The sequence below is a fragment of the Athene noctua genome, chromosome 1 (assembly GCF_965140245.1).
Source record: "Athene noctua chromosome 1, bAthNoc1.hap1.1, whole genome shotgun sequence".
NCBI classification, from domain to species: domain Eukaryota; kingdom Metazoa; phylum Chordata; class Aves; order Strigiformes; family Strigidae; genus Athene; species Athene noctua.
Genome location: NC_134037.1, coordinates 24,215,718 through 24,337,613, shown reverse-complemented (window position 1 = coordinate 24,337,613; position 121,896 = coordinate 24,215,718). Strand labels below are relative to the sequence as shown.

Genomic DNA, 121,896 nt, shown 5'->3' with positions numbered 1-121,896 from the left:
AGTGCTGGGTTGCTCAGTTGGCTCTGGAAGGTAGGTGAAGTGGAATAATTGTGTCTTAATTTGTTTTAAATTAAAGCCTCTTGACTGTGGTAGTTACCACTTCTCTCTTCTGACAATGTGAGGCTTGAAAATATATTATTTTCCTTATATTCCATGGCTGGAAATCACTTATTTCTTGAGTCGTCTTTTTTTTTTTTTTTTTTTTTTTAATGTCTGAAGCAAGCAAGAAGCTTATTCTTGCCATAAATGATACTGCATAGAAAAATAGTTCTAAAAAAAAAATACAACTGTAAACCACAGTTCACCTTTACCTTAACATAACCATTTAAACTTAGATATACTTACCACTCACATTCATATTTCTTAAACTGTTTACAACATCACAACTGGCATTTTAAACAAGCAAGATTTTTTTTTTTCTCAAGGATACCCTGGAAACTCAATTGATATAACATTTTGAGAGTTTGAAATATTACATGTAGCATAGCTCTTGAAATGAAAGAGAGAAGGTTTATAAAATAAATGTTAACACGTAAAAGAACTGTTAAAAATGCAATGAGTGTTCCAAAGGAGCGAGTATAACTTTTTCTTTACACATCTTGCTACAGAAGATCTAACTTTTTAAGGCTTCCGTTTTCCTTTCACCCATCACTCAAGTCCTCTTGCATTATAATTTTGCTTAGGTTTCAGAGTGTTGTTATACTGCTAACAGCAAACGTTTCTCAGTGGGCATTCCCACCACCACCACCACCAAACTTGTATGCTTCTTGGTTTCTGATGAACTTTGGAGTTTTAGTGGCTGGATATCCCTGTTCATCTCCAGAAACTTGACATGACATGAGAGGCCTAATGTTATTTTGCAGTAACAAAGATGAGAAGAGTGGCAGAGCACATGGGTAAATGTGTTAGCTGGGTTCTAGGAAAAGAAACTGGAGGTCAGAGAGATAAATGGGTTCTTTCTTTCCTGCTCTTTACATTTGTAGCACCTTCTACTTGGATTAGCTAATGCCTCTAGTGAATGGTGAGATGCACCCATTTATAGTTTGTTATTCTTATCCCTAATTATCACACATTTTATAAAAATATAAATAACAAAAAAGTAAGCTGGGTTCCATCTCAAGAGGTGTTTCTTGTTGTCCTCTGAGAATATATTGGATAAGTCAGGTCTCGACAAGCCCTATCCATTGTAGCTGATTGTAAGTCAGACAATAAATACAAAAAGAAGTCGTTCTTGCGGTGAGCTCAGCAAATTCTGAGGAAATCAAAAGCATTCCACTGTGCTTATGGCACAAAGAACACAACAGCAAGGGCATATTTAGTGGAGAGAATGAGACAAAAATTACCAGGTAAGTGACAAACTGTACAAGCATTTTGTTTAAAAAAGGAACTCTGCAGCATTCTGTCTTTAAAGCCGGGTTTGAGCCTCTGGTATATATATCTCGATGCTGTCTGCACGCTCTGTGGCTGAATTCTGCCGGAAAGAGGCTGCTCTCTTGGCAGCCATTAGCCGTCTTCTAGCTTCTTGTCGCTGTCTGTCGGGTAGGTCCAGAGATTTTTCTCTTGTGATAGGGAATTTTCCTTTTGGGGGCTTCTTTGGTACAGGAGGAGGAACCTTTCTTTCTTCCTGCAATAGGGTATTAAAATGGAGGGTGAACTGTGTGTGGAAGGTACCATTAGCAGAGCATGCAGATCGAAGACATGAAATGCAAAATACTGGTTACATACATCAAGCATGCTCAATTTGTGCTCTCCAATCAGCTGACTAATGGATTACATGAACAGCTATCCACACTAGGGACACTGACAAAACCCTGTTGTTCCAGCAACCATTACAAATTCTGCAGTCCTATGCCTTAAAAAAGACTACACTTCCTTCTACTGTCCTTGCAGGTATCCTGCACATGCAATCTGCGTACCTCACTTTCATATGAATTTGTTTAATTTTAGTTGACACATTATTACATTCATTATAAACAGGAACACACACTGGCTCTCCAATAAGAATTCAGCGCATCTGTGTAGTCTGATCAAGTGAAAAGACTGTCTAAGATTAGCAGGACAGGATTTTTAATTAAATTAATCGTACTGACTTTAGGCTCAGCTGGATATGAGATAGCAGCTGTGTATATATGTCTATTAGTTTAGTCTCCTCCACGAATTGCTAAATGCAAGCACCAGCCAGAGAGGGAACATAGGGCTAATTGTTCTGCTTGCCAGCCTGGATCATGTTAAAGAAAATTATATTGAAGAATTATCAAATTATAAAGTGAGAGTTGGTAGATTTTGGTACCAAAGTGGCTGTAAATTGATCTCCAGGTTTTAAATCAAGAATTGTTTTGAAGTATGAAATTGATGTTTTACTCCATTTAGAGTCCGTGAAATATCATATAAGCGCCTTAAAAAGCTAATGTAGAATCATGGAATCATACAACAGCGTAGGTTGGAAGGGGCCTCTGGAGGCGATCTTGTACAACCACCACTCAAAGCTCACTTGAAATTAGATGAAACTTTGAAGTTAAACCAGGTTTTTCAACATCATATATAATACTGGACTGAATCTCCTCAGAGACTCCACAACTTCATATTAATAGTATGGTTATTATGATCAGTTTTTCTGATTTATCACTTCTTAAAGTAATAGTAGTAATAGTCCAGAGTATGGGCTGTTCCTTATGGAGAACACAGTTAATCTGATGCACAGCAGGATTCAAATAATATAAAAATTGAATTGATGCACCTATGGTTTACAGACTTTTCATTGATTGGTCTTTTTTTAAAGCAAATTCTGAGTCTACTACCAAAATACATTAGCCAAGACTAAATAACTAAGGTTATTTAAGAACATAGTTTTACATTCTCAATTCAACAGGAACAGTGCAGCAGCCTAAGCTGCTCTTCCCTATGACAACCAGCTCTTCCAGTCTTTATTTTCTCTATTTCCTGTTTTCAGCCAGGAACATAAGGGCTCCATTCCTGTTGTCCCCTATTTTTGTTTTTTCTTACTTTTAGTTATTTCTCTCTTAGGAACATCACTGTTGCTGTCACTATAATAATTTCTTACTTCCAGTTGTCACTAGTAAGCAAGAGTTGCAAACTCACCATCCACCAACCAGTTGGCTGAAAATTAAAATCCAAGAGGAGCATGAAGAAATGAAAGAGTTGTCAAAATGCCTCCTAATTCCTCCCAAACCAAACAGTACTGACTCAAACCAAATGCTGTCTTCATCTGACTGATACAATAATCAGCAAGGATAGTGAGGTAATTAAAGTGAGGGATGAAGCTCTATCAATGGAAAAGGCAGTTTTAGAATTACACTGCTTTTGTGGGCAATTTGCTGCCTTTGGTTTGCAAGCATGGTGGCTGGGGTGCCTCCCAGGTGGTGGAGTTGCACGGCAGAGGTGCAGGCAGTTTGCCAGAAGTACGCTTTGTCCCCCAAACTTTCGTGGGCCAAGCTTTAGTTTGACCTGCACTATATTTCGCCACATGCTTTTATCTCGCTCCTGTTCTAGTATCAGTTGTGTTGTGCGGGCAGGATTAAACACTGTAGTGCTCAGGTCTGAGCTGCCCCAAATGTAGCAGAGTGCTCAGTTTACCTTGACTGAATTCATGGGCTCAGTCTGAATTAATCAGAACATATTTCAGTTCTAGCCTCTAGATTGCGAATCCAAATAATTTGAACAAAAGTGTTTTGGAGTGGGCAAATTTAGCAAAATCCATTTTATTTGTTATACAATTCAGGTCAACATTGTTAAAAATAAAAAATACACATCTGATGAAGATTTCTGTGTATAAATTGGGCCATGACAATTAGATACTTTCTAGGGTTAGAAACCTATCGTGTTTCACTATTGTATTTAACACAAGGAGACTACAGGAGTACAAATGGGGAGTAAATGGTATTGTCCGTGGTCTGCTTACCTTCCTTTCAGGTGATTCTATTATTTTCCATTCATTGAGTTTCAACTGGTGCAGTTCATCAAACTTCATGCTGACGTCTTCAATTGAGAGCTGCAATAAGTCCCAGAAACCTGCTAGGTCCTGGGAAGTTGGTCTCGGCATGGCACTCGGGTCCTGTCATGAACAGAGGAGAGAATGTGAATAGACTAGGAGGCTTTAAACAACGTGCTTTGAGGTGGGAAAGGCAGCATGCCAGATTACATTGCTGCAGTGCTGCTAAAGCTATGTGTGCTTTACAGCTGGCACCTGTGACTGAAAAGTTTTGCCTTCTACACCACCCAAACATGGATGAGTTGGATGTCATATGCGAGCCTTCCTGAATGTGTGTGGCATGAGAAGTTCCTTACCATCATATGCTGTGCTGACCTGCATTTCTAAAAAGGAACAAACAGACTCTGCATGATGTTATTAAAGGGAAGGAGAATATAATTCATATTCTAGCCAGCCTGAAATATTTATGGTTAATAACTGCATTCATGATAGCTGATTAGAAGGCAAAACAACATCACTAAGATGTTGTCAACTTATGCTGAATTTGATGTTTACGTTGTTTTGTATTTTCAAATGTATACATAAGGTATAGACTTTTGATGGGAATGGTAAGATTTTGTTCTCCAGGGAGTCGAATCATGCTCAGAAACTAGGAAAGCACTATTCCCAGGTACTCAATTAAATGGTGCTATGTGCACAAGACTTATTGGAGCAAACATTGATGGTAAAAATTAGCAGGATGACCCTCCATTTGACTATTCATCTGATGTCAACGCTGGATACAACTTACATTAGAAGGTGGTATGCAGACTCTTAACCCTATGCTCTATGAGCATCGGTACTAGTTCAAGCAGACAGCTTTGTCACTTCAATGAAACAGGGCTTAATTGATAACAACTCTGTGAAGATGATGGAGAAAGGTCTCTTCCCTCCCAGAGCAGGAGGAAGCCATTAAGATGGCTTACAGAATGGAGCTGGAAGAGGTGGGAGTCAAAACCAGGCCAAAGGGACTCTGGAGCTCCCCTTCCTTGGCAAAAGCTGTAATAACGAGTTTACTATGTTAGAAACACTGGTATTATTTCTAAAGAAAGTCTCTGTGCCCCATTTTTACAAATCTAGTGGACAAAGGCATTTTAGATATTAAACATGTCCCCACATAGTTGCCTAAAAGCTGGGACATAAGTCAGCATTTCTATGTAATTTGTCCCTTGAATTACACATTTCTGGGGGTCTTAAACTAGGAATTGCTACTTGAACTTGGGTTTGCAGATGCCACTGTGGGAGCTGAATGCCTAGAGCTGGGCATGACAACATGCAGTGTCTCCCATACCTAAACCCCTTTGGGAAACTGAGCCAAGAACCAGCCTAAAAGCCTATCCACTTGGCAGTTTTCTTCACTAGAAGAAAGTCTCCTTTACATAGGGAGCTTTGGGGACTTAACAGAACTGGCCATATAGATTATTTCAGACTTCTGGGAATCATGATACAAGTCCAGATTAGTGTTCACTGAAAACTACTTAATTGGGTAGATCCCAATTTATTTCAAACCAATTTATGTCAGTGGTATTAGCTACTCTACAGAGATCAATATCTCAGGCTTCAGGAACCGACCCCTTGTGTGAAATTTGTCAGGACAGTCCCACAGCAATATATCTTATATTGCAATCTGTTCTCTCCAGCCTGGTCTCCTCAGTGCCTCTCCCCAGTTTCTCTGGGGAGAAGAGAAACTGTTCCCTCTAAACGGCGATAAATTGATGCTACTCATTGAAATGCCACTGCCTTCTGAATCAAGGCTAATTGCTCTTCTGAACCTTTGTGCACCCCACTCTGGTCATCGTGTTTGGGAAGCCTCCAGTGCGGGTGCTTTCAGCGGAGTGTGCGGTGCATTGGCTGGACACAAGAGGGCTGCCTCCCGCTGCATCACTGAAGGTTCCATAGTCCACAAATAAGTGTTGGAACAAAGGATTGCTATTAGACCTAAGTTTTGAAAAGATTGGCTTAAACCTGTTTCTTCTCAGAAGCTGCTCATTTATTTGTATCTTATTTGGAATTCAGCTCTGCAGGCCTCCCTGAAGGAAGCCTAAACCATGCAAAAAGTACCTAGCCGGTGTTTGAGCTGCTCTAGTTTTGCCTGTAACCATGATATACTGAGCCATCATCTCACAAGCTGAGCAGGATCTATGCTGACTAAAGAGTATGGAGGAGGACACTTCAAAGAAAAAACAGGGTGTTACAAGAGAGAATGTGAATAATGCAGAAGGAAGTACTTATTAATCAGTGATGGATTTTTTTCTAGCAGTTAGTGGGAACAGTACACTGTAGGAGATAGCCAGCCAGATTCTTTAAAAAAAACTTCATTGAAGTTTATATTTTTATTAATTTATTCTAAGTGAGAGTCTTTGATAAGAGATCTTAACCCACAGTATAATCAAATGTGTCCCTTAAAGTTCCCCCAACCCTTTAGAAAAGTCCATAGGAGGTGAATTTCCTAGTTACAGTTCAGTTTGGGTAAGTATGTTCCTCTTCCAAAAACCCTTGCTGCATTTTGAATTGGCAGAAGTAAATGCCATTGTTCTTTGTCCTACATTTATGCTTATTGCTGTTGAACACTGTTAGAAAAACTGCCGTATGGTAGCCCTGTAAGTGCTACATGTTTTTGAGTGGGGGAACGCACTATCTGGCTGCTATCTGTCAGCATTCCCGTGGGGCACCGAGATGCTGCCTTAAGAGCATATGGTAAGCCTGCTGTGGATATGCACTAAGTGACTATTTAGCAACAAACTCTATCGTTAGGCATAGGAAGAAAAGCCTCAAAACATGAATGAGGTAAAAGTTCTGCAGTTGCTGCTTTCTGCAGAGCCCATTGCTGATTTAATGAAGCTGAAGAATATTCAGAGCCTAAGTCTTCAGGGTGGGATAAAGCTGCTATTATGAAGTTCAAAGGTTTATTCTCCAAATAAGAAGGAGAGAAATAAAATCTTGACAGTTTTTTGGTCATGGTGTCTGCAAAACTGCAGATTTCTCCTTGTGCTCCTATTGCTTTTGCAATAATGAATTGTTCACACTTCCAAACAGCTGACGGCTGTGCTGAGCAGGAGCTGTGCTTGTTATTACAGTAATGCTCTCAAGCACAAGTGCTGGACCCACTTGAGGATAAATGAAGTGGCTCTCCAAATCTTAGTTTGCATAGCTTAATCAATCAGGTAATGGAGAGCACTTTCAAATTTGCAGTGAGAAACTTTTAGACATTGATGAAGATTTCCTCCTTTTGCTACGAAACAAATGACTAGATAGAGAGTACACATGATGTATTTGATACTACAAATGTGGTCAACTCCTGCTTGCCTGACTTTGCATATTTCCTCTGTCATTCTGTAACAGCTATTAAAATTCTTGTTTTGACAGAGTCTTTGAAGTGGATAATTGGATTCTTTCCTAATGAGGACCATATATCTTATCATTTTCTATCAGAAGGTAGGACATTTTTGGCATGACTTTCTCAGTAATATTTGATCGCAGTTTCAGGAATTCTGGATGTTTAACTTTATGGATGGAAAGTAGCAAGTAGGTCTCTGCAGAATTAATGGCTTGCCTTAAAAACTTATGTGGCAAATACTAACAAGTAAAGAAATGTATCTAACCAGACATATAGGTCATGTCTGCTGTCATGCATGCAACAGAACTCATCACCTTTGATATATGAGGTGTAAGGGCAGTCGAAAGGTGAAAGTTACACTTGATTTTTGAGTGAGCCACAGAAAGGTGTTCTACCACTAACTGTAGCTAGAAGAATTATGTTCTTCTGTTGATTAGTACTATCTTGCCACTGTGTTTGTATCACTGATGGCTGCTGTCATATTAATGAAGATAACATTTAGAACTGAATTAGTCTATAATGAACTTCCAGAACAACAGCAGTAACTCTCATAGGTAATATATTGCATCTGTTCCTTTAGCCCTAGGACATCTTACATATAATTGGCAATGCAAATTATGAAACTCAATTTTAGGAACATTATGTGTATTTCCATTTCCAAGAGCAGTCCTATTTTCAGGTAGGTAGAAAGCTGGATCACGTATTCTCCACTATTCTGCAATTTTACTATTCTCCACTTACTGTAATGTAAAAAATTTCTCCTTTCTTACCAGAAATATAGTTACTATTTTAGGGTATTACAAAAATAAGCCATAATATTATGTCTCAGAAAACTTGCATTTGTTCCCTTCTAATTTTTTTTTCTTTAATAAAGATAGAAAAAGAAGAAAAGACAAAACACAGCCAGACTGAAATCGCTGAAATTACATGTTTGCTTTGACAAAAAAAATGTACTAACACCATACTTAAGGATTAAGTTAAAAAGAAAAAGGAGCAGTAAGACAAAACGTGAGACATAAAAATGACATTTCAGAACGCTACTCTTTGGGTTCGCTACACTTGTTTTTGTGGTTGCCTTTGAAGTAAAATATTAAATTCTAAAATTCAAAGTTATGTTTTGTGTAATATCTATGGATGAATATCCTCAAACTCTTCAGGAATGACCAGATATGTTGACTTACCAGATTTTGCTGACAAAGCCAATAAAATTGCTGGAATTTCTGAGACATGAGGAGCTGAGCACTTCCAACAGCACTTCGGATCTTACCTAGGACTAAGCATACAGACATGTTATTACCAATAAATGTCTTTTGGCAGTAAATGCAAAATCTAGCTCAAAAAATATGTAGCTGAAATTACTGTTTCTTTTATAAGGGAAGTAAATATTTGGTTTTATTTCTTGTGATTATATACATAAAATATTTTTGAAAAAGATCGGGATATAGGAAAGCTCTGTGGCATCTTACCCTTTGGCAATAACAAATGATATGTTAATAACTCAGAACAGATAAGACTGTATTTAAGGAAGCAGAAAAAAAATAAGAGATCACAAACAGCTTCCTGAAGTAGACATACATACCTATGTTTTTGAGAACAATCTTAAATTTCAAACTAGATGATACTTCCCTTCCCATTTACATTTGCTCATGTAAATTGAAAGTTGATGAAACAGCCTTGCCCCAAGAACCACTTAGATGCCTGTTCCCTCTGATGTCAGTGGGAGCTCTACATGTACCTCACATAATATCTTTTGGTTCTGCAATTACAGATGACCACTCACTTGTGTGGATGATCCCTGGGTGAGCACTCTTTATCCTATCTGTTCTGGGGTTAAGGTTAATACATTACACTATAACGTAAGATACTCCTACCATAAGGATGAGATCCTCGGAGGAATCATGTCTCTGAGACATGTCTTATCTCCCCATTAAGAGTTATAGGTTGCCTAACCAGGAAAATACACAAAGTCCTAAGTACAGGAGCTCCAGACAAAGTGGGGCACAAGCAGGTGCTCCAGGACTTTGCTGAATTGTGATCAGCCCACATGGTTTATTAGGCTTTCCCCACTGTCAGTGCACTTGCCATTTACAGTGTGTATAAGCACTGGGGAAAAGGACCAAATTCATTTTACTTGACTTTGCTTCCAAGACTCATCTCTAAATCAAAATTTCTGGATGCTCTATAATCAGTAATCTGAGCTGTTCGGCTCAGCCATGTTAAGCACTTATTTTTAGATGAACTGAATCTCTTCCTGGAGATGCCTATTTCTTTCTGTTGACAAGTGCCTAAGGGGACTGGCTTATCCCTAGAAAACTAACTCCTGGACTCCCACATTTGCTGGGATAAATATCATACTTTGGTAGGTAGCAATACACTTTCCTACACCTCCTTCCTACACATCCTTTCCTACACTTCCTTTCCTCCACATCCATTTCTATGCTGAAAAAGCAACACTTTAAAAAGCATTATAAGCTGCGAAAGATTGGTTTTATCCAAAGAACTTCTAGGAATTTAAATAATGTTTAGGGTAAAGATAGAGAGAGGTAGGGGTAGGGGTGAGACAGGAATTACTCTGACATCTTTTAATTAATTTTGAGGAAACCAAATTGATAATTCAAACAGGGTGCAAAGGGTGGAATTAAGCTACAATAGTACAGCAGAACTGATCTGCAGCCTGTGATATAGAAAACATTAAACTCTGGAAGGGCTTAATAGTTTGTTGTTATTTAGAGTAAGTATAGGAAGGGACCGAGTGACGTGTGAAAACAGAATTATTTTGGTAGTAGGCATTACATTTTAATTCTGTTTTCTCCAGACAAGTGAAACATCTGCTTAATCACTAGTAGCAACAAGAGATAAATTGGAAGTTTTAGACTCCAGTTCTGTGGAAGCATATAAACTCTGTAACTTTGAAAGCATGTGTTAATATGTAGAGCTGTGGTTCTCAAACTCTATTCCATTTTCTGTTAGACAAACAAAACGGCTGTGCCACAACACTAAATTAAACAGCAATATGCATAATTCATCAGTCTTGTGTGGCACTCATTTGTGAAAGGGTTAAGTAGTTCAGGGCTGCATGAGTAATTCGCTAGGGTTTTGGTTTTGTTTGTTGGCCAAATGAAATACAACATTTTAATTGGTTTGGGGTTTTTGATCACCAAACCATTCACTTTCCTCTGTGGAGTTATTGGCATATGGATAATAATGTTTTGGGTGTTAAAACCTGAAAAATCAAACAAAAGCCTAAATAAAAAAGAAATGTTTCATTTAATCTGAAACAAATTGCTTTAATTTGGTTTTCAGCATTTTTAATAAAGGCGAAAAGTGACAAACAGCCTGGTATCCTCCTTTTCCCTCGATGCTCTGTATCTCAGGACATAAGACGAACTCCCAGCGTGGGGTGAGTCTTTTCTTTGCCAGAATAGGGAATTATGCTGTAGCAGGTCCCTCACATTGCCTGTTCAATGCTCTGTTCAACTATTCACTGGGCAGAAAGAGAGTGAGGATGATTCTGTAGGCTGATGATCGCAGTGCCTGTCTCATAGTGAGTAAAGTTCAGTTTTAGCTTCCTCTGCTGAATTTTAGAGTTCACAGCTCAAATACATAGGCTGAGTAAGAGGCACTGGCTTTAGCCCTACTGCAGAAATGTAGATCTTGACAGACTATACATGACTGATATTTTCTAGTGAATCTCACAGTTACCTCAACCCTCATATTAAATAAACATTTGTTTTATCTTTGTTATCCTGAAGGATCATGTAAACAAGCATTAGTGATTTAAAGCCCAGTCAGACCAGACAAGACTTCAGCACTAGCAACTAAAGATCTAACTCTATTTCTGTTTCAACAAGTAAATCAGACATAATAAAACATAGAAGTTAAAATTTCTCATATGTATGCTACTCTGCTTTTGCTGTAATTAAATTAAAGTATTAAAACACTTCAACTCATAATCTTTAGCACAATATTAATAGACAGCCAAAGCCTTGTTATTAATTTCATGCATTGGGGAATTATTCTGATGAGTGCAGATTGATTATCTCCATGAAAGAATGATGAATGTTAGAGACTGGAGAGATCGAGATGTTTGGTGATGCCTAGAAGATTTTGCTTGTAAATAAATTACGATAAAATCTACCAACACACACAAATATATGTAATTTCTTATAATTCATATACCTCCCTTCATTAAGATAATGTTATATTTACTTGAATATCACAAAAGTCTCACACAACCTTAATTCTGCTCCCTGACGTGTATGAAGCACTCCATTTTTGTTGTGTGATCCTGTATGGCTTCTGCTCTGACGACAGACAAAACTCTGACCATGACTGCGATAGGAGCAGACTCAGGATTTATGCCCTAGATAGAGATTGTGTAAATTGCCTGTGTACAGCATGCATAATTAACACAATGGTGTCTTTTCCCCTGCAGTAAACATATTACAAAATTGCAAGTAATATATATGTGTTGTATTGCTTGAGAAACGCTGCAAAGTCTTGTAATTAAAACTGGTTTCATAGCACAAATATAGAGGGGGAAAAGTTAGATCTATATTGATGAAACAAAGATTATAGTCAGATGCTGAAACTCTATTCTTGACAGGTTAGAAGTTTTGCTCAGTTGTGCCACTGCTGCACCAGCAGTGAGAAACTACTAACAATAAATCTGCCTCTGGTATTAATTACTGTTTATTTAAAAGATGCGTATGTATTGAAATATTCATTCAATTTGATTGTTACTTCCCCCCCCCCCCCCCCATATTTGCAAATAAATTGCTATATAAACAATCTGAGAAAATATTCCTGGAAAAAACATTGAAACTGGCGTTTAGCTCATCCTTGTAACTCAAAGCAGAACATGATATTTGTCTAATCTTTAAACCTACAATTAGTAATCTTCAGAAATATATGTCTTTTTCACTGTCAACTCAGCAGGTAGGTGTAATAATAAATGTATAATGTTCAGTGTGAGATGACATTTTAGGACAACACAGCTACCAGTTAGTAGTGCTCTGAAGGGTAGATAGGGCAATGGGATCTTTGTGCACCAAGTGGGACTCAGGGCAAATTTGCTTTTTACCTCAATGGAGCTGAGTTCAAAGAGGAGAAAATTTGAGCAGAACAATACAAATTCCAGGAGTAATTCTTAGATTCCACACTATGGGACTGTATTTTATTGACTTTAAAGACTGTTTCAGGGCAATTAAGACATTCTGTAGTAATTCACAACACTCCAAATGTAAATTTCAATATTTCCTGAAGGATAGGTTTGTGAAAAGCATTAGAAAATTATGTCAGTAATTTCTCTTTGGATAAAGGATAACCCATATTTGGTCAAATACCTAAAAAAGCTTTTATGGATGATTAATTGTTGAATATACTAAAATAAATTGGTTGCAATTTTTTTTTCCCCGAACTATGGGAGATTTAACTCTTATGTTTTCTGTTACTATTTGGCTGTGTTAGTAAAGTCCTTGCCGTACTGTGGAAATATCAGCCAGAGGATTAGCAAGGAAAAATCCAACATCCATGGAATGAAGGGGTAGGGGAAGAGAAGGAGAGAAGGGTGATATTTTGAGCTCTCACTCTCTCTAATGCCTTTTTTTTTTTTTTTTCATTAGAGATCACTTTACTATGTAGCTATACAGCAGACCTCCTAACCACAATGCAGAAAATACCAGCAAAACAACCCTCTGCTGGCATAGTTTATACTATAGCTAATTTTTTTGCACCTATCTTAGGACTTTTATATGAGAGTAAACTGTGTGGCTGTTCTCTATTCGCCTTGTGTATTGAAATATTTCAGTGGCCAAACATGTGGCCTTCAGAAGCCCAGCATGTCTTTTGCTTCCCTCTGCCAGTCCTTGCCTACAAGCTGTGGGCAGGGACTGTGGCTCCCCACTGGGCTCGCCTACTCTCCCCCTCCCTGCGCCAGTTTCCCTGCTCCCATCACAGAGCTCGCGGGCAGCACAGTCCTGGCCCTCTTGGTTTGCAATAGCTTTGTGACAATTGAGAGTGTTTTTCTTGTCATCACCTAGACACCAGTCACAGCCAAACACAATTTTCAGGGTGTAAAACTGAAACTCCAGTCAGCACCCTGGAGAAACACATCTTTTTGTTTGAAGGCACTCTGCTAGTGCAAATGATCAGATGACTTACCCTGGGAACAGTTACAGCCACATATATGTATTTATCTATATGTGTTATAATAAACACTAAGAACACATATAACTACCCCCACAAACAATATATGAACTTTACAGAGACTCCAAAATACAATTCATGGCAACTGACCAAATAAACAAATTCTGTGAAAAGAAAGAGAGGTTATTTTTACTGCAATGATTATCTTCTCCTTTTCTAAGACCTGGTGAGTGAGGTTCTTAAAACAACATTATGGGAGAAAAGCTACAGTGAAAGAAAAAATCAATACAGCAATCAGACAGCAGTCTGTGATCTCAGGGCTATTGTGTAAATGCAGAAAATGAAATTGTTTTCTAAAATGCAGTTCTATTTTAACTCTTCCCGTGATTAAAACTAAATCGAAATGATATGCTAAAGACAGCCTTCTCTTATGACATGCAAAGCTATATTTGGTCTTCAGGTACAATTAATATACCTAGGCTGAAAATGAATGATTCAACATTAACAATGACAGTTTGAATGTGCAAACTTTGCTGCAAAGTGTTTTGGGAATAGTAGCTCCTGCTGGAAGATGGAAAAACATATTCAGTTGCTTCTGGCTCCCCCATTTGCATGTATTTTCTTCAGGGAACTGCTAAATGCTTAAATATGTCAAGACACATTTCATGTTGGGATATCATTAAACTTCAATTCTTGTGGATACATACTTTTCAACCTCCATAGCTCAAACTGGGAATACAAAATATGTCAAAGACTCAACAGGAAAAAATTATTCATACTAAAACTTTAAAATGCTGTGAAGCTCATTCCCTCGGTGAAAACAATTATTTGAGAAGTTCCTTTTACTTGATGTAAGCTATATTAGGTGAAGGGATAGCATTTCAACTATAATGTAATTTTGAAATTATTTGAGGAAAATCTCTTGAAATGAGTCACACAAAATGAAAAATCGGAAGTCTGGGTGATACTTTTGACAATCAGCTGAAGACAAACATCTGATTTTGCATATGTATAGACCTATTCTATAATAATTTCTCTAACCTATTATGGAAGTCAAAATGTTCCCCCAAACACAAGTAATTAACCCATTTCGATTGGTTTTAAAAGGGGATTTCAAGGGTCTATTTTAGTTGTGTTTTAGTAACTGTATCAGAGAATTGCTGATAGGTAACATAAAATCCTGATACTTCATTTCATTTTCAGACTGAAATGTTCTAGGTTAAAAGGGTGTCACTAACTCCAAATATTAATAAAAAATGCTGGAGTCCAATTTGTCTTCATGTCCTCTGTACAGTTTACTGAAAACTATCTTCCTAATCGCCATCTCCCCATGCAGTAAGGTGTTTCAATGTATTTCTGGAGTGCAAGAGCATAGGTTCACATGGTGGGAGAGGCTGATTCTGCACCTAGGAACAGATCGGCAGCTAAAATCAGCTCCTCCAAGTTTTCCTAATGTAGTACACAGCTTTGTATTCTAGAGTAAAATTGTTAATTCCCTATGTGTGTTTCTGAGTGAAGGAGTACTGACGTGAGAGTGCTTCCAGTGCTTATTTCATGTGGCTGCAGATTTGATTAGGGCTGTGCATGAGGAAGAGCTTGCAGAGAGAGGAGGTGGGAAAAGTCCACCCCTTGCCTGCAGACTTCTCACTAGCCTCCTAGGGGCAGAGAGGGGCTTACCACATGTGTGTTTCTCCCCTTTGCTCCCTAATAATTTTACTCTTTCTAAGGAGATTAAAGTCTTGCTCTTTGAATTTCTGGTTCAGATTGTGAGCACTCATGTCCCCATATCAGTAACAGGCAACCTTGCAAGCAGGTGCTTTGGGATACTCCATGATGGCAGAGAAATGTCAGTATTCAGCAGTGCAAAGATTTGGGGACTTGAAAAATAAGACGTATACAGTAAAAAGAAGTATTAAAAAAAACAACCATTAAGAAAGAAGGCTTGGAAATCCTCACATGGGCTAAGCAAAGCAAAATATTTTATTATTTGTACTTTAACAGCCCCTAGGAGAGTATTAAAGTCTTCACAATATGAATGCAAAGGGAAAATTCTCAGCTCAGTTCTGCCATGATGAAAATAAGGACAAAAACCTACACTCCAGAAAGCACTGGAGGCTGAACGAAGAAAAACAGCCTTATTCTCTCCCCCACCCCAAATCCTATGTTGTTACTTGGCAGACTTGTGCACAATAAAGTGGAGAAATATGGCTGTAAAATAAAAAATGATGAGGTAAAAATGTATACATCCTTTCTTTTGAAGAGGTCAGCACAAGAAATAGAAATTGGCCTTTTAGTTACCATGCAGCCTGGCCCAAGACCTGAGGGTAGATCATAGCAAGAACTCAGTGAGGGGGAAAGAAGATTATCAGAAAAGAGTATTCAGAGGTGATGGTGAGATTCGTGAGAGTGCAGGAAAAGATGAACTAATTTGTGATCTGAGAAAATCTCAGCCAAGACAATAATTCAGATTGTAGGGACTGAAATATTTCTAAAACTAAGCCTGAAGAACAAGGATAATTGACCTCAGAGGGAATCACAGGGAGCTGGCTACTGCATGTTAGGACCACTTTGATATATTACTATCATTAGTGCTGTCTTGGATCTTGTTCCAAAATAGTCTACATTATTTTTCACTTTATCCCATCACTCCTTTCAAGGTGTCCACAAGATGTGAGAGAATAATAACGATTCTTGACAAAATTATAATAAAAAATGCAGCTGAACTATCTAATAGTGCATATGCCTGTGTAACTGCAGAAGTGCTTTAACTATTGTTCTTGCCTACTCCTTTCTGTTCTTCCAACAGACCCTTTAAGATAGGCACAAGTGCCTGTAAAGGAATGAAAATATTTTAAAAATGACTGTTCGTCAATAACAGGCAAATTCTCAGGTTTCAGGAAAACAGCAAAGAATGTTCACGTAGGATCTCCTTGTGTACTCTGTCAAAGGGTCGAACACTGGAGCCATAGAAGTGAGTGGGAAGACTGTGTCAGAGTTGTAGCTGCGGATGGAGCTATTGTACCATTTGAGCCATTTCTAAAACCAGACTTTGAACCTGTGCTTGACTCTACAGTTGGGTCCTCAACTACTTCTACAAAACTTTACTCTGGAAAACGCCAGGTTGCACAGTCAGTTGCGGGACATGGGTCTTCTCTCTAATGGTTCTGTATAGTATCTTTCTTACTACAAAATGAGTAAGGATAAACTACAGACCACAAATTTATCCTAACCAATTTCTTATTTTAGCAGACATCTATAAGAAAAGATACTGAAATGTTCTTACTTTCTTCAGAAAGATCATTTTCTTCTGCTTCTCTTTCCATTTCTTTACACCATCCTTCCATTCTCTTAGTTTCAGTATGTAGCAACTTCATAAACCAAGATCCGTCCCGTCGACAAGGAGACATTCGACCAGTCTCTACTGTCTCAATGGCTGGCTCTAGCCAGGGTTCTGGTGGTGGAAGGTTTGAGGTGTCAACTGGGGTCCTATAATCTTCTCTGTAACTGAACAGTCCCTGTGTCCGTACAGTTCTCACTGCGCTGTATTGGGTGGGTGTGCTGGGCTCTGAGTGCTGCTGGAACGATGAACCAAACTGAAGTCCCTTGTCCTCCATGGTGATATGTCCTGGAAAACCCTCCAGTTCCAGGTCAGCCTGGACAGCTGCTGTTACACTGTTTGAGCGCTTGAATCGACCGTGTCTTGGTGAAGAGGGAAAAAAGAAAAGAGACTAAGACATATAAATGCATATGTGATTATACAGAGGCATAGAATAATGTTTCAGTGAATGGATTTTGGTTTTCTCCTTGGACTTCATGTTAAGTATTTTTTCTTTGTGCGTGTCGCACTAAAATAAGACAATGAGTAAAAACAGAGAGGAAAACCAAAATGCATAGTGGCATCATTAATCTGGGCAAAGATACAAAAGAAAATAATTTAAATTGTCACTGGAAGCATATATTGATTTATTGTGATAATTCAAAGTATCATGTATCATTACTAAATGAACTGGAACTAACAGAACTGCAAGATTACATTTCCTGACAGAAGTCTGTAAAATACATGTATATAAAAAAATTAAATATTAAGATTTTTAATTAGACAAAATCTGAAAATTTCCTAAGTTAGGACTGTTGAGGATCCTCTAATAAAAGAAAAATAGTAGCAGCAGGTTTAGGACTGTGGTATTTTTTACTTGCCTCATAGGACAGCTATTAAATGTTGATTTTCTATTGTGATATGCCACCAAATAATGACATTTTAGAAAAGCTTTACGTTAAAAAATTAGACAAAGAAGCAAACATTATTTGTGAAATCTTTTCACATCTGAGACTATTGTTTCAAATTACTTCTAGTCAATGATGGTAAAAGGTAATTAGCAGTCAGATACTGACAGCTGCAATGAAATGAGATAATGGTCCCAGTCCAGTACTTAATAGGCAGTGCCTGCCACGGATAAACTGTGGGTTAGTACGTGGGCCAGCAGTTTTACAAAGCTAGAGAAAGACTGAACAAGCATAAAAGCTGATTCTAGTTTAGGATGAAGGTACCGTGGGTTACCTCCTAACTGTTGTATCACTCTGTGTGGATTGGGGAAGCCTGGATCAGTGTGAGGGGTCCTATCAAAGGAACAGTATTCTAATAGACAGCTTTTTTGAATTTGTTATGCCAACAAATTATATTCATCCAGTACTTTAATTTAAAACTTTTACTACCTTCCCTCCAATTAAAGACTGGGAAGTTAACTAAATATTAAGCAACTGCTAAATAATCTCTAAATATTTTACCAAATGACCAGCTTGCTATAAGAAATTTGGTTTTGTGAATTATTTAGGGGCAGCACTTGCCAGATGTTTATTAACTCTGCTTACAAATGTGTGTTGTGTTATAAAAGACTACAGATTTTTGTATATTCTTAAATTACCGTTTTTCATCTTCTACTTGTACTCCAACAGAGTGGTATTCCCGTAGGCCTCTGCTTTCAGTATCTGAATCAGTTGCTGTTTCCACCTAATTCAACACAAAAGATACATCTGCAGAGTGAGGACCAACAACTCAGCCCTATTTCTACCTGCACTAATTCAAAATTAATTATATATTTCCTCTCTTAATGCTAAGAAACACCTAGAACAGTAACATAAATTAAATAGGTATTCAGCCTGGTATAATAGTTTTGGTTCTGTGTTTTATAAAGCTTTGCAAAAGTACTTCTCTTCTTCTATGTAATTCCCTATTTCAAACCTAAGCAGATGCAATTACTCAGTGGAAGCAGGGACTAAGCTTGGTCTGGAAGAGCTTTTTCTTAGAACGAGGAATCCAAATGATAGACTCTTTTTATATTATTATAAAACAGTCTTATTATAGTCCTTGATTTACAAAACAAAATAAAATCTCAAGTAGCCTGATAAATTTGCAAGTGATAAAAAGAAATGCTGCAATGAAATTTCATTGACAACTGCGTTGACAAATATAGAACCATTTAAATGACGTGAAGGATACAGCAGAATGCCATATCTCACCTTTTTTAATAACATGGTCTTGAAAATGCTATATCAAGCAACTAATTTATGCACTTTTTATAGTATTCCCATATGAAATACACTTACTGAAATACATTCAGAGTACAGTTTTCGTCATAACTGAGACCACATTACTTTTGCAAGTTTCTGTGGGATTTTATATAACACTACCCACCACCATACCGCCCCCAAGTCTTTGACATAGACATAACGAGTGCTGCAGTATGCAAATTATACTGAATCGAGGGAGAGTTGGGAAAAAAACAAAAAGAATAGAACTGACTTTTCATTTTGAATGATATTTTCAGTGTTAAATAAAAAAAAATCAGCAACCAGTTTTTCAATTCGCGTACTCCATGCATGAATTCAAAGAGTGTATCTTATGATGAAGACAGGATAACTTTTCATTTTGCAGCAGTCACAGGCACCTCTGGAAGGAGCCCAGTGGCCTTTGCAGCTGTATCTCAGCTGCAGAGTCCCAATCCCGCCAGGTTTCTGGAAGGGGGAGGAGGGTGGAAAGTGAATGTACATGTGGACTACTTGAAGAAGCCAGTTGCTGGTAACTTCTCATTCCATCTTCAAACTGTAGCTCCATGTACATTCGCATGGAAGGGAATTCCAGCCAACAATCAGTACACATTCATATTTACCTGGGTGTGGGTACTGAAGATGTTAATGAAAACAACTAGTGCAGAAACTCTTTAGTAAATGTTAACAGCATGTTAACAACTGTACAGCGTAGTGTCAGGCACAGGTTTGCCAGAAGCTCAGTGTGGCAGCTGTCAGGGAAATACATATTTACCATCCCTTCCATTTATTCTGCATGAGGTCTAGGAGAAAGTGTGCACTGCTGTTTCCACATTGGCAATGCATGGAAGCTGTGTATGTTCACTTGGACGGGCAACACATTGAGAGAACTAAGATATCAGATTTGGTAACAGTCTCCAGGATTTGGTGTCAGTATAAAAAGAAAGATCCCTCTTGATGTTGACAGTGAGAAAAAGCCTCAACCACAGAGGTAGGCATCTTGGGGAAGAAAAAACAACACAAGAACCAACCAAAAAACAGGCAAGCTGGTTTCCTAGTTAAGGTGAGTCTTGGCTGCAACATGGGTGAGAAGTTTAAGTTGTACTTGGAGGGTCACCCTCTGCTCAAAGAACACTGCTATAAGTCGAACAGCCATACGGTCCAGTTTCTTAGCATGAGAGATATCTATCAGGATAGACACCATTATTTATAGCATAGAAGGGTTCCAAACAGTCTTAAATAATAAGTTCAAGTCTAATTGAGGGACTAGGCACTCACTTAACTCTTTCAGGGATGTGAGAAAAGCTGCATATAAAACATCTTCATTAGTGACAGGTGAGCAGAAATGAATTAACTGGGCCAAGAATGAGATACTCATCTAGCTTGTTGAGGGGGAGTGGAGAGGGAAATTACACTTGCAGCCTTAACTACAGTGATGAGAGCTCTGTCAAATATGCATAGACATGTTTTGAAGAGTGAAGTCAACATTCTCAAAGGGACAGGAGGTGATAGGTAGTGAAGAAGAGCAGATAACATGAAATGCTTACACTGTGGCTTTTGGGTGCACCTGTATGAGTGCTAGCAGGGAGATGATATCTAAGGTGGGGAAAAATTTTCTGGAGGAAGTTTTTTGATGTAGAAATCCATAGCAACATCTGGAGCAGTCAGGAAGTCTCAACTGTTGTTAAGAGCTATGGTATTGGGCTTCATCCCCAAAGCAACCAGAGTCAGTCTGGGTTAAAACACATAATTTAGGAACTTGCAGTGTTTAAACTACAATAAATAATGTCATCAAAGGGCACATCTTCAACCAAGGATTTAGTGTCCTTCTGGAGATAAGAAGACTGGGAGATCTTGTTAAAGTTGCAGAGACCATGGCCTTCCAAGTCATATCTGATGCATCATGTAACCTGTGAAAAAGCCAGAGAAATTATCTTGATCTCAGATGGAGTCACTATAAAGCACTTATTGGAGGAAGAGAGTGACAAAGGAGACTGTAATTTCTGTTATTAAAGAACAGAAAGTGCTTGGCAGTTTGGAAGGTGACACTGGAGGAATGCTTAAGACCATGATCTCAAAATCAAGATTTCTTCCTATGTTGAGAAGGTGCAGTGGTTATTAAAGTAGGTGGTAGTGATATAGGAAATCTGATCTGAGCATTTCTAGTCTATTGTCTTTGTAGTGAACAGGCAGAAGGCAGGCAATTACCAAGGAATATTAGTGGATTTCATTATGGTCTTACAGATTTAGCAAAGATAGTCAGATATCTGGTAGTGTTGATGTCAGGTTATGGGAACATTCAGTTTCGTGCATTCTTCAGGAGGATGCATGAAAGTCTGAGCACTGTTTCCTAAGTCATGGAAAAAAAGTTTTGTGACAGAAGGCAGAGGATGAATTTTCTGCAAAATGAACACAGTGGAAGTTAACTATACGAGCAGGCTCTAACTTCACAGTGTCCCAGTGATGAGGGTAATATGTCTTAGGGCAGTGACAGAAGGAACAGAGACTTCCTTTTATACCTCCTACCTCAGAAGTTTGCAGTATAATCGATAAAACCTGGACATTTTGGACAATAAGAAGTAAGGGTGATTTTGAGCCTGCATATGTCTCCTTATAGAAGCAGGACAAAATGTCAAAGTGCTATGACCAGTTAGTCAAAGGTTGGAGAAGAGACTGGGTCTTTGTGCACAGCCGCACACGGCAATGCTTCTGACAATGTCTAATGGCAGTGTAAAGGAGAATCACAGTATAACTGATTGTGAATGGCAATCCCAAGGCATGGAAAAAGTCATTGACTCTGTCAGGGTTCTTAAGGCTTCTTTACACGAGGTAAGATGCTGGTGCTGATGGTATGATGAAGTCAGTATACCTGGATTGCTCTGGACCTACCACAGCTAGGACTGTTGGATGGCCAACATGGCTTCACTAAAGGCAGATAGTATCTGACAAATTTGTTGGCCTTCTGTGACAGAGTTACAGATAAGGGTAGAGTGACTGACTTCATCTATCGGACTTGTGGAAAGCATTTGATGCTGTCCCACACGACAGCCTTGTCTCTAAAACAGAGAGACATTGATTTGATGGATGGACCACTCAGAGGATAAGGAATTGGCTGTATTGTTGCACTCAAAGAGTGCAACTCAATGTCTGAGTGGAGACCAGGAATGAGTAGTGTCCCTCAGGTGTCCACACAGGGACCAGGATTATTTAGCATCTTTCTTGGGGACATGGACAGTGGGATTGAGTACACCCTCAGCAAGTTTGCACATGACACTAAGCTGAGTGGTGTGGTAAGGGATGCCATCCAGAGGGATCCTCACAGGCTAGAGAGGTGCGCCTGTGCAAACCTCATGAAGTTCAACAAGGCCAAGTGCAAGGTCCTGCACATGGGTCAGGGCAATCCTAAGCACAGATACAGGATGGGCAATGAGTGGATTGAGATCCCTGCAGAGAAGGACTTGTGGGTATTGTTGGATGGAAAACTGAATATGAGCCAGCAGTGTGCAGTCACAGCCCAGAAAACCAATCACACCTGGGGCTGCATCAAGAGAATTGTGGCCACCAGGTCAAGGGAGAGGATTCTCTGCCTCTGTTCTGCTCTCATGAGACCCCACCTGCAGTACTGTGTTCAGCTCTGGGGCCCCCAACATAAGAAGGACATGGACCTGTTGGAGTGAGTTTAGAGGAGGCCATGAAGATGATCAGAGGGCTGGAGCACCTCCCTTATGAGGACAGGCTGAGAGAGTTGAGGTTGTTCAGCCCAGAGAAGAGAAGGCTCCAGAGAGACTTCGTAGCAGCCTTCTAGTACCTAAAGGGGGCTACAGGAAAGATGAGGAGGGACTCTTTATCAGGGAGTGTAGTGATAGTGCAATGAGTAACTGTTTTAAACTGACAGAGGGTAGATTCATATTAGATATAAGGAAGAAATTCTTTACTGTGAGGATGGTGAGACACTGGAAAAGACAGTCCAGAGAAGTTGTGTCTGCCCCCTACCTGGAAGTGTCCCAGGCCAGGTTGGATGGAGCTTTGAGGAACCTGCTCTAGTGGAAGGTGTCCCTGCCCATGGCAGGGGGGTTGGAACTAGATGATCTTTAAGGTCACTTGCAACCCAAACCATCCTATGATTCTATTCTATTCTATTCTATTCTATTCTATTCTATTCTATTCTATTCTATTCTATTCTATTCTATTCTATTCTATTCTATTCCATTCCATTCTAGTCTATTCTATTCTATTCCATTCCACTCCATTCCATTCTTCTATTCTATGATTCTGTTGGAGTGGGTCCAAGGAAAGGACCAACATCATTACTTCCATTTGTGGGATTGTTGATCAAGATCCTTGAAATTGTTTGAATGAACCACTGCTCCAGATGATGGTGTCAGTGTTGCAAGCTCAGGCTTCACAGCATTAGAAGCCTGAAGATCTGACAAGGGAAAAGAGATTTGTGGGTGGCCAGGCTGAAGAAGCTGAACAGATGGGAAGACAGGGCCTCCAGCTCACTCACATGACTCAGCATGGAGGGACAGACACTGTGTGCCAGACCAGACCTAAGCCAAAGCCAGACAAAAGAAACCAATCTGACATCTCCCCATGTGTCAGTCTTTGTCTTCAGTTCCTTTTAAAGCGCTGCACTTCCTTCATAGAGTGATATCCTGAGGATGACCATTTCTACATCCTATGCTCCTTGGGACCCACTGAATGAGTCCTGAGGGATGAAGTGGAGCCCAGGCTGCTGGACATGGAAATAGGCTAAGGAAGGTCAATGGTATCATCCTTGTGGGGATCACGTACAGCTAGTAACACTGCAGAGGTGAGCAATGGTTAATGGACAGAGACTTTTGCTTTCCACGAGGATGTCTCTGCAGCTCAGACATAGTGCTGTTGGAAACATGATGGTCTAAAGATATAAACAAGGGACGGTCCCTACAGAGAACATCAATTTGGCCAATTGATGTTGCTGGAACAAAGCAGGCAGACTGGTAACCACGATTTTCTTCTGTATTGCGTATCAACAGCATATCTGTTTTTGCCAGCTACATTGTTTGGTTTGGTAACAGATAGCATGTCTTTTGAACTCTGCTTCTGATGTGTGGAGGCATATTTCCCTTTTATATTTTAGATGGGCTGGTATTTTCCACTGATACAACAGAGCAAGAAAAAGTCTTTTTCATCTGCCTGTTTTCAAGTGCTTTCTTACTGGTATTTCACCTAGAAGTATATTCTGAATAATTTGCCCAATATGCAATTGACACTTAGAATTTACAGACACAAATGAAGTAATCTGCTCTAAAATTTTATTCAAAACAAAATTATCAGAAAAATGATGGCTCAGGTATCAAAATAAAAATGACATTAGTTACCTCTAAATATAAACTCTTGCCAAATTATCCTTCCCTCCAGCTTGCCAAGGCTGACACTAACTAAATGACCTGATGATTGCTTTCATATTTTAATGCTTTCATTTCCTCACTGTGCCTTGTAACAGCAGGAGAATGCCAAATTTTTTGTGTGTGTGCGCAATCTAGGATTGCAAATATTGTAACAACCAACAAAAAAAATACATCTGGGAACTGAAGGCAAGTGCCAACACAAGTAAAAGTGGGAAATAACAAAATAATTTGCACTTACAAAGAAACAAATGAACAAATAAATTGCGTTTCTGAATGACAGATACTATAAAGACTCCTGCTAGAAGACAGCAGGAAACTCTTTAGGTTTAATCAGATTGGCTAGGCTAGATTCAAATGAGCAGAGGAGAAAAAGTAATGCATTTGTTTTGATAGTGTGGCTCCTGAAACTCAAATAAGTCTTAATAAATCTGTTGTTATTCTCCACAATTCATTTATGTTTTAATACTTGCATGGGTTCTAAAAGCCTTAATATTTGCAAACTGGTCCACAACCTCAGTAAAGCAAAATAATGTGACAAATTATGTCTATCTGGTTATGAGGGAATCTCACACAGAAGAGGAAACAAGAAAATAGCCAGACACTGATCAAAAGCAGAATAAAGGAGTAGATCTAATATAGCATGTCATCTTCTTCTTTCCTTGCAAACAAAGAACTAAAACTTCTTTAAAAATGTGGCACTTTATGCCATGAAAAATGTTGTCTAATGGGCTTACAGTATGCCCATGAGGCTTATAATATTAATAGTAAATGTAATGGAGCATTTTGAGATTATTTCTGTCTTATTTGTCTTACCTTTCACAAAGGCATAACATTCTCCTGTATGTTTATTTTTTCTGCCAGTACAAGGAGCAGACAATACTATGAATCCTCTGTGATCAGTCACTGATGACTGATCCAGCTCAAATTTGAAAACTAAGTATCAGATACTGGCACTGACTTGGTAATAAATGATCCACAAGTAAATTATACTAACATAAAATTATCTGAATAAATGCAAATCACTAATGCAAATAGCTTGCTTGTTATAATCAATCTTGGTTTGTTTATAGGCACTCATTCTAGAAAAAGATGCACGAACAGACTAAATTATTCCCTCAAAGTATTTACTAAGCTTTTTTAGCTGATAATTTTAACTACTAAAAGCAACCTTTATTTCTGTGTTAAAAGTATTATTCTGCTCTTAAACAGGAGCACTGAAACATGACTGTGTTCAGTTTTGGTCCCTGCTATACAAAAAAAAATGTGGTCAGGCTGTTAAGGGTCCAGAGAAGGGCCACAGAGATGATCAAGGGACTGAGAAGCCTGTTATATGAGGAAAGGCTGAGAGAACAAGGTTTGCTCAGCCTTGAGAAGAGAACGCTTAGGGGAGACCTTATCATCATGTTCCAGTATTTAAAGGGTGGCTACAAAGAAGATGGAGACTCATTTTTTTACAGAGTCACAGGGAAAAGAGGAGTAACGGGTACAAGTTACTCCTGGGGAGATTCCGACTGAACACAAGAGGAAAATTTTTCACTATGACAATCAGCCATTGGAATAATCTCCCCAGGGAAGTGGTGGATTCCCCAACATTGGACACTGTTAAGATTCAGCTGGACAGGGTGCTGGGCCATCTTGTCTAGACCATGCTTTTGCCAGAAAGCTTGGACCAGATGATCCCTGAGGTCCCTTCCAACCTGGTATTTGATTCTGTGATAACATTGTGGTGTCCTAAAAACTCCAGTCTGACCTTCTATACAGACTGTCTCTAAGGAAAACAGATTTTAACCTGGTGTCTTTAGGTTCTCTCTCATAAGCATCAGTAGTAAGAGCCCTTCAGGCATTTTCATTCCCCATGCAACTTCACTGCCCTCAGTGCATTTTCACTGCTGTAACCAATTTGTTCTATAATTAGAATTTAATAAACAATCTCTTATGATGCACAGGAAGGGAAATAATTCACCTTTCCTCTCTTGCATAGGCTTCTCAGTGATAACAAGAGTGAAAAAAGGGAAGAAAACACTACATTTGACACTAGATCAGGAACATGTAATTGTGGACGCAGGTAACCATTCTTAGGTACAGGGAGCTCTCATTTGTGTGCAATGACTTCAAAGTGGGAAAAATACTTCAAATAAAACTACAGTACTAACTGCTACTGCTTTCCTTAACTGACAGAATACTTTTATCAGCCAATATTTTTATCAGCCATTTTTATCATATACTCCTTCAAAATAAATTTTAGAAACCCACCAAAATAAACCTACACTTTCATGCTTGAGTTTCCAGCAGAACATCTGGACTACTCAAATACGTTGTGTGGCACAGTAAGTGCTAATTACCACAAGAATATCCTACAATGGGTTGAAAACTTCTGCTGGTCTTCTAAGAAAGCACTTTTTGCTAAAAATGCATGCCACAGTTTAGAAACAGGATTTGTGTTAAGTTACTATGAAATAGTAACAACAATATAAGCTGTGGTTGCTCGTAACTTTTTTTGGTACATTTAATGTTAAGTGGCAAATTGTTCTGAACCAACAAATATTGTGCAAGGCAGCAGTCTGTGTCTTCCCCACTTTGTATTGTTTCATTATGTTAGATGGCAGTTAAGAAAATGAGCAACAGTAATTTGTGAAAAGAGTAAAAATTTAGATGGCTTTAAAATAATCATAGCTTTGTTTTAACTACAATTCCAACTGCTAAGCTTTCTGATAACTGAGGACTCCAAAATGCAACTACTAGCTAAGCCTGTGAATTCTAACTCATCTCTCTCTCTCTCTATCTAGATGTGCATGTATATATATATATATATATATATGTACAGGTCAATTCCAACTCTAAAGACCAGGTTATAGTGTCTGTTCCATGGAGTTGTTATCAAAACTTTAACTGACTTCTACAAGCCAAGTAAATATGCCATGTGGGTGCAAAACGCTTTGCCTTAAAGGGAAATTCTGGTTTGAGACTGCAGAGCTTTTTGAAAAAAGTTTTTACCACAAAATGTTAATAGTTTTACTAAATAATATATATAAATATTGTGCAGAAGATCCTCTTTTGACACAAAAAATTAGGCAGGCGAGTTAATGCACTAATCCTCCTGAATACAGCTTTTGATTTACAAGAATGATTTGTTTAATAAAGATTCTGGAGATTAAAAAAAAACCTAGATATTTTGAAGCATGATCTCCTGATGATAAATGAAGATGACAGAATCCATTCTCTATGCTACAATTAGTGCTCATCTTCAAAAATACCATCATGAATCAGCCTCCACACTTACAAAATTTGTTTCCATCTCATCTGCTTCCGGGGTTTCTGTTCTTTTGAGAAGCCTTGATGTCTTTTAAATAAAGAAGAAACAAAGGACTGCATGTTTTGAAATACTTGAAATAAATAAGGAACAATTTCTTGACATATTTTTTCATATATTTTGCAATCTAAATGCTTTTAATATAAAATAATTTATAACTAGAACAGTTTTTGAATGTTAATCATTAGCATATATACAAGGTTGTGCAAAAGAGCAAGCAAAATCCCTGAAAATATATTAGCAATAGCTTTGTTCTTGACTTACTGGTTATTTTACTCTAGACAATCTCTATGCTCCATTTGAATTCCAACACTTTGGTTAGTCTTCTGCTGTCATGATAGAAGACAGATATGAAGACTATAGCTACTAGTCTTACTAGAGTTTTACTCTTTTTTTCTGTATATATTTTCTTAAGAATGCTGACTAAATTTTTAATCCCAGAAGCAGTATTTTGCAATTCATTTGAACTCAGGAATCAACATTTTCTTCCAGTGCCTATTGACAATATTCCTCTTGATTTAGATATGGCAGTGAAGAAAAAACAAAACCCAACAGCTATTTTTGGGAAAAGCTTCGTTTCTGAGGCTTTTTTTTTGTTCAAAATTCCCATCTGGGATACAGTTAACATACCATGAGATGGCTTACCATGTCTGTGCTGTTCTCTGTCCCTGCAGACCGGGTGCTACTGATCTTTGTAGTAAGTCCAGTGCTCCCCTAGGAGCTTGGACTCCCTGTACATGCGAATACCATTCTTATGGCACATGCCTAGTATGGCAGGACTTTTTAAAAGGACTTCTCTTCATTACATGTACATCACACAAATCATCTATACCTAAGACATGGGAGCCCTAGGCTGGGTCCACATGCAGAGACACTGCTGGTCATTCTTTATCTTTGCACCTCTCTGCTCCTGTATGAAGCTCCATTGGCAAGCATTCCAACACCAATGTGTTAATGGAATGAAGCATTAAAAAATGCACAAATTAACCATCCTGATAGCAAATTAATTAATGCAAATAAATGCAAATCCGATGCATTACCCTGGCATGGCATGCTAATGAGAAAACAAGTCATTTAGTCAATCAAGGAAATATGCAAATAAAAACCATCAGTTTTTAAGGTGCTTTGATGCAGAAGTCTAAAACAAATTAAATACTTCAACTGTATTTTGGGGGCATAAATTATTATTTATGTAGTTTGCAATAAGAATATTTTACCCTGTGTTTTTATTCCTTACAAACCTGGCAACAGATATACAACAAAATGTATTTTCTGTTTAGAAATGCTGCAGAAAGGTATTTTTCACACTAATGTGAAGTTTGAAACTTACTGCAGAAAAAACCCCAAACAAGTATAATGTATTCTCAGGATACTGTGTTGAAGGTAATTTTGCAATTTTAACGTTATCTAATGCCAAATGGTACAATCAAGCAGTTTGAACTTCTCAAAAGATAACAAACAGCTCATCCTTCTAAGACTCGCTGTTGCAAACAATATTTGCCTTTTTCAGTGTGTGCACCTGAGGACCAGTATTATGGGCCAAGTGTCAGATGATAAGTTGCTACAGAAGATCCGCTGCCTCCATGGAAATCATTGCACAGATGTTTTTTGTGGATTATAAGCATGTATTATTAAACACACCACATACCAAGAAGGGTCAGAGCCCCGTGAAAAGTACTGGTCATCACCTGCAGTAAGAAACAGGATCAAGTGATGTAATCAAAGTTTCAGAATTAATTGCTGAAATACCAGGACTGACTGAAGCAAGACACCAACATTGTTAAATACCACTGTGCACAGCTGCTGTAAAGAAGAGATAAGAACAACACTAGATACTATTCCTTTCTGAAGAGTAAGTTTCAGGTTAGGGACTAAAAGGTACCAAAAATGACTTACTGCTTGTTTAAGATTTTCACTGTTATCTGCCAAGTCTCTTTTTTAGGATACACTAATTTGTAAAACATTTGAAAAGTAGCCATCTGAATATTTTACTATTGTTGTTAAATTGCATCTAAAGAAGCAGAAGCCAATACTTTTATGTTGAGAAATGGATAAGCAACTTGCTGGTAAAGCCTAAGCCTTCCCATGAGTCTAATACGTTGTGAGACAGCAAAATTATACCACACTAAGATGTTAAACAGTGAAGTTCAATCAATAGCTATGACATGCTTAACCCAAATACTTTTCTATGATTGTATTTGGACATTAATGGAAAAGGAATTACTACTTACAAAGAAAATAATATACTTCCTAGTAGATGGACAGTCACTCACTGGGCTTTCTTACATGGACTATTACCTGCTCAAGATCTATGTTGCTGTCTCCACAATACCTGTAACTATGACAAAATACATGACATTTTCTCTATAGCTGATGTGGCAAAAATAGAGATTTTTAAGCACAGAAGTGAACCTAGTAATGTAAAAGGGAATATTCACATACTTAAAATTATATGTTTCTAAGTAACAGCAGAACAGATGTCTAAATTTTCCTCTACTCTTGTGTCTCAGAGGACTTTGCATTCTTTGCAAGTTCAAATTTCTGATTTTTATTACTACTTGGTACTTCCTCGTGATCTAAACAAATGACCATTGCTCTCTATAGTGTTTTCCATTTAGTGGAAGAAATAGCATTCAGATTTGCATTTGAAATCGTCTTATTTCATTCACCTGAAACAACACAATGTAACTGAGGTTTCCATAGCCTGAGAGACAGTTTTTCAGGTGAAATAAATATTCCATTTTTTGGTGTACAAATGGAGGAATGCTGAAAAACTGTGTTTATTAATGTTCTTTCATTACTTGCCATCTATAATTACGCTGTATCTACACCAGCACATTTCTTTATCTTCCTTGGTACCTTCTCCCCAGCACAACTAAAATTAAGGGTGGAGGGGGCTCTTTTTAGGTAGAATAACTTGAAGATCCGGCAGCATCACACATTTTCCAAGGTCAGAGAGAAAGATAATGGAAAAAATATAGTCAAGCATTTTAAAGCTGGTGTAATTCTATAAAAAGGACTGTGAATTCATGGAGGGCAGGAGATGAACATGCTGTTCACCTGTAGCTCTGCAGTATAATTTTCATATCAAGTGTTAATGACAGGGAACCTCCCTAGAGATTTATTCATTCATTTTCTTCCAGGTACAGCATATTAGTTGAAGACTTTCTGCACAGCCACGTTGCCATGATGTGAATTACAATTAACGCTAAGCAGCCAGGGGTTGTTTGTTAGATTATTAGAGGCAGTGAAGCTGAATGAGTCATTCTATGCTATTTACAGAAAGAAGGCAAGCAATTCATCACAGAACAGATGTTAATGATAGGCTACCTGGATCCCTATAGAGGAACGTCGACTCTTAAGAAACTCCTCTGCTTTTGTCACTAAAATGGCCTTGTCACTGGTTCGTATCGAGGCGCTCTGGCTTTCAGAGGCATGGCGCTGCGCAGCCGCAGTTTCCAAGGCGAGATTCATGGCCTTGTTACTGTCCAAACTGTCGGTGGAGTTGTACATCCCTCGCCCATCCTGTGGCCATGGGGAAATCCTCTGAGTCCGGCTGTCGTGATATGCATCCTGGGTGGATTCTGTGCTGCTCTGTGCTGTGACTGAGATCAGTGGCTTGGAAGTGGTACGAGGGGGTACCGGTGGCGGTGTTTTTTTGTAACTTGTGTAAGTTACAGCTATGGAAAAATTAAAAAAAAAAAAAAAAAATCAAGATTAATCTGATGGAAACTTCACAACAGAAATCACCTTAACATTAAGATTATGCTACTTAAAAATGAAGACAGTGCAACATAGCACTCTTTGTGAACCTCATTATTAGTTGAAAGTGTCTCTCAGAGTCAGATGAATATCCCCAGCACCATTTTATTTCAACCAGGAAGCAAGGGGCGGAAATTGGAGTCCCAGATTACAGTGAAGAAGAAAGTGAGGATTTGTGTGTGTGTTAAGACTTGTGCTGGGTAGGTACACACTGGGGCTTCTAAGCTAATTTCTGCTGTACTCTGCATTGATACAGTATGTTAAGAAAGTAGCATCAACATACTGCAACAAAATATTATTCAGAAACTTCTACGTTAGAGTATGCCACACTTTAATCTTTAAAAATATTTGCAGGTGTACTGACTGGAAGTAAGCGAGATTGTTTACTTACAGAAGAAGTATATGATTTAAAAATATCCACAATATGGTGAATACAAGGAAATCCCAGGCATGCAAAAAATGTTACAATATGTGCAAAGCTACTAGACACTTGGACAACAAGCAAAAACTACAAGTAATACCAAGGGAGTTTTGTCTATTATTCTGCAGTAAGTCTTAAATCCTTAGAACATACATTGAAGGGGGATATACCTAAATACAGAGAATATGGAAATATGGATATCAAAAAAGGTCTAAAACACTGGGAGAACTAGTTATGCATAAACAGAACTAAGACTTTTAGTCTGATGAGCAGAGCAGGTCTGAGGCTGGTTTAACATAGCTGTTGTCTTGCAGCAAAAGGCTCAATAAAACATCCAAGAAAGTTCTACAGATGCAGAATTGTGCCAATACGGCTTCCTTACAAAATTTTAGAGATTTCATAGAGATAGATATTTAGTCATTAATATCACACAGCTGAATTTTCTAATTGTCTAAGCCCACTATACTTATTTGGTACTAATAAGATCATTTATGTTATGGAACAGTTTTTTTCCCCAAAGCACATATAATCATAATTCATAAAATTTGCAACTGATACAAAAATGCATCGTGATATAGCTTTCCCTATTCCTGTACAGGAAAATCAAGTCCAATTCATTTCTTGTATAATTTCAGGAAGATAAAGAAAATTATTATGTTTCCCCATATCAATAATGCTGAAGTAGCATAATGTAAGATGCAGAGATCAGGACAATGAATGACTTAAGTTTTGCCTTCTTCTGTTATTAAATGTATTGGACATTCCAACAGTGACTCAGAAAACCTGGGGACTGGGGTTACTTGAGTCCAAAAAGGATTCTACAAGAGTTCCTCTTTCCATTATACAAATATGGGCTGATGAGCAATGCAGTCAGAAAGAGTGCCTCTCTCGTCATGATTTATGAAATGAGGCTATGTTGTAGCTCTCTGGAGAGAAGAGACCAGTTTAGGAATTTGATAATACCTGGGACTGCTGAGCCTGTATCACCAGTTTAACCTATGGGAAAAGTGAGACTAGAGAAGACTGCTTTTAAATTTTCTTTCTTGATAATCATAAATAAAAGGGTGATCATAAATAAAAGAGCACCAGGCAGAGCTAGGAATTGAAAACCTTCCTTTGAAGCACATTTTGAATTACTACTGACACTGCTCAATTCTGGTACAGATTTAGAGAGTCTTGCTCTGAGCTAAATTGCTCTAACAGAGTGAAACACGTGAAAACATGCTCTTCAGATTCTGAGACTGTGTGCTTTTTTTGAAGTGCTATCTTTTTGTCCTATCACCAATCTTATCTCCTGTCAGTTTTGTAACCAGCAGTTAAGAAGAAAGAAAAACCCAATATTTTTCAGATGCTTTAGGGTATACAGAAAGTTCATGAAAGAAGGGAGAGGCTGTAAAGCTTGGAAATTAAGAGAGTGTCGTGTGTGCTCAAGCAGTGGCTCTAAGGATTGTCCACTAAGAGAGCTGCCATAAAATACTGCTCCCCCACCTTCCCCCTGCAAACGTAGATGCAAGTGATCAAAGTGCTGGGAAACATTAGAAATAGAGACAATGGGGTGAGATAGGGTGAACAAAATCCAGAACAGAAATATATTTTTACCTGTAAGACAGGTTATCACTGTTATAACTAATTTACTGTTTTTAACTGTCTGTCTTCATGCAAATAATGAATAATGAAACATGGTAAATGTGATAGTGAAACATCACAAGCAAGTATGTCCCTACTACTCAGGCAGCAGATCACTTCTCTGTCTAATGCATATAAATGTTAAACTTCTATTGCAACCCTTCACAGCTAACTTAATCTTCATTTACATTTCTAAAAAAGAAAAATTCTTGTAGCAAAACCAAATCAGTCACTTGCTTTTTCTTTTTTTTTTCCCTAGGATTGAATATTTTATTCTGGAAATTTCTGATTGTTTCAGTAGAGTGACATCTCTTGAAGCCACTAAGTATTACAGTTACTGCAGTATTCTGGCAAGCATTTGGTCATGAACACTAAACAGGAATTTAAAAACCCACAGATGTTCAATAAGGAGAAGAAATCAGGAGAAAGACTGAAAGTTTGTGAGAAACTGGCAACGTATTTACAGTGAAATATGGCATGAAGAAATATGACTAATTTCTAAGCTACAGTCACAGAGATCAAATATTGAGCAGAAAAAAAAAAAAATCCATCTCTACAGAGTTAATGAATACATATTTGGAGCAACAGTTTCAGAGCCCAGAGACCTGGGACTAATTGGAGACTATAACGAAACCAGGTAAGAGGATGGAAGTGTGAATTTGTGAGGCAAATCTTGCCACCAAATTCTATTTGCTTTAATCACTCAAGCTGTTCTACTGAAGTAAAGGGGATAGCTTAGATGAATAATGTGAGCAAGACTTGTTTTAGATAAACTTGGTATGTGTTGCTGACTTAAGAGATGACTACATAATAGATTAGGGGCTTGTTAAAGGAGAAAAGTAACCCTGTAATCCATAGTTTACTGTTCATGCTTGGTCTTAAGTCTCTAATAAATAAGTACTGGCTTAAGGTCTGATGCATGAAATTTTATGTCACTTTCAAGGTTTTTTTCTATTAGTTGTTATATCTGTGAATGTTCCTGTTATCATCGGTGTTGATGATAGAGCCAATTCTATTGATGATAGGGCCTAGCAGTCATACATACCACGTTATATATGGGAGGAAACGTTTCCTTTTCCTAACAGAAAATTAAGTTAATTTTCATTTATCATCCCCTTCTTATGCTGATGGACAGGAGCTCCTGACAGCTTTGCATTGTTTGCCACTTCGCAAAATTTCTTGGCCTTAGTGGTCATTATTTCAAAGTAAGCACCATAAACCTCCTCAGTGCTGCTTCATGCCTTCCCCATTTTTTAGTCCACCATTCTACAAACTCCAGAGCTGTGGTGGGTTTTGCCATCTCTGCAGGGAGGGCTGGTGGTGGGCAGTGCAGCCCCTGGGCACCAAGCGCTGGCCAAGGACAGTGCCCGAGTAACTCCATCCAGAGCACTGCTGCTGAAAGCTGAACTGGGAAAAAGGAGACTGGGATGGAGGATCCTTGTCTTCAGTCGCAGCAGGACAGGCTGTGTGTCAGAGCCAGCACAACAGCTGGGGGCGAAGCACAGAGTGAGGACAGGGAGTGCAAAAGCAGAGTGCCAGGAGGGCAGAGCTGCTGCAGTCCAACTTTAGACTGATCTAAAATGTGGACTTTGGCAGAAGCAGAGACATGCTTCGTGTTTTGACATCTAAAACATCAATCCTGGATAATCTTCCATTGTTTCTGTGGCTCACAGAAGATGACCAAAGATTTCTGATTTCTTTAGTTTTCTGAGTAGTTTTAGTTGCATATGCTGGGCAGTCCTGATATTTCTCTCACCAATTCTGCCGCTGAGCAGTGAGACCCAGGCAAAGTAAAAGCAACAGCCTTCTGCCATGCTGTTAATCAATTTGTAAAATCTATAGCTGCTCTTAAATGAAAAGTAGATGGCACAAGAGGTAAAGATATCATTTTAATTTTTAAACTAAACACAGAAGGAATTATGAAAAAGAAACTTTCAGTTATATTCAAAGGCTATCTTAACATGGAAAAATTTATTTTTTGTCTTTTTTAATAAAGTGGGAAAAATATATTTTTTTGAGCTCATAAAATGCAGTCTATCTCCATCTTTTAGCTTATGATCATCAACCAAAAATGATAAAAATGGTAAAAACGTGTTCTAATTCTAAACTATTATGGGTATTTTAGACTTCCATTTGAATCAAAGTATTAGCTGTTCAGGTACTTGCCTCGCTTCAACATAAGCATTAGCAATTAGCTTCACTGTATTTTCCTTTAAGGAAGGACATTCTTAGAGAAATGGATTGAAAACACAAAAAATAGCTTCTGTGCTGCTTCATAGTGGGCTAGACTAAGCAATGATGAAAACCAGGTATAAGTTGTTTAGGAGAAAGGAGCAGGTAGCAATGCAGCATAACATGCATTAATTTGTCACTCAGGCAGGAAAACATTTAACACATCAATTTGTTTTTGTAAGGATCATTGCCTTTATATAAAGACTGCCGTGCCCATTTACACCAACTCCAGTTATCTTCTCCTAGCACATACATATGACTTACATTTGATACCTTAACTACCAGATGACCCTCGCATATACAAGATTGCCTATCAGTGCTGAACTTGGCACAGAGATGGCTACAAGTGACCTGTTTTGTAAATGGCATTAATTTCTCCTATGTGCTTTGTGGTCCCAGTCAGGAAGCACCAGTCAGAACCAGAGCATCAGGCATTATGGCAACACTGCAGAGTAACCAGGAAGACAATCCCAGCACTGGAGAACTGACAATTTGATGGTTTGGACACATACAAGAGAAATCCAAGGAAAGCTTCCTGGTAATTCATAAGTAACAGGATTTTTTTTTTTAAATTTAATTAATATAACTGGAAGCGAATATTCGTCTTAATCTACACTGAATTTCATTAAACTTGCCTAAGGTTACTGTTGCTACAGCCATAGAAATAAGTCAGTTACTCTGCCCATATTTCAGTGCCAACACAGTTCGTACTAGAAATAAAATTACTAAAATAATTCAATTTAGATATAACTTCAGGTTATCCATAGAGATTCACAGACAAAAGGCAGAAGGAGAGACATGATATATTTGATGAAATATCAGTGGCCGCAGGTGACATTCAGAACACCTTTCAAAAGACAGCCTTTTAATAAATCACTGCTGTTGGTCCATTTGCAAGATAGACTCACCTGAGGGGTTTTTACAAATCAATATAACCACTAAGCACTTAGTCAAAATAACATTATTTAGGCTGAGATCACCAAGTTAAATGGATGATGAATTTACATGAAAGCACCATCAATTAAAGGAAACGGTTGTCCCTTATGACACACGGCAGGAGTAAACTGGATTTTCTGTTTTGTAAGGAGGTTTATTCTGAAGGAGGATAATTACTCTGCAGGGAGTATGGATCTGCCCTGGAGGCAGAGCTCCCAGGGGCATGTTGCTGCAGGCAGACAGGGCTTCTCTGGGGAACCACAGCACAGGCAGAAATACTGTGCAGACTCCCAGGCTGATGCTAGATCTTCTGCTTTGCACAGAGAAGGTGAATGCTAACTGTGAAACCATTTCAGAAGAGGAAAAAGAGACCTTCTCATAAGGAAAGGCCACATTTAAGTCTAATCCTGTATGAAGAGAGTGCTCAGTTATTGGTATAGCCTGTTGACCATCATGAATACTGTTTTAGCCAAAGGTTTTTACAGTTCCAGCTAACATGGCTGTCCTTGAAATGCACTGAAACCTCTTCACTATGCTCCATTATGGCCATCAGGACCTCTAAGCTACTCTTAAAATAAAAACGTATGTGTGGATACATAACAGTTCTCAAAACAAAGAATGATGAACATTAAAAGACTGTTGAGAAACCAAAGGAGACTTTCGAAAAAAAAAAATTAAAAAATCTCAGCCATTAGAAGAGTTTGTTTCCCACAAAAAGAATGAAGTCTTTGATGATTTTTCTACCAAGCCATGGATGTCAAAAATAAGAATAGAAGTCCCTATTTAAAAGAGGATGTTGGGACACATCTTTTTATATATGTGTCTTGCCAACTTCCATTATACACTGTTCTCCAATGTACAACATAATTAAAAGGAGACTGTAGTGTCAAACACGCCGGTTTAATTTTTATGAAGCAAATCTGACTTTTCCTAAAGTCAAATTCTGAAATGTTAGAAAGGGTTTTCCTTCTTGGATCAGTAATACCTTTAAAGTTGAGTCATAACAAGATGATTTAGCAATGCTTAGTTTTGACACATGTAGCCTCTGGTTAATTAATTAATAAAAAGTAATCATATAGAATGAGAGGAAAACGTTAAGGTATTTTACTCTGTTTCAATCTAAGTCTGCTGGTTTTGGTGTGTGCCATCAGTGGCAACCTCAGGGACCTACACCGGTGATTTGGGGGTCTACTTTCTCTTTTCAATGCTGGAGCAGTATGTGCTCAGGCTTTGCACAGAAAAAAAAAAAAAAAAAAGTTTTGCTCTATTACCTGACTCTAAGCAGTGCTAACTGAATATAAATGCAAGTCCTTCAAAGTACTTCTCAAACAGATCCACTTTGCCCTTAAATTGAAACATCAGCTGTATGTGCAGGGCAGGTGAGGAAGACACATCACATCCTCATACAGCTCAGGCTCCTCCAGCCCTTTTCTTTGCAGCTCCCTGGGTAGGTCTACATCTTTGCCTGCTGCTCTGCTAGTGAAAGATCCTATAATTTCTAAAGGCTTTCCATGTTCAAGAGTTTCTCCATTTGTGAGGTAATGAGAGTGGTTTTTTGAACTATAAGGATATTCAAAGCTTGCAAAAATAGTCATTAAAACTTATCAATGTCATACTGTTTTAAATAATTTAACTATTTTAATTGAATCTTGGATAGATTTCCCTCAAATAAAATCAGAAAGATACTTTAGTTATTAACCTATCTTCCTGCTTCTTCCCTTTTCTCATTCAGCCCTTTACAATGAATCCTAGCCAGTAAAGGACCAGGTAGTTTCTCAGTAGAGAGCGTCTTTCTGAGCTTGGATATCCGTGAAAAGACCTGTTTCTTGCTTTCCAGATTAAGTAGTAAAAAACCAGTGATCTATTCACAGTGATATTTTTGTGAGATACTTTATTGGAAAGACTGCTTACACCCAGATGAGTTTTATCGAACAATTGATATGATGAGCTGCATTTTATTTAAACTAAATAACCCAAAGCATTGTCTAGGTGGTGGGTATCTGTAAATTCCTAACCTTTTTTCCTGATGGGTCATTTTACAAGTATTATGTCTAGGTAAACCTGGATATTTCTTACACCCTAAAGTCAGATATTAATTGATGGTCTCATGTTGCCATAGTCCATGGGGGCAAAATGCTGCATTTATCCTGGGCAATTTTTTTTAACTAGGGTCTTTTAGTAACAACGAATTACACCATACCTTCAAGACAGTATTTGAGAACTATATATCTTACCTCATATTAGTCACTTAAAAAAGTCATCCAAGCCTAAGTTAGTTGTCTGATCTCTTTAGAATTACTGGGAGAAAAATAATTAATTCTGGGGGCAACTCTCACCCATTTTAGAGGCTTATTTTACCCAGAAATGAATCATTCTATGCAGGTACCTACTTTTCTCCATCAACCGTAAAGGGAACCAAGGACAACCAGCTCAGGTCAGGACATCTAATTTTGAAATGCTTAAAGGGGTGAGATAAACTCTAGCCAATATCTCTGTCCCTGTGACAGCACTGGTAGAACTCTGGTATGCACTGGGACATAACCTCTCCTGTCTTCTGTAACGTGTGTTCATTGGAAAGGTGGGAGCTTCATCTCCTCTGCTCCACATCCCCTGTGAGCTGTCTGTTAAAGCAAGCCTGCGTGGAATTTGCCTGCATTCATGACTGAATCCTAATTTCCTGATTTCTGATCCCTTCCGCTGCAGTTACTACATAGCAGCTAGTAATAGCTTGTCCCAAGGTTCCTTTGTAGCTCCACAAAGGTATTAAAAGCAAACCCTCTGTATTTTGGTAGTTTTAAATTGATTGCAGTTTTAGGCACTGAACTAGAACGTGCTGTTAATCCCACTGAAGTTGTTGATATTGAAGTCAGTGGAATCAGACCAATTCACACGAACTCGGTATCTGGACCATTATCATAACATTATTGACATAAGCAAGATTTGTGCTTCTTATATAGGACTTTTTAAAAGAGTTTTTTTTTAACTAGCATGTCACTGAGACACTTCTGTCATATGAATCCCATATAAAGTGCTACTTTTTTTAAGCAGCATCTGTTTTTGACATCTCTCTGCTAAACAGAATATATATAGCACTTGTGAAAAAAGACTGAAATCATTAACATGACACATAACCTCAATCAGAATTTAATGGGGTAAGGCAAAATTACTGGATGAGCTGTGGGTTTTTTGCCAAAGATCTGTGTGTGCATCAGGTTAGACTCAATATTAAGAGTAGATCCTTTTAGGCTTAAGCTTTGTACATCTATCTGATTTTGTACAGGAAACTAACAATTAAGTACAAATGTGACCACTAAATTTGGAAAAAGCTGGAGTCTAAGTACACACTACAGTCTCCCAGGAGGAGAACAGTCTAAAAGGAATTACTGTAATCAAGTCATTCGGTGCATAAGTTGTTACCTCCATATTGAGGAAACTTAAGTCTGTAGGCAGCCCATGTTACGTAAATTATAAAATCTGTTTTGACAGTGTAATTAATGTTAGTCTCAAAACAGAAATGCAAATCAAACACGACATCAAGATCAGAAACTGTAAGCCTTTGCCAAAGTTAAAAGAGATGTGGGCAACACAAACCTCATGGATTGCTGATGGACTAGTTACAAAGGGTTCTATTTTAGATCAGTTAATTAGCAAGAAATTATAGCCTAACCAGCATCCTGTAGATGGCAAGGCAAAGTGCTGACAGCTGTTTTGCTCTTTTAAACAGTTCCTATGTGCCTCTAAAATACTGAAGTTGCATTAAAAAACACCATCTCAGTTTTTCAGTTGCAGGAAGGAAACATGTACCTTCAACTATATTTCATTTACAGAATGTATGTCCAGATTTTCAGGAATACAGATTGCATTTGTCACGTCATCAAAACAGTAAGAGACAAAGAGAAAGAAGAGCTCCAAAAGGTAAGAGTCACTCTTGCTGGGCTACTCTTTTCACATTGAAAAAAAAAATAGGAAATTTGAAAACATTTTTCAGTAGAATCAAACTAATATTGCTGCAATTCTGTACTTAAAAAAAGACGTCTCTTCTTGACTTCCCACGTACCCTTATCACTCAAGTCAAATAATTTCCATTAGCCTCCTAAACCCACTTACAGACATACCATGTAGGCTTATCATTGGTTTTATTTCTATATTTTCTGTTCTTGTTCTTGCAGTAACTAGGTGCAGCTTGTGATTTTCTTTAACTTACAGTAAGGAATTCCAAACTGAATATCACAAGAAAAGTTTGCTCAGTAAATCTTAAGGAAATGTTGCACAATGGAATCATTTTAACAGTGTATTATGACAATGGTCCTACATTAAAAATTTAAAAGATTGCAAGATATTTTAATTGAAGATAATTTAATACCTTTAAATCATTCTTTTAATCCACAGAGAGTGACAAGTCTGGACACAGTCTCAGAGTGAACTTTTGAAACTGGCAACAATACAGGCAATAGTCAAAGCAAGAAATCACTTTCCCCAAGATGCAGATGGAGTCAGTGTCAAAACCAGTGCTCAGAAAGCTACTTGCGGGCTGCCAGCCCTGTATTCAGGTGCAGCAAATGGTGCTGCTGTTTTTTGAGCTCTCAGCCCTCTAAATCAGTCAGAGCATGGGTCTCTCAGTTACCCTTGTTTTCAGTGGGATCAGGATTTAATCTTTGGTTTCAGCCTATAATGCAATTTGAATAGGCCTGACGTTTACCTCAGATCTATAAAAGTTAGCTAGCTATATTATACTAAGATTATAGACTACTTTTACAGGCAACAGAAAGAAATAGGGACACCCAGAGGACAACTTCTTTCATAACAGAAACCAATCCTAAAGGACATAAATCACATTCCATTGACTATAATAGGATGTTAATGTGACTGCCTTTGACAGCTACGTTTTAGATATGTGTATTAGATAAGATGAATTTTTATGATTGAAATATTTATGGGTTTTTTGATTGGGGGAAGGAGACAAAGAGTGGAAATATATGTATTTTTTCTGGACACAGAACTATTCCAAAAGGTAAAGAAATGTATATAAAAATCATGACTCATTGATATGTACTTGATATTCTGTTCTCAGCCGCAGAAAGCCAAGTGGTAGGCTACTCACTTCAAACTCAAACCTTCCCTAACCTTGTTTGGATGTCTTCTAGTTGCCCTTGAGTAGTAATGAGCTGATTGGATTGCTCTGATATTTGTGGATTCCAGTGTGTATATTTTAATTGACTATCTTTGACTATATCAATTGAGATTAAACCTTGGCCTTACAGTGAGTACAGAGTTTGTTGGTAAGTATCAGGATGCCATTAGGTGAATATAAGACACCTCAGTGTAGGTAGGGGTTTATTGACTCTCTATTTGTGCACAACAGGTTCCATACACTGTATTCAGTCTGAGTCAAACTCACCTAAACATAGGTGTCTAAGACCTTTTCAGAGGTACTAGGCCTTCCTGCCTAGCCTACAGCTGCATGTCCAGAAGGATGCAATTCTCTCACAGATCCCATGTGGATGTCTCAAATGTCTCAAACAGTATCAGTCAATTATCTTTGAATAATCTGAATTTATTTCATGGGAAGTTAGACAACTAGTTTGCACAAAAGCATCTATGTTTAGATGACTTGCTCTGGAGGCAAACCCCACACCATTCAATAAACTGTCTGGCCAAAGGCTAATTCTGTCTGGTCACACCCTAGAAATGTCATCAAGTATCTTTACTTTCTCTGATCCTCTGAAAGAATCCTTTCAAGTACATTTTAAGTATCAGGTTTACCAGTTGCCTTTCTATGGTAGACCTGAGTCCATATCAAATTCTTGACATAGAAATAGAGACTTCAGTACAAGCTTAATGTTGATGAAACTCCATTTCAGGGAAGTGAAAATAGAGAATGGGAGTTGCTGAGAGGCTGGCAGAGATGTGCAAGCATCCCAAGAGGTTTTTTTTATATTAACAAAACAGAATTTGCCAGAAATAAAACTAAAGGTAACCATAGAAGTTTTTCTCCTACTTCTGTGCCTCTCCACTGACATGGAGATATGGTTTTATTTAGTGAAGAACTTGCTTTGTCTCTGCCTTCAGATTCTTGTGTTATTGGGAAAGATTTGGGTACCAGCTGGCCACTAGTGTTCTCTTCTCCAGAAAAAGGCAATTTTGCAAGTTAGACATAACATCCCTCAGGAGAATTACATTTGTAAGTGGTGAACATTAATAAAAATGTCCTCGCTGTGAGGCAGAACAGTAGTGAAAGCACCTGAACTTGCCTCCCTAAATGCTTGATAATACATTTTTGGAAATAGCTTTACTAGCCAATGGACATTCTAGAAGTGGAAGGGTCCCTGTGGCAGCAAGACTTGACGTGCTGTAAAGGAGTTTATTGTCAATTTGAAGTGCAGCTCTCTTTTTTCACATATACTCTCTTGGTCCCTGTGCCTTTGCTGGGACCCATAGGAATTCCCCTGTGGCTGCACACACAGTTTTCTGGGAGAATTTTCTTATTGTAAAGAAATTTGAGCAGAACACAGCTCACATGCCTGTTGTCCCAAAAATGTTACAAAGTTAAGGGCTCATTTGTCAACAAGCAAAATCGGGTCAACTTCAAGAGTTATTCTTAGTTACTAACTAAGCCCTGACGGATGAAATATTACACATAAATTAGTAAAAACTAGTGTTGGAATGCAATCAAAACGATGTCTGTACACCCAGCACAGCAAGCATTGTAATTCCAGTGCATGTGTCATCATTATGACTCGTGACATATATGCCTTTAACAAAATCCAGGATTGAATACATGCAGAGCTTCTGAGAAGACTCCTTAGAGGGTTTTTTTATTCACAAAGGAACACAGAAGGAGAAGCACTGGCAGGAGAGGGGTCGTGTCTTCTTTTTTACTAAAGGTACAAGGAGCCATGATGAACTGGTGTTTCCAGGCTCACCCACCCTGCAAAGCTTCCCCCAGCCGCACAGACCCACCTGAGGACAAAACACTCTGGCAACCTCAAGCTAAATAGCTGTGCTGAGAATTACTTCTGCCACTGTTAGCTTCTATTATGCCAGGAAGACTTCAGACACTGAGCAGTGAATCACCTTCCTTGCATGATTTTGTTTTTATACATTTTTTAAATTATTATTATTTTTTTTCCCATGTATAATATCATACAGAAAACGAAACTGTGAACTCTGTGAAAACTGATCCCATAGAACAGCTTTGAAGCAAAATTCTGCCAGGGGAGGGAACATGAGTGTCCTTTTTAATAAAAAAAGAACAGCTGTCAGATAAATTTAATAGGTTACGGAGGAATTATGTTAAGCACAGAACAGGAGGAGCAAGGGAGAAACACTCATTACAGATTTTTTTTAACTAACCATAGATGGAAGGCAGTGACTTCACTTTTTATCTTTGTCTCTGCAGACCATCTATACCAAGGAGAATGAAAATTATGAAAAGCTCCTGGCTACCGCTCCAACTGTTTTCATGCCTTGTCAGCCTGAAGAAGCCAGGCAACCAGGCAGCCCTTGATTAGCACAGCCTTACTCCATCTCAGGGAATCCCAGACATAAACTGTTGCAATGGCCCTTTGGCCATCCTCTCTGTTCAGCTCCTTGAACTGAAGGGTTTGTGTCACCTTCATCCCAGTGACTCCCTGGGCCACTTCCACCATGTAGAGCTGCTATTAAACAGCAGTGTCAGCATAGCAGCAGAGCTTCAATATATTTAAAAGAATTAAAGACTAATTATTCCCCCAGATACACCCAGAGCAATGAAAATGATGTGTGCGTATCCAAGTGTAGAACTGGCCTCATCGTTTGTTAGTATAAGATTTATTCTCACAGTATAGGCACACAAGTTGGCACAGCATCAAAGTATTAATTCAGGATCCCCAAGTGCTCCCACAGATAGATGGTATGTTTCCTGCAGAGAGTTACAGTGCCAGATAATTCCATGGAGCCCCAACAGTAATTAAGCAAAGTCAATAGGCAAATTATAATTGAGAAAACAGTCTTCTATATCTTATTTGGACTTAAGGTTTGGTGATTTTTTAAACATACCTGTTTTGGATACTGGTGCTAGCTATTATTTAGCAATGGGTACCAGTAAAAACCTCTAAGACCCAGCATCTATTTCTATAGAGAGAACAGAAATTGTGGAGATGTCTTTTCATGCATATGTTTTCCCCCATTAGGCTTGGTTTTCCTAGCCATAGTGCGTTGGATTAAGAAGATCTAAGCAGCGACTTGGATGAAGTATCTCATTCTTGAGGAAATAAAAGAAAATCATGCATTTATTGATCTTTTAGGAAGTGAGGAGTGTGTTTTTCCAATTTTTATATTTATATACATTAATAAAATCCCCTCTGAGACTTCTCTTCTCCAGGCTGAAGAGTCCCAGCTCTCTTACCCTTTCCTCATGCCAGAGATGCTTGAGACCCTGTTTTCTTAGTGATCCTTCACTGAACTCCACTACCTCCACATGTAGTAGCACCACAACTTTTGCCTGCCCTTGGTACCCTCATATCTTTAAAAAACCCCAGAAAACCAAAAAGAATAAATACTGTCATTAGTGTTCAGATAGCAACAAGAAAATCAGTCCTTTGTGGGTTTGCAGGGGTATTTGTGCTATGGAACTTCTTGACGAAATATTACCCTCATGTCTTTATGTTTGCAGGTACGTGGCCATGCAAACTATTTACTGGAAATGAGAGTTTCGTGGCTAAATATCAAACATGTGCTCTAAAAATTCAACCTACGTAGCCACTTATTTAAAAAATGGAAAGCTGAAAATAGCTTTAAGTCAGGCGAAAGGAAACCTGCAATTCCTCAGGCATCTGAGTAATCGTATGAGCTGTAATTGAAAACTCCCTCATGCAATGTGACCTTGTTTGAATTAATTGGTTTTGGAATTAGTGCTCAATAGTTCAGTAAATGTGGAATTCTCTGAAGTTTAGTCCTTTCCAAGTAGAGGCTACTGCCTGAGAAAAGTAAAACGGACAAAAGACAGTTCCCTACTTCTCATATTTTTCAGTGGATTCTTTAGTAAACATGAATTTAGTAGAGCTACCTACTATGAATTAGATCAAAGGAAGAGCATATACAACTGATCTGACAGGTCTGCATTATGCTACATTTTCTAGAAAAATTAAGTCATAGTAAAGAAGTGTACTGGACAATTAAGGCTAGTAACTATACCCCGTGAAATCAGCAGTGCTTTATGTTAAGTTTCTCTCAAGATTGTCTGGAAATCCCTGAAGTGGGAGAAGTGATCTTGGACTACACTTAACATAGGACAGAAATCCATGTGTCTTTATGTACCATGACTCAATTCCCATTGTACTGAAGTCCATAGCTAGGTATATTTTTTCTGTTATTAATTATTTCATTAAAAAATACAGTTCTAGCCAAAATACTCGAGTTACAGGAAAATATGAAGTAGTTTTAAGAAACTGAAAATGATGGTCCCCTTTTATTCATCAGCCTAAACGCAGAAGAACTTGAGGTCAGTCACTCAGTGCTTGTTGCTGGAGAAGGATTTTGTACCTCTGACTGGAGTGTTTCAGTTCCTCCTTATACGATATTTAGTCTTTACTTCTTTAGCTGTTTCAATTTGCATATAAAGCAATATTCACTGAGCAGATATCCCACCTGATGGGTGAGTGTCCTGAGCAGTGGGCTAGAGCAGCAGCATCTCTTTCAATAAAGGTAAAAATGTTTTATGTACAATGTAATGCCATCAGAAGAAACTGAGTGTGCCCCCCGCCATCTGAACAGAAGATAAACTGGTGTTCAGGTTATCCTGGATGGCCCAATGTGCAAGTACCTAATTATTCTCTGTCTCAGAGAACAGACCTTAACGTGTTTTTCTGCTTCACAACAGACCATCCTAACTGCTATCTCCAGTACCATTGCAATACAGTAAATATTTTTTGCATTCACAGTAAAACCAAACAGCATCAGAAAAAAAAAAAAAAGTGAGAAAACATGCTGAAATATTCTACAATAACTTACTCTATGAAGTAAGTCATATACAGGAGTCTCTCTACATATAGGACATGTAACAAAAATAAGATGACCTTCTCAGGCAAAGAGGAAACAAGGGAGAGAGTGGTTAATATCTTCCAGACCTCCTTGTTGGTTATGTTTTCATAGTACAATCCAGTGCTGTACCAGGGTATTTGAGTTACTTTTCAGTAAAACAACTTGGGTATTGCAGGAGGGATAATATGTTAGTGCGGCACTGCTTCCAGCCTAATGCAATTTGTTTCCCAACAGCCAGGGCTCTGTGCACTGAGCTGCTGGTGACACAGCTCCGATGACACCTCAGGTAGCTCCCGTACCTCCCCACAACACTCTGCTATGTTACCCAGATGTTACCAGGAAGGAGCCTTCCAAGCTGACAGCTTAGCATATATATGTGCAGATATAGTAGTTAGTCAGTAGGGAACCAAGCTGATACGACATGAAAAAGTGACCCAGGTTTTATGAACTCTTCCTGAGAAGTGAAGCATTGCTTGCAAGAGTAGCAAAGATGTAAGGCAGTAGTAGTTAGAATGACTACTGCTCTCTGTGACTTCCCATTCAGGAAATTATATGTTGTCAGTAATGGAGGGACAAGGTGGGAGGCGGCAGCAGCTGGAACTGTATTTTCTCAGCTGTGCATCTGACAGCTGCGACTGGATACAGTTCAGAGACAGAAAGCATATGCTGTCATTCAGGGCTTTTAACATGAATATTTTTTACTGGGTTCATTATCTCTTTACAAAATGGAAAGGGATGGCTAGAAATGCCCTAACCAGAATGAAATATGGGTCACACAGAGTCCAGGTCTAGCTTACAGAGTGCCATCAATGCTGGCTGCCTCCTCTGCATTGTCACTTGTCTCATTTATTTACACCTGGGGCAACAGGTAGTGCCCTATGCCTTGTCACACAGTCTCCATCAGAGGTGAAGAAGACTGGTTCCACAAATTAAACTAGGTATGTCCATGAAAAAGTTATGTGTTAATTAGTACCATAGATGTTACCAGTGAACCACTGGGCTTTCTCTATAAAGTTGTATACATTTAAGAAGAGCTAGTTACTGATCACTCTTTTTCCATGTATTAGAAAACCCTGCTAACAGAGTCCATTAATATTGTCTCACATAATATTCATTACAGTTGCAACCTTCCTACCTTCTGAACGCTGTTAATGCATCTAGGAACATTTTAGGAAACTGCATGTTGTAAATACATATTCCATATTTTTGTAATTGAATTCATAGATCAAATATTACATTTTTAATTTTAGATTTAAATTTTTTAGTCACATGAATTAATTTTTAGCTAAGCCTGTGTGTTATGATTTAATTGCTTTACAACATTGATAAGAGGCAATCATGACCTATATCAATAAAATTTCAAGTAATAATTAAATTGCAATGCCTGTTAATTTTTTAAGAAATTGCCTTAGTTTCTTTGCCAAGATGAGTTTGTTACATTAGAAGCAAAAAAGGAATTAATGTAATGTAATTTTCCTAAGAATTCAAAAGACTGAACTGGAACTGAAGGCTGATGTGAAACTTCGACCTTTTTGACATTTATTTGAATTAAGTCCATAAAACCGTCAACTATCTGCCAACAACATTTTCACATTTCAGGCAACAGCTTCTTCTACAATTTTCAGAGAGGGCTAGAGAAGTAAGATTTTTTTCTTTTTCAATTATAGTAATGATAGGAAATGAAGCACCTCCCTCCAAAGTGATGGGGTCTGAAGAGAGAAATATGGGAGAGTTACCCCTAGGGTTTTAAAAAGGAGAACTTATTTGGCAACCAAAATTTTCAGTTAATAGTTAATCACTTCATCCTTATTCTTGTAAATCAGATAAATATTTCTAATTTGAATATTTATATAGAAGCTAAGGACAAACTTGCTCAGTGGTACAGGGATATTTTGAATACAGAACCACACTCAGAACTGTATACAGTCCATAGGCTTGGAAACAGTTTTGGTTCAGGAAAACATCTCAATCTTTTTTCTCCATGATGTCCGTATCACCTCACCACAACAAAGCAGAAAGATTATATAATTGGGTAAGAAAATCTATCTGATAAATAATTTATGAGATGAGGGAGAAACCATGTGTGAAGGAAAGGTTTTTCAAACCCACAGTATTTAACCAGTAGACTGCTAATCAATGCAAAACATTTTTCATAAGTATGAAAACACTGGGATGCAAACATATTTCCTCCCTAATCTGGTTATTTTCTCAAACATAGTCTATTATTCAGTTTTGTTGCTCTAGAGCAAATAAATTCCTTTCAGTGAGAATTTTGGGCTTATCTAGCATATAAATTCAAGACATCTTAGGTTAAACCCAATCAACTTGGCAACCACAGTAATTCTGAAAGTATTCCAATTCAGTACCTGGAGTCAGATACCAAAATAGACATTTAGTTGTGTCTTTTGCCATGGAAGGTTTCTTCATAATACTCATACAGTATTATATGACAAAGACAAAAATTAGTCTCTGGTGTAGCAATAAAATCTTATTTTATATTATGATAGCACCTCTATTAAACATAGGACAGAAACATCCCTAGAGGTGGCACTGCAAACCACAGTTTCTTGTTTTACACAAAGTTATATAGCAATCAAAATACTATGCTCAAGATAAAATTAAAACTGTGCTCCTTCTGGAATGCAAATTCATATTATTCAGCCTCATCTTACTTCCTTTCTAAGCTCCTACTGTTCTGTTATACAACAGATGTGTCAAGCAAATAATTAAAAAAGTGTTTTTGCATGATACATTCTGAGCTCTGCTTTTTCAGATGAGTGGCCTGCACTGCAATTTGATAGTATGTGGCAAGGACAATATCATAATTCAGAACTGAAATTAACATATTTGGAATCATAAAAGTGAATTTGGATCACTTAACAAAGAGTATGTATTTGTTATTGATTTAATTATTTAACTTCTATCTGTGCAATCTTTTCTCTACCAATACTAAAAACTAATATTCTAAAATGAATAAAGCTATAATCTTTGCTAAGTGATTAATAAGAGAAAAGAAAGTTGCCAGAAGAATGTTGAAAGATCCTAAATGTGAATGGTATAACAATGAATGCTAATGGTTACTGATGGGTAATAGCAGATGTGTGAGGCTTGCCATAATGTTTATGATTCAGATTCAAATATTTAAAATCTTGCTTCTCTTTTTCTTTTGCTGCTTTAAGAACCTAAATTAAAATCAGTGCAGCTGATCTTGTTTAGAAGATTGGTTACCTGATAAATAAAAATATGTAAATGTCTAACAATATCTAAATTATACCATTTGCACTTGCATTTTTATATTTGTGCCTGGATAATTGTGTGTATGGGAAATGGGGGTCAAAAATCCAGGTCCACTACACTACGCTTGCAGGACTCTCCCTAGAAGGAGCTTATTCCAAGCTGTAGCCACAACGGGACAGTATTACAAACCTAAGAATACTGGTATCAAATATTATCACTACACAGGGAAATTGTTTCCAGTGTCAAACATCTTTTTACAAAACAAGTTGACATATTTTTACATACAGAACAATGGAAGGGTCAGTGTAGATTTTCTTACCTGTGGTTGACCTGATAGTTGAGGTGATGTTGGAAGATGCCATCGCAGGTATACATTCATCATCTTGGGAATAGCCTGCCTGAATGGCACGCAAGTAACTGTGGCTTCTTGTTCGGAAACATCCAGGGAGGTCAAGGGCATCCATTGCCTGAGCTTCAACTTCACTAAACACTGATTCACACACCGATTCAAATTGCCCATTAACCTCTGCTTCACTCATCTGAATAAACAACAACAATGCATTTGATTTTTGACTTGCTTTTTTGTGATCATCACGGCCTCAACATCTCAAATGGACACCTGTACATTGATGAAGAACTGTTTTAGCAAATAGTTAAAATGTAGTAATCCCTTCTGATCACATTCACATTTTTTTAACTTACATCAGCTGTTTACATGTATATAGTAAGTATATTACACATGCCATACAATTAATTTTACATTTAATGTCTTTTGGCATATTCAGAGGATTGTAAATACATGATTTAATGGTAACTAGCAAGATCACTCTGCACTGATAGAAATTCATGTTCTGCCAGAATAGGAGAACAGAAATAGTCTATACTAATATTAGCCCTCAAAAGGTAAGGGTGGATTGCCTGGGCTCCTAACTTGCCAGCAAAGTTCACTTATGTGGACATTTAGCCTGTGTGTCAGGTTGTTATCTTCCTCTCACTATAATCTCACTATCTCATACTTGATGTGTAAGTTCAGAGGAGGTGACGCTTCTGAAAGGTTTGAGAAATATTACATCAAGAGTTGTGTCCCACAAAGCATGTGAAAGGATCTTTGAAATAATGGAGTGAAAAGTGGTCAGATGAGAAAGTAATCTTGGACCTTCTTTAGCTGAGAAGAGCCTTAAACCAAACTCATTTCCTGGTTAACTGGGTCAGCCATTCAGCTACTGTGGAAAAAACAAAATGTAGCCACTACTTCTGTCTTTTCTTCAGCAGCATTATCTTAAGTCTGATACTTCTGCCATAAGGTGTGCTGAAAAGCCCTGCCTGTCAGAGCACCCTAGATGTGCCTACCTGTGTCTCCTCCAAGGATGTCCCTTTGGGGGATTTCAGCACCACTCTCCAGCTTCCTGCAGGGTTTGAGCAGCAGCCAGCATCTACCTGCTGACTCTGCCCTGCAGATTGGGCATGATGTAAAACTTTACGTTTTTAGGTAGCTTTCATGATAAACCGGGTTTAGTCAGGCTGGTCAGGCTTAGGGAACCTCTCGGTAGGGAACTATGTATTCCAGTTTTGATGATGAGTGCCTGAATTCTACCTACATCATTTTTAACAGGTTCACTGAAGTCAGCCCTATCCACCTGTAAATGTACCTGAATAATTCAAAATTATGTTTATCCAAAATCAGACAGGCAGCTGACACTGGACAGACAAATGCATGACCTCCTGTTATGTACTCCTGATGAAAATTTTTTTAAAAAGAGAGTGCTAGAAATCAGAAACAGTATAAACACCAAGTTAAATTTGTTGTGTTACTCAACAGCATGTCCAGCTGATAATACTTTTTCTATACAGCTGCTAAGTGCATTTTTCTTTATTACTGTTTCTAGCACATTATTCATTATGGAAAGAGAGTGAGTGCAAATGTTTCAAATGTTTTAGGATTCTGATTAAGTAAATGGAATTTTCATATGGAACTTCTAATTATAATAACTGATATTTAAATTTCATATGACATTTTTTCTACTAAATCTCTTCTGAAAGGAATTACATTACCCTTCACTAAATTTGCTTCTAATAAAGTTGACTAATGCAATCTCGAAAATATTAAAAAAAAAAAATCTCACTCAGAAATATTTTGCGTACATCATTGATCAGGAAATTTATGGTAATGTAGTCCATAAACACTTTAAATCCTAATCACTTCTTTCAAGCTAAGGTCACTGACAATAGAAAAATAAAAGTTTTAAAACTTAAATTAAAAATATAAACCATGGAACCCAGCATCTTTCTTTATCCTTGGCCAAGAGTGAAAAAGGAAGGATCTCACAAAAAAAAAGGCATTAAAAATACCACGAATCATACAAACTGCTGTTATGTAGATGGGACAAGAAGATGATGGTTTCATGGAAAAAGAACAGGAAACAGAAAAGGTTCAAGACTTGTTATTTTAATGCATTTACTTTGTGTAGTATCTATTGCATTTATTACTGGTCTGGAAACAGCTGAGGTAGGAAGCATGTGGTTGACACAAAATGAACATAGGTTAGTGAAGACTGGAAAAGAAAGTAAGGAACTATATCCAGCAGGTTTAGTTAATCTGGCCAATTGAGCAATCTACCTGTAAATGAAATCTATTGTGGACATCTTTCCAGGTAATGCACATTTGAATGAAGAATTTTAACCACTGCTGAAACCAATTAGTCATTATGGACAGTTCAGTGAACACCTCTGTGCATAAGTATGGTCAAAGAGGCAGAAGAGTTCTATATTATAGCATTGTTAGGTGACAGCCAACAGCTCTTGCTTTGAATGCAGAATCTAATTCTCATGAAACTTTCTCAAAACCAGAGTGTAATAAAAATAGAAAATAACCAAACCAGGATAATGAACACCAAGGCATGAGAATGATGAGGACAGGTTTCAGAAGGGAGCTATGAAAAGTAATGAAAGGTTTGGAAAATGACTGACTGTCTGTTTCTAATTCTGATGCGTGCTGTACAAGATTATACTTAGGTTTATCCCACGTAAATTAAAGAATTTGACTGAAGGGCATTAGTCAGGCGACTAGTGCCTTCCAACTCTCTACAGTCAGTGGAGACTGACAAGTATTTCCAGAAGGCTCTAAGCCCATTTGGGATGTGCATTGTCCTGGAAGAAACTCTTTCAATCCATTAATTACAGAGGAAGCTTTAGTTGTTGCCTCAGTTAAAAGCCTCAAGTTAGATGAGTTGAATCCAGGCCTGAATAGCCATGCAATGCAAATTGAATGTGGATGAATATAAAATTTCTTTAAAAAGATTTTTTTCACTAACCATTGTGCATAATTAGCTACTATACCCTTAGGTGCCTCACTAAATGGTCAAAGAAAATAAAGTAACACATGTCTGACAAGAGGTCAGGGCTCACCTGTCATGAAGCAACAGAGGGAAGAAATGTCAGGATCAATGAACATTAGAAACATTGGAAATTTTATGTAAGTCCTCTGCTAAACAGAACATGTGCATACTTCATAAGGCTGCTCGCACTTCAGGCCTGATTCAGGTCTCACTTCAACATGAATTAGTACTAACTAAGCAACATAAAAACATCAGGGTGGAAAAATGTCTCTTTTCAGAAGTCCCCATACATTGAATAATCGATGGGACTTATTCTCTCACCCAAGAAGAGTGAAGGATTGAGTTTATAGATGAATCACTGCTCCTTTGGAGCGTAATTATTTCAATCTGTATCTTAATCTGGCAACCCACATGTAGTGAAATCAGAGTAGATATTTTCAGAGGTTGAGTATTGTAGGAGTGTGCCGTGCCCCTTACGCTCAGTCTGAATCTTCTTAACACTTAAATATTTAATATAGATGAAAAATGAAAATACCAGTATTAATATTTTTAATGAAAAATAGATGGAAAATATTATGTTTGACAGTGTCCCTTTGCTTCTAGCAATCAGTATTTTTCTTGAAATTCTGAACAAGGATTACATGCCTTAGAATGTAAATTCCTTAGAATGTAATGAATTACTTTGACAATTCACATCTTCAGTTTGATATTAATTAACCCCCCCCCCCAAAACCATTCACTAGTAACAACTCTCGCATCTGTGATTAACCTATAAGAAAAGTTATAACAAGAATTTCCCACCTGACTAACACAGCTGGCCTGACTGAGCGTGCTCACTGCTCTCATATAGCTCTGATTCCTTGAGCGAAACTTTGGGGAATTGTAGTTTGCAGAGGGATCCAGGTTGTGACCCCCAGGCACGTCACTTGCAGTTTGAAGGTAGCTCTGACTACAAAGGAAAGAGGAAGAAAAAAGGAAAGGGTGTAAAACTACAGATGGAATCAATTAGGACACTAAAACCAGTAATTTTTATGAGACTCACAAATCCATTCCCCAGGGTCCAGATGTCTCTCTGTATAAAGTATCATAGATCTGTTGTAGTCACATGCCTTAGCACAAGCAGAGATTCTGTCTGCAGTTCTGCTACCTAGATGATATGAAACTTTAAGGCTTTACTGTATTTAAACGTCATCAACCCTCCTGGCTATTAATGTTGAACTTTACTAAAAGAGAATGTCTAGGTCAACAGGAACAAGAATCAGAGCTAAAGCACAAACCAAAGTAACTAAAAATCTTTCTTCATAGATAAAATCTGCTACTTGTCATCTGGTTTCATCAGGGTGCTAGGCATCAAGAGACCTTTTATCTTCAAAGGATTGGTATATTTTTACAAAAGATCAAAATATCCCATGTTCAGCTAAAAAAATAGATTAATAAGGTACTCAGAGCAACTGCACAAAGCTCTAGAAATGTTTTTCTTATAGCACTTCTCCCAGTTTGGAGGACTGGGACCTTAACACCACACTGAGGCCCTTACAGTATGCTTTCACTACAAGAGTATGCTAGTCTTCATGTTTTATGTTAAATATATTGATTATTTATCATTCCAGGAAAATAAATAGGCATAAGAAAATAACAATACTTTGTTTAAAATACAAAATTTTAAAAAATATTAGTCACAAAAAAGGTTTACCAGAGCTCTCAGAACCTTTGAAAATCAGATTTTAGAAGTCATGTGACACTTATCCCTAGGCATCATTGCATAAATTAGTATTTCAGAAAATGTTTGGTTTCATGTAGTAAACAGGTAGTTTTTATATACATTCCTTAAAGGTAGCTTTAACAAAAATGTAGTTTCTGGAAACAATAGATTGTGCCAGTTGAACATCTGTCAATATTGGCAATACAGTTATTTCAAACTGAGCTGGCAGATTCACTCAGCCCAGCTGTGACTGTGACACATGCCCAGGCTGTTGGGAATTTTCCTGTGAAGGGGGAAGCTTCTTTCCTGGAAGGACCAGACCACTCAGTGAATGAGAAAGCCACAGGTTCAACTCCTGGTGCAAAATAAGGCACAAACCAGGATCTTGTTTCTTAGTTCATGTTTATCAAAGATTGAGCGTGACCATAAGCTGGTGCTTGAGGAAGGACTCAGCCTTCCTCACTAAGTGGACACAACCTGAGTTTGGGCTGGATGCAATCCCTGAGGAGCACTTGGGAAGGAATCTCAGACCTTTTATCATGACTTTGATTAGAGCGGCAAATAGTGTTGAGGTCCACCTCCCTGTCCTTTGATGTTGGACATGTGGTGACCCAGGATCCCTTCACAATCACCAGCTGCAAGAGCAGATGAGATTTACGGATCCACTCAGCCTTATACTTAGGATATCTGTTCCCAAGCACTTCCACATGTTCTCCCTGACTTGGCCATCTCAGGGTCAACATAAGCATAGCCTTGCTTCCTCAGAGCATCTGCCAATGGTTTGGTTATCTGCTCCTCTAAAGCAGGCTGCCACCTTATTCTTAAATGAAAAGGGGCAGTTTTGTTTTCATCTTGGTGCAAGACAGGCATTTTTTTGAATTCTTAACAAATTTCCCCTAAGAAAAAACTTTTTTTTTTTTCCTGTCTTTATTCAGTGCCTTCTACGGAATAGTAACCTCACAACAGAGGTAACCTATGTAGAAACTATGCTATAACTGCTAAAACCAAAATTAAAATGTATGAGATTGATGTAGGCATGTGATCTGAGGTTAATTAAGTTATTACAGTCAAAGTGATTTGCAGATTTCTGATAGTGGGTCTAATTTGGTTTTAGATGATGAAAACAAGAACTGTAGCAGGTTTTTTTTTTTTGTTCCCATAGGTATGAAGACAAATAGATTAGGCGAAGGGGTGTAGAAACTCCCTATCTATATTTAGTTGCTGGATGTAACTAAACCTCCTTTCTTCTATAGGCAGCAGGCTGATAACTGTTACCTGCTTTGTGTCATTCTGTTTCTTTGCATATGCTTTACTAAATCTGTCTGGTATTGTTAATTTAGTATTTTTCAAAACAGTTAAATGAGTTCCATCTGGACCTTCTAGATACTTGTTATCAGGTGGCAAAATCTGGGATTCTGAGTTCAGAAACAGTTTGTGAAAGATATTTGAGGTTTCTTCATTAAAACATGGGCCACATTAAGAAAAGATAGAAGCAATAGAATTAAATTATAAATTACTAATTACTTTATAAACTACTTAAGAATTAATTAATTAAAACTGGCTCCTAATAACTGTCTCTTTTGCTAAGTAATGCTCAACAACCTAGTATTTCATTACGCACATAGTGGTTCCTTGTGAGTATTGGTATCATTAAATCAATCAACAATTTCTAGAGCAATAATTTCTTAGGGAAAGAAGTCCAGTATTCCCTGGTACTGCTAAGCAGCTGAGTTTTGATGGACGAATTTGGACATTTCCTGACAGTTAAATAATCTCTCATTTATCAGAGGAGAGCAATTGATTCATAGGACTGTAGCAAAATAAATGTTACATGTATTAGGCTGTAAAAGCAATTTCACATCCATTAGATTAATGCTTGGAAATTTTCCTGATAAAAAGAAATTATTCTTTTTAATTTCTAAGATATACACTCGAAGTTATCTTCTAGGATATATGTGCCAATGTGTGTTAAAAAAGATGATCTTGCTATAAACTTGATCCAGAACCAAAATGCCATTGATGCAAAAGTTACAAGGGAAAGTTGCTCTCAAATGTCATTACCTTTTGCTCAAGGAACTTTCTTGCTTGTCAATACTACAAAACACATACCACATGTGACATTGATAAACGCTAGCTTTTTAATGACAACCACTCTATCTATAAACTTAGCAACAAAATTCTTGACCTTGATTTCCAAAACACCACAACTTTATCACTTTGGTAAAATAAAATAATTTTTCTTTTATGCTTTGTAATAGATGACCTTATATCTCAGCTCGTCACTGAAGAAGGGCAAGACAAGCATGAGCACATGAGATGGTTTGACAGTTCATCTCCAGGACCACAAACCAAATACACACAGTAACATCAAGGAGGTGACTCTAAAGTTTGGTATTATGGAAAAGGTACCATGAAGGAAGAAAATGAGACTAATAGGAAAAATTAAATTGGATGTCAGTTCTCCACATTTGCTTTTCCAAAGAGAAAATCACAGGAATTGATCCCCCTTGAAAAGATTTTGCCCTCTGGTGTTGCTTTCCGTTTTCTATTGACTTCAGAGGAAGTCCAGGGCAGCTAGGAAGAGATCTTAAATTTAAGAAGTATCTTAGCTGCAAGCAAGGCTGAAAGCCTAGAGAAACTTTCGGGTAATAGAAAGTCTCATGTAATGACCTTGCAGCTCTTGAGAACCTGTACTCTAAAAGTAAAGCTTTAGGACTCCCAGTGAAGATAGCTAAATTTGCAACAGCACTTTCAGCGCTCAGCAGATTTCCTGAGTGTATTCAGGGAGGACAAAATACTGTATTATAACCACATAAGGTGAGCTACAGCACAGCATGCTTATCTGGGACAGTATATCTGATAGCATATCCAATAGCATGTCTGGGATAGCATGTCACCCTGATAGACAGTGAATGGGAAAGATTAGGCTGCATATTCCAACAGCAAAAAATAGATATAGAGTAAGGCAAAAGGCATCAGTTCAAAAAAGAATTCCTGTTTAGCAGTTTCTAAGAGTCTTGCATCACAGCCTCACTTTTCTTGCATTTCACTAGTCTGCAAAAACTCAGGCCTCTGTATCCAAACCTCATATGCCCTGCTGTTCCTATCTGAAAGCTGTCTCTTCCTCCAGCCCTAGAACTCTCATTTACCAAAACTCTGAAGTACAGCGCTCCTTCATTCTTGACCAATTCAGACCCTAATCCTTACTGCTCCCTAGAATCCTCTTAATTCCCAGTTCACAGTTGTCCTGCTCAAGGTCTTCCAAAACATCATCACAGAAGCCAGCATTGGGCCACTTATCCTAGTTCTGTTCTTTGCAGATTTCAAAAGTACCTTTAACACCTCTACCTGTCAGCAGAGTCCAGCTCACCCCTGCTACAGCCATCTAACCCTACCTCCTCACTGGGGACATTGGCTTCCACGAAAGCACAAACTCTTCTCCTGTACAAACTAATGGTTCTTGCCCACATCTCACCAAGTATGAAGTTAGGAACAGAATGGTGGAAAATAACTGCTGGAAAATACCTCTTACTTTAGCCCTACAAGCAACAAAATGTACTAAAAACCCAAATGAAACCAAACCAGGATGATTTTTTACTCTTTTGACTCCAGAAAGCATATTTCCTTCTGTGTTTTGCCATGTCTTGTAACTGTCCTTAATAGGACTCAGTACAGTAAAAATGTAGAATGAAGTTCAAGTAAATTAGATAATGTTTGTCAAGAGATTTCCAGAGACTGAAAAGCACAGCTAGATCTTCTTATCGTTTCCCAATTATGCCATTGTAACAGAAGATTTGTAAAGATATTCAGAACATGTTTTAATGAAAGGAACAATCACGTAAACGAATCCAATAGCTACAGTCAAGCATTAACTAATGATAAGGGAAGGACTTATTTCCTCATTTTTAGACATCAATTACTTAGGCATCTATTCAGGCATCTATTTCCTCCTCTATTAACTGTGTAATTTTAAAAGCAGTAAGATGCTTACTTTAATTTATAGGCAGTAACTAGCTAAATTTGGTTTGGTGGTGTTTTTTTTTGTTTTTTTTTTTTTTTTCCTGCATTGCATTTTTTATATAACTTTTGTAAAGTTTCTATGACCATAGAAGCAGCCCGACGACTTCAGCATGGAGTGCTGGGGGCTCTGAGGCATTCCCGCTGTGGTCTGCGCCATACAGCTTGCACCATTCACTTGAACTATATCACTTTGTGCAGCACTCAGCCCATGCTTTGTCATCACTGAGTTCAGATGCTTATGAACCCCCAGGATGGTTTGTGGTGTGTTTCCTGAAGTCTCTTGTCATTGCTGTATGAAGAGTATTACTGTAAACTAGAATTACAACACTCAGTACTGTATCATGACTTATGCGACCATTGCATGTTTTGCAGAAGACAAATCGTTTTGTCATTTGGTGAAAAGGTATATACGATAGTAAAACAACATGTTTTCACTTTTTAGGACACCTTGAAATGCCAGATTTAGGAGCTGTCATGGTTTTACAGCTTATAGCTAAGACAGGGTCAAAACAAAACAAAGAAGCCTCCTAAATTATCCCTACAAATTCAGACTCCTGAGCAGCAGCACTTGACAGTCAAGACAACCCTAGTGGGAACATGGGGTGTACGAGTCCTAAGAAAGGGGTCTCTGTCATGCTGATTTGTTTTTTCTTTTTTTACTGTCAGTATTTTATTTTCTAGTAAGTGATTGATATTATATACTTTTTCATAAACCTTTGCTCAAAAAAGTATGAACATGATGCCAACAATGCAGCAAGTGTCCTACACTTGCCAAGGTCATTTCTTGATCTACTCACATTCAAAATAGTGATCACTCCCCAGAGTACCTGTTGTCTGTCAGATATCCAGCCACCAGTGCACCCTGGGTCAAGGATGTACCAAAAGTGAATTAAAATCTTCCTAGGCCTCTAAAAGTTGAAGCAAGAAAGTAACTTCCTTGACTCTGAATGGTTCTATCATGTTTAGTAAGAGCATCAGATATAAAGTCAGTCCATTTTCAATCAAATTAATTTTTGGAATAGTAATATTCTAAAATCGTACTTTTTTATTTCCATGATCATTCCTGCATTTGTCCAAAAATCTGAGAATGAATGGGAACATTAAAGAAAGTACAATCACTTCTGTTTAAATCAGTATATGTAATTCAGAAGTATCATTCTGGGACAAAAAGATAAAATTTGTAAAAGAATTCATCTTGAGCACCTAAAAGGGAGGTGCATTAGGATTTGCAAAGTAGCATAAGTTATCAAAACCTATTTTACTGAGAGATTTGCATTTCAATGGATATTCATTTCTCTATCTGGATCTATCTTAACTATGTCTTTGTAGGTACATGAAATAACTCATCGACCAGAATCTAATGATTAAGCTTAGCTAGCAGAGTCATTGTATAGCAGCTGCGAGTCACACTGTGTCTCCGTGAATCCCTGCTGAAGTCAATAGAGCTCTGCAAAGGGGCACAGATGTGCCTGCGTGCAGGGGAACATTGGGGAACTTAGAATATAGACTAAGTCTGATTCTCCCTTCAGAACAGCACAACTGAAAGTACACATAAATCTGGTGAATTTATCTGTAATGAATAAATTCTTTTCTAATCTTTGCCAAAGAGCTCTGGAGCTTCTCTTTGATCAGATAGATATGAGAATTTGGGCCAAATTAAACTTTTAAGAAGCTTTTATTTTTCATCATTGACGCATAGCCTTTTTTTAAAAAGGTGCTTGAAAGATATTGAACATATGATTTATTACAGAAATATGTTAGCAAAGAGGTGGAGACTGCTGTTTCTGTCCTTACGAAATGCCTACTAATCACTGGTAGGAGAGAACCTTTCTCGTTGGTAAGTATTTAGGGATTTTGTACAACATGAACCAGAAGAGAATGATCACTGCTTGCAAAGATACAGAGAACGTAGGCTCAGTCAGGCCTATACTCCATGCAGAATGTGCATGCAATAAAAAAAGTCTGATGTGGGAAATCTAAACTCAGAGCTATTGTTTGTAAGAGGTGACAGATGTGCACATATAGCTAATCCTAAAAGTCTTGTTCCAATATCCTATTTTGAGATAGCCCTGGAGCGTAGGGCATGAACTGGTCAGCAACAACAAAACTCAGGCAGATGTTACGGCAAAAACTGAGAGGCATTTAAAGCATCATGTATCAGTTCAGGAAATGGATCTAAGGATCTAGGCAAAACTCAAATATTGGTTGTATGTTCCCGAATCCTGTTATGGAACTGAAATATTCATCATTTTCTTCAGGAAGCTCTCTGACTTTTGTTTTCTTTTATTTGGTTTTGGTATGTATACATGTACACATGCAAAAAAACATAACTAGGCAGAACAAATGTAGACTTCAGACCATCAGGACTCACTAAAGCATCTGAACATGAGCTTAATTTAAACATACAAGTAAGTCCATTAGAGACAATAGGTCTTAAGCAAATAAGTGACCTTTTCATGCCGAAGTTGAAGACATTAATGAGACTATGTAAATTCTGTGGAAAAAATGAGTTGAATTGAAAGAAGTGAAAATATATGTAAGATTTCTGCTTTTTAACCAAAAGCATCTTAATTTTCAAATCATTGCCTGAAAAAATGTTTCTACACACATACTTTATAGTCTCATTTAGTTTTTATTAAAAGCTAAACAAATGAGAAAGGCAGGTCTTGATCCTTTTCAGATTAAAAGTAAAACTAACATTTGTTGAAAGCAGGAATTAACAAGCACTAGAAACCAGAAACATAATTTCTTTTGGATCTCAGTATTTGTACTTGTAAGACTGGCCTGAATCTTACTGCATTTTCACTGCCATCCATCACATAATTACATCTTTCTGACAAAAGCCTGTTTTATTCCTAGGGAGACTCTGCACTTTGTTCAGAGCCTTGGGATCCACCTTTCCATCACTAATCCAGGGTAATACATTTCAGCCCTACAACATAAAGTTGATATTCACTACAATGAAGCAGGAGATTTAGGCTCAATTACTGCCTGGGTTTCACACTATGCTGTTTCTAAGAGAACAAGGTGCCTAACACTGCTTAAGAGCATTTCATATTATTCTGCAAAGGAAGAAAGGATGGGGACCATCTTTTGACCCCATAAAAGATACTTCCTAGGTAGCCAGATGACTAGCTGCCCTTCATCAGCATTCCCTCTTAACCCTGTGGACTAATCTAACCCAGATCTTACTGACTGCAGCAGAGAACACTACCACTGTGCCAGTGGCCCACTGATTGCGTTATTAGTTGATAAGGCTTTGTAATTAGACCTCAAACTCTCCTCAGTAAATCTCCAATTTCACCCCTCAGAGACTCAGAGTAGATGCTACTACACTATAGGGCCTCAGAAAGCTACTAATGAAGTGTGTAATGAGGCTTTTTAGAGTCAGAGATTGAGGAAAAAACAAAGATAAATAAAAAGCATATTAAAGATGAGAGTTACTTTTCTAGTGACTTTCCCCATCTTTTTTATTGAAAATATTTCTCAGGAATGCTTCAAAACCATTCCTAATTTTAAATGCAGAAGAAGAGTTAATGGTGAATTGAAGTTTACCATTAAATATTAACAGAGGCTTGTATCACTGGTGTGCAGCAATGGATAACATTGAAATAGGACATTAATTTCCCTAGCAAGGACGCTGTGCTGAAACTCTTAATCGATGAAGTTATTGCAGCACACTCACTTCTCCACATGTGCACACTTACCTACAGCCTGCATTATCAAAACTTTTTTTTGTACAATCTGCTCACATGCCTTCCTGTCTCCTTACCCATCAGCTTAAAGTATCTGGACTACCAGCGCCACAGTAAAGTCTGCCATTAAAGGTTCACAAAACAAAGGTACACATTGCTGTCACTGATTTTATTCTGTTGCAACTTAACCTATTTAATCTTCATGTTTGCAGCATCTAGTTTCCCATGGGTCACTTCAGAGCATAATGGAAAGCTTCAGCACAGCGTGACTATTCATTCGTGTGAGTGATACCAGTTTGATCTTCAAATAGAATGTATTAACTTTTGGCTAAATGCTATTGTTATCCCTTTTGACTAAATGGTTAGACAGTTTTCAGAGTCTTTTGCAATACTTCAAAAAGGAGATACTGAAAACTTGCTATTTCTACAGGTCTATCCTTTTCATTTACATAATCAGTATATTAAGTACTCTTTTCCTGAAAACAAGAAACACCAAATAACCAGAATATTATCTTCAGTAATAGAATTGCTTTTCCATCACATAGTCCCAAATTCTTGTCCTCTTTTCAGCTTTCCTTTCTGGATCCCAGTGTCTCTAATGCTTCCATCTATCAGCTTGTTTTTGTCACAGAGAAATGACATGTACTAGGTTGGAAGGATACCCTTACAAATCACATGGCTCAGTCTTTCTCCCAGGACTGCACAAAACTTATTTAGGACAGATGTTCCCTTTGTTTCAGCTACCAGTTCCATAAACTGTTCAGCTGTTTTGACCTTTACTGTAAACAAAAATACCTAGCAGCACATTACCTACCTTCTGCAAGCTACCTTCTGCAAACTACCTTCCAACACAGTTTAACTCCATCCCCAGCAGCATCACAGCACAGCAGAGAAAAATGGACTGAATTGAAAGGGCTTGCATTTCACCTCCAGAAGACCTACATTTGTTCATAGAATACCAAAACTGACGTATGAAAAATTTCGTATGTCTAATCAAAATGCCAAATATTTTTTTTTTTTTTTTTTTCCTCCTGGGACTACTGGGAGTCAAGATAATTTCCACAATAAATGGGATTGCTGGTGCTGTTCCAAGAAATCAAAAAGTTGGAAAGGAACCAAATTCAAATATGTGTCCTATCTCCACCACAGCAAGCTTTATTGCATTATATTTCACTCAAATGCAATTTCATAATAATAATAAATTATACTGGGCTTCAACTTGATGTTATAGCACTAAGTAGTGCAACATACTACCTAGTTTGAAACAGCATTCACAATAAAATAATTGAAATTAATTTATCTTCAGTCAGTAATGTAGATATTTAGGTGCATTTAATTTTTGAGAAACACAGCAAAACTTGAGTTTACTTAGGCTGCAGCTATACTCAGAAACAAGCTAGGTCTGTTACTTGACCCTTTGGCCAACTGACTTGTATGGTTAAACTTCCTTATCCTATAGAGAGTGCAGATGCATCCAACAGGGTTAGTCCCTGAAGCATGCCTGGGCTCTATCTAGAGGAGAGCCAGGTGGCCTAGGTGGAAAGCAGGCTGGGGATCATCCTGGCTGTACTGGCAGTTTGACAGAGGTGGTGGTCAGATGATGGTGGTTGGGTATATGCCCTGCTGCTGCCGTCTGCGCAAACCAGCAGTGGCAGGCCCTGCACTTCCTTTTTATTCCCACTCAGAGTAAAATATAGTCCTTTCCAAGAGTAACTTAAAAGAAATTATTTCAGAATTTTAATGCTTCTTTTAAATCAGTAACATTTACCTATTTGTATGTTGTTAAATAAAATAATTTATTCAGATACAAATATGAATTTTTATTGTTTATGAATTTTTAATGTTCAATTTGCTGAATCTTTGAGCAACACAAACCCACAAAATAGGGAATTACTTCTGTCAAGGTAGAAATAGAATTTAAATGGAAAAGAGCTCCTTGCAAAGATGCCTGATGAAACTCAGAGGAGAAACATGCACACATATCAGAAATCTGTTGAAGGTTAAGTAAAGGCTTTTCTAATTTTCATTTTATCCTATTCAGGATAGTGATAGCAAACTAGGTTTATTCTTATAAAATCCACCTACATACGTTTTGCAGCCAATGCATGTTTTTACACCGCCAAAATTATAAATATTCAGTTTTTATTACAGGATTACTGGTGCTCTGTCAAACCCCAGTTCTGAGCTCTTCTGTCACCCAAGCAGAAGACTAAGAGAGTATGAGCCCGGTTTTATTTCTGTGCATTAGCTCCCTCCTTCCTGATAAACAAGCTAAAAAGCCAGCTAATGCAGCTGACATCTTGAATTATGTAATTTCTCATAATACATACCAGAAAAGCTATTCAGCCCTGCTATACATGCAGGAATGCTGTTCCAAACATTGGCTCTGGCTCAGCAGCATGATCAGTGGCACAAAGGGTACTCGGCATGCAGTGGGGATTACTGAGCTGTGCCAGAGGAGAAAGGAAGACTCCATAACCATCATCCCTTGCTACAACCTTCATAGAAATCCACCAGATATAAAAGGTAACCACAGTGACAGGGAGACAGAGACATATTGGGAGGAGATGGCTTGTGGTGAAAACCCAGGTTTAGGATCAGCACTTTGTATTCCTGTCAGACAAGAAATTTTCTGTCTGCTTTAGGACTGCTGAAATTCACAGATTTTTGCAAGACAGACATACAAGAACCAGAATAGTTGTCACATTTCTGCCTGAAGATCACTAGAAAAAAAAGTGTGTATGTTAGGCTGGCAGATTCAAGGTGCTGACCCTCAGTTTAAGGGAAAACCGAGGATTTAAAAGATATCTGTCAGCAGCAGCCTGACTGCTCAGTTATTCCTAGTGCAGTGTTTGTGATAAATTCTTAACAGACCCCCTAATAATATTTCACAGTATTACAAAAAGCTTCCTCCTTTTCTGACTCCAGTTCATGGTAATTATGCCATTGAATCCTTTGGGGCCGTGAACAGGCACAGCTGTCAATCCCAGAATACTGCATCAGCATCACACTCGTGTTTTAATCAATTATATTTTGAGCAGTGTATTTTCAATACATGGAAAACTGACAGAAGACACAATATTTAGTATTGGCCTACTAATAACCACCTGCCTTCAGGATTTAACAGCTCAGAAAGACTTTTTTCCTTGAAACATATTCTTTGTTTGAATACGTATGTACGTCTGGATCTCTTTTATAAGTTGTAGGTGTCTAGGGCAGTCACTGAGACATGCTGCTCACAGGAAAATTTGTGCTGTTATCTACATTCACTTGTGGGAGGCTGTCCTGTTTTCAGCTGGGATAAAGTTAATTTTTCTTGAGCTGGGAGGGGGCACAGCTAGAGTGCCAGACCTGGACTGGCTATTGGAGTATTCCATATCATGTGACATTGTGCTCAGTATATAAAGGAGGTGGGTTCTCTCTCGCTTCTGTGTTTGTGATGGTGGGATCTTCTTTCTTTCGGGGTTTCTGGACAAGAGGGGGAATGGGTATCGCTTGGTGGGTGCTGAGCAAGTGCATTGTGCTTTACCTATTTGTACTTCCTATTATTGTTATTGTTTTGTTTTATTACCATCACTAAACTGGTTTTTATCTCAACCTACGGGTCTCCTTTTGTCCGTTCCTTATTTCCTGGGCTGGAGGCGAGGAGGGTTAGTGACCAGCTGCGTGATGTTTGGCTGCCAGCCAAGTTCAAACCATGACAGAAGCCCAACCATAGCTGAAAACATAAACCAGAATAGTATATATTTTATTTGGTCTAAGTACTTGGAAAGTTAGAACTGTATCTGAAAAAATATTTTAGTCTGTGGTACTACAATGGGTATGACATACCCTCCAAACCAGGATGGCTGCATCCAAACTGCCTTCTGTGAATGACCCCTGGCCTACACCAATGACCAGAACTTGGCCAGGCAGTGGCTGGAACAGTGCTAATAGACCCAGGCAACAAGTCAGCGAGGGACCACTCCACAACCTTGTCAGTGTACATGGTCAGGTTTCTGTACTCAGGTCTGTGTTCTGGAAATGGTTAATTTACCATCAGGAAGACATCTGGTCAATGTGTGGAAGTCTGAGAAAGTCACCTGTCTCCTCTTTTCCTGTTGCCTCCAGAAGGGTCATTCTTAATAAGCCATAAACATTAGACTACTCTCCCTTAGCACATTTTATCCCACAAGGATAACTGCCCTTTTGCAACACCCACAGCTTTCAGATCCATTTATGAGAAAATCCAAGACTGAAGAATTCACAACACGTCTCCAACATGGCTCAGAAATTATGTGCTCCTCATTCTGAAAGGCTTCTGCTCCCACTGATACATACTCACCAAGCTGAAAATTAACCACCTCTTTTGTTTTCTATGGACTTTAGAAATTTGAACTGAACCAGTTGATGCAGCCAGCATGCCTCAAACCCAAAATTCAGCGCAGATACAGTGACTGAGGATATCAAAAATTCAAATGTTACTTCCAACTACTGTCATTTCATTGTCTCATCTTTGGAAACCAGCCAGGTACAGGTTTGCCAGCAATACTTAACATTATAGGTCATGTTTTCATCATTGAAACTAATATTCTAGCAAGTCTTTCAGATTCACGTTCAGAATTTGGCTCAGTTACCTAAACATAGGTCTCTGGCACTCTTTGAGATGCCATTAGGTATCCTGCTTGGATTTTAGTTGCCAATCAAGAGCAGAGACCTGTCAGTCTTGTTTCATGGTATCTCAGAAGCCTTACAGCAGCTCATGGTACGGACTCCTTTGTGCATATGAATTGAGCCTACAGAGATGCATGAGTAAACTATACAAAACTACAGAGTTTAAAATGTTCTCGTCAATAATAATGAAAGTTGATGGTTTTCTTCCAGATTGCAATCTAAAGAATTTAATTTAATTAAAAAGATTATTGACTAAGGTTTTTGTTTTATTTTATGAAAAGGTGAGTCACTATGGCATACTATGCACAGTACTACCTACAGAACAATAAACAACTTTTGATCAAAGGTTGCACTCTTAATTTCTTCATTTTATGCATTTCTTCCAGGCAAAAAGATCAATTTTCTATGCCGTGAGAAACACCCAGTCACATTAATTGAAGCTTCAGATTTGAAATCAGGCTACCACTCTGAAACTGTCTTCAGGAGTATACTTAGAGTTTAGTTGTAAAATGATACAAAGGATAAAATGGAGAGAAAAATAAAGATCTATTTGAAAACCTATATAACTTCATTTTATAGTTTTAAAATTTGCTTTAGTTATTTAATAGATCATATTTTAGGTAATATGAAACACACACGCACCCATCCCCACCCCCCAGTCAAACAAAACCCTCCACAACGTGTTTAAATACACAGCTGATACATAAAGCATTGTACTGATAAAGAAGTGTAAGATGCTCAATATAGGATACAATTATATATTTGTTATTATATCTAGTATAGAATAGAGTGTATTTTCTATTTCAGAGAAAGTAATGAAACAATAAAGACATATTATAAAACAATCCTTCTAGGGAAAAAATATTCAGAATTTTAAAATTTTTATTTAAAAAAGGCTGTATTTCAGTAAACATAACAAATCTTTCTGAAGTAGCAGGTTTGTTATATGAATGGAGGAAGAGTTTTTCATCCAGTAATCACAAGAAACTGGCTAATTTTAAAACAAAGACTCAAAAGTTGGCTTTTTAATTACAGTATTATATTTCCTCATGGATACTAACTAGTATCAGTAAGACACAAAGAAAAGTTACCCAAGTCATGGCAACCTTCAGGAAGGTGTATAACATGGTATAGTGAAACTTACTTTTGATGATCTGCCAGTGGTCTCTGTCCAATGGATTTTAATAGCGACTCTGGTCGAACTGTTAATTTTGGTGATGTCTTGGGGCTAGTATCAGAGTCTCCACTTTCTTCATCTCCCATGGCCTTAATATAGCTCCCACTTCTCATTCTTCTGCAGGGGATCTCTTCATCTTTCCCACCAGCTGGGTATCCTCCCCATTCATCCTGAGGTACCTAAAGGAGAACATAAAACATACACATGAAATGAGCATTATTCTTTTCATATACTTAAATACTTCCTTCAATTTTTCATTTTACAAAGATAAGTAATGAATTTTTTATTCTTCAGAAACAGATCACTTAGAAAGAAATTTCTAAGGTTCCCAAATGATTTGGCAATTTAATTCCAACTTCAAGATAGAAATTTTCCATTTATAAATGTTGGAACCTAAGGAACAATCAAGTCATGGTTTGTGAGCTGAGCTGCAATATTTATTTGTAGACATGTTTTAAATTGCAGGAAGGAGCTTAGCTCAACCTCTTAAAAGTTTGCACACAGGTTTCCAGCTGACAAACAGTAAGTTGATCAGGTGTCTCAGACCTAAAACTCAATGAAAACTGAGCACTTCAGAGTGTTATACCAATTCTTCTTATATGGGGCTTTGGCTGCTTTTCAGGAAGGTGGATGAAATATTTAAGTGAAACTAAGCTGTAATTTTGGTATAAATGGATAGGGTTCTGATTTAAGGCAAACTTCTGTGGAAAAAAAAAGTGGCACTTCGACTTTTTTCTTAGTTAGAAACTGAAAAATAATTCATAGAGAACTCTAAAATATCAGGAACATAGCCAGTTAATTATTAATAATTTTGTGGAAGGTGCTTTCATGCAGTTGATGTGATTTTTCAAATAATAAGATTGGTAGTCAGATAATCCACAGCTGGTGGATGGATAGCTCTCTGCACCACAAATTGGCAGAGATTTGAGCAGGAATATTACAATCCAAAGTGAAATCAGCCTTATTTTAAGATTTATGGTTAAACTCAGCAAGACTGTCTCTAACAGTATTGCTCATTCTTTGCTTTTTGTTTAATCTTCCAAGGTGCCGAGTCCTCTGGTCCTAATCCAGAAACACACTTAAGCATTTGCTTAACTTGCAGTATATAAGCAACTCTCTGAAATCCATTATAATGACTCATGATTAAAAAGAAGGATGTGACAGAGTACACCAGTGGACCAGAACTGATGCACTTGGCAGCATCAAATCCTTGATCAACAAAATGACTTCATATATATTAAACAGTACAATGACATTATTTACCAATATACTGTAAATCTGAAATTCCAGTCAAACATATACTGAGGACTTTCTGCAAAGCAGGATGTCTAATAAAGACTTTCAAGTCATATGTGAGACCTTCTGCAGACAGTTCACTGCAGCGCTGAAGAAAATGTTCCTATTGGTTTCAGCAGTCTTGGGGATCAGATTTAAATAAGATCTGCCTGTCATCTTTACTGCCCTTTCAGGGTACATGAATTAGCCACACACCAAGTGAATGGACTTAGTGCTTTGAGTCCCAAAAAGGGATTAAGGAGGAAATGCAGTTTTAAAAGACGGTGAACAAGTAAAGATAGAGATATTAAATCAAAGAAGCAAGATCAGGAGAGAGAAAAAAGAGAGGCTGAAGATTAAGTCAGATAAGAAGAGATGAAACAGATCACAGATCCCCAGTGGGATGGTGAAGAGAAAATAAGGCTCGGGGATTGAGACAAGGACAGGGAGGGCTCATGCACTAATTACGGTCAAGGAAAAAAGACATCTAATTACACTGAACACCACCACCACTACTGATTTACCAATCAAACAGAGTAGGCCCATATCTTTAAAATACCTTCCCCTTACCCTGCCTTTCTTCCTGGGCTCAGCTTCACTCCTGATTTCTCTACCTCCTTCCCCTGAGAGGTGCAGGGTGATGGGGAATGGGGGTTGTGATCAGTTCATCACCCGTTGTTTCTACTGCTCCTTCCTCCTTAGGGGGAGGACTCCTTACACTCCTCCCCTGCTCCAACGTGGGGTCACTCTCATGTGAGACATTCCTCCAGGAACTTCTCCAGCATGAGTCCTTCCCACAGGCTGCAGCTCTTCACAAACTGCTCTAGCGTGGGTCCTTCCCGAGCGCTGCAGTCCTTCAGGAACAGACTGCTCCAGTGCGGCCTTCTCTCAGTCCGCCCTTCTTCGGGCACAGCCACCTGCTCTGGCGTGGGGTCCTCCGTGGGCCGCAGGGGCACAGCCTGCCCTCTCACCACGGGCTGCAGGGGAGTCTCTGCTCCAGGGCACTGCCCCCCTCCTTCTTCACTGACCTTGGTGTCTGTATAGGTATCTCTCTCACATCTCACTCCTCTCCTTACTGCAGGTTTTCCCCTTCTTAAATACATTATCACAGAGGCACAGCCACCATTGCTAATTGGCCCCGCCTTGGTGCAAAGGTGGGTCTGACTTGAAGCTGGGGGAGCTTTGAAAAGCTTCTCCTCAGATCCACCTCTGTGGCCCACTGCCCTGCTACCAAACCCCACCACACACGCACAAATGTGACACACAAGGGCCCGCTGCAAACCATACTGTTCAGTTTTCTGTACTAAAGCTGAATTATTATGTTCAGTCTTAATATTATTTTTAAAAAAAACCCTCATAACTTTTTCATAGAATAATTATTTTGGTTTGAAATCATTTTAGCCCAAAGATGATTAGATAGAAAGTTTAGAAAGACATTGATCAATAACACTTTACTTACTCAAATGCAATAAATTATTAGTTTCTCAACTTTCTTTTATCTGAAATTCTGTGTTCAAATAACTAGATAAGGACCAGATTTAAATGAGTAAACATAGGCTTATTTGTTGATTGAAGTTGAAATCTTACTTTAAAAGATAGGAAAAACTGATTTTTTTACATTAAAGTATCTAAAAATTAAGTTTCTTCACTGTGATAAGGAGCTTCATGAGGACAAATCTTACAGTTGTGTGCCTTACTATTTTTGTTGATTACATTTCTTTTGCTTTCTGAATTCATAAGTTAAATGAATTCACATAAAAGCTAAAAACTGAAGAAGCCTTGCTCCATTTATGCTTGTGAGGTACAAAATGCACCAAGAATGCCTTTTTAATCAGAGTTACTCATTGACTATCATAGAAGCATTTATGGTTGAAAAACATATTCACAATTAAAATATGTCTATTTTTTTACCCTTCAGCCATTCAAAGGAGCAGAATACAATGAACACAGGCAAAATGCTTCTGGAGCCTGGCAAGCAAATTTGACAATGTGTTCTCTTAGGTTACATGCAGAGTATAGGAAAACAGCTGGAGTCCTTCTGCTGTCTTCAAAGACCAACGAAAGGGCCCTTGACATTGTTTTTCCTCATGGACTGAGAATAAAAGCAAAATCTGAGTTCCAGTTAAGCTTGGTTCATAATTTACTTTATCTGGTAGGTTAAATACTTGGAAAAATCTTTCCAAATCCATGCCATCTCAGACCCCAACATAGCTTTAAAGAAAAGCAGAAGAATTATAATAATGATGGAAAGATTTTTATTTTGGAATATTAACAAAAATATTTAACAGCATGCATGATGGTCATTAAATGCATATTTTCTAAAACATGAAAAGGGCTTTGCAGCTTGCAGAAATGCTTTCTTACAATGGTTACCAGCCCCTGAAATTCCCATCTGCAGGGCTTGCAGCTGCTAATTGGGAATAATTACCCTAATTAACTACTTGCATATAGTGATGAGTGCTGATATTTATAACGTCTAAAAAGGCCTTCCTCCTGTTCTAGATGTTAACATGAATCTGTGTATATGCAGTTTCTATCCACATAGGAATTAGACTGCATATTACCATATGAATTTCCTTTTGTAAGAACAACGAGCTGACAAGGTCTAGGTCTTTTAATTTAATTTTGTCACTGGCTGCTGATTTGGTTGTAACTATTACAGAGAATGATGAGTCTCTTTAATAAATTTTATGCACTGTTGCTGTGAGGAGCACAACCAAGTTCAGGAAATTTGGGATCTTTTAATTGTTTCCTACTGATTCATTGTGATATCTTACATTAGTCACCTAGGGCTAATTTTATTAGAACACCTGGTACCTAAAACTTAATACATTTTATGAAGCTGATCTTGAGAGTGAACTCCAGAACCTTAGGTGGGACCCTAAATTCCCCATAAAAGGCTTTTAGGAGAGTTAGCTTCTACAGAGTAGCATCGAAAAGGAACCAAAAGGTCCCTTTAGGTAGCGACCAAAATGCAAAACATGAAGAAAATCTTGAATGCTTCTACTTTCCTGGGTTTATTGTATCTGATTCCAGGCAGCAGAAAAGCCCTTCTGTCATTTCTGTTCACAGCTTAAAACCATCTTCCGAAGAACAAATTCAGATACTATTTTCAAAGAACTGAGCAGCCTTATTCTTTCCTTCCATGACTAAACGGCTGTGGAACTGAGAGATATTACTGCCCATCAATCAATAATGATTGGAGTGCTCAGGAAGGAGAAGATTTAGGGCTGGTAAATAAGCTTGCATACTCCCCTCATCTTTTTGTAACACATGGTCTTTTCCTGAAACACTCACAGATTGCCTGGGGAGAGCTGGTTAGAAGAGAAGGACTTTATGTAAAAGACGGCGTGTGTTGCAGCCTTGTGATCCAGGCACTTACCTGGAATGAGGGAGCTTAGTTATACTCCCTGAGTCAAAGACTCACATTAATTTTACGTAACAGGGTGTTTGGGTAAAACTTGTGGAGCATCTTAACAAAGAAAGAAGTGCCTTTTCTCCAAATTGCCTTACAGCCTGCTGCTCAGAATGCAATCTGGGGAATTTAGAAGATGGGTGTTTGACCTTGTGCAGGATAAGGAAGAAACTGAACTCACATCTTCACAGTTTGTTACCATGAAAATGTATTTTCTTGTTTTAGAAGAAAAGCCACCATCCTTGCGTTTTGTTAGAAGTCCTTCCTGTTGGGTTTTTGGTTGTGCTCAGATTAGACCTGTCAGAAGAAAAGGATTTTGGACCCCTGACTGGACTTCGGCAGTAAGTCTGTACCTGATTCTCAGATTGCACAGATTCTGCATGTAAACAACAGCATGTTGTCAGGGAAAACAGGGATGAGTTCACCAAAATTCTGGAACAAACTAGAGATCATGGAACTGCTGAGGCTGGAAGGGACTCTGGAGGTGTCTAGTCCAGCCTCTTGCTCAAAGCATGGTCAGGTACAGCAGGTTGCCCAGGATTATGCCTAGCTGGATTTTGAATGTTTCCAAAGATAGAGACTCCACAACCTCTCTAGGCAACCTGTTCCAATGTTTGACTACACTCAGGGACAAAAAGTTTTTCATTATATCTAGTCAGAGATAGGTAATCTAGGCTCTCATTCAGGAACTAGTACTAGCAGTGTGAATACCCAACCGTGTATCTAAGAAATACTTATGTCAAAACTTGAAGAACTAATGAAATATTAATTCTGGACTTTGACCACTGTTAATTCAAGTTTTTTATTTCAGTTTAGGATTTAGCTAAAGAAGTCAAACTGTCAACAGCCACGGGCATTTCCAAAAAGATCTGTTCCTCTTGTTCCACCCACTTCTATGACATTTGGTCCCAGCTCCCAGAATTTTAAAGGTGATCTATTGCTAAACTGCTGATCTGCTTAAAATTTGGCATATCACTTTACTATCTAAAATGAAACACTTCTAATTATATGGCTTCAGCTGAGGGACCTGACTATCAATTCTTGATATTTCTTATTCTCAAGGGTTAAAATAAGGATTACCTACCTCATAGAAGTCCTGTGAAATTTAATTAGCATGCAGATGTAAAATCCACTGAAATAGTCATTATGACCTAAATCTTATTTTAGTAATATAAACTTCACATTTTACTAGAAGCAGAAGCTGTATGTGCATGAAATTAGACTATAGATGACATGAAGAAAGGTAAGATATGAAACACTATGTAGTAGATATGTAAGATTTGTAATTTTATGCTTTCTCAGCCCAGTCAAGAAGATGACATGCCCCTCCCCCCAAAAAGGACACAATCTGATATGTAGGTAAGAGATTTTCTCTTAAATCGTGCCTTCTTCAAGGAGCCTCAGAAAAACAGCCTTTGTGCACAGCTGCAAGTAGATGAAAGTAGAAGACAATCTTGCAAGGCAAACAGAAATGCTTTTTAGTACGATAGAAAGTCTCATTGATATAATGGGAGGTGGGAGCTGGACCTCCTGTGTTTTCAAAAATTTTGCTGAAGAAGGAACACTGACCAATTACTAGAATTTTCTTCTGAAGTTAGTAACACTAGTGACATTTACCTGTTTACTGGCTGTGTACTCTAGACCCTATTGGTTTAGCTTTTTGCAGGAGGGAAGAGTGCACTATCTGAAAATAAAACTTTGTTTTCTCAGTAGCTAGCCTTGTGTCTCCACCTCAACACTATTGTCAGTGCTCATTTTTAACTAGTTTTTTCTGTGGTTTTTTTTTTTTTTTTTTTAATTTGCTGATTCAGTGTTCAAAGAATATGAATTATACAATGAGGCCATTCAAAAATCTCTACAAAATATGCCAGGGCCGACTCCTCACCACTAGCACTGCCAGTCCTTGTAATTAGCTTTAATTTTCACACACCACCCCCCTACTCCCTGAACTCCTTGACAGCTCATAAGCACAGAGAATTCTTGCAGCATTCCCCAAAAGTCTGTTGACGCTGTCCATCAAGGCAGGAGCTAATCTGAGAAAGGAAGAGACATCTTTGCCTTGCCAGCCATTCTCTCCAGGCTTTGCTATGAACAGTCATATTATCACAGAAAGAGGAAGAAAATTACACAGATCGCAAACAATATATGTTTTACATTTGATTGAAAACATCTTGAATTCAGGAATTTCTGAGTTGGGAATGGACTGGACACCCATGCAGATCACAGAACAAAAGCATAATATTCCAGCCGGGAGATGTTTGAATAGGCAGACAGTACCAGAATTATTTACTGCCTGATTTTAGTTTTTCATGTGTAGTTCCAAGCAAAGCTGCACTAACTGATCCTTGATGGAAAGAAGATTTCCGTTTGGTGTACTCAGGACTGCTTAGTCACCACTTCTGTATTTTCTAAAGAGCAGTGTTCTTTTCATTTAAATAATACTTTATAACTCATATCTCAACAGTGATGAACTCAAAAAAAAGAACCAACACTATGTTTCCTAACTGGGTCTCCAGCAACAATATGAACTGCAATCTGAGGATGGTTAAATACTGTAAATAGTGTTGTGAGGACTGTAGCTTTGTTTATACTGTTTGGATGAATGTGGGCCAAATGTCTACCTCATGACCTGCTGTGCTCATATTGTTGGCAAAGACCCTTGCAGTTCAGCCACCTCCAAATGCTCTGCTATATTGCCGGGTCTCTCTGGGACCCTCTGGACTTTGTACTGTTTTGACATGGTGGAGCAAGGTGCAGTCAGAGGGCAGTGGTGGGCTTGTCCACACTATAAGTGATTTTAGCCTGCTAAGCCTGGAGCTCACTGAGATCTTGTGCCAGAACTTTGATATGAGATGAGCTTGGACTGAAGGGAGGGCCTGGCTTGTACTTAAATGAGAACCTCTATCTATATCTATCTATCTATCTATCTATCTATCTATCTATCTATATCATATATATATATATATATATATGTCTCAGTCTAAGACACAAAACTAGTAGGGATTCAACCAAGAAACCTGAGTTCCAGCTGGCTGCATATTTCCTTTTGTAAGTGACCCAGGATGCTGCTTCATGGTCAGTTTAAGCCACTTTAAAATTATACTACCATCAACTTAAGTGGGGCAGGTTTTCCTTAAGCAATATCCAGCTTTTCAAGCAGTGCTAGTAATGGTAATGTGACTTAGAGTACTGCCTGGAAAATGACCCTAATAATAAAGTTAAATAAAGGTAAGTTTTCAGCTGAACTTGTGAGTTGCTCCAACTCACTCTGCTGCTTCACAATCATCAGTACTAGTGAGAGAGAGATGGATAAAAATGGTACGGTGATTACCCTAGGGCTGTGCATACATTAATAAATGAAGTCCCACTGTCTTGCCTGGAGGTCAGCTGGCCTGCAGCACTCCACACCCATGCTATTGAGCAATCATTGAAAGAAATCTTTCCCCCAGGGAACCATAATATCAGCAACTGAAGCTAACTACAAGTTTTCCTGATAGATACTTTTGGGAAAGGTAGACTGAATTGCCTGAAAAACAGTGGAGCCCAGGTATCTGCACAACACAGTGAAGAAAACCAGCCTGGTTTTTGTGACTGATGAAGTTGTGGTAGACAAGACTCAGTGCGTGAGGCATGTGTTCCTGCTCACAGAGGGTCACCTGCTTCCCTGTGGCCTCACTGCATCACGTCCAACAGGTAGCTGGGGCTCTGTGCAACACAGTGCAGGCATTGCAATGCCTTACTATTCCATCCTTTTCTAGCCAATTTCAGAAATGGTAAAATAAAGTATCATCAGACCCTTTAGCCCAGACTCTCAACATTTCATGACCTATTAGCCAAAATCACCTGCAGGTCCCTCTGGAAACATCTTTTCCTTTACCACTGCAGACACAAAGGAAAATTTAGAGTTGTGACCTGTGTGAGTGGAGCAAGACCCCACAGACATGGTCGCAGAAGTATAGAGTAAGAGACAGAAATGTCCTTAAAGGAAGAAGAGGTGCTCCCAACATACTTACAATGCACACAGCACCTCTGAAACCACAGAGACTGCAGATATATCAAGGACTCTATTGTTGCAGAGCTATTATAATGCTAGACAGGGCACCCGTCCCAGGGCTGACCCAAAAGGTGGCCTGTAGTAAACAGTGTCTTATTTAATCTAAGCAGGAAATGATACCACCTTTCCACCTTTCCCCCCCCCCCCCCCTATTTATTATAGGGCTACTACTGAAAAAAACTGCATGTCTTTAAAACAAATTATTAAAAGCTATATAAAATATATATACACACTTTCCATTCATCCATTTTTTTCATTTTAACTAGTGATTGACAGATGACTCCAATAATTTAGCTTACAGAGTGAAATGAGTAATTGTTTTTCCTGTCTAGCTACTAGGTAATTCTTAACTATCTGCACACTTTTCAAAAGACCTGTTCCCCTTACCAAAAGTACCAGGGACCTTGTCCATCTGGGCATTCAGCCATTTAAACACACCTGCAACTCCACTTTAAAAGACAATCTTTAAGCACAGCACTGTAAGATGGCCAAAACCAGATGGAAAAAAAAAAATAAAATCAAAGCAACATTTATGAATTCTTCATCATTTTTTACAGTCACCTCCTCGTAGGAAAAAGGGTATAAACTGCTCAGGAGAGGAGCTGGATGTGCCCTAGGCAGCAAGCCTGCAGGATAGGAGAGAGTGTGGTCATTACAGCCCCGAGTGCGTGTTCCTGGCTGTCTCGTCTGACGGATGCAACTGGCCTGGGTCTATAAAATAATAAGTTAGTCCTGGCTGAAAACTTCTTCAGACCCAGTGACACCTTTGGGTAACAAATGCAAAGGTCAACCTTCAGCTCAGTGAGGCAAACATTGAAAAACAATTTGGCAACATGCTGTACTAACATTATAAAGAAGGACAATTCCCCCTGATTAAAGGGCAGTGGGATCACAGCCTCCCTTTTCTGTTCCTAGCTCTGACATTTCTACAGTAATAGGGACTTGCTTTGGCAGCTTTAAGAAAATACTAACTTTGAAATTTCTACTCTTTTTTGGAAAAATCTTCAGCAATTCATTTCAGCCAATATAAGCATCCTAGTACATGGGCATGGAAGCAGTGTGCTGTTTAATCAGTGATTAAAACAGTAATTCAAGATATCAGTAATCTGAGTCAGAGCTTTATACTATCATATTTTCTTGTTGTTGTTTTTTTTTTTTCCCCCTTCTTTTTCCCTTGGAAGGGGTATTTAAGAAGTATTCTGGGATTTGTGACACACAAAACTGTCAGCATGCTGTAAACACAGGGAAGTGTATGAAACCCTTTTTATTTAATGCTCTTAAAATTGTAAGTGCCATACTTCAGAGACATGATGGGTAAAGAGAGCATTATAAGGAACAAGTATGAATGGCTGAGCTTGCTGCTCTGTATGGCAGGATTATACCCTACTGACCTGAGGAATAACTCCACAGAGTGGCCCCTGGTGCTGCACCAGATGTTGTTGGTTGACATTAACACTGTGAATGGACTGTGGGGCATTAACTGTCCCATCATTTCCCTTATTGTCTGGGCATTACAGGTCTCTCTTGCACATCTCCACTCCTGACTGGGAGGGCACAGGTCTAGCTAAGATGTCCTTGTAGGACTGTACTGGGCTGTGGAAATCAGAACGGCACAGCATGTGTCCATGCTGATTTAGCATGCAGATTACCCTGCTACCCTACTATCACTACTAGCTCTCCCTGCTGTGGAAACAACCCAGTTAATTCTTGAGTGGTGGCTGGTCATAAATTGTGAAGGCAGTGTGGGTGGTAGTGATGTGGCTGCTAGTATCAAAACTCTGCTGGTTCTGGCTAACTCAACAGTATGCATCAGTTGGTAGAGTACTGGATATAGTTTCTGTAGTTCATATATGGGTTTTATGTCAAGCAAACAGATACAATCTAGTTTCACAAAGATGAAGGGGTGAGAAAGGTGCACTGAGTTCATATCCATCCATCCTCGCAAACCAGAAGAGTGCAAAGCAGTAGCATGCCTCTCGAGGGCAACAGTGTCATTTGTGGGAATCTGTCCCATCCCCGAGAAGAGTTCCTGGAAAAATGTAACCGAGGGCCTAATGACTGTTTATCCATTAGCTTGTCCTCAAATCTCTTCTCCATGTAGGCATAACTGAAACCAGCAGCCTTGTTGAAATTGCTGCTTTTTTTCTTTTTCTCTTTTGAGAGATCAACTCTTGTGCTTTTCTTTCATTCTGTAGAGTACACAGCTGACATTATTACCCACATGCTTAGCAGTGCCACTGCTGTAACGGATGACGCTAGTACTTAAATGCACTAGGAAGACAGGAGTGGGCTGAAACCATTTTTAGAACAACATGCTATTTTCTTTTTTAGTGCTGACTCATTCACTGTACCTTGTGGTATGTTTACCTTGATTGCTTGCTGCTTCGCAGGCTGTTCAATGGCTGCGGGAGGAATACTAATCAGTGACACGTAGCACTGTGCTCCAGAACTTCAGTGATGGTGAGTGCTATGCTCTTGCCTGTCTTTTGGCTTTATTGTAGGAATTCTCTTTAACTAGCATTCACAGGTATTTCAGTGGTGGAACTGTAAGCAACACTTTCGTATTCATCATTTTAGTACAGCTATTTAGTTTGTATCCATTTTTCCTGTTGAAAATCTTTGCCCCTCACTAGTACACATACCAGAGTGAAATTAATCAAAGTCATTGCACTGTATACATGTTGAACCTAATTAGCCAAAACAGCTGATGAAGACAGAAGAGATTTCACAACCCGTTTATCTTTTTCTTAACATATTTTATATTAAAATTAAAATGACATGGAAAACAGTAGCAGCTGCTATAGCTAAAACTATACAAAAATGCACTTTCCTGCATGTGTGATGTACTTAGTCTATTCTGCCTGCTGAGTGAGATGATAGAAGTGTTTGGTGCCCAGGAAGGCATTTGTAGCTCAATTTGTCTGCATTCCAAACAGAAATTAAAGACCATACATAAAAACTGTTGCTAATCATTCACAAGAATCTGATAAATGCTATTAGTTTACATTTACAAATGGCCGCTCTCTGCTCTTGTGGTGCTAGCTATCCATCTGGTTAACTTTACAGCTAAGCTGATTTAACAATGAGCTGAGGCCAAAGGGGCTTTCCACCCTTGCCCTCTCCCTTCTCTCTGCAAGTACACACCATCTCCACTGTATCAGGAGTGATGCAAATCCGATCTGAGCTTTAGATGGGAAAAATAACCACTATTTTATACAGCTTTATTTCTACTAATTTCGTTCTCTGAAAGTGTCCACTTTATGGCTAGATGACCACCCATGCTGGAAGAGGGCACATTGACCGAATCACCTCTAACAACGGCACACTCTCTGTCCCAGGAGATTCCCCAGCTTCAAGGACTGTTTGTGGAGGAGCAGGGAATGTGATACTCTAAGAGAGGAGCCAGAAACTAACCTTGGAGATTTACCAGCTTAAAGCAATACCTGCTTTCAACTCTAGGACATGACTTAAGTATATAATGTGCAAAACCTCCTTTCTCATCTCCTGTTTTCAGGTATCTGTGAATTTGGTAAAAGTTCCCTTCTTAGAAAGAAATTTCCTTTGTTCGCTCTTCAGAGTTTCAGTTTTAAGGAAAAAGCAGCCCCAAAACACAGCACAGAAAACATGGTCTCAAGCACAGGCTTAAGACACTGCCATCGTCTTCCAGTTTGGACTCTGTATACCAAAACTCTACAGTGGAAAACAGAAGTAGCAGTATTTTATACAGGTGTTGAAAGAAAAAATAACAAGAAGGAGACCAGTAGACAGAAAAGTGAGCTGGGTACAGTGAATCCTCATATAAATAGGTAGCAGAATAAAAGCCACATATATATTACAAATTTATAATATTAATATATAAACATAGAAAACGAATTTATCTTATTCTGAGGTATGTTTATATATTCATATATAAGATCACTGAAGGACTATAATTTCACAGCTTTGCTTTAAAATGAATTAAAAATTACATAGCTGACATCACTCAGGAGAAATGTCTTTCAATATCACGTGTTGTAATGCTATAAACACAGAGATCCTGTGAAGGGCCTGGGGTTTTTCACTAATCTGTGCAGTTGTGCACCTCAGGGAAATCTGCTGCTGCATAATCAACTTCAGAATCCTTTGAATTATCATTGCCAGATGTTCTGGAGCCAGGCAGTAAACTCTCCTGGCTAGGGATCCTGACATGCTTCTCCACCTTTCTCAGTTTCTGAACCTAATGTTTATTTTTACCCAATCATTATTTAGTGATGCTTCTTACACTGCCATAAGAAAAGTTAAATATCCTTCCTCAGTTTTGCAGATAGAGTAATTGAAGTGTAGAGTGATTAACAAATTACATTTCCTGGGTCAGAGAGAAAGTTCATGGCAGAGCTAATAATGGGACTTATATCTCTGGTCTTAATGATTACAGTGTGACAGCACAGCATCCCTCAAAGCAGAAATTTAAAAACTAAACATTTAGTTATAACATTGACAGAATGGGGTCCCTTCAATTTGTTTGCTGACCTTGGGCTAGTGAATAAACCAGCTACTCAGTCTGAGGGGTATCTATGCTCTGAATGGCATATTCAGATTCTATAGAACATATATTTTATTTTAATATTTTGTAATGAGAATATTCCTGTTAGAGAATCCCTGGTATTATTGCCTTGGACACAACTGTAGATTCTTTATGGTAGTAACAGAGCACTCGACTCTTAACAAATTTCCATTATAGGATCCCTAGGGCTATTATCCCATTTTTAAAGGGGCTTAAAAACAAAGATCGCAGAGAAAGTCTCTGGTGCAGCAAAAACTTAAATTCCCATCTCCTAGTTTTTAAGCTGGATCAACCTGCCAGTTGATGAACCTACCTAGTTACTGGGTGAAAATTCCTTTCTGTAGTCATCTCAATTCACAAAAAGCATAAAACAATGACTGCAAAAAATGTGCTTTCCTGTTTCCTATGCTTGCCATGGGGCTTGATCTAAAGCTTCGTGATAATCAACTTAGTCTGTGAACTCAGTGTTTCACATTCACTTGAGGATGCTGATATAAGTTAGGAGTAAGAAGGCAGCCCAGGAACAAGTAAAAACTGGTGGCTTCTGCAAAGAAAAATGAGATGTAAAGAGGAAACAATGAAACATGATGAGAAGGAAAGCACAAACCCCAGCAGAGATGTAGAGGAACCAGAGCCATCTGTGTAGAAGTAGGAGTATGTCACAGTAAGAATAAAGCTAACGATACTTAAACATCTCTGTAATATTGGAGATGTACACATGGTTTTAGAACACACAAGTGGAACTCTCTGCACAAGATGCACTTCCAGTTCTGGCTCATTGAGATAGATTAAAAAATTCCAGGGAAGTGCAGGCTATTTTACATACGTGAGAACCCTACTTGGATATGATAAAATAACACACCTGCCAGTCTAAATTGAAATCCGTTTGCACAGTAGTGCTATGAGGGTTGCAATTTCTTTATTTTCTTTTCTCTGCAATGAGGAACTTTCCCTGTTTCAGAGGGTAAGTCTGAACCTGGATGTCTGTGTATTTGTTTGAAAAGATCTGGCTCTTCAACTGTGACTCATTAGTTTTGGACCTCTGTTGCTCAGAGGGGAGAGAGCTCTGCACAGAAGTACAATGGTTGTGGCTAGCCTGTGTTTGTGGGTTTCTACAGATCCCACAGGAACTAAAAATCTCAAGATACATAAATCTGGAGTGGAGATTTGCCCATGTTAATGTGAGAATCAGTTAAGTTCTGGAGAAAGAGAAGTTCCTTGAAAAGAAATAAAAGAGAAGGTACTCAGAACAATGCAGGCTTTGAAGGCTGTACATGGTAAAAACACCCAAGGGAATATTTGTATACTATGTTTTTTCTGTGGCAAAGCTAGCTGAAAAAGTTATCCTTTCCACTACTCCCTCCTTTCTGCTCTGCTTCCAATGTAGTTCTCTGTACATCCTGATGTGCTAATGTCACTTGTCATGGGACTGTGTTGGAGCTAGACCATGTAAATTATGTAAATGTCTTTAAAAAGTATGTTGGAAGCTATTTTTTAAACCCATATCACTTTAAGATCCAGATCATCATGCAGTATCATAAAAGGCTACTGTAGCATGACTGTGGGGTGGCGAACGGCAGCAAGAGCAGGTATAAGAATTTAAATGTAGGAAAAAGTGGGAGGTTCTTGGTTGCTGCTAGAGAAAACAAGTGTGCAGAACGCCATCACAAATAGTCTGAATGCCAGGCCTGAAATATTTATCTCCCTGAGGTACCCATGTAACTTTCAATAAGGATAGCTTATAGTATGGTCTCAAAAGAGACTCAGTTCAATACGATCTCGGGTGACCCAATCACTAAACAGGAGTTTGTGAGTAATCATCAAGACAAAGCAATTGAGTACACCAGTAAATCCATTCCCCTGTTACTTACAAAAACATAGATAAAAGGAATAAAAGAACACAAAAATAGGATTCCACGCAGCTTGTTTTTAAAATCAGTCATTCACATATGTGTTTAAACATTTTTTCTAGACCCCAGGCTGCTGGCAGAACTGCCCCTTTTTCAGTCTGATATATAGATTTTATCAAGATGTTCAGTGTGAACTCCAAAGATAAAAACACATCCACTGACCTTAAACTAATTTATATCACACTAGTTTTATAGTTTTTAATCTGTGCCCCATAAACAAAGAAAAAAACTAGAGTTTTCTCATGTTCATGGAATATCTGCTTTAGGTGAGCCATACAGATATTCTTTGAGATATACCGATTACCCTTGTATTTTTATGATGACTGTGGCACAAACTGATGTTTTTTTCATTACAAATCTTAAGAAAATCTTCCTCTTACCTGAAGGTAATGGCACGGCCTCAAGGAAGGTTTGATTTCCTGATGAACCAGAGGCTTATCTAAGTTCAGTGATGATTTGCGATAAGCTTCTTTAGCCTGACTTACTGTAAGTGTGGACCAAGAACTCCTTTTCATATATTTACCATCAGGGGTCATTGCTAGCCCTTCACAAGCCGAACACTTCACATCATTGTTACTTTTGGAAGTCTTCAATGAGAGATCCCCAAAATGCCCCTGGAGAGCCTCAGGATAGCAGTGGGATATATGATCTGCATGGTGCCTATTTACCACACTAGGGGTTCGGTAAGTGCTATCACTGTCCAAATTATCATCAGAGCTCCACCAGCTGCTCATTCCAGATTTATGCTTGCTTTCTGGTTTTCGCTCCTTACTTTTACTCCTTTTGCTATGCTTGGAATGGTGGCCATGATGATGGTCATCCCCTCGACTGTCTCCCTTTGTTCCATTAACATTGCCCTTGGATGATCCTTCCAGAGAATGAGATTTAGTAAAAAGTTTCTGGACTGAATGAACAAGATGGCGTATTCTTCCTGGGCTCTCACTGCGTTGTTCCGCAGCTGTTGAGGTCCTCTGGTACTGTAAAGTGTGAAACCCATCCCGGTGAAGAGGAAGTTGTTTCTCAAATTGGTCCAAAAGATTTGCAGGAATACGGTTAATCTTAGGGTTACCGTGAGACATGGCGCAGTCGTCTCTTGAGTCGTAATGTGAGCTGTAGTGCATTCTGGGGAAAGTGCTACTTGACATGTGATCGCCCATTACCATGGGCATCATCATGCATTCAGAATGAATGGAGCTGCGTGGCGAGCAACGATGGTGGTCCATCGGGCAACTCTCTGTGGGGCTGAGAAGATATGATTGCCTTGGCTCCTGCCCATGGTGGATATGGTCGTGGGTGTGTTCACAATCTTCAGGGGATGCTAAGCCACAAGTATGAGCTGAACATAACTGTGGTTGGTTGCGACTACCAGATAATCCTTTCATATTCCTCGGAGCAGGAGAGTATCTTTCTTCATTGAAGTGCTGAGAAGGCGACCATGAGTACTGCTGGTCTGTCAGGAGAACACATAAACCTATGTTATGTGTCTGATTAAAATATTAATTTGCAAAATCCAAGTATATTGCAAAACTAAACATTTTTTCTCTATGAGTTTGATGGAAACTCTCACCGTTCATGGAATTTCATTCACCATTTTAAAACTGGTTAAAATCGCTCACTATGACCAAATTATGGGGTGAATGTAGTCTCCTTCTTGTTTACAAAACTGTCTGCTAGCAGTTCTAAATTTTATGAAGCTATTCATTATGCAAATTTACTCAAATAGATTTAATGCATACATTCAAATATTTAGTTTATTATTTGATATTTGGAATTCATATGTCAAGTTTTGTGTCTAGTCATTTGAGTTTCATGTGCCTAGTTTCTGTTCTGTGATTTCTCGGTTGGATATCTTAACCTAAATGTATCCTTTCTCCATGGAGCCATTTCCATATCACAAAATGAACTTCATTTTCTTAAATTAATCTCAGTTTCAGGATCCCAAATTCACCGTTCATAAACATGAATAATAAACAGTAAAGAGAAAAAGAATATGAAGATGTTGAAATGAAGCTTCATTTTTGTATCACTAAACAGTTTATGAATAAGCATTTGATAATATTTGAAAATGTTATCCTTAGTCCGGAAGTATTATTCCTATTCCCATACATGTAAGGTCTTCTCTGTTAAGCAGTTTTCCCTTTTTATGTCCAAATTAGAAAATATTTATTTAACAACTCTGTGTTATTCCTGATAAAACAAATATCATTAGGTACAAGCTACAGGTTTTGATATACACAATTATTTGTTCCTATGGATCATGTGCTCCAAGTTGTGGTTATTAAACAAGCATGATTACTAAATAAAAGTAGCTTGTAAGCAAAGATTTTGATACTCAAGTAATTTTTTTTTCCTCTCATGCAATTTCTTGCAGCTGTCAAATGCTACAAACAGAAAATTAAAAAAACCCAAAATGCTTCAATTTGATTCTTGCATTCACTTTCCCTCTTCAATTTCATCTTATTTAAGCAACATTTCAAAAGCAACAAAGATATAGGATGCAAGATGATCCTTTAGAGGATCAGACAGATGCCTAAGTGTTTATACAACCCACTTAGCACAGTCTGTCTGCAAATTTGCTCTAGAGAATCTAAATAATCTTGCACAGGTGCCTGATACAAGGAAGTTGAAGGCCTCAACCAGAATGGAAGCCAGAGAATAGGTACTCCTTATATATAACAACATAACTGGACACTGGAGACCAACCTGTAGAGATAACGTAATAGCCAGCAGAACTTTGAGGGGTTTGTAAATATGTGACAAAACTCCCCTAAATCATATTCCCATTGCTGGTGAAAACTCAATGCCTGGATATGGTTATGAAACAGATTAATACCCATATGTCTTTAATTTTATTCAATTAGTAAGTGTTATGTCATGATACCTTCAGTACAGAATGCAGTTTTTTGCAAGTCTTTAGCATCAGCAATCTCATAACCTAAATGCTTTAAATTTCCTATAGTGGAAGATGCTTAGATAATTTTATTACATCCTAATTTCCTCAGAGCTCCACATAATGTTTTAAAATGAATGTAACATTAAACTAATAAACAATAAAATATTTTTCATCCTAGGCCCAATCCTGCCACAATAAAGTCAAAGATGGATTTAAGGGTGTAAATGTCACCTCCAGACTTTATCATGGTGTGGAACTGATGTGTGTGTGCATATATCCTTTTCTGCTTCTATTTTGTTTTTATGCCAGTTTCTTTTACTTAATTCTTGTTGATTTTCACATTAGAATAAAGACTTATTACTGTTGATTACTCAGTCTGTTGTACTATTTAGGTTATAATACCCTGCATAAATGTAGTTACAAAAAGGAAATACAACTTTCTCTGAAATAACATAATTTTGATTATCCAATTAAAAGTACAGCTATATATAGACAAGGTAGTAAATTATAACAGTGCATTGGGATTCAGCCACATAAGTAGCACCGTAATTAATGGTACTTAACCCAGTATAATACCAAACATTATCAGGGGAGTAATAATGGTCCGTGTGTTGAACTTAGTCTGTGCTTCCCATGAAGGGTTCCCAATGCACCTGACAGAGATTACTGCATTAGTTCTTACAGTCCCATGAGATGTTGAAGGCGCTGTTCTCCTTTTACAGAAAAGGAAACTGGAATACAGGCAACATTTTCCAAAGTGCTCGTGGAGTTGCTGATTTTCATTTTCACAGTGGTATGAGCCAGAGGGAGGTGGAAAGAGGCTCTTCCGTCAAACTGACAGCACGACGAGAGTCAACCCCGAGTCTTTTCGTCACAATCTTGCACATCTATGAATGAAGGTATCTCTTGCACTACATCTTAGCAATGCATTCGAGAAAAAAACGGAAGGGCATGGCAGAGATCCAGAACAAAAGGAGTTAGACAGGAATAAGAAACTCATTTAAATGAGTTTCCTAGCACACAACTGGTAGTCCCTGGTGATTTCTTTAGGCCTGATGCAGCACCAAACATATCCCAGAAGGCTTCAAACATTTCATCTTCTTACATCCCTAGGAGTATGAGACATCATGATTTGATTGCACTGCAATGGATAATCTAACAACAGCTTTTCCATCCCTCATGACTTCTTACGATTCTAGCTCAGTGTAACTACAGAAGAATACAATTTTCTGTACGTTGCTTTCAAAGTCTTATAGTAATTCATGTGCCTCATGGAATGTCTGAATTTTTTTGTTTGTCACAGTAGTTAGAAACTGCTGTAGGCATTTAATAAGCATAATCAAAATAATTAAAAAGCAAATTAAGAAGGGGGCATTTTCCAAAAGTAATTTCCCCCTCTTAAATCTGCCATAGAGAGTAACTGATACTAGATGAAATCCCAAATTACTTATATGTGAATCATCTAAATTTATCATTTAAATTAGGTTTGGGGTCTGCTTGGGACATCAAACGTGTTTCATGTCTTAGGCACCATTACTTCTTACATACCATCTGAAAATCTTCAAGATTTTGCAGTATAATAAATTTATCAAGTCATCTGTGTTTTGTTCAGTCAACTTTGTTCAGAAAGTTTCAGGGCTCAAAGAAACACTTGAGCTATGGCTTAATGATTTACTATATGGTACCAGTGTAATTGACCATGTGCTAGCTCTTGGACTGCCAGAGATGCAAAGAAAAATGTGTTAGCTTAAAATTCAGCTAAGTGACATGCTTTTCTAGCATTTGCAAAGGGCTAAAAGTGACTCTACAGTCAATGTCCACAGCTCAGCTGATTCATAAAAATTCTTAAAGTTACAGCATTCATGTTTTATTCTCAATTCTTTAAAAAGAAATTTTAAGATTTTGGTATAACAAAATAATACCAGATTTTCTATGTCTTGAAGATAATGATATCTAGAATAAAATGCAAGTTGCTTCTTCTTTTTTTTTTTTTTTTTTTTTTAACAGCAGCTCCTGTGTTTTCTTAGGGTAATGAAACTAAAGATGTAAAAGTAATTGAGGATACTGATGTCTAGTTCCTTAAAGAAATTGCCACTATCAGAACCAAAGAACAGAAGGGAGACAGGAGAGCAAATAACCCAAAGCAGTAACCCAAAGCAGACAGAGGAATAGGAGCAGAGAAAAAATATATTCTGTGTGAGCACAGGAATGGTGTTTTTCTAGGCTTCATCAGAGCAAAATGGAATCTTTCCATTGATTTGAATGGGTAATCAGATAATACATAAAGACTGTGGGAGGGTTGGGGGGGGAGGTGGGACCTAGACCAAGACATAGGCTGTTATGTCAGAAAGAATCCACTCATTCCAAAATCCTGAAAATCCCCTAAAACTCTCCTTTTCAGAGACTATACAGATATAAGTCAACCTTTAACCTTGACAGGCAGAAGGATTTCTGCGTCCCTTCCTGTCTATCTCGACACTTTCCATATTATGCCATGACCTTCCTTGCTTTTTTCCCCTGTCTTGTCTTCTGGACTTTCTGATGCCAAAACTACACCAAGCAGATGTTAGTTTGCCTGACTTCAGGGACTGGACACAACTTTTAGAGCATTCAAGCTTCTTCCTTATGCCAGTATCAAGGGAAGAGAAGTTCAAGGAATAAGAATGTTGTTTGAAATAATTAATTAGAATTAGTATTGATGTTCAAGGAGAGAAGGTCTAAAAACCTCTAAGCAATGAAAAATAAGGGCTGTGCTTTTCTAGAGTTTCTGGAACACTGCTCTTTGCTAAAGAGAATCAATGCAAAAACACCGGAAACCTCTCTGACATTCAAAAGAAGTGCATGTCTCCACAGATCTTTTTGTACAAATCTTCTTGTGAGATATGTATTGAAAGCAAGCTTTTGGAGCATAATAATAATTACTGGAACTCATAAATGGTGCCTGATTTTTGCTTTTTTAATTTTTTTTTTTTTTTTTTTTGCAAGGCACTTCTTTTTCTCTTGAGAAATTAATTTAAATTGCTTTCACCTTACAAGCCCATTGGCAAACTGCTTACCCATCTGAAACATTTGTGCTGTTTTCACTGGAGAAGAAACAGCTCTTTTGCATAGTGTAACCAGTACAATGCATTGCTGAATACAGATACTGAATCTAGCTTTCAAAAACATGTGGTATGGAAAAAACAGACTGATGCATTATGCTGTTTCACTCAGTTCAATTAGTGCTGCAATGTATTATGAAATAAATATACTCACAGTCTAACCTATAAGTAATACAAATATTAAATAATGTAAACCCAAGTATATTAATCAAATAAGTGCATATTAAATATTAATATGCATAAATAAAATATTTTAGCTGGAGATTTGTCTGCCCAAGGACTGCAGTAAATAGCATTAATGAGCACTGTTTCCTCATTAACTTGTTATAGTATTCTTCTGTTTTATTCTAACCTTGAAAATTAGTATTTTCAGGGATTGAGAAGCATGACTAATCTGTCAAGTGCAAGGAAGAAATTCTGGAGGTGCCTTAAGCTGCTATTCTAGTCTCATGAGATTTCCAATCTATTTATGTAGCACAACACCTTGTATAAAATTTACATAAAATTGCAAAGATTGGGTGACTACCAGACTTTAACCTCCAACTTTAGAAGATGACTTGTATTTTCCGTTAACCTCCAACTTTAGAAGATGACTTGTATTTTCCGTTACACTGAGTTGATGCATTTCCACTGCGTGCAGCGCATTCACCTATCTGTGAATTCTTATCTAACATCTCAGGCTGCTTACCTGAAATGCTGAACTTTGAGGGGTAGCATCCCCTCAAAAATAAGTATTATCAACCCTCTCAGAACTATTGCAACAAGGTACTTGCTCACTCTCCTTGCTCAGACAAATGAGAAAACTAGGCAGTTCTGAGGACCTAAAGCCAAGAACCAAAATGCCCAAGGCTGTCACACAAACACTAGTCTTAGGCTACACGTGGATTCCTGTCTCATTCTGACACTTAAGCCTGAAAATGAAATACCTCTCTATTCCAGATCCTGAGTGGTCCTTGTGGGAGGCACATACGCTGTGTTTATACTAGTAGACTAAACAGAGCTAGAAGATGTGATCAGTCTATACAGTTAAACCATTGCCATCATAGTTTCATACTGTGTAAATAGGACTCTTCCAACAAGAAGGAAGGACTCTTCCTTCGAGAACAACATGGGCCAAAGATTGTTACAATTATGCTGTCTGAATGTGGTTTTATTCTGGAGTGTGAGAAACTGGCATGATTCATCTCAGCCTTAAGTACATATCTAAAAAATGTCAGATGAATATCACCCTTCGTGTACATATTTATCTCTGCTGACTACAGCAAAAGCTGTGGGATGACAAGTTCCAGTGCAGAAAAGTACATCATAAATATATAAATGTAGGTGATCTGAGGCACATGTCTAATGCTAAAACATGGAAATGATTTGACAGCCCAAGCTAATAAGCAAGGGTAAGATGGTTTTTATAAGTCCTGCATTAGATAAAAATGGCCATGCAAATGCTATTCCTAAAACAGCATCAGTGACCAGAACATTCCAATTTGGAGGAAAGTCAGAAAACCCAAAGGGAGAAGTAGGGAGCACATGGAGTGCTTCCATTTATGCAGTATAGTCACAGTTTTGAGCACTGACACAGATGTCTGCAGGTGGAAAAAATATTTGATGGTACCCAATTGTATTGTTCAGCACAACTATTCTCTGACTTCAGCTCCATCCATCTTTCAAATACAGATTAGTAGACTGACAATCCAACATCCCAAGGGATTTATTTCTGAGATAAATAAACATGATCAGAGAAAAGGGTACATTCTAAAATAAGTGCAGAATAACCGTCAATGAGTAAGAACGGGATCCTTCAGCTGGCGGAGTGGGAGGTGGGGGTATTGAATTTCAGGGGACACATCGTACAATATACTGGGAGGAAGAAAAGCACAGAGAACTGTGATCACTGTAGAAAGTTGTGACCAGGGACATGTTAAAGTAGGCTTACAACACTGACTGCTTGGCATGGAGAATAGGACATGCCATATGTGAAAAAGGAGAAATGTAGAAACAGTGTTTGAGGAATGATGGCATCCGACATGTTAAGAGCGGAAGAATGGTCCCTTGGACTGTATAGGGAGGATGAGAGGCACAGCACTGTGCCCATGTCATGACAAAGGACAGGACACAAAACCATGAGAGGCAATATGGGATCTGCAAGGTGCTCCAGGGCTTGGAGTGGAGGGATGCAGGGAGTCCTCAGGATGGTGCAAAATAAACTTCCATTGGCTTGAAGTGTATGATGTCCTAGTATTGAGTGGTATGTAGCACACAGACCTTCACAGTGCTTTGCAAGTTTGAAGTACATTGCCACTGCTCACCTTTTCAACAGTGCTGTGACAGAAGTAAGTCCACAAAATGGTTTATGAGTAACATTTTTTCACAGAATCTGTATGAACAGTGAAGCTTTTCAAAAACATATAAAGTATAAGATTAGATTGACCTAAACTAGCTAACATGTAAACTTTCTTCTGGAGAAATAGAGCTGTATGGAGTCAATTGGGGCTTCATTATGTGAATACCATCGAACAAGTGGTTATAATGCTTTCAAATACAGACCAGAAAAGCTAGCCCAACACTGTTAAAGTTTTGTTCCTTATTCTGCCTGGTTTTATGGACTTCTTTTCCTAAAGGAGAAAATTTTGCTGCTTGCAGTTACTAGGTCAAATACAGGACATCATCAGTTTCCCTCGGTGTCATTAAAACTGCAGCAATTTTCTGAGCAATTAAAGAAAGACAAAGTAATTGGGTCTTACAGGTCAAAGATATACACAGGAATCTACAGAGCTCTAGAAGTAAAAGGGAAATCCTTGTCACATTGATGGCAATGACAAATCTCCCGTTAACTTCACCGGAGTCAGGGTTAGTTCTAAACATTTGCTGAGAAAAGTTCTTGGTCAGTTTACCTATGAAAGCTGGAATCATTGCGGGAGGATCACCTATATTCAAGGCTATATTTCACATAAAGCACAATTCATGCTGGACTGGAATGAATGTGTTAGAAGCTTGGAAGGGTCCCCAGTCAGGAAAACAATGGTATGGAAGGCTGAAACTGGTTCTGCTGAAATATTGCCATTGATAGCACAGGGGCCAAGATTTAATCCCAAGGATCCAAACCACTTGGACAAACTATTCAGCTGAATGGAACTATCAAATCTCCAGGTTTCTTTTCTAATAAGAAATACTTATAATTGATTCTGAAATGAAAATCAAACAAAAGAAATAATGCTGATATTTATGAACTTCTCCCTTGAATTAATTTTTGTTTTGCTTAGTGTTTCTGGAACTCTTCTGAATATGTCCTTTATTTATGATGATATATCATGGAGGAAGTTTACCATTCTCTGTAATACTGAGGGAGATGCAAGAGCTAATGCTTCTATATCCAAGCAAAAATATTTCTTATACAGTCCTCCTAACTTGCCTTTTATTATTTCTTCAAGACATGGACATATTTTAAAGATTTTGCTTATTTACAGAGTGCTCTTCTGGGAAAAAAATAATCTAAGCATTAATTCTCAAAAGCATTGATTATTGCCACAGAACATATCACTGTGCAATTTAAAATACCTTTTGATTCCAAAATACTATTTTCTTTTTTGTTTAAACTTTCAATACAGCTTTAAAATTGCAGAACTGGAAAAAAAAAGATTTGATTTTCTGTTTGCTTCAGCATCAGTTCTTTGCAGCCTTTTGATTCACCAGAAATTTCAGAATTTGAGCCTTGGTCTGACCCAAAACAATTATTTCTTTTACTTTTTGGAGTTCATCATTATCTGCTCAGCTTTACACCCTTGGCACTACCTCTTGCTGCTTTGTCATTGTATTGTGAACTTTTCTGCTCAGCTCAACCCACTGAGATGGAGGAGCTCTCATCCTGATTTTCCTATGGGGTGCAGGAAGAAACAGCAGCCTGGTGACAAGTTCTCTTTTAAACCTGTTGCCATAGTAACAGGCAGAAAATCTCCCTCTTTCTATAACCTTCAGACTGGGAATTTTTCAAATCAGGGTGCTCCCTCTTTTCTGCCTGGCTGAGCTCTTTTTTGGGTCTGTTAGAAACATTGCAAATATTAGTTACCTTTTCCCACAACCATTAGCACCCAGACTTTCCAGGTGTCAGTGAAGGGTCAAACTGCAAACCCTGCTCCTGAGATGAGGTGGTGGTGTAATTACCCACACCTTTGGCAAGTTTGAGATAGGGCATCTTAATATGATGCTGTCTGACCATTTATGAAGAGAAACGACTTTGTAAAAAAGGTGCAAAAAACCAAATGGAATTGCACAAGAAATCCACGGTGAAAGGTGACAACTGAACTCACCAGTGAAAGCCTGGACTGTATTAGCAATATTTGGTGGTGCTTATCCTGCTGCACTACTTACACTAGTGCATATCCCCTTAGGAAGACAGACTGAATCAGTGAGCTTCATGGCCAACACTGTGAGAGACTGCCACAGTCACTGTAGCTCCACGCTGAAAGTACCCCCACCACCCTGGTTGTGCCAATACAAATTGTCCTGCCCTCAATGGAGCCTAAGCAGCCTATAATGAACATGGAGGTAGAGCATGGTAACTTTTTTCTGGGGAAATGGAGAGCACATAATTTAAGCTGCCCATCATGGGAATACATTTAAAAGGCTGCACTTTCTATCCTTTTGAAAAAAGACAATACAGAGAAGACACTTGGTGAAGAAGACAGGCATGGCGAAGCAGCCAGATGAGTCAGCCTTTCATCTTCATTGCAGCCGTCGCACTCTCTGTGGGAAAGTAAATGTTGCAGATCAATTATTCACCCAGGTGCTACAGAGGTCAGTGGGCCATGAGGGAGAGGAAGACAACCCTCCTGTGCTAACATCCCACGTCCCAAATGTGGAACTCAAGCTGTTTCACTTTCTCCCCAATTCTTCCCTCTCTTCCTTGGAAAGGTCTTTTGTTCATTCCAGGGCAGACACTGGAATCAGTAGTCTACATGTGGTCTAACAATGGGATGAAGCTTCCCAATTTGGAAAAACTTATTTCCTCTGCAACTGAACTTAGAAGCCTCCTTGGCTAGACATCCCTGTCAGAATGCACAAATCATTTAGAACAAAAATTTTTGCTTCTTAGCAAAGTAACAAATGTGTAAGCCCCTTTGTATTCTGTAGTAGAAATGGATGAATAATTCATAACAAATAAGCTATTTGATTAATCTTGCATTCTTACAAATATCTTCTCTTGTTTGTGAATTGACCTTGGGTCTAATGGGATTTCTGCAGAGCTATCTGGTATTATGAGGTGTTTAATTTTTAGAAGTAGCTTCTGGTCTGCAGATTGTTAGTAAGCATTTGTTGCTAACAGCCTATAATTAAAATGCAGGATAGTTAGCATGTTTTTATATGATACTCAGGCCATATGATATGATTTTGTTCTGTGACAAAATAATTCACAGAATAAGCTCTAATTAAAGCATAACTAAATAAGCATAACTAAAAGGAATTTAAAGTTTAAAATTTATTTTGTGAAAAACATTCCTCATTATTCCATTAACATTTTCTGTGGCCTTGATCATCACATCAGTAAACTTCTACACTGCAGTTTCTGTGTACAGGAAAAAGAAGGATTTGAAGTAAATTGTTTAAAGGTATGATGGAATTAAAAAAAAAAAAAAAAAAAAAGGGTATTTTTTTCAGTATCTGTTCAGCTAGTCCCAATAAGCAAATAAAACAGTAACACTGAGACATATTGGGGCATCTCATATTTAAAACCTCTTGTAAGTTTAAAAGACTTTTATATCTCCACATCAAACCACCTGTTTACATATCTCTATTATACAGAAAAAAGATAGTCCTGTGGTTAGAGGATTAACTTGGGAAATCTGCAGTCAGATTTCCTGTCCAGCCATGAATTTTTTATGATCCAGGGTAAGGCCATGGGAAGTGATGACAGTGGCCACAGAGAAGCTTGACCTTGCCTCACTGGGTTAAAGTTAACCTTTGTGGATATCTCTTGTATACTCCCTACTGCAGTTTCACATAGCCCATGAATAAAAGTAACCTCTGTACCTCAGGGTTAGTGTCAGAAAGCAGGGAAACATTCAGTCTCTGGGATAATACCCATCTAAGAATTTAAAATAAAGTGTTTGTTACTGTGCCTGTTAATTAGTGGTGTCACTGTAGCAGTTTATTCCGTGTGGCCAAGCCTTGTGCCTGACTGAAGCCCCACCAGCCCCAGTCAATGTCTGCAGCTGTTTAACCATGGCTGGATGCTCTGGGGAAAGGTTGACTGAGGCATGGATCTGGCACAGAGGAAAGCCAAGCACACACTGCCAAACCCTTGTCTGTCCTTGGGAAGAATTTCCTGTCATGCCTGTTATATGAAGCTAAACCCCACGAAAAGTGCAAAGTGTTCAGACGCTGACTGCACTGAGGAAGGAAGGCTGGATCATTAGGTAGAAAGACAGACAGACTGGAAGTCAGTCCTTTATTTATTTATTTTTTTTAATTTCAAGAATGGCTATATCCTTTACTCCTTTCAACACATAAGGTCATAAAAGCATGATCATGCAATCAACAGTGATTGAATAACCATGAGTTACTGTCTGACACTTGAACCATACCAATTAATCAAAAGCATGAATGCAACAACTATGAAATAAAACCACATTTATGTAACCTGCCTTTAAACTCCCTTACAGTTTACTTTGCAATTGGGGCAGGCTAAGAGCATTAATAGTAACTGCAACCAGTTTCATACGTTTTAACCTTTTTCTTAACATCAACTCAATATCCTTTCCTGAAGAGAGAACAGTAATTTACTGAAACAAAAAGCCTTTATTGCAAGTTCTCTTTCTTTGCTTAGCATCAGAAGCTGATAGGTGTTAAAGTTGTGTAAAATATGTTTAGCTACCTATAAAAAAGAGTTAAAATATTTTTTCAATAATCTGTTTTTCTCTCTTTTTTTTTTTGTTCATGTATTATCTATTAAAATCTATATTTAAGGAAAAGTTCATCCCATCTTCCCTGTTCACATTTCTTTTACTATTTGAATGACATTTAAACATGGCACATTTTCCTATGTTTCTTGTTAAGATTGCACTATTTGTTTTTGACACCAAAGCAAATGCTGCTTTACCCTATACATGCCTAAAGTAAATAAGACTCTGAGAAGTTTTCAGATGCATAGAAAAGAGCAATTTCATAAAATGTTTATCGTCTAACACATTAACATTGTTCAGATTTTATAAGTACCAGCTAGAAGAAACCTTGGGAATTGGAAGTACTTCAATTTCCATGAGTCTTAGAGCAAGCTGCTTGAGATCACGCATGTCAGATCTCTTGCTCCTACCACCATGCCCTGCTACCTTTATCAGGTTGCTTATTTGAGATATTCATAGTGAAAAGAATAGGAATTTTTGGTGTGAGTGTGAATCCTGTAACCATGACAATACTTATCACCCTGAACACTCTTAATAAATAAATGCTAACAGAAAAGCTCTGAAATATTGTTCTTGAGAACAGACTATGAATGCTTGGGTAAGCTTTTTTTGAAGGAATCCATTGCATTTCTGCCTGTTTTAACTAATGAGGTCTTTTATAGAATCAATAATGTAAAAGAGCTGAGATCAGTCCCACCCCTTGATACCTTTTCCCAATTAAGGCAGTGGATTATTGTATTAATAATATTATTTAGTGACTATTCAGCATTTTCACTCTGGTGAGATACTGTGCAAACATTAATTAATCTCCACCAAAGCCCTGAAACCTCACTGGGAAATATTAAACCCATTTTACAAATAAGGGCCTGGAGCCAGAGATTTTTCAGTACCAGAAAGATTGTAACTTGAAGCTTCTTGGGACAGTGAGCAGGTACAAGAGTCTAGAATAATGAACAGCCCTGCAGTTAAAGCTACCTTAAAGAATATAATCTCTACTCTGCCTTGACTCGGGGCAATCATTTTGCTTCTCAAGAAAAGACCTTTCCGTGTTTTTTTCAGGAACGAATATCTCTATCAGTGCTTCAGACTGAGGCTGTTCATACAAAATAATTACACAGTTGTGGGATGGGGAGAGCGAGCGAGCGAGCGAGCCCATTTCCATGGCCCAGTGATTAGAGTATCCACACAGATCCAGATGTCTCTCCAATTAGTATTTAACTTAATACACATGCAACAGCAAGAAAAAGTGGAATCTGAAAAAGATCTAATAGTTTGTAGCTTATTCACTAATGTTATGTTGAGTTCATCGATTTGAACTCAAATCTTCAAGTAACAGAACATAACATGGGGGGACAGATAGACAGATAGATATGTCCCAGATGTCTGTAGAGGTGTTAACAACTACCACAGCAGTAACAATAGTTTGTCCACTCTGAACTTAACTGACTACCCCAAAACTTTTTAAAAAGTCTTTCAAATTTCCACCTTTCATAGTATGCTCCTTCTTGTTTTACAGTGATTCCCTCTAAGGGAGAATGGGACATCATATGTTTTTACAATACTGATAGTACCCAGTCCACATAGTGTGGCAACTAAGTCAGGACGTCAGGATTTCCTTCTGAAAATACTGAAGACTTCCACCTCTCTCCACTCATTACCTAATGATCTTTGTTACTTACTTTCAGAGGATGGTAATAGGAACCCAAAATTTAGGACAAAGGGCAGATCTTTCCTTGCTTTTAGCACGTTTGTTTGGTGGTTTTTTTTTGTTTTTTTTTTTTTTTCCTGTGGTCATAAATAGCTGAATTTTTTGAAAGCAGCTTAGTTTCTTTTGTAGTCGGGTTGAAATTTTACTCATGTTTTTTACTTTCCTGTTTTTAGTCTGTTGACAAATTCCCTGTCTTCTTCCTAATCAGGATGCTGGGTGATTGATCGTTTTAGCACATCTTTGTGTTAATCTTTGATTACCTGTTTCATATGAGGGTCCTTACTCCTGTAAATACCTGACATTTAATGCCATTGACTTATACATCTGGCTTCAGAAATCCTGTAGTTCTTTCTCAACCAAATGGGAAGAACAGTTTTAACATACTTCTGGGGCATGATTCATCTCACCCTAAGTTAAGCTTCTAAAGTAGGCCAAGTCTGCTATGTCCTAGAAAAGTCTATCACTCTTAATTGACTCTAAAGGAAGTTCAGATATCTATAGTTTAGACATCTACATCAGAATTACTTTCCAACTGTTAGATGAGATGAATTCTAACTCAGGGCATCTGAACTCCTTCCTGTGTGCTGTGAAATGAGACAGCAGGGTGAAAAATCCCAAACGTCCAAGAAGATGTGCTCATTCCATGACTCCTCCATAGGATTCACTTGTGAGATTCCTAGGGAGCCTCATGTTTAACCATAACTCCTCTCTTACACTATATTAATTAAGGCAGAAACTGCCCGAAGGCTCTTCAGTCTCTTTCATAACACATCCTTCTGTCTGATCTTTGGAACGTATCCCGTAGCTTTTTTTAACTTGTTTTTTAATATTAAAAAAATCCAATAATACACATATTTTTACACTAAATGTTTATGGAACTCCCTAACTTGAGTGTAACTCAGTGGCAACACTACTTGTTTCAAAAAATATCTGTTCTAAGAGATTATTTAAACACAATGACATCCCCTGCCTGAATTCATGCTCCTTGTTCAAATTGTTCGGGTTTGTTGCTTAATATAGCAACTATGATTTATCCTCCTATCAATGTGCAACAATAAGGTCAGGGTAAGAGTTTATAATATTCTTGTCAAATACAAAAATATCCAAAGAACACAAAATAAACTGTTGCAATGTATTAACATGAGCATATGCATAAAAGGAGAAAAATTACAGTTACACTAACTTCTGAAATGTAAGTATGCTCACTTTGAATAAAGGGAGCTTTAACTAGCAAACACACAGAAACCACTTTCCATATTTCTCTTCCAAAAACAACCACACAGAGTAATTGCATATAAATCAAAATTTTGATGGATTTCACATAAAACAGTGGCAATCTGAATATGAAATTCCAGGAACATAAACTCAATTTTGCAATCTAAAAGGTATAAATCTGGCTACACTGAAGCCAGTGGGACATTTTACTATTAACTTTGTGAGACAGATATCAAGATTTCACCCATGGGCTCTGTGAGTCTCTGATTTCTTCTTGCTTCTGTTATTTGTGTAAATTTAAAAGATAATATCAAAAACTCTTTCTGCAATTATTATGTTTTCTAGGGGTAAGACAAAAAGAGGAAAGTTGATAATTTCTTTGAACAACTTCTTTTGAATTCTTTGTTGCCTGGATGTTAACCCAAATCTGATGTTTCTCTGCTTTTAATTCTCTAACCTTATATAGTAGGTGAGAAATTCCCAGAAGGATTGGACTGAGAGGTTTTTGGCCACTCTCATTAACATGGTCTGGTGCCATGCCTGCTGTGGACTTTGTGGCTGCAGAAAGGCTGTACCACAGAGCAGCCTCCTGCCTCCTCACCCCCATGGCTGCACCCAGCCTCTGGATGTACAAGCAGTACAAGTTATCTGAGAGATCATATATGTACCTAGCTCCTCCTCTGGCGTCCCTGGAAAACTGAAGCTCGACTTGAGCAGATCGCCACCCTCTTCTTCTGAAAAGACAGAAACAAAGTAGCTATTTAATAACTCTGATATTTTTGTATACCCAGACATAAACTCTCCACTAGTTTTTAAATCCACTTGGTGATACTTATTACCATTCCGTATCTCTGATACTGTGAAGCTGTTAAGGTGAAATTATCTGCAGTATCTATCCCTCTTTGACAGTTGTTCTGGTGTTCTTCTATATTTTTTTGTTTTAATTTTGCCAGATGTTTTCGCATCACTAGTATCATAATATTCGTAAATGACTTTTTTTAACACCTTTTGCATTCTTCTTTTCATCTTTACTTTGCTGTATTGAATTCTACTGCCTTTTAGCCCTATATATTTATTCCAGGAAGAATCATTATTGTCAGCCTTCCTGTTGTACCTTTAGCACTTCCCACTTCTGATAATAATAATGCCACTCATGATTCTGAGGCCACTTTCTTTACATTTTATTCACAGCCATTTCAATTCTGCAGTTCTGAACTCTGATAATGCTGTGATGGTGACTTTCTCCTATCAATAACATTTGCTTTTGTGCCAGAGACAACTTCTGTAATTCTGGAAAAGTACTTAAGCTCAGATGGTATGTCTATGCTGTATGAATGCAGTGACATAGGCAGAAACCTGCTGAATGGCCCGAGTGCAGCCTTTAGCTACCCTGCCTATATCACTTTCAGAATTGCAGCTTGTTGCCTCTGCATTGCGCTATTGTTATGCTGTCATAGAAATTAACTTGGACTTGGCATGTAGCTCAGATATGTCTAACATGGAGCTGCATATGGAAGACTGTCAGTAACACTTCGTTAAGGTACAAGATTGGCTGGAGAATACATATATTAGGATGCAAAATATCACAGTAATGTGTTTCATGCAAGTACACAATACTGTATTTTTTTTTAAATGTTTTTGCCCTTTTATCCATATTTGCTGGAGTCTCAGTTGAGTGGAAGTTGAGTATAGACAGCCTTCCACTGTACTCTTTCTTACTATCTGTGCCTGTTACAAGCACAGACACCTCAAAAGAACAGTGAAAAAATGGAGTACTCCGTAGCCTCTCACTATACGTTCAACCATCAATACTTCAGAGAAAGACAAAATCAGGTATTTCAGACCATGTTTCTGTAGTGCACGACCAAGGACTGATGACTTTTAAAGAACTCACATCAGTTAATGTTCCTCATATCCTCAGGCAGGTATTCCTGTAAGTTTGAACCAACTCAGACTTTTCTCAAGAGTACCTCAATCCCTGTATCAGACAAGCTGGTTTTTGGTGTGTTTTTTTTTGTTTTGGTTTTTTTTTTTTTTGTTTTGTTTTTTTTTTTTTTTGTGGTTCAGCTTACAACAGGCACACTGTTTTGCCTGTTTCAATGTTCCAGTTAACAAACACATGAATTTTCTATATTTCTTGGTCTTGGTTGTACCTTATTAGTACCATGATTTTTTCCCAATTATGTCACAGCAAGAAAAATAAGTGAATATACTCATGTGGATACTCTCAAACAATTGTTCCTGGTTTTGACAATTCATGAGGTTAAGAATATACAACTGATAACAATGGGTAGCATAGCACAGGTACTGCATAGAAAATAAGTCCTGAGGATGTTAAGAATGTTGAATAAGCTGAGCTGTCAAATAAACATCTTGTTTATAAACTCAATTGTTAAATAAACTCACTGCTAAAATACAGCCTACTAGAGATCTCGTTAAGTGATGGATAAAGAGTCATACACAATTTAAAAAATGACTGACATATGAATTTAAATTAAATTTCATTTGGAGAGGTAATGGACAAGTCTAATTAAATAAAAGCACAAATTAGGCAGTTTCCATGGAGACTTTGCTCACATGATCTGCCTATATTGTATAACTCATATGCCTGTCCTCTAATTTGGCTGCACAGGAGTAAGGAATCAAATGAAAGTTATAACAAGAATATTCTGAAGAATCCTTTAAATTCATGCAAAAAATGAGGAGATCTTACTGTTAACTTCATAATAAAGAAGTTTTATATTGAAACACTAGCTTTGTGCTTTTGCAAAAAGCTATTCATTTATTCCAAAGTTATATCATGTATATATTTTAGAAACACTTATAAAATGATCCAAAGAAAATAAAATGCATAACATTATTTCTCCCTTGCAAGAAGACAGCATTATTCTTACAAGTTCTGCCCAAAACTAGACTAAAAATTTAGGGGTAGACTAAACTAGCCTAATACATTTATGGGTTTGGCAAGATTGAGAAAAAAAGAAGAAAATAAATTTCCTTTTCAAAATGAAAGGGAAAGGTTATGCAATGGGATCCATAAGTCAGATTCTGATTGTACTGTAAGAATTCCTGTGCAAATTTGGACAATTCAGTTAATCTCTTTCTGCCTCAATTATCCAGCAGAATTAGGATTAGAATTAATTTATTTCTTGTAGCTATCCTATATGAATACAGTTTTTAGTGTCAGTGAGCCTGTTGTCTAGAAGAGCCTACAGAGAGCACAAAAAAGTTAGAATTTTCATCCTGCAAAAAAGCTGTAATCTGTTTTGAATAGGGTCCACTGCAAATGTTTCAAAGGAACTTAGAATTCCTTTGTGATTCCCTTAGGCTTATGAATCTGCATGAAGGATATGAGCAGCTCTTAGTGATTAGTTTACTTCCTAAGCAGGAGGACTTCTTATTTCTTTATATTTTATGAATATACCTAGTCACATCACTAATTCATTGCTTAGACTGTCTTTTCAAAAAGCTACTGTCAGTTCCTTCAGCCCTTGAAGAGATTCAATTTTTGTGTTCTACATTTATGATGCATAAATTAATCTAAAGTCTCAGTGGCTCTTGCAGTATTATAAAAATCTTTGTGTGAGGTTGAACTGTATTTCGAAGTCATATTATTCCTTCAGCAACAGACATACATGGTCTTTGTTTATTCAGCTTTCATTTTTCCTAGAAATTACCATTTTTATTATTGACCATAGAAAGGAAAAGCAGATTCTTCATTCATGAGCGCAGCAGCAAGCTTCATATCTCATGGTAATGAAGTCAGGCAGATTATCACAGAATTCTTGTGCACGCCAGTGTCACAAACTGCATGCATTCATATTATGTCATTCACCTCCTCTATCTCATAGATCCATAGTATTTCAGCTCGCCCTTTTCTCAAGATGGGCCTGCTGGTAGAATGTCCTGCACCAATGGACATAGAAGAAAATGGTAGTCTTAGCATGGAATGTTTTGATTCACAATGAATTGCAAACAAAGAGATTTTGAAAATAGGATCATTTACAATTTAAGGTTTTAAACAATGCACAGAACACTGTCCACAGACAAGGGACACAATTATTTAAAATCACTTCTCAATATGCATATAAACTACTGCATCACAGACTAGTCTAAATAGAAAGCAAAAACCTGCCTCTGAAACTGAAACTAAAAAATAGTGGGAGAAGTCTTCACTCTCAAAATAGTGACAAAAAATGATAGGCTTTAAAAGTGCAGAGATGTCTGCTTCTGTGAAAGCTGAATGCATAGTGAAATGATGCTGTGATCTGCATAAATAGGAGAGCACAAACTGTCATTTACATCCACACTCATTTTCTTTTTTAAAAATGTGATGGATTTGTCATGCATTCCAGTGCAACACTGCACAGACGACACTCAAGACTGTGAGAGGTACCTTTCACAGTTGAAGTTCTCCAGAGTTAAGCTTGGAAACACAGGGAGACATTGCTGAGCTGGAACCAGCTTGACAGATCCAGACGGCTCATGCAACCCTGAGGCTACTACATGTACTGTGGGAAATTATATGGGCTAGCACCAGAGATCAAGCTGGCATGGTATAGCTTTTGTCCTCAGAACAGGGCGGATGTCTGTCAGGAGTGTGCCCTGGCTTTTGATGTTCCTTACCCTGCTAAGGAGACATTACCTAAGGAAGTGCTGGTTGGCATGGGCCAAATCTGGGCAAGGGCACGCGCTGTGGTAGGGGTGAATGCCGCCATTGCTCAGGCATGTGGTGTGTTCCTTATGAGTTGAGGGACCTTACCTTCTGCTTGGTTTTCTCTGTCTAGGGAATAGGTTACAGTCCAACGTAAATCCAAAGTAAAACTGCTGAAGGCCACAGAATTACATTGGTGTAAAACTTGAATAAAGGAGATGCAGCTAATCTCTTGGGGGTCACTACTAAATCATGCCCGAGCTGCATTTGGTACTGGATTGTGGGTCAGTAGGATGTTACTTTGTGTTCTGGGTCAGGGAAGTGAGGTTTCTGTATGAGCTAATGGACACATGGTCTCTTCGTATCCTGTTCCTGTCCAACTGTGCTCTAAGAGAGCACTTGGACAGTCACTGCACAGAAACCATTTGGTACTGCTGCTTTTCCTCAGTTAAATAATCACTTTACCCATTCTTCAAATTTTATCATTTCAGTTTTAACCTCTTGATCTACTCTCCGAGCCTGATCTATCACTTTAAATTCTTTTTTCTCACCTGCAAAGTCTTGCACAAAGATATGCCTTTATGTTGTCCCTCATATTTTATGCACTCATTCTGCCTTTAATAACCAGGCATGATGTTTCCATCTCCTAATTGTACTCTTTCCATAACTTATCCATCCACAAAATAGGCCCCAGCCTCAGTGGACTTGTTGCTCACATACTTTAAAAGGCTTACATCAGCAAGATTTACAATCAATTAACTGCCTTCTCTATCACAATACAAGAGTAAGACTCAACTACATCTGATATTGAACTTCTCAGTTCATTGGATTTTAATTTATTTATTACTGGCTTGCTCTAAACCTCCCAAGGTTTGTTTTTTTTTTTTTTTCTACATGTGCTTTTCTTTCAGCCTGTAAACTCCTTATGGTAGCTGTTGTTCTTTTAGTTCTCTCTTACATAGCACCTGGCATATTAGCTCTGACAACAGATGAGAGAAAACACAGGCCCTAAAATGTCTGGATTAAACAGCAGGTGCAACTTCATTTGATCACATAATTACAGAGCATAAAATGTGTCCAGAGTATGAATACAGGTCTCTCACCACATCACTCCATGATCTGAGAAAACTAAATCCCCTTTTCCAGACTAGAGATACTTAGAGATCTAGAAGAGATATCTCCTATACCTCCAAGTCCACTAGCCTGCTATTTGATTAAACTATTTCTTGCAGGTGGCCTTTGACTCTAGCCAAATATATTTCCAGTCTGCTACACGGTATGTATCACTGAGAACTGTCATTAGGCTGATCCTGACCAAATGCATGCATGACTGGGTGCTGTTATGGCCCCCTCAGCCTTCCTGGGAGACAGCTAACTGGCTTGGTTTGGACCTTTCTCAAGTGGCCAAAATCACTTGTGGCAAACCTATTCTTTTTCTCACCTGATCAATAAGAAGTTATACCCAATCAATATTACATCTGTGCAGTAAATCAGGCATGGCAAAGGCCCATTCTTTGGCCATGATGCCAACTGGCGTGGTCTAGCATATCTTCAAGAACAGCTGTCTCCATCCAAACTGTTTGGGAATTGTTTCTTGTCCATTCTAACTGCCTATTCAAGCCTTAAAATTACTTGGTCCAGTAAAAATTAGTTGGCCAAGCTTAAAAATAAGACAGGGAACTCTCTAACCAACATTATAAATACTCAAATTCCTATTTGTTGGGCCTTTGTCCTGGAACTGTTTAACTTACTACTACAGATGTAGCCTAGGTGGCAGTATTGTCAAATACAATATTCTTGTGTGTTGCTATTGTCTTGTGTATTGTTGATAGCATGTTGGTAAGCAACAAATACACAGAAGCACAGCAGGTCTGGGAAAACTCTGATTGAAGTAAAAATTAAAGATGATAGTAGGAGATTTAAGGTTATTGAGGTTTCCTTTGCAAGAGGCCTGTGTGAAAAGTATTAACAGTAAGAGGAAGTAATTGTTTAATTAAGTTGCTTTTTTTTTTTTTTTCCTCATCTCACCCTCTCTTCTTTTGTTCTTATTTTTTCTCACACACGCACATAAAAGTGTTCCTGATGGATCTGGGAAAGATCTGTTCATCCCAGTATGCTGGCTTCAGCACTGGCCCAAAATGGATGCTGCAGAAAACAGGGCAAATACATAGATAGCCTAGAATACTTTTCCAACTTCCCGCAATCAGCACTTAAGGGACTTCCTGAGTTGGAAGTTTAATCTAGACCATCGTTTTTAATAGCCAGCAATGGATTTATCCTCTACGGATTCATCTAATCTTCTCTGAGCCCATTTATACTGATAGCCTCTACTGCATCCTGTGCCAATGCACCTCACAATTTAATTATGCTTTATTTGAAAAAGAATTTCCTTTTTGTTTGTTTATCAGGATGCCTGATAATTTTATTAGGTGCCCCTAGTTCTTCAGTTGTGAAAAATAATGGATCATTGATCCCTATTCACTATGTCCATTTCATTTATAATTGTGTGGACATTTACCATATCCCTGCCTCAGTCCTCTCTTTTGCAAACTGATGAATCAATTGGTTTAGTATTTTATTATGGCAAAGCTGTTCTAAATCTTTCATCATCCTTTTCACTCTTATCTATACATTTTTGTTACTCTGCTATGCCATTTACAGGCACAGCAGCCAGAAATTCAAACAGCTTTATAGCATGGGTTTTTCTAGTGTATGATATGGTTCTCTGATTTTTTTTTTCATTTTTTTAAAAATAATTTCATCTGCCCATTTCATAACTCAGAGAATTCATTATTCATATTAAGTTGTGCCCAAGAGAGACAATTTGTTTGGCTTTCTAAACACAAACACATTTCTCTTTTATATTACTCTAATAAATATTGAAGAATCCCATCATTTTACTTAAGTCAGGTCACTACCAAGACTCCTAAAACCAATCAATCACCCTCCCCACCCCCTGAAGATCAGGACTGAGGAATTCCTGATCTCTTGCTCTCATCCAGTCTGTCTACTTTTATATAGCATAATTCCAGGTCGTGGGACTGTGAAACCAGGCTTCAGCTATCAGAGAGTGTAGCCAGGCACACAGCCTATTAAATCAAGGAGAGGAAGCTGGCTGCATCCCTCAAGTCCGATCTTGGAAAAAGCATAAAATGGAATATATTGTAGGGGGTCACAGAAACTGTCAGGGGTCATCTTGGTCTTGGCAGCACCAGTTCCTGCCTCCTAGGTTTTGGCAACTGAAAATCATCTGCAAAACACAGGTTGCTTTAGCAATATTGTGGTGATCACCCTGACAGGCTTTGGTTCTCCACAGCAGCCTTTTCCAAGCCAGCTGGGGTTGTTTTGCTCCTTGAAAACCTTACTGAAATGCCTTATCCCTTTCACCCCAGAGATCTGCAAGTTCGACTTCCCTGCCCCTCTTCAAGCAATAAATGCAAAAAGGTGCTGGATAATGCTGTGGAGTGTTAAAGCAGATTCACTTTTCACTCATTCTAGAATTTAAATGACTAATTCAGTTAAATAACTCAATCTCTCCTTATCAAAATTAACAAATGACTGCAAGCAAAAACAGCGAGCCAGTGATAACACATTATGTTCAGACACAGCTCCGTGTGATCGTGCACTTCAAACAGCCTAGAAAATACCTAAAAGCCCTTTCTTCCTCAATTTTTCACAGCTGAATGACTGTGTCAAGCTCCTGAATGAGCCATTTACCTTTTAATGCTTTTCAGGATCTGTGAGAGGAATTCCAAATCTTCTATAATAAAAAGTGGGAATATTAAAGATTATATTAGCTAATCATTGTGAGTAATGACCCTTATTCTGTGAGCCTAAGACTGCTGGATACCCCAGAAAAACCTTTAGCTCTCCGTCCTACAGCTCTTCAGAATCCATCTTTTTCCTCCCTCCAGGTAAAATGCAACAATTGCCTTTTGTATGCATTCATCTTCCACCTGCTGTGACAGCTCTTGAAAGGACTTGCAGCTGCTTCCACAGTGGACACTTGAGGAGGTACAAGAAGAGTATCTTGGGCCTTAGCAGAGAGTGTATAGAAAATGCGAGTCAGGAACACAGAATGATTTTGCACAGCTGCAAAGGCTTAACTGTGGTGTCAGAGAAGTAAAATACTTACTGACTCTATTAAAATACCTGAAGAAATTGTATGAGAACATACTTACAAAGAGACCGAAGTGAGGAAGAATGCCAGGACAAAGTGTAGGACAAAGTCCAGTAGTGAGAGAGGAGTATACAAGTCAGAAAACTTAGCTTACACCTTTCCTAGAATACACAAAAAATGTCCCTGGATTTCCCTGGTTTGTGAAGTGAAAACAAAGGATGTTTTTCTTAGTGGATGGGTGTAGATATTTAATGATCCTTCTATCTATCTCACATATGCATGGAAAATGGAACAGACATTTAGGAAAAATAAACTAGATAAAATTAGTCTTTTCAATATATTTAAAATGCACTTTGATGCAAAGCATTTCTTTAAGACTCTCCTTAAAAATGACTGAGATCTCTAATGTCAAACTATGTTTGACAGAACACGGGTTTTGTAACCTTACCATTTTCAGGTTACAAATAAGATATGCTCACACTATATTTACTCTATTATTTGGTAAAAACCACGATCTGATCCGCAACAATTACTACTAGCGGTATGTGGTATCATGGTATCCTGTTATTACAGCTTTGTTTTATGGTAGGGTGAAAGGTCTGAGCACTGTCTCCATCTTTCAAATGTTCAATAAATATCTTTTAAAATTAGAGAACTGCATTTGTTACACTGATCTACTACCATGGTAGGAGACATTCAGTATGAAAAACCTTTGACTCCACTGGGCTGTGAGGGCAAAGTCAGCAGTTCCCTTGAAAACTGAAATTAGCTATTAGTAGCTGCAGCCATGAAAACCTTCAACAAGGCCTTTTGACATTAGGAGATGAAGCTCTATATTACCCGAGATGGGATGCGTATGGGTTTTTCTGTACGTGAAAGGCTGAAAGGAGAGCAGAGGGAGGACTCAAATATATTAATTCCTACACAAGCCAATTTTGGTGAGGATTTCTGTGAACACTGAAATGCTGGGGTGGTATGACTGACAGCTGATGGGATTTTTTTATTTAGTAAATATGATTACATAAAATATAATATGTAGCTTCCTTTTGGCAATTTAAGCAGATATGGAATGCCAGTACATTTTAAATGAGCCATTTTTCCCTCTCAAAAATATCAACAGCCACAATAAGGTTTCTTCCTAGAAAGAATCACAGGTCTGGAGCAGATTGTCCTATGATTTCATCATTCTGTAGATACTGCAGAAGTTATGCTTAGTGGCTCAGATCCATCTCTCAGACCTAATGTATTTTCCAGTGATCGGTCATTAGTTCCTACAGTCTGTTCCCCCCGTCCCGCCCCCCCCCCCCTCCATGCACTTGCAATGCAAGTCTTGCTTTCTCATCTGATTCCTTTCATCTTTCTCATCTTTAACCTGCTTCTTTGTCCCATATCTCTCCTTTTCCATCTCCTTCAGAGATCTGGTTGTTTTTTGTTTTTTTTCTTTTTTTTTTCTTTTTCCTTTTAACCCTCCCCCACAAGTCTCTCCTTTCTTTTCTTCCTCCTCTTCATCCAAGGTGAGCCATAATACTATTGAGGTGCAAGTAACATGTCACAGGTTAAAGCCCACCTGAAGATTTAATGCATGCATGTGTAGTCCTAACTGTATGCTCTACTGAGGCATATATACCACAAGGTCTTTAATGAAGGACTGCAAGTAATTAGAATGAGCAAATAAACTTTTTTCCCTTCCAATAGCAATTTTCAACTACAAAGTAAAAAACTTCCAACTTAGAATTGATTTAAGATTAATAAAATTGTTAAGTGTGAATCTAAAATGAAAGAAACTGCTATACTTTCAAAATAATTCCATGCAGTTTTGACCTTTGTCACAAGTTAAAAGAGATCTGAAGCAACACATGTTCAAGCTGGAAAAATAACTTCTAAAAATGTCAAACCAGGGTGCTTCAGCAATTGAAAAACTTTGCTTTCTCCCTGCATTTTTACTTAAAGAGGGAATTTGTTTGGAAGTGACCCATAAACAGCTTCAGCTTCAGGAAGGTTGTGCTTTACAAATAAAAGGCTTCTGCCAGCTACCTCAGCACAGAGAGCTTTCTCACTAATGCATTTGTTTAGCATGCTGCACAGTGGGTGCAACCCTCCTCAGGTCCTCTCTGGTTGCTCTAGAAACCATGTAATATATAGCACGTATTTCTGTGACTGCTTAGGATACACAGAGACACTGACATGTTACATTTCAAAATCAATTACACCGGGGCTGAGGTGGACTGTTTGTTGATTGTGACATTCGACTGCAATCTGTGCAGCTATTGGGTTATTTGGACTTTCCCCATGACACAAACAGAAATGAAGGTGAGGGAGAACCAATTCTCTATGTGGCCAGTGAAATCAGAAAGCCAAATAATAAGGTTTCTGTTGCAGAGTGGGCAGAATCAATATTTAGGATGTTGCAAAAAGGTGTGCAGATGCTTGGCCAGTTCCTAATCCTAAAGTTTGCTGGATTGTTCTCACCAAAAGAGATTAATTTTTTATTTCCCAAGCACAGGCCTTTCACTGAAGCACCCTGGAGCCTGGGCACCCTTGTCTTCCACTGTTCATAGAGAGGGGAGGGAGAGCTCTGGACTGATCACTGTCCAAGCCACCTCCACAGGGACTGAGGGGAGTGCTGGGTGGCTGGGCTCTTCACCTCCATTCCCCAGTTGAGGGCCTAAAGCAAAATGACATTAAGTCAGATTGTCACGATTAGTTAAAAAGGAATTGATAAACTGAACACAAATATTTGCTCTCTCAGCAAAGATTGTATTTGTTCAGGTCACTTCACTATCTGCATTTATGTTTGTAGCTGCTACACTGGGAGGGGGACAACTGAAATTTCTTCCACGTGTAGATGTTGCTAACCCTATTTGAGCCATACAAGTAAAAAAGTTTCCAGAGCTTGTTCACTAGAAGAATTTCTGACTGAAGTCTGTACATGGACAAATACCCATGCAGAGCCAAAGTCACTGACATTATGCATGAGGGCTCTTTCTACTCCTATATCTGCAATACACTAAAGGTACTTTGGGCACATGTCAACCCTGCCTTTTCCTGCCCTGGCAACAACGCATGGTGAGGATTCCATCCAGCTTGTTCTTTAGAGTCACTCACACAGCTGACAAATTCAACCAAGACAGTATTTAATAATAATGTCTTAGATATCTGATCAAATTTTGATGGTTTAATGTGTTTAAGCATATCAGCTCTGCTTGGTGTAACTATCCATCTGCCTGTAAGGTAAGTCAAATTAGTTAAGCCATAGCCTGGGGGTAAAAGTACCTGGAATTAGTTCATATGTGCTAATAGTATAATGGTATAAACAAGTTCAGTTACCAAGGCTTAGAAGACACATGATCACTTGATAAGCCACAGCAACCCAGTGGTGTGGCAGGACCCTCACTTTGATCTGGTAATCACAGATACAAAATGTACACAGAACTAACACATCATTGAATTTACAGTTACATTTGGGCAGTATCATTGCGCTGAACACAGTATTTTTCAATTTAATCTGTTTTTTGTATAATCTTACTTTATGGATATCCATATAAATATTTGCTGTTTGCTGGGATATTACACATAGTCATGAAGTATTTCAACCATGGCTGCATTTTCAGGGGAAGGAAGACAAAGGCTTGTATAAGGGTCTTCAAGCTCACAAATGGAAAATGAATTATTACAGTTGGGCCCATTTTGCTTCTCCATATCTTTGTTTATTCAAGGCCATAAATAGGGCCACCAGAAAGGTCAGAAAGCTGCAAATGGAATATTGAGATTTTAATTTCTGAAGCACTGCTCAAATCAAGCCCAGGCTGGTAGTAACAAACTCAATGGCTGAAAATGAATTAGTGAATCCTGTCAATTCCCACAGGAGAGGTGTCCATCACTACATAACTTCCACCTCTCCTTTGTTGTCTTAGAATGAAAGGGCAAGGAGAATAAAATAAACTGTCAGCTTCTCACTCCATCAGAGTCAAATCACATCAGCAAGACAGTGCTGGGAATCTTGCCTCCATGTATCCATTATTCACCCATACAATTGGATATGGTTCCTATGCTGTCATTTCAATCTCTTAAGGACATTCGTGAGTGTTTCAAACTGCAAAGCTGGTTTTGTTCTATAGAAATCCATGAGTAAGGCCTCCACATTTTTAGCAATTTGGTCTCCCAGTAATGGGATTTAAAATGAGTTTAAATCAGTGCTTAATTTCTGCTCTTTCAGGACAATGGCAGTGATTAGTAGTAATGTTTAACTTCCAGTTCCATTTTTTTAATGCAGCTGTAATGCTGTCTGCATTTGACTGTTGCTTTAATGATTACTAATGACTTTATTTTGAAAGTAATATAACTTTTTGTATTCATTCTCCGGACTCTGAGCAAAAGCTAATTTGAGTTGAATTATGCAATCTGTTAATACAAGACCTTCAGGTGGTTAAACTTTATTTTGGGTCAAACCAAAGGAAAATGGCAAAGGCACTGAAAACACACCATGTATTTACACATGGCGGGAAGAACATGACAGTGTGAAAGTAGCAGCTAAAACTAAACAGAGCACAAAGACATCGCTGTGATAAGCAGCATATATCAGTGACTTTCTATGTATCAGTTTCTAGCACTGAAAGCATTTAATGGGTTAAAGTTGACTGCTGCACCCTCCGTTCTTAAGTGAAATTATCTCCCACAGGACATAAGTGCTGATGATCCCCTATGGGAGCACTGACGGCTTATGCTCTGTGCTGTACGCATGACTGCAGTTTCTTATTCAAAACATAAGCTGTGAGCATGCCTTATTGCATTCATCCCATCCTTTTGGATTTCCTGAGGAAGTTTTACATGACTTACTCCCTAATGGATAAATAAAGCTGGGGTTTTTTGTTGTTTTGGGGGATTTTGTTGTTACTGTTTTTATATTTTTTTCCTATTCTTAGAAAATATCAACTATTGAGACCTAAGGTTTTTTTGCAAGAATGTATCAGTTTTGTTGAAGGTTTCCTCTTCCAGTCAAAAAGAGAAGGAAATCTGCCTTAGAATAACTTGCTAATTTTGACACTGATTCAGCCTAGGAGAAGCAGCTGTCAGCTGTTACTTTATCTGGGTCGGGTTTGGGGTTAGAAAGCAAGTCCCTCACACTCTGATCAAGTGTTTCAAGTATCTTGATGTTCTGGCCTTGATCTTTCCTAGTTTCTTCTGTTGGAGCTATTTAAATTAATTTAAATGAGTAAATATTTGTTAAGATGGAGGGAGGCTGGTTCAGCATGCCAAAAGTCAAGTAATGTCAAGTAGAATTGAAAAAGCAGAAGACTGTGTTTTGGTTTCTTATATTGCCACCATGGGTCACACCCCTCTTGAGTCTTTCATTTGAAAAAGAAAAAATAAAAATTAAAAAGCAAAGTTTCCATTTCTGCTGGGTCTGGCTGGGGTGGAGCTAGCTTTCTTCATGCCAGCCTGTACAGAAGAGGAGAAGGAAAGGGGGACATTTGTGATGATGGCATTTGTCTTCCCAAGTAATCATGAGTGTTGAGTCCCCTTCTCAGGCAGTGGCTGGACACCTGCCTGCTGATGGGAAGCAGCAAATGAATTACTTTGTTTTGTTTGCTTGCACATGGCAGCTCTTGCTTTTCCTGTGAAACAGTCATTATCTTGGCCCATGAGACTTCCTGCTTTCCTTCTATTTTCTCCCTGTCCCATGGGAGAGGGGAGTGAGCAAGGAGCTGTGTGGGTTTCGCTGATGGCTGGAGTCAACACACCACAGAATTTTGCTGCAGTTCTGAAAACTTGCGATCCCAACAAGTCTTGTGATGGTGAAAAATTGTTTTCTGTTCAGACCAGTACAAAGCAGATGTTCACTCCTCCAAATAAGACTAGTACCTGTTTGAATATCCTCTGCACTTACTTTGAAATTACCGTCATTTACACCACTCAAATGCCAAAATATTAGGATATTATTTTACAGCTCGTTCCATGAAAAGGAAGGAGAAAGGGTCTTTTCTCCATGGAACTTCATCTAAAGTTTTCAGATTTATATATAAAAGGGGAATTACCAGTGATTAAAACTTGCCATGTTTAAAGAAATGCAACAGAATGTATTTTGGTGGAATGCTTTCACTGGTACAAAAAGACACTAAATATTATACTCAGATCCACTTTTTTTTTCTCCCCGGAATTTAACTGCATCATCTAGGTAGTGAAGGCAGGGCCTCCTATGCTATAAAGCTCACTTCTGTAGTTTTCCACCTCACACGTGTTCATTAACTGCTTACATCCATCTTCAGCCCTCTGTTCTCACATACATACACACACTTGCTCAATATCATATGCCTTTTCTATTAAGAATGATTACAGCACGTGTAACTTTAATCTGGTTGGAAATCAACAGTTGCTAAGCAATAGGAACTCAGGCTTCAGACACCAAGAATATATACAGGGTCCTGGTAAAACCTTCACTGAAGCCTGAACAGCAGCAGCTTTGTTGCCATCAGTACTGGAGCTAACTACATCAACTAATCTGCAGAACTAATTAAAGGAAATCACACTTGATGGCAGTATAAATATGTCCATGGATAATGTTGTGCAGGACAGCATGACAGGGATTGTTTTGCCATTCACTAAGTTATGCTACTGGTGTTCTGGACACATGGAACCAGACCCAAGTAGACCCAGGAGCCTCTGAAACATCCTCAGCTGTTTTCCTTTGTTTGGTTTCTCACTTGGCAACATCTCTCTTCTTCTCAAAACTCGAATTAAAAGTTGTAAATAATGAATAAAACTTCATTAAAAGAACTCCCAAGCACAGAAATAACACGATACCTCTAAATCGCTGCTCACTCTGCCTGTTTTAGTCATTTCTTCCGTTATTTGCTAATTTTGAGATTATGAATTATAAATACTAGTCTTCTAAGTTTACAGCACCTCTGTATGTGTGCATACAGATCAGCTTATGGTTTCCTGATGCTACAATGCTAGATTTAACATATAAGTAATGAAAGAACTAATTAATACTAGACTTAATCTACTAGTTACTGCTGTTAGTATGATAGTAGTAGTATTTCTAATACTTAGTAGAAGAATTATTAGCATTAAAAATAGTTCATGAAGAAAGTGCATGATCTGGGACAGCAAGGCCCTCAAATGAAATTTAGGACAGACTAATGTACCTTAGAAACTACAGTCGTAGAATTTTTCATCCTGATCTTTTTAAATGAAAAATAATGACTTCAAGGATGAACAATAGCATTAGAAAAGTTAATAAAAGCAACAAAGAAACAAACATTTGGGTGTCATAAGTAGGAAGATACAGATATCTCTTGCACAGATAATGACTCAGTTCATGTAACTGACAATTAAATATTGTGACAATTTACACATAAGACTTCTGGAAAAGAACTCACTAACCTTCCATTAACAGTAAATAAATGGACATGTAAAATGGAGTGGCTATGTGGGACTGCAGTGTCAAATATGTATTGAATCCAAAAGCCATCGTTAATTGACATATATATTTATTTCCATTTACAGGAATCAGACTTCCCCTGGAGATGCATCTAAGACTAAACAGAACATGTGAAAGTATGAATAAAAGTAATTTCAATGTTTCAGTCTGTAGTTTATGAAAAATGCTGTAGATTTTTTATTTTGGTGTTTATATTATGTACTGTGTTATAAATTCTCTGAAAGAGTCTCTGGGAATATTTCACAAGTAGCCACTGATGCTTCCCTTGGTTGTTTACACACTTAGTGTCTTCCATCCATTTGACTGTAGGAGGAATATAATACGTATATAGAATGGAAAACATCAGGCTGAAAAAGAAAACTTCCTTACATCATGATTCATTGGATTATTAGACATTATTTTACAGGTATGGAGGTGGAAACCTACTGCCTTCCTGACAAGTGCAAACTGGAAAAATCTCTAGCCAGCATACTATGAAGGAGGATCATATTTATAACAGATTATTGGGATCCTTCCTGTCTGAAATGTTGAAGACATCCCACTGTAGGACTATATATGCGACACTGACAGCCTCCATGATCCTAAGAGCCTTTCCCACTAGTCCAAACATTTTTAGCCAAGAATATATTCCTCCTATTGTTGATAACTCACATTAAGAAGTTATATATTTTGCTCAATCTTCTCCATTTTCCATAGACATGAAGTCAAAAAAAAAGGGGGGGGGTAACCTCTCAGAAGATAATTGGGAGGATCTTTCATCATCCTAATTACATGTCAAGCTTACTTTCATTGCTGGGATTTCACTGCACGTACCATTTCACTGACTTCCGTCTTAGATTTTAGGTTTTTTAAAACATGTATCATTTTTATTATGGCTCCAGATTCTTCTTGGTGGTTCCTTTTTGAAGTTAACTTTCTTTTCAATACATGCCCACAACTCACCTCTACATAAAAAACTAGGCCCTATGTATGTCTCAAGCTTTGCTTTTCTCAGTATTTCAAAGCTACCAATTATCTGCTGAAAAAAGCAACAGGCATCTTACTTTGTACTTGTGCTGTGTCTTAATTAATTTCCTCATTAAACAGTAAGTAATTAACATTCCCTGGCATTTAAACTACATTTTTTATATCAGAGATTATTTATCTAAACATGTTCAAGATTTTCTCATTAGCTATCAACACCGCATTGTTTCTCTCCATTAATCTTACATCTATTTCATCATTCTGAGTCTCCTATAACATGATGTTTCAATATACCCCAAAATACAGTATGTATATTACAACAGTTGCTTATGCACATACCACTGGAGAAAAAAATGCTGATACCAGAAAAATTAAATGGAATATTATTTTGTCTGGATTTGTTGAAATGGACAAAAGGCCAACATTTGTTTGACAAGTATTTAACAAGTACAGCGTATGAGGTAAAAGAGTTCACGATCAGATAAAAAAGAAGTAGCTCACACCAATCAAGCACTTGTATAAAGTCAAGCCTTCATGGTAAAACTGAAAAGAACTCTTGAAAACACCAGTGCTGCTCAGGAAAATATCCAGCATTTTCTGGCTCCTGTTCACTGAAGTCAAGATGTTTTATGAAGATGTTTTGATCCCAATAAAGCTTCACCAGAACTCAGCAGAGGAAACAAATTCATTTTCCCTTGGATCCCTCTTTAGGAGTGTGGCTGCAGCCTAGAGACCCAGCCAGGCAGCATTTTCAGCTCGGAGACAGGCTCACCATGGGAACTACCCCATCCAATAGAATTCTGCTGGCTGAAGAATTTAAAATTTGGGGGGGGTGGGTGTTATGTTGAAATAAAGTTAAACAGAATTTCAGCTTTTACATGTCTAAAAAATGTATTGTGTTGGGGGAGAAAAAAAAAGATGGAAGAAGAAGCCCGCCCTGAAAAAAAAAAAAAGCAGAGTTTTTCTGAAAGGAAACAGAAAAAAAGTATTCCTAGAAAAAGAAGGTGGAGAATAGTGCCAAATACAAGTGAGCATGTCTTTTTAAAGAAACTGAAATAAATCTAAGATCCAAAGAAGCTTTAAACAATTTTTACATATTAGTCAACAGAATCTGATGACTGATATAACAGTGCTTGTGTAAGATACCAGTTTACTTCTTAAAATAATAATATCGCTGGATCATAGAATAATGCAATGGTGTCCATCTCCTGGCCCCAAGTAAAGAACTAAATGCAAATGGACAGGTATCTAGAACATGAAAGAAGTATATGCAACTGAATCTAGTCTGATCTGAGGAATGGAGGGTCTTATTTTTGTGTTCCATTTTATTTGTCTAGATGACTAGATATTACCCTTCTCCCTTAATTATTAAAAGTATAGCTGAAGACAATTGAAAAGACTTTCCAACTTAATAATCAGTTAAAAATCTGAAGGCAAAAGGTAACTTTAAAAAAACTTACAGAAAAGCGGTTTTTTTTTCCCCCATATTTTTAAGTTCATGGTATCTTTTAGTATCAATATTCTACATGGTATACAAAATAACGTTTTTGGCCAAAATGAACCTCTCATTTTTTCAATTGACAATGGCTTCTGCTTGCTTAATGTAAATTTTGGTTGCTCTGTGTGGGTTACAAAGTTGCAGTAGGTGGTGCTACCATTTGCTTTTTGTTTTTCTGCATTTAATCATTAGAAATAAAAATAGAATTTAGTTTACTACATGACTGAAGTCCTGAGACTTCTGTCTTCAGATATGCCAATTGTTTTGTTTAGGCAAAGCCAACTTTGTGATAAAAACAAAACAAAACAAAGCCCAGAAGACAGCTTTTGAAAACTTAAAAATTTGCTTTCATTGTTTTCCAAGTAACTAAGTCAATGGAAAAATGTACTATAGAGATAATATTATGCATTAGAAATGACTCATCAGACAAATAATAGGTCTTTTCTATTGCTGTTTTCTTAGATCTCAGAGTATTTTTCCGAGTACCCCTTAATGTGAGTCACTACTTATTTGGGGCCTATCTCTGCTATAACAAAATGTTTACATCCAACTTTCCCTCATTGTGCATCAAAATTAAAACCTAAATGAGATGAAATGTGGTCAATTCACACACTTCTTTTATTCATCTCCCTTTTTCATTTCTTCGTTTTACTACTCTCTTTTCCCTACTGTTCTGGTATTCCTATTGATAAATCCTCTTCATGATTCATACAGGCTGCACCATACTAAAAAAAACTGGAACACTTTGCTTTGCTTTCAGACCACCACTCTGTTTGCAGTGCATACCGTATACCCTCTCTCTCTGCATCTTCTATATGGAGAGTGATATGTTTGTAACAGGGAGCTGATTTTCTGCATCTGTAGTTTAGTGCAAAAGGGACAATTTGCCAGACTTAGGGTGTTACCTTTCTACAGATAAAAGTAACAAGGACAAGGCAAGCTACAAAGCCTTAAAGGCAAAACAAAGAAAGCTTAATCATGCTCTGAAAGGTAAAGAAATATGTGAAGGGAAATCCAAGAGAATGAGAACAGTGCTTTAGTTACTAGAAGAGAACCTCATGATAAAAGACCTCTTCATGGCCAGGGGTTCCTTTATTCCTAAAACCAAATGTGAGTTGATGACAATGATAAAAATGCAAGGAAAGGATGGACAGGAGTTAAACACAGCATTGACCAAAATTCTGAAATTCTTAAAAAATATGAAGGTTGAAGTTAGATACAGCTGAGCAACTAGAAAGCTGCAAAAAATATTTTTCAGGTTTTACCCATTCCATAGACTACAGATAGGTCACCTGAAAGTTGCAGAAAAAAATACATACCGATTTCCATTGCAAAGATTTTACTTTTGCAGACCTGCTTTTGAGCATGCAAAATAACCACAGCTACAAGTGTCAAGAATTACAGAAAGGAAAAACAATAAGTAGGAATTGTGCAGCATCGCTCTTGAAGGTGAATGTCAATGGGTCCAATGGGTTGAATAGCAATAGGACACAGTTTTCTGAAATAAATGGCAAGGTTAAGAATAAAGTTATATTTTTACCTCAGACATTCTCTGAAGATCAGTGCTGTCCTTTCTGCTGCTAGACCATAATGGAAAATTTGACCTTTCAGCATCCTTTTCCCTAAATTTCTTGTGATAAATATTTCATTTTAATACACAAAACTGAGTTCAATATCCTATTCTCAATTTTCAAGAGACAGGTTAGTACCACTGGCCATGCTTTCCAGTGCATGTTGAGGCTTTCATGTCCTCATCTTTCAAAGGGAGATGAATCAAAATTTGCAATAGAAGTTAACTTTCTGAAAAAAAATGAAAGAAAAAAAGAAAAAAAAATGGTGAAGTGGCAGCATCTGGGCAAATGAGAGAAGGCTGTGAATCAGGAACTCGTGGGTCCTAATTACTGGTTTTGCTGCTGGTTTGATTTGAAACCTTGGGCAAGTGACAGTTTCTGCCTCAGCTACTCAATCTCTGTAACATGAAATACAGCTGTACTCTTCAAAAACAGCTTGTGAGTTTCTATTTCTGAGTTTATTCAGGCCTTCCTTGCCAAAGTGGCTGCGATGGGCCCACTGAAAGCAGTGCTCAGATGAAGTGGGGTGTAACGGAGTGGAGTGGGCAACACTTGTGCAAGGGCTGTGTGTCCATCACCTGTTCTTGTACTGCTGCTCCCCGCCTGTGCTGCAACCAGGGCAGCAGCTGCTCCTACAGATGGAGACAGCTCTTGCCCTTACACCTCTCCTGAACTCTGCCTGCCCCTCTCTGGCTTGCAAACTCATAAATATAATGATTGCAAATATGATGGTTATAAAATATAATACAAAGCAACTATTAGTGAACTGTTTTCATTTTCCTGTCCTAGATCCTAAACCACACATTCTAGGCATCTTAGCACACTGTGACAGCCTATTCAAACCCAGTAGGGACAGAAACTTAAATGTTGTTAAATTATTTCAGATACAGAATTTTATTTTGCCCATATGATGCTATTTATAGATCAGAATAGCTAGATGGAGAATTTCAAACATACAGGAGGAGATGCTCCCAGTAATAAAGACATTGCAATGTAAAGACTAGATTCAGCACGCAGACACCAAAATCTGTTGGTAGTTGCAACACTTCAGCAACACTTGGAGAAAAAGAAGTCATGTGTGAAACAAACAAAAGACTGAAATAAAGGAAACAATCTGCTTTTCATCTGAATTGAAGTAATTTTAAGAGAAGGTAGTAAACCAAGTATTAAAAAAAAAAAAAGTTGCTGTTTACCCAATCTATATTTTACTACAAAAGCCAGTTGTTTTCCTTTGAATAGGCTATCTGCATAGGATAATTTAATTTCTTCTTTTCTCTGATGTCAAAATTTTAGTTTGCACTGAAGTTGCTGGTGAGATATTTGGCACACTTAAAGCTAACAGTATTATTCCTACAGTAAAAATAATAGGAAGAAATATGACTAGAGAATGCATTGAAATGCAGTACAAAAATACATGTGTTACCTGTAAAAGTCAGTAGGCATGGTGCTATAGAATAACAATCTCATATTTCACTGTCCTGTGAGACAGATCTTTTGGGACGCAGGTTGGAAAATAGGCAAACATAAATTTATTGAGTTAGCTTCTATTTCCACGTAAGAATCACTCACATTTAAACTGTATTTAATATCATTATTATGCATGCTTTTGTTAGTCCTACAATGTGGTACCATCCTGCTTAAGGTAATATCTAAATTCTGTTTCCATGGCACCATTTACCTTCCCATGCCACGTGTTCTGTGTGCATTACTAGAAAATCCTGAGAAATGTCATATCATTGTAGCAATACTGAGTTATCATCAGAAGCTGTGGGAAGGTGGAAACAAAGCAACATGAACCTTATTTCTTCATTTCTTGGATCAGTGTTTGTTTGTGGGGTTTTATTCTTCATCTGCAATCAAATTGCTACATTTCATTCACAGCACTGTAAAGCTCTTCCAGTGCAGCTGTATCACGCTGGATTCAAAGGAAAAGGCTGCAAGTTATATAGAAGAGAAGTACTACCTACAAGCTATAAGTACACTAATAAATTAAATAATGCCCAGGAACATTCCTAGGCTCTGGTGTGTAGTCAGATGTATGGATAAATTGTTAGATTAGTTTGGGACATGTTTTTTGCCTGTGCCACCTAGCAAAACCAAAAGT

At 38.0% G+C, this 121,896-nt stretch overlaps 1 protein-coding gene across 1 annotated transcript; it reads right to left on the bottom strand.

Annotated features, from left to right (window-relative positions):
- Nucleotides 1-438: 438 nt before the first annotated feature.
- Nucleotides 439-85,146, bottom strand: DLGAP2 (DLG associated protein 2). The gene is made up of 10 exons (XM_074922347.1): nt 84,113-85,146; nt 68,503-68,714; nt 54,090-54,237; nt 50,273-50,492; nt 31,050-31,399; nt 18,395-18,480; nt 16,756-17,171; nt 8,507-8,598; nt 3,920-4,072; nt 439-1,624 (listed from the first exon to the last, which is right to left on the bottom strand). Exons 1-10 carry the CDS (start codon nt 85,112-85,114, stop codon nt 1,406-1,408), a joined length of 2,898 nt encoding a protein of 965 aa, XP_074778448.1. The 5' UTR covers nt 85,115-85,146; the 3' UTR covers nt 439-1,405.
- Between the last annotated feature and the right edge of the window lie 36,750 nt (nt 85,147-121,896).

Bases quoted from the DNA above. Each gene is read 5' to 3' on its own strand.
- DLGAP2 (XM_074922347.1), bottom strand. From the start codon at position 85,114: ATGAAAGGATTATCTGGTAGTCGCAACCAACCACAGTTATGTTCAGCT. The intron at 31,400-50,272 runs GTAAGAAAATCT...ATTTTTCCATAG, and splicing joins AACTATCAGGTCAACCACAG to CTGTAACTTACACAAGTTAC. The intron at 1,625-3,919 runs GTAAGCAGACCA...ACCCTATTGCAG, and splicing joins TAGAATCACCTGAAAGGAAG to GAAGAAAGAAAGGTTCCTCC.